At 38.8% G+C, this 144,179-nt stretch overlaps 1 long non-coding RNA gene across 1 annotated transcript; it reads left to right on the forward strand.

Moving 5' to 3' along the window:
- The first annotated feature begins 394 nt into the window (after positions 1-394).
- Positions 395-102,456, forward strand: LOC113904211. Its single transcript, XR_003514446.1, has 3 exons — positions 395-634; positions 57,561-57,667; positions 101,860-102,456. It is a non-coding gene; the product is annotated as an uncharacterized LOC113904211 (long non-coding RNA).
- The last annotated feature ends 41,723 nt before the right edge of the window (positions 102,457-144,179 follow it).

Consider the following 144,179-nt stretch of genomic DNA (forward strand, 5'->3'; position numbering starts at 1 on the left):
CTAATGCAGCACAGTTTGGAGTTTCTGGAACAAAGGTATGATGTGCTTATATATTTTACTATTTTGACACAAAATGCTTTCTGTTGTGTTGGGAAGCTGCTTGTAACCCTGTGTCCTATGCCTTCTGAAATAAAAACTGTTAGCATAAGATAAAAAAGGTTAACATTCCGAACATCTTCCATGCTCCAAATAAAGGCAACGCAGTGCAATCTGAAGTCCTTCCAACAGAGGGCTCTATGGGTTTGATTTAGGTGGAGAAAGTGAGAGAAACTACTTGGGTTTAGGTTGCTATAGTAAATTCTGTATTATCCTTAAAAATAGAACCGATAAAAATGGAGTCAGTTGAGTTGAACTGGAAGAATCATCTGAAGATTAAATGTAAGGTCTCCTCTTATAAGACAGAATTTCATAATTCTCTGAATTGATGTTCTTTTCAAAAGAGAAAATACATTTTACCCTCTCTAAATAAGAAAATAGGCAAATTAGAGATATTCCATGCTTTGAAGTACTATTAATATTACCTCATTCAGTTAACATTTTAAAAGAAAAAAGGAGCGACTGCATTCATTCTCTCGTCAGAGACATTTTATCTTTGCTGTTGGCAAATGATTTAGTGTTGGTGTAAGGAGCTGTGGTATGTACATAAAATGCCTTGTAAATATTTAATACGCAAAATATATATTTGTATGCATGCAAAATGCAAAATGTTAGTGAAATATTTTTACAAAGATAAGTAATACTGTTTAGAAAGGTGAAGTACAAAGACATAAGAATAAGCTCTAGTGAAATATATTTCTTTACTTAGGCATAGCATGCAGATTACTTTTTCATGTTAGGCCTAGCTTTTAAATATATTTTCAAATCAAAGAAGCTTAAAATACATGCATCAAAGTAAAGCAAAGAATCAACTAAAACAAGTTACTTTTGGACCATAGATTTTTTTGACTTCTAATTTATAATCTCATCTCTTTCAGTATTCTTTGAAATGCAGGGGTCATTTTATTCTATGAACAGATAGCTTTTAAAATTTGTAACCTATCTTATTGTGTCTAGTTGAAAATATTGTTATACTTTGATGTGTCTGGCATAACTAATATTCAATTTAAATAAATAATTTGAAGTTTGATTATATTTCCTAAAATGCATTTACCTAAAATAACCAGAAACACCCCTTTTAAATATTCTTTAAATATCATTTAGAAATATTGGCATCTTAAATGCCCGTATTCACTACCTAAATGTTTTCTTCTAGATTTTCTTGAATACAAATGCAGATTACAATTTAATATTCTGAGTAAACCATTAGTATATAATCTATGTATAATAGGTGTATGTTTATATGTAATAGTATATTAATACATTTTGTATAATTTATATTTCTGCAAAAGGCTTATAATTATTTTCACTATAATGGCTTTGACCCACTAAGATTTTGCTATATATGAAACTTTGATCTGATTACATTAATAAGCAAACCCTTGTTTATTAATGTAGTGTTTATGAAGAGTAAATCCTTGTTTATGAATTGTGTGTTCATAACATATGTCCTTACTGTGATCTGTTACCAAGCAAATAAAATTTGGTTTGATTATCCATAAAAGCATTCTCAACATTTTTTTTATTTACAAAATATTTTGCGTAAAAAGAATAAACACAATGGCAACTGGACTGTTGGTGTAGAAGGGTTTGATTATCAATTATATTTCTTTTTCTTTTTTTCTATGACTTGGGGAAGAGAGACTTCTAACAAAAGGAAGATTCAAAAATTATCTATATTCCTTTCTGAGTTTTTTTTGTTATTGTTAGTAAAGGATCTTTTTGATACAGTTTTCACCGTGGGTAAATATGTTTTCTAATTTTTATTTTGTTTAAAATGAAACTTATCTGGAGCAAAAGTGTTGATTTTCAATGGATTTTCTAATAATGATTAATAGCAGCAAACAATTTGGCTTCATAGGGTGGCTGTTTTAATATTGTAAGATTTTGCATGTATTTCCAGAAGTTTTTCTTATATGTAAATTCTTCCATAATATTTCCCTCTTTACACACAGGGAGAATGATTTTGTTTGGTTTCTTTTTACTTGCCAGTGATGAATGTAAAGTTACAGGCCAGGTGCCCTGAACCTGTAGAGGACAGAGTAGGTGTGGAACACACATAAAGTATCTTTGGCTAAAATAATCGTCCATTTTTGGCATGGGGTCCCGAGATCTAGGTAACTTTTGCAGGTGGTAGTTAACCTTCACTAATATTTCAACCTTTTAATTTAAAAGATAGTTACATTGACAACCATAAAATGCCCAGTAAAGATAAGGTGGCTACATTTCAGACTCCATTTCCACTAAAGGTAAAAGTCAGCCATATCTCAGCATCGGTTTATATAATATCAGCAATGCATCTGTACAGGTAAAATGCAAAACGAAAGTCGTGAAGTCCTGTACCCATCCTGTTTACAGCAAGGCCTAGATCAGCATTATTTGCATCTGTGAGTATTGCTTTGTATGGTTAAATGAAAACGAAGCCCCCTCACCCCAAACAATAATATTTTCTAAAACCAGCACACAAAGCTCATGGTTTGCTTCCTGCACCTGCCAGTTTGGGAACCTATTAAAGCCACCCTGGAAATTCTCCTTTCTTTGTGCAATATTTTATGCTTTTCTTCTCTTCAGGGCAGATTGGTTCTGCCTGCACTTTATTCCTGAACCCACGTTCATTCGAAATGGATTGGCAGACTTAAATGCTCCATCCAGTGCGCTGCTGCTGACTAATAATACCCCTCCCCCACCGCGGCTCCCAACCCATCACACCCAGCAATCGAGTGCGCGCTCTCTCTCTCCTCTTCCTCTCTCTCCCTCTGATCCCCCCTCTCTCTCTGTCTGTCTCTCTCTCTCATACACACAGACACAGACACATACACTCACTCACAGGCACCGGTGGCCCTATTGTCAACAAAGAATGCATAATGGTGAAGTACCCGGCAGTAATTTTGGTGATGTTTTGTCTTGCATGTTTTGAAAGTATTTCTGAAGAGTATAAATAAATGTGCCCTAAACTCTCCCCCTTTCTCTCTGCTGATACTCGGAGCTAAGCTCTCATCCTACAGGGCAGCCTCAGAAACCCAGTGGCCAGAACGCTTTCAGGGGACTACTATGTGCCTCCACTGCTTCCTCGCTTTTCAGTAATATTAGCACTGTATAGATTTAATAATGGGGTGACAGAAAACATTTTGAAGATGAGGTGGTTTCTCTGATCTGCAGAGGAAAGACTGAAGGCATCTGATTTGTTCATGTACCAATTAATTTTTGAAGCAACAGAAAACACAAGCTACTGCAAAGAGGTTGCAGTGTGTATGTGTGTTCTGTTGTCTGTGCTCTTGAGCACATGTGTATACATACGTGTGTGTTACTTAGAAGGGAATCTTGGCCAGAAATTTCTTCATATTAACCCTGAAAATTACTGCAAGATTGTGTGTGTGTGTGTGTGTCTGATAAGGTAGTATTTTGATGAAGTAAGAGCACAATCCTTTTTTCTTTTCCTTTTTAATCTGTTCTCTCTCCACACCACCTAAATGGGCCTCTCAGCCAAACATCAGCTTTAATTTTAATTTCTATTTCTAGCCTGTACTCTATTAGCACCTTTTCTGTTTTACAGTCGACTCATTGATACAGCCCCAGATCTGTTGTGAGCAAACAATACGGTTTTGTTTCATGTTCCCATAAACATTGTTCTACTGTGTGGTGGTGCATTCCCTATTCTTGTACCTTATTTCTTCTGGTTAGGTTTGGGGGGTACTATTTCATGATATTCAGACTTGAGTTCATCTTTTTTTTTTCAGAGTCTAGGGCTCCCTAAAGTTTTAAGGTAAAAGACGAACACATCCTTAGGTTTTTGTAAAATGTGTTGCTTTGTATTATGACAATAGTGTTCCTATGCCTGACATCCTCATAATAATATTAAGCTCTATTTTTTAGTGTGATGTACTTTATACATTTGTATAAATGTCACAGCCTGTAATCACTTCCTTTGTCATCGACGATTAATCTAAAAAAATCGAATAATTCACTGCCCCTTGCCATTTACATATCGTCTGCTGCCATCTGCTCTTCTCAGCAGCAGTAAATGATGGGTAATTAACTCAGTGCCTTTGTCTTTCCCTTGCTGAATGTCTGACACATATAGATTTTCCTCTGTGTGTGTATGCGTGTGCGTGTGCGTGTGTGTGTGTGCGCAAGTAAGGGGAAAAGGGAGGGAATAAGAGAGAAGAGAGCGAAAAAGAATGAATGATAGTGCAAGTCTGGAAGTCAGCACAAGATAATTTCAAGAGGAAAAGCCAAACAAAGATAGTGGTCCAGAGAAAAGGCGTATCTCATGACCTTGAGCGAAAGGAAGAACTCCTAGAGCCATGGCTGCTTTGCAAAAGCAAGAAGCGTTTTTCTAAAGCCTCAGTGGTCAAGGTCAAGATGCAAAATCAAGTAAGGGCTCCCTAAGCTATTCCTATCTACCAGAGGGCAAGGAGAGCATGCGAATGAGCCTAAATAGAGGGTACCCTGACCACAGGACTTCTGAACCAGCAGTCAGCATCTGTGGTTTAAGAAATGATTATGGAAAGGAAATCTCGGCTGATCTTGATGCAATGCATTTTTAAAAACAGAAAATATCTAGGAAAACTTACCAGGGTTTATGAGACTGCGGAATGTAGACATGCTTATTTTCAAAGGAAAAAATATCACCAGCCTGGATTTTCCCAAATTTCCTGTTAAATTATTCAGTTCTTCCTGGTGCAGCCCAAGAGTGCTTCATGAAGACTATGCTACTCTGAAGACTTTATATAAAGACTGTAATTATTCTTGTTTGAATAATACCCTATAATATGTGAAAATTATTTGACAGGTGGCTGTTTGATAACATTAAAAGAAAAATAATTAAAAAATAAAATTTTAAGGAAAGTCAGAATCTGCCTTGCTCAACATGATTTTTATGCTAAGTAAAGTCAGCCTATAAGTTAAGTACAAGAAATCTGCTATAATTATTTTCTCATGGAATTAGTAAAGCTTGCTTAAATTAGAGATGATATATAGGTATGCCCCTGCTTTTTGAAAGACCTACACTAGTATCTGTTTTTGCTAACTGAAAGAAATCAAAGACATGGGAAGGAGATTGTTGCTTCCACGAAAAAAGGCAAAAAGCAAAAATCTAGTTTAGCGTTTACTTGGTAGCCAGCGGTTACAGAAGCAGAGGGCACCCGGAACAGTGAGCGTGGCACCTCCAAACTCCTTCCCCGAGAACCACGGTCAGCATCTCAGCGTCCAGCCCCCATAGCTTTGAACCATATCTGTGAGCATTTGTGTTTTAACTCTGTTTATTTTGTGCATCCGGTAGCAAGATGTGACCTGAGGTAATTGCTCCTTTGCTTTCACCATTTCAGCTTAAGAAAGGTTTTGTAGGAAGCCTCTGTTTTCGGAAACTTGTATGTTTGCTGGTCTGTAATTTAAACAAGCTAAATAAAATTCTTGTTCTCAAGGAGTTTGTACTTATATATATACTAACAGGGAGAATTGTTCAATCAATCAAAGAAATATCTAAGATATATATATATATATAAAGATCCTGATCTTAGATTTTTTAAGATTGTCGTTCTCGTGTGTTCTTAAGGTTTGAATAATCCTTGAACACCCTATCAGAGGGGAGAGATTAATATAGAATCTGGAGAAGCTCTTGGAGCACGTTTTAGTCTGTGTGAGATTTTCTATGTAATATTTTATAGTGCAGTCTTAACTCTGTACTTCTATTTTTCCATCTGTATAATGGCCATGGAAACACTCTCTTTTTTTTCTAAATTAATAATGTAATATAAAGCAATTGTGTCCTGAAAGCAAAATGCCTTCCTAATGATATTGTAATGCATATGGTAGTGCTTATTTCTGATACCTCAATCAGACTATTGATGTTTTTTATGGATCATGAATACTTAAAAACATTAATCTGTTGGCTTAATTTTGGTACGTGTGGTTAATCTTTGCTTTAACATCTATCACCACTGGCCTTCTGAAGGTTAATTTATTTGTTTGTAATTATAAAGCAACTGGACATCACTTGGAAGGCCATTGAATTCGTGAATTACATTTTCTATGTTAGCTTCAAATGACTTGAAGAGATGACTTAATACACACATTATGTGATGAAATTGCTAAAAATATACATAAATACTTGACTTAGTAAGTCACTTAAATATAAGAATGTTCTAAATACATTAAAATGGACTCAGTATCTCATTGCTATTGTGTTAACTGTATGAAGTCATGTACTTTATGAAACTATTTAAATTGCATAAAAATTTTATGACTTACAGGTAAATTTGTCAGTATCTAATTGAGTAAGAGAGTCTTGAAAGCTTTCACTGCAATTGTTAATTCAGCATCTTTGTTCTCTCAGGCTGTTACGTGACCCAACAGGCTGGGAGAACAATATTGCTGAATGTAATTGGCATATGTCAGCAAAATATAATTAGTAACAAGCCTTTTTCTGAAATGCTCTTTTTGTTGATTTAAAAAAGTTGAAGATTTCCTCTTGGATTAAATTATAGCTTGAATTTCTCTCTCATTTAATTCTGGTAGGTCTTAAAAAGAAATTGTGAATTAATTTATCTTTAGATTTAAAAATAATATTTATTTATTTATTTATATTTTTGGCTGTACTGGATCTTTGTTGCTGTGGGGGCCTTTCTCTAGTTGAGGTGTGTGGGTTTCTCATTGTCGTGGCTTCTCTTGTTGCGGCTCCTGGGCTCTAGGGCACAGGGCCAGTAGTTGTGGCATGCTGGCTTAGTTGCTCCTTAGCATGTGGGATCTTCTTGGACCAGGGATCAACGCAGGTCTGCTGCATTGGCAGGTGGATTCTTTACCACTGAGTAACTAGGGAAGCCCCTAGAAATGGTGAATTCATTTAAATTTTTATTCCAGAAGTATGTATTGATTTCCTGTGCTGTGCATACACTGTGCAGGCTTATCTTTCCTTCAGTGGGTTTTTAGTTTGATTTTGGGTATGAGAGCTCTGTATAGAAAATATGAGACACTGTATTTTCAAAGGTTATCAACCAAAATGAATGCTCAACTCTTCAATTTCCATCCCACCCCCGCCTCCCCACTGCCACTCCATACATCTTGAGGTTGGGAACAGATGTGGTGACTGGGTATTTCTCAGGGATTTGGACTGGTAGTTACTGACACCAAAGGCAGAGACAGAAGAAACTGTTTGAATAGGCTTTCACGGCACCTCTGTTCATTTAACTCCAGCAATGTTATGGTCAGGGTTGGGAATGGGGGAGTTGGGGATACAATTGTCTTCCCCTCCCTTTATTAACAGGAAAATGGGAATCTTTCACTCTAGGAGATTTTGGAAGACAAAAACTTTTCCTGTAACATGTAACTTTTTTGATGGGAACAGAAAAATGTTTGTCAAATTGTTATCTTTGTGACAAGAACATTGGAAAATTTCCTCAGAACCTGGAGTTGTAATGAAACATCATTTTAATGAAAAGCTGCTTTAGATTCACACCTGAAAATGTGATCATTTCACCTAAGAAAATTGTGAGTTTGTGGTTGTAGCCAAGTCTGTGGAGATCAAACTAGTCAATCCTAAAGGAAATCAACCCTGGATATTCATTAGAAGAACTGATGCTGAAGCTGAAGCTCCAATACTTTGGCCACCTGATGGAAAGAGCTGACTCATTGGAAAAGACCCTGATGCTGGGAAAGATTGAAGGCAGAAGACGGGGATGACAGAAGATAAGATGTTTGGATGGAATCAGTGACTCGATGGACATGAGTTTGAGCAAACTCTGGAAGACAGTTAAAGACAGAGAAACCTGGCGTGCTGCAGTCCATGGGATTGCAGAGTCAGATACGACTGAGTGACTGAACAACAGCCAAGTCTAAGTGAGGGGTCGTACCTGCCACGTCGACAGTGTCAATGGGATGAACCTGGAGGAGCAAGGTAGATAAGGAAACGAGTGCTTAGTCATCCATACCGACCAGAAGCAATGCTGGTGCCCCCGAAGTGTGACACATAACACGCAGTGCTCAACCATTCTCCTTAGCAAGGCCTTTCTCTCACATCTTCAAGCTAGTCTAATCCCATGCTTTGGGTTCTTCCTCATTTGCTCTCTTACTTTGGATTTGGAGCTTCCTGGGCACCATCCCTACCTTCCGAGCAGGCTGTTCCCCATCTCTTTTGTCCAGGATCTTCATTTCCTTTGTCTTGTCCTTAGGCGCTGTGTTCCTGGGAGCCTGTCTTCTATTCCTCAGTGTTCCACACAAACTATGATTGTCTGGCATTTATGCTATGCTATGTTACATATCTCACCATCCTTTACTGCACAGGGATCATTCAAAATGCAGAAAAGTTCTGCCTATAAAATGAATTTGGGGCATGGAGGAGACCATTTCTGAAATCTTCACACACATCATCCATCTCAAGACTTTATAGCAACTATATTTGTGCCTGGGGTTCCAAGGTGGCTCAGTGGTTAAGAATCCATCTGCAGTGCAGGAGATGCAGATTCGATCCTTGATCAGGAAGATCCCCTGGAGCCGGAAATGGCATCTCACTCCAGTATTCTTGCCTGGAGAATTTCATGGACAGAGGAGCCAGGCAGGCTACAGTCCATCAGGTCTCAAAGAGTCAGACATGACTTAGTGACTCAGCACACATACACATATTCGATTCAGACTTTTAAAAAAGTTATAAGAGTTCATTCACTAAAATCATACAGCAGAATTTAGAATTGTAAGCATTCTTGGTGAGCATGATATGACTAAATTGTAAACCTATCATCTTGTGTTAGATACGGAAAAGCTAGAAGGTCAAACTTCAAATCTTAGCCACACTTATCAACATAATCAAGTTGCATCTGCAACTCCAAGCAGTGATGCACATATGTCCTTTTGCATCCTTCATCTTTGGGCCTTAGAACTCTGAAAATGTCAATAAAGAATAAGATGGCACATAATCTAATCCATAATTTTATAAAGGATGTTGTAGTGAAATGTACTGAGTTTGAAATAGCAAGCCAGGTAAGCTTTCACAGGAGAAGGCAATGGCACCCCACTCCAGTACTTTTGCCTGGAAAATCCTATGGACAGAGAAGCCTGGTAGGCTGCAGTCCATGGGGTCACTCAGAGTCAGACACAACTGAACGACTTCACTTTCACTTTTCACTTTCATGCATTGGAGAAGGAAATGGCAACCCACTCCAGTGTTCTTGCCTGGAGAATCCCAGGGACGGGGGAGCCTTGTGGGCTGCCGTCTAAGGGGTCGCACAGAGTCGGACACGACTGAAGTGACTTAGCAGCAGCAAGCTTTCACAGCTGGGAAGCAGACATCTGGGCTGAAAACAAAGATCCCTAAGAGAAGGCTAATACAGTCCACTCCAAGCAGAGACTTATTTGTGGGCACTTCACATAAACTGAGAAGGGTGGGAGAGGTTGATTGATTGTTGTAAATTTATAAAAGACTAAGTTCCTGCCTATGAAAAAAAAATCAGAGTGGGCAGAAGGACCCGCTGAAACAAAATTAAACCTTTCTGCAGTGCAGAGGGTATCTCTTTGACCCGAATAAAAACTTTTACCTAAGAAAAGATGGAATTATCAGAATGTTCTCAGGAGTATATACAAATAATTTCAAAAGCAAACTGCATTATTTGTTTTCACTCTCATCTTGAATATGATCTGAAATTTTGAGGAAAAAATAATAATAGAAAATGTGTCTACTTGGTTTTATTGAGCCTATCTTTGCATGAAATGTTCCCTTGGTATCTCTAATTTTCTTGAAGAGATCTCTAGTCTTTCCCATTCTATTGTTTTCCTCTATTTCTTTGCATTGATCGCTGAGGAAGGCTTTTTTATCTCTCCTTGCTATTCTTTGGAACTCTGCATTCAAATGGGTATATCTTTCTTTTTCTCCTTTGCTTTTCACTTCTCTTCTTTTCACAGCTATTTGCAAGGCCTCCTCAGACAGCCATTTTGCTTTTTTGCATTTCTTTTTCTTGGGGATGGTCTTGATTCCTGTCTCCTGTACAATGTCATGAACCTCTGTCCATAGTTCATCAGGCAATCTGTCTATCAGATCTAGTCCCTTAAACCTATTTCTCACTTCCAGTGTATAGTCATAAGGGATATGATTTAGGTCATACCTGAATGGTCTAGTGGTTTTCTCCACTTTCTTCAATTTCAGTCTAAATTTGGCAATAAGGAGTTCATGATCTGAGCCACAGTCAGCTCCCAGTCTTGTTTTTGCTGACTGTATAGAGCTTCTCCGTCTTTGGCTGCAAAGAATATAATCAAGAAAATTAGAGACACCAAGGGAACATTTCATGCAAAGATAGACTCAATAAAGGACAGAAATGGTGTGGACCTAACAGAAGCAGAAGATGTTAAGAAGAGGTGGCAAGAATACACAGAAGAACTGTACAAAAAAGATCTTCATGACCCAGATAATCATGATGGTGTGATCACTCACCTAGAGCCAGACATCCTGGAATGTGAAGTCAAGTGGGCCTTAGAAAGCATCACTACGAACAAAGCTAGTGGAGGTGATGGAATTCCAGTTGAGCCATTCCAAATCCTGAAAGATGATGCTGTGAAAGTGCTGCACTCAATATGCCAGCAAATTTGGAAAACTCAGTAGTGGCCACGGGACTGGAAAAGGTCAGTTTTCATTCCAATCCCAAAGAAAGGCAATACCAAAGAATGCTCAAACTACCGCACAATTGCACTCATCTCACACTAGTAAAGTAATGCGCAAAATTCTCCAAGCCAGGCTTTAGCAATATGTGAACTGTGAACTTCCCAATGTTCAAGCTGGTTTTAGAAAAGGCAGAGAAACCAGAGATCAAATTGCCAACATCCTCTGGGTCATCAGAAAAGCAAGAGAGTTCCAGAAAAAACATCTATTTCTGCTTTATTAACTATTCCAAAGCCTTTGACTGTGTGGATCACAATAAACTGTGGAAAATTCTGAAAGAGATGGGAATACCAGACCACCTGACCTGCCTCTTGAGAAACCTGTATGCAGGTCAGGAAGCAACAGTTAGAACTGGACATGGAACAACAGACTGGTTCCAAATAGGAAAAGGAGTACGTCAAGGCTGTATACTGTCACCCTGCTTATTTAACTTATACGCAGAGTACATCATGAGAAACGCTGGGCTGGAAGAAGCACAAGCTGGAATCAAGATTGTCGGGAGAAATTTCAATAACCTCAGCTATGCAGATGACACCACCCTTATGGCAGAAAGTGAAGAAGAACTAAAGAGCCTCTTGATGAAAGCGAAAGAGGTGAGTGAAAAAGTTGGCTTAAAACTCAACATTCAGAAAATTAAGATCATGGCATCTTGTCCCATCACTTCAAGGCAAATAGATAAGGAAACAGTGGAAACAGTGTCAGACTTTATTTTTTTGGTCTCCAAAATCACTGTAGATGGTGATTGCAGCCATGAAATTAAAAGACGCTTACTCCTTGGAAGGAAAGTTATGACCAACCTAGACAGCATATTCAAAAGCAGAGACATTACTTTGCCAACAAAGGTCCATCTAGTCAAGGCTATGGTTTTTCCAATAGTCATGTATGGATGTGAGAGTTGGACTATAAAGAAAGCTGAGTGCCGAAGAATTGATGCTTTTGAATTGTGGTGTTGGAGAAGACTCTTGAGAGTCCCTTGGACTACAAGGAGATCCAACCAGTCCATCCTAAAGGAGATCAGTCCTGAGTGTTCATTGGTAGGACTGATGTTAAAGCTGAAACTCCAATACTTAGGCCACCTGATACGAAGAGCCGACTCATTTGAAAAGACCCTGATACTGGGAAAAATTGGGGGCAGGAGGAGAAGGGGACGACAGAGGATGAGATGGTTGAATGGCATCATTGACTCAATGGACATGGGTTTGGGTGGACTCTGAGGGAGGCCTAGCGTGCTGCATCTCATGGGGTCGCAAAGAGTCAGACACAACTGAGCGACTAAACTGAAGTGAACTACTTGGTTTACTCAAAGGAACTTACAACTCAAAAATAAGAAATCAGAATTACTTAACATTTAACAGGTCAGGCAGTTTATAGCAAATACTATTTGGGGAAATGTTTTTGGATTCCAAAGTAAATAATTAAAATTAAAGAGAAAAAATTGTACATTTTAAGAATACTTTTATGAATAAATTTAAAACTGAAAAATTTTTAAAGTAATAAGTAACCATTGTGAACATTTTGATTTTGTATTACAATGAGTACTTTTTTAGGGAAATTTAAATAGTCATAAAGAAGTAAGCATAGGCTTGTGCATTTCAACTGTTTTAAATAAGCTACATGAATCTATTATACAACATGGGGAATTCAGCCAGTATTTTATAACTATATAGAGAGTATAAACTTTAAAAATTATGAATCACTATATTGTACACCTGTAAATTATATAATATCATACAGTAGTTACACTTAAAAAATTAAGAGTAAGCGGTGTAAAATAAAGGCAATTGTGTAGAGGGTTCTCTATCTATGAAAAGCAGAGTCAGACAGTTTTTATGTACATTAATTTAATCTGAAATTGCCAATTTGAAAACTGATCTTCATGCCCTGTAAATACTATAAAGAATTTGTGCCATGAAATCTACCCATCAATTTACTTATTAATTGCCCAGTCAACAGATATTTCTAGTAACCCTTTGTTCCAGGCACTTCTCAGAGTGCTAGAGAAAGAAGAATCAATAAACTAGAACCCCTGACTTGAGGAACTCTCAATCCACTGAGAGTACTGAGCATGTAAAAACATGTAAATTCTTTCTCCACGCCCAAGGAGCTCAATTAACTTCGTTCCAAATGACAAAGTTTAGGATGATTTTGTCCCAACAAAATGCTGCATTTTGTTTTAAAAGCCAGTGTGTACCATACTTTTAAGTGGATAGTAGAGCTGCTTCATCCATGGTGAACAAGGGTGACTTTCTTTGGGCAAATCCTACAGAAGAGTCTTGAACAAATCTGGAGAATGAGTAGTTCACTCTCTTCTTACCCAGTTTCATATGTACTTCACCCTTCCAGAAAGCATGGCGCTGAATACACATGTTCCACACAAGTAAAACATGTGAGTAGCTGCACAAAAGGAAAAGAAACAAAAAAGGAGAGAGAAACGAAAGATTAACCAGAGAAAGAATTCCAAAATGTTTCAAAATACTTAATAAGCAGTAAGCTTTGAGTGTGCATACTGCAGACCCAGGGATGGAAATCTTGAGAAGATGAAATTATTCAGTTCAGTTCAGTTGCCCAGTCATGTCCCACTCTTTGCAACCCCATGAACTGCAGCGTGCCAGGCCTCCCTGTCCATCACCAACTCCCGGAGTTTATCTTATCCTCTGTCATCCCCTTCTACTCCTGCCTTCAATCTTTCCCAACATCAGGGTCTTTTCAAATGAGCCAGCTCTTTTCATCAGGTGGCCAAAATACTGGAGTTTCAGCTTTAACATCAGTCCTTCCAATGAACACCCAGGACCAATTTCCCTTAGGATGGCCTGGTTGGATCTCCTTGCTGCTGCTGCTGCTGCCAAGTCGCTTCAGTCGTGTCCGACTCTGTGCGACCCCATAGACAGCAGCCCATTAGGCTCCTCTGTCCCTGGGATTCTCCAAGCAAGAACACTGGAGTGGGTTGCCATTCCTTCTCCAATGCATGAAAGTAAAAAGTCAAAGTGAAGTCGCTCAGTCGTGTCCGACTCTTAGCAACCCCATGGACTGCAGCCTACCAGGCTCCTCCGTCCATGGATTTTCCTTAGGTGAAAGTACATAGAACCAATGAGCCTATTTACAGGACAGGAACAGAGACACAGATGTAGAAAATGGACATGTAAACACGGGGGAGGGTGGGATGAATTGAGAGAGTAGCATTGACGTATACACACGACCATGTGTAAAATAGCTAGTGTAGCACAAGGACCTCAGCTTGGTGCTCTGTGATGACCTAGAGGGGTGGAGGGAGGTTCAAGAGGGAGGGGATATATGTACATATATATATATATAGCTAATTCATGATGTTGTGTGGCAGAAACCAATACAACATTGTAAAGCAATTATACTCCAACGAAGATAAATAAATAAATGCAAAACAAAAAATAAACAAAGAAGGCCAACCAGTAAAAATGAAAATTTCTTTATGTTTTGAAAGCAAGATGTAGACAAAGATTCCCACTCTAGGCAACATTTAATTGACATTAACAATGAACAATATTTAACATTTAACAATATTCAGATCATGGAAAACAAAGTCATGTTAATTTCTGAGCACCATATTTTAACTGGGACACTGGCAAATTCCATTGAATAGGGGAGAAGAACAAGAATAAGGAAATTCTAAATTTTTTCCCATTTCTAATTGCTGGAGTCTAACTTAATTTAGGATTTATCACATAGTTTAAATATGGTCCCCAAGTAAAACAGAAGAAAACAAAAACCTTCACTCCCACTCTTTTTTCTTTATGTGAAGGATGAATTCAATACATCTTATTAAAAGAAATATCAAAGTCTGTCTGTGTGAATTTGTACTTAAATACCATCCTGGGGGAATAAGTCCTATGTAAGAATTTTAAGTCTGTAGACAGGAGAATTTTGAAGATTTAGAATTAAAATAGAACAGAAAGGAGATTTGAATAATGTAGAGATAATTATTTATCTTTTGATGCACATTTCTTCCAGCAAAAGTAAGCACTTTGCCTTGAAAGGTGTGTATGATTTTTGGCTAAGCCATTCCACTTTTAGAATTGTATCATAAGGAAATCATTAAAGATTTATGCAGTTTTCTATAAAAGTGTTCATCTCAGTGTTACTATTAATAGTGAAAAAAAATAGAAGTAATCTACATGCTAAATGTTGGAGGATAGGTTAAATAAATTATCCTCACGATGTAATATGTAATAAATAGTTGAGATGGAAGCTATTCACACTATATTGTTAAGTGAATAAATCAGATTAAAATTTGTATGCATCTTTATTTTACATTATTTTATCCCAAAATATGGAAGGAGAGGACTAAAAGAATAATATGGTAATTGTGGCTTTTTTGTGTGTGTGTGTGTGTGGAGAGGTTATGGCTCTTTCACCTGAATTTCCTTATTTTTGCATATTTTCTTTTTTATAAGTGCTTATTTTCTAATTCTTCCCCAGTGAAATTGTATTGTCTTTGTAATAATAAAAATATATTTAAAATTTAAAATTTTAAATTACATGTTGTATATTTAGGATATAAAATATGCATATTTCTATTGGGATAATATAGATCTATGGTATAAGGAGTATATGTTACATAAACATATATAGATAGATCCCTTCCCTGGTGGCTCAGATGGTAAAGAATCCACCAGCAATGTGGGAGACCTGGGTTCAATTCCTAGGTTGGGAAGATTCCCTGGAGGAGGACATGGCAACCCACTCCAGTATTCTTGCCTGGAGAATCCCATGGACAGAGGAGCCTGGTGGGCTACAGTCATGGGGTTGCAAAGAGTCGGACATGACTGAGTGATTAAGCAGAGCACAGCACAGCACATATATAGATCAGCAGGCAGATGGATGGATAGATAGATGAAATAAAAGTAGAGTCTGTGTTTCTCTCGTGCCCCACATGTACTCCATCACCAAGTATGGTCAGTGTTGTATTCCAACCAAACTGACCTTTGGTTCTTTAAACATATCACACTTATTCTTATTTTAGGATGATCATTTGAGCTAATCTCTCTGCCTTAAATGTTTTCCAGCATCTGTTATATGTGGCTGCTACAGTCTCACTTATTGGACTCGAACATCCCCACCATAATGAGGAAGTCTCTGATCACCCTCTCTCTTATTTCTCTACTTACTTTCCTCAGAGTTCTGATCACAACATGTAGGTCTTTTGCTTATTTGTGTGCTTGATAAATGCCTGTCTCCTGTCGAATTTAAGCACTGTGAAGTCAGAAACCTGTCAGTGATCATTGACTCTTCAAAACCTAACACAGGACCTGACGTAGAGTCGGTATAGGATGGATTAAAGTTTCCCTGATGGCTCAGATGGTGAAGAATCCGCCTGCAATGCGGGAGACCTGGGTTCAATCCTGGGTTGGGAAGATCCCCTTAAGAGGGTACCTACAGAATCCCCATGGATAGAGGAGCCTGGTGGGCTACAGTCTATAGGGTCGCAGAGTCGGGCACGACTGAACGACCAAGCACAGCACAGCAAAAATTTCAGCAAGAGGGGCAGACATTAGGACTTTCAGTAGAAAACCTGGAGAACCAGTGTTCAGTGTTGAGTAGAGATAAACTTACTTTATGGTGTTTCTAATATGAATATGTACACATGTATATTTATGTATGTATATACATACATACAAGCTTAATACTTGTATTTTATTGTTCAGTCACTCAGTAATGTCTGACTCTTTGCAACCCCATGGACTGCATACATACATATAAATTTATAATTTATGCATATTTAAAAGCATATGTAAATATATTTTGTATATATATGTAAATATTGTATGAAATTTCAGGCATATACAAAACTAGAGAGAATAGTGTAATGAATCTACTTCATGAGTCCGTCAGCTACCTCTAACAGTTATCAATTTATGGTTAACCTTGTTTCATAAACAGAACTTTCTTTTCTCTGTCTGCATTGTTTTAAAGCAAATTCCAGACATATTATTTTCTCCTATAATTTTAATACGTACTCTGAAAAGATAAAAACAACTATAATTCCACTATTGTACCAAATTAATAATAATACCTTAATATTTTATATGTTAGGTATTCTAAAAAATGTGTATTAGCATTTCTTTTCATCTAAAACACTGCTCTTGAACCCTCTTCCACTGCCCATCTTTTTAAAAATTAATCCTTAATTCTTAGATGTCATGCAGTCAGAAATACAGGCTATTTTTCTTAATGTGGATAGTTCTTTGGCTTTCAAAAGTGAACTCCTTTTCAAATTGCTTCAGAGATAAGATAAACAATTTTCTTTTGCATTATATTTTACATATGTATATTTCTGGTGTATTTTCCCATGAATCTTTTTATCCCTCTTAGTCTTAACATTTTGTTAATCTACCATCAGATGATAAATCACTTGCAGAGAGTAAATGATCTTGAAACCTTGTTCTAATGAATAGTCTAGATTTGTAGGTAATCAATACATATTTGTTGATTTTATTCTGATGTTTGGATACTGCAGATAGCATAGTATGGATAATAATTTACGAGTAACTGTGTAAGAGTAATCTTTATTTTTCAATAAGCTACAGGAAGGGTAGTTTTTTCTCTCTATATACCTTCAGATCAGATCACATCAGTCGCTCAGTCGTGTCTGACTCTTTGCGACCCCATGAATCGCCGCACACCAAGCCTCCCTGTCCATCACCAACTCCCGGAGTTCACTGAGACTCACGTCCGTGAGTCAGTGATGTCATCCAGCCATCTCATCCTCTGTTGTCCCCTTCTCCTCCTGCCCCCAATCCCTCCCAGTTTCTTAAAGCAGTTTTAGGTAACATTCACTAATTGATTGCACTGAGTTGTTTACAAGGACAAGACATATTCTTCACAAGTTTGCAATATTCTGGCACAAAGGCACAAATTGGTGGCGAAATAGAAAATTCTACTGAGATGCTGTGGATATAGCATATTTCTACCAGCTTTCCAGTTGTTAGTAAATTACATTCTTGGTCCTCAAGTTAGGACACTGGGCTGACATATCAGTTGAGCACATCCATCTGGGGTTCGCTCATTTGGTGAGTAAAAGCCTGCTAACTAACCTCTACCAGCTGCAGCCAACAATACACACTAGATATTAGCCAGGGAGTCAGCAAAGCTGGTCTTTTTTCCCCCTTAATTCTAAATATTGCATTTCATCCATCTAGCATTGTCACATATTCATCAGCTAGCCTCTGACTAGTAGATAAATGGGTGGTGGAAACATCCCTGGAGACTAGGAGTCTCGCCTCTGGTTTTGACGGGATTTTATTCAGAGGATTCACACATTTATTGACCTCAAGGCTAGTGAGGTCAACATGACAATGCAGTGTGTATTGATTTGGTTCAATCCAGGAATTGCTCATGTATCGTTTATATTTATGTAAATAAAGCACTAGTCTTTCATCTTCCAATTACTACGCGTTACTGAATTAATGTGATTAAAGATGGTGCTGGACTGATGTTAACAGGGCCTTGCTTTCTGTCATAAAGTGCAAGGGAACAATCATGCAAAATTAATATATTTCTAAGGCGGTGAATATGCATTCCAGCACCAGTTATTATAAACTCCCTGCTCTTTTTTCCTCTCTTGTTCAAGCCAATTTCATGCTAAAATACCTTGACATCGTTTCTTTTTATTCCTGGCTTTCCCCCCTGTTCTATGCCTGCATCTCCAAATTATATTATGTGGTAGATTTTTCTATAAATGGGAATATGATATCTTTGAGATGAACAAGGTTGGCAGGAATTTAGCATCCGAAGAGTTTTGAATAGGCATGTCTGTTATTTTTATTGAAATATTTTCAGCTATCTATTTTTCTTAACACAATAATAAAAATGACAGTGTATGAGGTAGGAATTACGAGTTCATACATTTGGCAACTGAACTGCTTTTTCCTAGGTCATTGCTTTGTTGTCTAAGCTTGAAATCACATTTTGGAACCAATAATACAGAAGACACACAGCTATGATCCAAAAGATAAATCTTTCTTTCTTTCTTTCTTTTAATTAGAGGAGGGGAAAACTAAGGTTAGAAATGTGAGGAATTGTATGGGTTCTTGCTCTAATTGATAGAACAAAACAGCTCTTGCCACTGAAGTATAAAGAAATGTATATACTATATTATAATTGGTTTGATATCTTGACTTTTAAAACTGTTGAATGCAGAAATCATTTTATGGAAATGTTACAATAAAAAAGGGCATCTGGTATCTGTTTCACCTCATCACTTATCCATTCAGTAGAAAAATAAATTGAGAAGTGCATTCTGTAGGACAAGATTTTATGGGAAATACAGTATGGTTGATACTGTGATCTGTTTCTTAAACTTATCATACTATACCACCACCGGGAGACATTTAGTATAGGGACAAGAGATGCATTCCTAAGCACTCCCTTTGCTGCCAGGTCAGGGACATCTAAGAACTGACAGCAGTGTAGCATCTTGGGGAATCAGTCTGGTACAAAAAAATGAATATAGACGAGATGGGATCTCTGGGTATGGAGCAGTGGGGAAGGAGATGATTGGCACTGCCTGCTGATATATAAAGGTATATTATGCACAATAACAACAGCTTGGTTCCCTGGGCTCCTGAGGCTCACCACACTCTAGAACGGAAGGTACATAATGTGCAGGATAAGTTTATCTTCCAGCATGGTCTAGGGCAATTACTTGGTATTGATTTTCTGAAAGTTCAGTCTTACGTGTCAGCATCTTGTTGGTAAACTTTGCAACATCATCCAATCAAGTCAGGGCAGAGATGAGTGTGGGTAGAGAGAAACCATCACCAGCTGGTCCTTTCTGCAGGATAGGTAGAGAGCCCCCCAGCCCTCTTCGCAAAGACTCTTGCAATTGCCCTGTCTCATGGGGGAATTGTAATCTCAGGGAATCCCTGTGCCTGATTGAGGTTCTTTTCCCAGTGGTGCACCTTTGACCTCTGTATTGATTCTACCCTCTCATCAAAGGCGCTGATGTCATTCCTTGTGATCAAGCAGCATTTGCATTTAAGAGCTGCAACTGTGCGCTGACCCCAAACCATTTCACCAGAATGAAAGTCGACCGCATGGCAGATGTGTTTCCCCATGATATTAGAATCCATTGTGCCCTTCGGTAGGTGTTTTTGTCATCTAGAGAAAGGGCATATACTTTCTGCTCCAGATTTTCATTTCAGTCCAACAAGAAATTGTGAAATTTTTTAAAACAGAACAGGGATCAAAATGATTCCCACCTTTAGTCCAATAAATAGTATTTCTACTTGTTAAAGCTTAACACAAAATGATAAAAAGTCTGAATGTATTTTCAGAAATTCTAGCTCTTTACATAATTCTTATAGTCTTTTTCAGTGTTTCTTTACTGATATATACCCAGTGTAAGGCCTGTTTGTTGACTATCTATTTAAATATGCTAAATAGAAATGACAATAATTCTCTGAGGAAAATAGTAGATGTTTCATTAAAAAAATGCAATGCAATCTAAATATCAACCTTCAAACTGTTTTCTTTCTCCCACCCCCCAGCGCTTTCCTCCTCTCCTTCCTCTTCCTTTTTCAAGTAGGATGGAAAAAGGGAAGAAAACCACTTCTGAGGCATAGACACCTAAAGAGAAATTAATGTCCATCAACAGTTACCTGTATTGTATCCTGCCTTTCTGTCTCTCCTTTAGATTCTATCCATTCTCATTTATTAATTTCAATCAATAAATATTTACTGAGAATGCATGTAATGGTGCTAGGAATTCAGTGATGAGAAAAATAGATGTAGTTTCTCATGGAACTGACTGTCCAACTCGGGAGACAGGCATCAAATGACTATACAGATAAAGATGAAGACAGCCAGGACAGAAAAGTTTACATAAATAGCGGAGAGTAGAAATTATTCTATGAACGGAATCAGAAATATCTGGACAAATACTTTAAAGGGCTTGCTGTGGGAGGTATTGAAGATACTGAAGGGTGTGTATACCTTGGATACCCTGGAAACCAAGAGAGGTAAATCAAGGCAGCATAGGATGACAGAAAGGGTGTGTGTGAGCATGCTAAGTCACTTCAGTCATGTCTGACTCTTTGCAACCCTATGGATTATAGCCCCCCAGGCTCCTCTGTCCATGGGATTCTCCAGGCAAGAATACTGTAGTGAGTTGCCATGCCTTTCTCCAGGGGATCTTCCTGACCAGGGGATCAAACTTGAATCTCTATGTCTCCTCAATTGGAAGATGGGTTCTTTATCACCTGGAAAGCCCACAACAGATGGGATATGGTTTATTAAATGCTCTCAGATTAGCAGAAAATATGGGAAATACTTTAGATTCTTATAGACTAGGACTTAGAAGTTCAAGCCAATAGTCTAATTTTTTTTTTTAATTTTTAAAAAAGTATCTTCAGTCATTGTTGTGAAGATAAACCACAAAGACTGTAAATGAGGATAACAGGGGTTGTAGTTTCATTTGAGGTTGAAAGGGACATTAGACAAGACTTCTTGTTTTTTTTCAGATCTTGAGGTCTCTTGATTTTATTTTGAAGAAGAGTTGGATCTCTCTGTAAGAAAATAATTGCAAAAACATCTGAGTTTGTAAAAATGTTAACTTTCACATGGTCACTTGATTATGTTCTCTTTTGCATGAGTTAAAATTAAAAAATATTGATGCCATTTTCAGTTTCATAGTACATTTACAGTTATATCATGCATTAGTGCAAATTGTTTTAATCAACTTTTAAAGGAATCCGATAAAAAAGTAAGGACGAGACCACTGACTTTCACACAGGGCTCTGGAAATATAGTACGTGGCACAGGCAGAACTTGAATTCAGGTCTTATTCCCATAAACTCTGTGCTCTTTCAACTACTTTTGAAATCCAGTATTTGAGGTGAAAGCATCCATAGTTTCTTTTTTTTTTCCTTTAATTTAGCCATCTGTTACAATAAATATTGGAGAAGGAAATTGCAACCCACTCCAGTACTCTTGCCTGGAAAATCCCATGGACTGAGAAGCCTGGTAGGCTTCAGTCCATGGGGTTGCAAAGAGTCGGACAAGACTGAGCAACTTCACTTTCACTTTACAATAAATATAAAAGGTACTCAGTTAAAAAAACCCATATTATGTGAAAACCTCTATCCAATATAGGAATGTCTGTATTGAGTACATTTAGATGACTTCCAAAGACACCATTCTTACGGTGGATAGAGAATTGAAAAGAGGTTCCGATGGACTGCCTAACAGGCTTCTCATTGGTCTGGAAACAGCAAGAAAACTAGATCTTGGTAAGGTGGAATGATCTCTAATTTCTCATTTTATTTAGAAACCAGGCTAAAATGAAAAATAATAGCATTCTGAGGAAAAGTAACAATAGCCCCGCCCCTGAGATAAGCACCTATAGAGAAATACTTTGATGTCATTAAATAATCTCCATGTTGCTAACTTTTATCTTGAGGGAGAGTGGTTTAGGAAGCCTTTGACAAATCTCCCATCTCTTCTGTCATATTCTTATGATTATTATTTCATGGAATAGACTCAGTTCCATGAATCATAATTGACAACATGATTGTACTTATTAATCATTATTTAAATCAGGTATTAGATAACAAATAATTGAGTGAACTGTCCTCTATATACATAGAGGATGCTGATTAGCCATATTTACAGCATGTACATTGTTCTTTTTTTGTCATTTATTATCTGTCATTTGGTTAGGAAGTTAGATTCTAAAGCTCACGGTTGATAACCCAGCCTCACCACTTTATCAGAGGTCTGACCCCAGGTAAGTTAAGTAAACTTTCTAGGGTTTAGAGTCATCATCAATAAAATGGGGTTAATGACACTTACTTTAAAAAACACTTTTCAGGATGAAGTTAGATGGCTAATATGAAATAAACTAATGCAGGGATTTTTTGCCTGTCATTCACTTGAGAGATGAACAGACCAAGTCATGGGTGTTGTCAGTGGCTGGGGGACTGGATAGATCAGGGCAGGCCACAAAAGAATATAATCAGCATCTCCTGTTAACATCTAGATATGTGGACTCAGATCCTGGGTTAAATGTCACTGGCGTACATACAGAGGTCTTTTAATCATCTGTGAACTTTCATCTGGTCACTTGATTACATTCTCTTTTGCAGGATTTAAAAAGTTGTGATCAGAAACTAAAGGGAAAACCTATGATTTCAGGTCTCATGTCTTCTTGATTTACCATAATGCTGTGTGTCCCTAACCTTCTTGTTCATTAAATACACCCAGAATGTTCTTCAAATACACCAAAGTCCATGAGGACGTCTTTGCACACAAGGCAATGGAGCATAATGTAACTGCTTCATCATGGTAGGGAAAACTTGAAAGCATAAGTGAATGTTTTTGCTCAAAAGCACAGATTTCACCTCCTCCCCCTGGGGCTGCCGTAGGATGCTATATGTAGGACAGACATTGTTGTTTAGTTGCTCACTCGTGTTTGACTCTTCATGACTCCGTGGACTGTAGCCTCCCAGGCTCCTCTGTCTGTGGGATTTCCCAGGCAAGTATATTGGAAAATGTCATGGAAATGGGTTGCCATTTCCTTCTCCAAGGGATCTTCCTGGACTAGGAATCGAACCTGAGTCTCCTGCATTGGCAGGAGGAATTTTTTTTAACCATTGAACCACCAGGGAAGCCCAAATCAGATATATTTATCCCTTATTTCCAATGATAACTTTGGGAAATATTAAATGGCATCCCAAACCATATTGCCTCATCTCAAATATTTATTGTAACCAGTGACAATAGTGATGGGTTGTAAATATTTTGGGAATTGAAATGAAGAACAGTGAAGCCAAGAAAGATGGACCTTTTTGAATGTGCGTGATCTTAACTTGACCATCTTTTGGTGTTAGGTAATTTGGTTTATTTTCAGTTTAGAATTCCCTTGCATGTTGATTGTCATCTATCTTTCTTAGATCCACATTCAGCGAAGAGAAAATGTTCACACAATTATTTTGTATGTTGAAAAAGATTTACCTTTGACAATCGGGTATATCGTGAGTACATTTTGATGTGGCTGCTAGGAATTAGGGGCTGTGTCTATTTAAATTAGTTCTTTCTGAGGCTGAATATATGTCAGTGCTTCATGTATTGATTCTTACAAGGATGAAATACAAAAGATTAGAAGAGATACTAAAGATGGCAGTTTTCCTCCAAGATTAAAATCTTTTGGATATTTTATTTTTTTTATCAAGGAAAACCATTAGTAAGCAAATTCAGCATTTAAAATGGTATGTGGTTATGGCAACATGTGACCTGCCCTTGTCGATGGAGTCAGAACCTTTTGGTGAGGGTTGCTCTTATGAATTGTGGACTTGCCCATAGGCTGTGATTAATTTTTGAGACAAAAAATATAAGTACACAAGTACAAGGTAAGATGAGAATATATTTCTTGCACTTCAGTAATGACTGACTTTGCTTTTGAAAACTTAAGTTTCTCTATTTAGTATTTCAAAGGCATATCTAAAAAATTCTGTAGGTCTATCCGAATCATTTCTTGGGTTAGAGTAGCCAGAAAGAAAGCCTGGGATGTATCATAGTGCTATTTCCATGTTGCAGGTGAGGGGAGTAAAGTACACAGATGGAGAGAGAACAGTTATGCTATGGAGGCCACAGGGTGACCAGCGAGGGCGCCTGCCAATAGGAGTCTTGAGCATAGTGGGAGGAGCGACCAGCTGAGGATGTGGCAGCCTGCCTGATCTTCTCCCATCATGCTCAGAGCTTTATCAAGGGTCTGGGCTTAGCATGTGGAACCATGCACTTCTGGCTTTTATTTCCCAGCTTTTGAAACAGCCTGACCCCAAGCTTACCTGAGAGCAGGTTAGCATCACTCACCCAACAGCTTACCTCCCCCACCCCCTACCCACCGGATTTTTTCCAGTGATACAAATACATTCAACAGAAACACTCTGACCACATCAAATGTTACCTGTAATTTTTTTCCAGGTGAACTAACCACATCCACCAAGCCTTTAACCCTGTTCTATGCATTTCGGACACATTCATAATTGCTGATTTTCCTGCAGGTTGGTTTCTTCTGCTACATCAGTGTATAGAGAAGCTGAACATTTCAACCCCTTGCCGCAGTGACAGGTGACGAGTCTGATTGTTTGCTGATGTTGATTTGGAATGTTGATGCTTCAGGAAAAAAGAACTCCATCGAACAGACAATCTGCACAGCTCACGAACTACATAAAGAGCATTTGCTATAAATAAAGTGTCAACCGGGCGCTGCAGCTTTGTGTGGAATCATTTTCAAATTTTCCTTTTTGAATTATTAAATAGACCATGTCAGAACAACTCTGATTATTATCCAATCCATATGCTTCAACACCAACCTTTTATGTAATATCAAGCGACTGCAGTGATCAATTGGACCAATCATGAAGGCTCCCTCGTTCTGGAAAGGAGTCAAGCCCTCCATCCCACTGCAGCATCTTATGCAGATACGCAAACACCTACGGCATAGCTTTACAGAGGAGGCCGCAGCAGGATCTGCCTTTAGGAATGCGTGCAGGCTGTGAAAATATATTTAGTTCCTTATCAAGAACTTTAAGCCTTAGTCCATCTTTGTGCAATTTTAAGCCTGTTCAGGTGAGTTAGAAATAGCACTCTTATCCAGCTATACCTCTACCCAGCAGAATTATGTACATAACTTACATGGTAAATAAAATGTGCTACTGCATAGTTTTGAAAACTGTTGTATATAAAAAACTAAAATGCTGCCTTTGGTTTTCTTTTCTTTTTTTAAACATATACAGTATCTCCTGGAAACAGAGACGGATATGGAGGGATGTAGCCACGTGTAATTTATAAAATGTGATAAAATGATAATCTCTCACCTACACTAATACAGTTTATCTAGATAAATAACTCTTAGAATGAATACTGTGGATGCCTTGAGGGTTTTCAGCATTTAATTAAAACGGAACAAAAATATTCACTGCCTGTGTTGGGATTTTAGCATCCACTCTTGACAAGGATATTCTTTAGGCTGAGAACAGATTAGTGATATTCCCTGGGAAACAAATGGGGGGTGGTATTTTTCTAGTTCTCAAGAAAAAAGAGGCTAAAAATGCATGGTATAGAAATCTTAAGATGAAATGGTTTCCGGAGTACGCCTCTGTTCGCCACCACAACCCCCCTCCCAGGGCTTGGACTAAGGGTGGAATTCAGGGGGGCTTCTCTGATAATTGCGGGTGATTGGAGGTAATACTCTCCGGCACTTTCACCAACGTCCTGGTGTGTAGCCATCACTCACAATGACTGCTAAAGCACAGGCTTTCTTCCTCTTGATGGTGTGTGATTTTGACGTTGGACGCAGGGAGGCAGGACGAGGCAGTGGCAGAAACCGAGAGAGGGAAGATGGGCCAGCCCAAGCCCTGGAGCAAACAGCTTCCCAGAATGCGGGGGATTATAGGAGCCTCCACTGTGGCCCACTTAACCCTAAAAATACATCCGAAGCTGCAGTGCCAAAGAAGTATTCAGAAGGAAGCCTTTTAATTGTTCCATTGTCTACTGAAAATTGATTTAGGTTTTCTTTTGAGTCAGTTTTTCTAGGAAAGCACTGATTACCTTCATGTGACAAACTCTGCTCTTTAAATACATCGATTGTACCATGTGTATTTCTTTTGTTTATTTTTGCTCTATTTTATAGGATTTAGGACACAAAGAAAGAAGAGTCTTGTAACGCAGTGCTATCCTATCATTGAACAAATTAATCTGGATGTTTTTCCACAATTTTGATCACAGATGACATGCTGAAAAACCATGAAATTATTACTATGAGTTAATGTGGTATATTTCTATTTTTTTTCACATAGCAGATTCAATGTTCATGTAACTTGGTTTAAAGGCTCTTCTGCGTGTGTGGAGATTTTTAGCACTCTTGAGAGAAATAAGAAATGGTACAAAAACTTGAGAAAAAACAATAAGTAAGGAGTGAGATTTTTCTAATCACTTTTAGTTCTTGTTTGGGATGTTTGTTTTCCCCTGTGATTTCACTTTTGGATCTGGAAAATGGGATAATTCTTAAGAAAAGAACAATGGTAATGGGACTTAATGGGCAGAGTTTGTGAAATAATTTCATGGGTCTGGAACAAAGATGCTATTCAAATAGGCAAATATGAGATGGTATGTTGGTGATAGATATTAATAGAAACTGAGGCAGTAGCCCAGAGGTGCCCTGTGTGTGTGTGTGTGTGTCCCTTTTCTCACCACACCTGGACACTCATACAACAGTTATAATCAGTCTCAAAATATAACTCTTATAATTTAAAGTGGAAAAGAAATATGAGCAGTCAAATTGTTAATAATCCAAGTTAATAAGCACATTGTATAATTTCTTATTTTGGGTACCTCTTAGCCATCATTGTTGACAAACAACCTCAAAAAGGGTATTTTCAACATTTCAAAATCCTTTTCAGGGGGACGAAAAGAGAATAGGACAGTATTCCATATATTTTCCTCATGGGCAATGGAAATAAGCTCATACGATTCCATAGTCTTTTAGCCTCACTCCCCTTCCCCCCTCATCTGATCACATTATTCACACAAGGAACCAATGAGCCGTTGTCTCATTACCTTAAAATCCTATATTAATGAGACAGCGACAGTTTTTAATCATTTGAGTTAAGCCTTGAATATTCTGTTTGCTAATATCATGCATCCATTTAAAGATGAGAACAAGCACTTTTTTATAATATTTTACTTGCCAGTAGTGACTAAAATACTGATTTTTCTGTTTCTAAAGTTGCCAAACATTCTGCAGAAAACCTTATATTCTTCTTCAGGAGTTAATTTTATCTTTAAAGGCCTGGGTTAAAAAGAAGCGTCAAAACACGTGTCTTGGACAGTCAGCTAGGGAAATGAGAGCCCTGGCACTTTGTTTTCCTGGCAGAATGCTTTGGTGGAATTAAATGCATACAATACATACACAAATTTTGTGGCAAGCCAAACTCCACCATTGAACAAAGTTTGAAAGCATTTGAGCTAGCACTTAAATGGTACCTAAACAACCTAGACTTGGTGTCTTTGGAGATGTAATAGTGAATAAAAGAAAGATTTTTGTTTTTGTTTCTGCTTAATCTTTCATCATGGTAAAATTGCTTTTTTTAATTTATTAAAATGGCTTAGAAAAGTACTTTCAGTGGTTTGCACAGCACCTCACATTAACTTTTTTTTTTTTCTTTTTAGCTGATAACTCTTTTCCAACTTAAAAGCATGGCATCTAGACCACCTTGATTCCATATACCAGGTCTCACCTTTAAAAATTCCTGTATAAAAGGGCAGGAGCCTAGTTAACCTCTTGAAAGTTGCCAAGCAAATTAATTGTGGACTATTCTTATCTTTTAGATAATGTTTTTCTTGGTTGATGAAAACTCTAACATTTGTTGGGATGCTAGTTAAGAAAGGGGTTAAACTATTGAATTCTGATTGCCTCTTAACAAATACAGAAGTTAAGCTGTAACATATTAAATTTTAAAAGGAAGAAAGGTGTTTTAAAATGTAATTTGTGTTTCTCTAATACGAATTACATTCATAAATAAAAGCCATGAGCAAAATTTAGTACAGATTAAAAGGAATTTTATATAAGTGGAGTTTTCATGGCTAATAAAAAGTACCAGACCCTTTAATGGATTATCGTATCCACATCGCTGAACATATACTTTAAAAACCAACATAATATATAGGGGATGTTCCTTGATTTGTGTTTCTCATATCTCAGCAGTCACTTAATCTTTTATCTAAGATTTTTTTCAATTTTCTTAGAGGAGGCACCACACCAGCATTTATAAGAATTTTGGGGTCTGAAGCTTAGTTGCAGTATATCTGGATGAAATGGCTATTTCATTTTGCAGATGAACAAGGTGATTTTTAATCCACCTGAGATTACAGATGACACAGAACCGGGACACCATTTGGGAATATCAGGCTCCCATATCAATTCTTCACTTTGAAAACAGACTCATCTTCCCAGTATATTCTAACCTGATCTCCTCTTCGCCTCACTCTTGTCCCAATCTGCCCCCTTAGCCATGTCCAGATGCCCTGTCCCTTGAAACCCTTGTATCCACTTCTTTTTTCTTATCGTGATGATGATTTCTGCATAAAGAATCAATCAGTCAACCATGGTTTTGATCCCATTAACTGTCTAGGGCCACGCCAATCACAAAATTTTGCTAAGTTATATCTGATGCGCTCTTCTATAGAAGCAAATATATTTTTCCCAAAGCAATTATTAGGCACTTTATTTTAGTCCCTGATTTAATTTTTTTTAGCAACAGAAGCTAAGTAGCCTGATTGGAATTTCAAATGATCGTCACACTGAATTGAAAAGTCTGTCTTACAGGGAATGTAACATTTTTCTTATATTTTAACCAAGTAGAGGCAAAGAGAAGGTCATCTTTACTTTTTGTCTAACCGAACGTATGTTTGATGATTAGTAATTCGAACAGAAAAAAGAATATCCCAATCTTTGACTGTTTTATAAGATTTTTCAGTCTTTTGTTAGGTTATTAACTGTCCTTCTCTCAATATTAAGTATACCAATTTTCCTCACGTCATGATCTGATTTACTCTTAAGTGGTATGACACCTCTTAGTACTTGCCAGTACACACAAAAACTAGTTTGTTTATTTGTTTGTTTCTTTCTTTTTAAATTTATTTCTAAACAAGAAAATAAGTTTGAGTTGTTGCCTGGTTCCCATGGTCTGTTTGCTAACACTCAGTTTTCCTTTTTTCACACACGAAGAAGCAAACATCATCCCTGTCAAATGATAAATGAGGCAGAATTGGTGACGTGTGTGTTTGTCAACATAAGCAAGATCAAATGATTGCTCAGCAGGAAGAAGCCACGGGAAAGCCAATGATTTTTGACTAATTAGCAAAATAATAATAATGTCTCCCTAATGATTACCTTGAACTGGGTCGTGGCCTTTTATCAAACAGATATTCTACCAGTGCAAACTAGTGTTTTGAAAACATACTAGTGATTTCCTTTGAAATCATGGACACGGAGCATTTCTGAGAAATCTTTTGAAGCGTCCTGTCCTGTATCACTTAAGTAATTGAGACTGAAAATGAAGCCCAAATTTTTGGTTCATGTGGTCATATAACCACTGTGCGTTTTAAGTACTGCTTTATAGGGAAAAACAGTGCATATTTTTCAGGATCATTTAAAGTCCAAGTTCATTCTCATTCATATTTGGGGAGTCTTATCAGAGGTGTTCGCAAGGAGTAACTTGATTGAAAATAGAGAATTTTTTTCAACATCCTAGCCAAAGTCAGAGCAGCCGTTATCAGACCTAGCTACATTTTTATAAATCTTTTATGTAACTTCGAGAGATGTTAAGGTAGATCTAAATTCTTAGTCCTGGAAATGTCGCTGGAGCTGACATTTCCTGTGAAGATCTGTGGTCAATCACTATTTATAGAAAGCACAGTGGAGACAAGAGCACTGCTCAGGTCACAGGGCGTGTGCTGAGCCCTATGAATCAACCTGCCTGAGATAAATTCACAGGATTCCTGGCTCGGGACAAAGCTACGTACTTCTCAGTTTCCTGTGTGTCAGATTCATACCTTAAAAATAGAGATCAAAAGCAAGTGACCTTGGAACCAAGGGAACATTGTTTTGAGGAACTTAGCTCGCCATGTGGTATCCAGGTTGGGGAGTGCTACATGGACCTTGCTCATCTAGATGTTAAAACTGCTTGAATTGTACTAAATTTCACCAGGAATGCTGGCAAATATTCCAAATGATCAGAAGCAAGAGTGTCTCATTAAAAAAAAAAGCAGACATGACTTGAAGTTATTTTTTTTTCCTTTGAGACTAGCAAGCTACTTTGTGTTAAATATTTTACCCTTTCATATAATATAAACTATGTTTTGTCTTTCTGTTGTGGCTCTTTCGCTGCCACATAGATTGTTATTACAACAATCTGTACAAAACAACAAAAAAAAATCTGTTTTTTCCTTTATATGGATATATGATTCGAAATCATCAAGAAAGAAGTTTTATTGTTGGGTAAGGGTTGTTTGTGTGTACAGCAGTGAATATAGGACCTGTGATTATCTTTAAAAAATTTTTACTTTTTGACATCCTAAGCCTGTCCAGGAAGTTCTTCTGGTGTCCTCCCCTTCAAGGTCAGTCCCGGTCCCTTCTCCAGGAGCAATTTCTATGTTAGTAACTTGAGAAAAGCAATAGCAAGCCTCTTTCCTTTGTCTTGCCCAGGAGAGACCACTCATAGGGAGACCAGGAATGAGGAAATGGCAGCAATGATGAACCTGGTACTTGAAGGGAGGGCAGAGGGAGGGGCTCACAGAAGACAAGAACAGTGTTGATAATATGCTGAGGTGGAGCTGGGGGTGAGAGAGTACAGATCAGTTTAATGAGCCACCTGGCTGCCCCCACAGATGCTCAGATATTCCTCTTAAGTTTCCACCAACCTCACTGAATTTTTCTCCGACTCTCTAGTGCTGCACTGTCTGACAGAGTAGTCACCAGCCTCCTATGGCCCTCGAAATGTAGCTCGTCAAAATCGCCCCATGTTTTAAGTGTAACATGCATCCCAGATTTCAAAGACTTAGTATTAAAAAGGTAAAATGTTAATTAATAATTTTTTACATAATTACAAGTTTAAATAATATTTAAGATATTTCCTTAGAATTCATTTCTCTTTTAAACTCTTTAGAAATGGTTACTAAGAATTGTAAACTTATATTTGTGGTTTGCTTTAACAACCCACATTTTCTAGTTTCTAAATTTGATGCCTTGACATGTTAGGGCTTTGCTGACCCTTTGAAGGGGCTGCCTCTTCCAGGACTTGCCAATTTCCAGAGATAGCAATTGGCTTGCCAATTGCCAAACAGGTTGGCATGTAAGAGCACCTTCCATACCCAAAGCAAACATCCCAGAGCCCACACCCCCAGCTACCTCCTTTTTTACCTCCATTTGCACTGTAGCCACTATCCCCCTGCTCTAATCACCCCAGGGCTGGGTACCCTACGCCCCAGAGCAGGCTGATTATTCAAATTAGCCAGTCCCAAGCCTGCTTGCCCTGCCTCACCCATTCCTCCCTATGGAACTCCACAATAAAGGTTCTTACCCACTTTCCCCCTCACCCCCTGCCTCTTGACTGATGCTGGTGCTGCCCCAGGTGGCTCTCTATGGAATGAATGACCCACCCTCCTCTTGGGATCTGTGACTATAACAAAATATCTCTTCAAAGGCAGTCATCTTCTGATCTGTCGGCCTTGCCATACTTGAATGATAATAAAACCTACATTTTAAGACACAATGTCACCCTACTCCAGTACTCTTGCCTGGAAAATCCCATGGATGGAGGAGCCTAGTAGGCTGCAGTCCATGGTGTCGCTAAGAGTCATAGACGACTGAGCAACTTCACTTTCACTTTTCACTTTCATGCATTGGAGAAGGAAATGGCAACCCACTCCAGTGTTCTTGCCTGGAGAATCCCAGGGATGGGGGAGCCTGGTGGGCTGCTGTCTATGGGGTCGCACAGGGTCGGACACGACTGAAGCGACTTAGCAGCAGCAGCAGCAGCAGCAGCAGCAACCTCTTGCTATGGGACAGTACTGCAAGAGTTCTATTTCTCCAACTGGAGAATCACCTATAAAACTAAACATCTAGAACTCTCGGCCTCCTTAGAACTAACACAGCTCCTAAAATATAGTATCAGCTCAATAATATTAGCTATTATTTTTATTTTGACACCATAATGACAATTATAATGATAATAAAGTGATTTAATTCTGACTTAAAGAGACCATTTTCTGTTCTTTTTATTATTTTTGTTACTATTTCGTTACATGTTTAAAAATGTATATATTACATATAAATATATATATATATATCCTTACTTGTAAACTAGCATTTATTGAGTTTACTATTAGCCATGCTTGTGTTAAATGCTTTACAAATCATTTGATTTAATCACCATTACAATCAATTGAGTAACAAGTAAGCAAGAAAAGCAACTTGCCCGGAATCACATAGCTTGCTAGTATTGTAGCCGTAGGGGAGCTAAATAATAATGAGGATTATTTGGGGCTGATTGTTTTAAGAAATTGAAGACTCACGATGTTTTCCTTTTTACCTTCCTGTTAAAGGAGAAGGCAATGGCACCCCACTCCAGTACTCTTGCCTGGAAAATCCCATGGATGGAGGAGCCTGGTAGGCTGCAATCCATAGGGTTGCTACGAGCCGGACACGACTGAGTGACTTCACTTTCACACAATGGAGAAGGCAATGGCAACCCACTCCAGTGTTCTTGCCTGGAGAATCCCAGGGACGGCAGAGCCTGGTGGGCTGCTGTCTATGGGGTCGCACAGAGTCAGACACGACCGAAGTGACTTAGCAGCAGCAGTAGCAGCAGTAACTGCTTAAAAGAATGTAGACAGAGGACCTGTTCCAAAAAGAGAGCCATCACTGTAGACTGTTGTTGTTTAGCTGTTCAGTCGTGTCTGATTCTTTTGTGACCCCATGAACTGTAGCCTACCAAGCTCCTCTGTCTGTGGGATTTCCCAGGCCAGAATACTGGCGTGGGTTGCCATGCTTTCCTCCAGGGGATGTTCCTGACCCAGGGATCAAACCTGGGTTTCCTGCATTGCAAACAGATTCTTTATCACTGAGCCATCTGGGAAACCCATCATGGTGGGTAACTACACACACCACAGGTATGAGTAGACAGGGGAACTCCGTAAACTCTTTGTTAAAATTCCTCTCTGTGTCCCATTGTTTCTGTGCAGCCCAGCAGATATTTGTGAACCAAACATTTGCTCTTTTCCATCTTCCTGTGACTCACCTTCCTTCCCTCTGAAGTCCCAAGCCCTTTCCCCTTCTCCTCTCAGATAGCATATAAGCCTCACTTGCCTAACTTGTCTGTGGGTCTCATTTTCTCACGAAGCCCCTGTACATACAAAATTAAATTTAATTTTCTCCTGGTTATCTGACTCATGTCAATTTAATTCTTTGACTGGCCAGAAAAACCTAGACATTTAGAGGAAAAATTTTCCCTTCCCCCACTGAGAATGTATGTAATTTTGAATCATATATAATTTTTGTATATACTTTAAAATGTTAGGCACAGTCCTCAATCATAAGGATGATAAAGGGTATATGTGCTATTGAGGGATAATAATGAAACAGATAAACATGTGAACATCACTAGAAGAAGGGTGTGGCTCTTCTCTGAGCATGTGTCCACACTTCTACACCAGAGGTATTTCACCCCAATTTTTGTGGTTGTCATCCAATTGCTTTTCTTTCTATACATGCCTCCCACATGTGTTCCTCTCAATAGATTTACATTTAGTATTTTACTTGCCTGCTCTTAGGCTTTAGAGGAATGGACTTGCACCACATGGATTCTGCCATGGTTGCTTCTTTTGCGTGATGTGTATCTTCTAGATCCATCTGTGCTGATGGGCGTAGTTGCAGTTCACTCATTTTCACTGCCATCCTGAACTCTATCGTATGAATACTTTTTGGTGGACATTTTTTCTGTTTGACATTTGGATGGCTTTATTTTTTTTGTTATTAAGAACAGTACTGCTAGAAATACTCTATTTTTCCTGTTCTTGAATATTTTCAATGATATGTATTCTTTCTTTTTAGCATTTTAAAGACCAACTTTAACTAGTATTAGCTAACTAATATTTTGAATTAATTAATTTTGCTGCACCAGGTGTCAGTTTTGGCAGGCGGGATCTTTAGTTGTGGCATGTATAATCTTAGGTGAGGCACATGCGGTTTAGTTCCCTGACCAGGGACTGAACCTGGCTCCCCTGCATTGAGACTGCAGAATCTAGGCCACTGGACCACCAGGGAAGTCCCTTAGCTAACTAACATTAACTATGATTTAACTAATATATCATTTTATTTAAATGGATTTATTTTAATTGGAGAATAATTATTTTACACTATTGTATCGGTTTCTGCCATATATCCACATGAATCAGCCATAGGTCTATGTATGCCCCCTCCCTCTTGAACCTCCCACTCCATCCCACCCCTCTAGGTTGTCACAGAGCACTGGATTTGAGCTCTCTGCAGCATACAGCAGTTTTCTACTGACTATCTAATTTTAAATATGGTAATGTATATGTTTCAATGCTACTCTCTCAATTTGTCCCACCCTTTCCTTCCTGCCCTGTGTCCATAAGTCTGTTCTTTATGCCTGCATCTCCATTGCTGCCCTGAAGATTTAATCAATATTTTAAATGAATGTTAGACGTACAGGAAAATTCCAAAAGTGGTACAGAGAGTTTCCTGCAGACTGCTCATCTTACTTCTGAGGTTAATATCCTACTTTACAGGAGAACAGTTATCAACTAGGACACTACCATTGGTCCAGTGTTATAACTTATCCATGGGTCTCTTTGACTTTCATCATTTTCTTTCCTGATACCTTTTTCTGTTCCAGGATCTTAACCAGGATTCCACATTGCATATAGTTTTTATTTTGGAGGGAATCATTTTGAACTCATTTCTGTCTTGCTCAAAAATTTATAAGAACAGTATTTCAGGGAGATTACTCTTAAGGCAGCATGTGAACTAGATTTTAAGGCAGAGAGATAAAAGTAGGAATGCCAGGCAACTCTTACTATATTGTGATTGCTTAAGGCAGAGAGAAGAAAGGGTATGATGATGAGGGACCATCCGTGTGCATATGCACTTATATACACATCACATAAATGTGTATATAAATGTATATATGCATAGATGGCACACATATGCACAGATTGCATTGTAACCATGTGTTCATCTTTCTCCCTTAGAAGTCCATGAGTTCCTTGGGGGCAGAGAGCAATAAAGCATTTTACTATTTTCTTCAGGTTCTCAGAAGAGTAACTGGTTAAAGTAGTAATTTGCTGAAAGTTTGTCAAAAAAATTAATATGAATGAGAAAGGAGAGCTGAAGGGGAAACATAGGAAGAATAAGAAAGAGAGAGAGCATGAAAGTAGAGAAGAGAGAGATCTGATTGGCTGATGGGCTGGGGGAGACAAGCGCAGACAGTAAGATGCTGATGGCAGAAGAGAAAAGAAATGGAGTAAGAGTGAAAAAGAAAGCAAGCAAGGAGATGTGAGGGATGAACAGCTAAGCAGTGGTGCTGTTTTCCCACTGCGTTGCTCACTTGGGTCCTGTACATTATCGCCCATCACTTAAATTTAAAGCCTTGCCTCTTTTATTTATTGCTGTTCACAGTTCTCAGACATTTCTCTATCATTTACTCCCTCATCCCCCTCCTTCACAAGGCGCTGCTAAGAATAGTCTCCTGCTGTAGCAGTAGAATGTGGTGTGATGCTGCTGCTTCATTGTCATGGGGCCTCTTGTGGAAGTTTCATCCTTCCCCAAGGCCTTTGCACCTGCTGTTCCCTCCTTCTCAGATTCTCAGCCCTTAAATTTTCACAGGCTTGGCTTCTTCTCGACCTCAAAATTTTAGCCCTGTTCTCTTGGTTTATTTAGTCACTAAGTCGTGCCTCACTCTTTGTGACCCCATGAACTGCAGCGCGCCAGGCCTCCCTGTCCTACACCATCTCCTGGAGTTTGCTCAAACTCACGTCCATTGAGTCAGTGATGCCATCCAACCATCTCATCCTCTGTCGTCCCCTTCTCCTACTGCCCTCAATCTTTTCCAAAATCAGGGTCTTTTCCAGTGAGCTGGCTCTTCACATTACATGGCCAAAGTGTTGGAGCTTCAGCTTCAGCTTCTCTTTATTTCTCCTCTATCTTATTATGTTGTTTTATTGTCTCCAAAATGCTTAGGGCTCTAGGGAACTTTCTTGTTTATTTATTTGCTCACTTTCTTTACATTTATCTTCAGCCACTAGAATATGGTTCCATGAGAGTTAGAGATCTTGTTTGTCCTAAAACTTCATTGGTCCTAGGTGTTAAATGAACTGTCACTCATAGGCTGTGTTTCGCTTTGTTTTGTGACTGGGTATCTATTCTTTAAGGATAAAGGAGAGTGATCACTAAGTTTCCAGGGTTAAATTAAAGAATAATTCACTGAGTGGGGATAAAGCTGAGGGAAGAGAAACTTCTGACCTAAGATAACATTTCAAGTGAATTTGATATCTCTTAGGCAAGTCCCTGCTCCAATATAACAGCATATATATATATTTTTTGAATGCCTGTTAAGTACCAGGTACTGTAGCAGATATGGCAGATATTGAGAACAACAGACATCTGTCCTCCAGGACCTTTCTGTCAAATGGAACTGTTTGATAAGCAAATCACTGGTTGCAAAGCAATTTACTAAGAGCTGTCACAGAAGGTTGCTCTGAGGGCTCGGAGGAGAAAAGGACAGAAGAAAACAGACCTTAAAAGCAGCTCAATAGCCACTTCAAATATACAAATGAGCATTTTCACATAATGCTCTGAATGATGATAACAGGTGTTATTGGGCGGGGTTCAAATAAATCTGGCAATATTGGGTTAAAGCTAACCGATTGTCTCTCTAATGCAGACTCAACAGAGCCTCTAACTTGCTAATATTTGGTAAGCACCATTGCCTACACTTGACCGCAGCACCTTTCTCAAAGAGGAACTTAAAAAACTAGTTTTCACCAAACAAACCTGGGGAAATGCTAATACAGATTATAGAACAAAAGCACATGGGATGACATTTCTTCCTAAGATGTTTAGCATAAACCTTCTAAAAACCTATTTCCCGACATTCAGGTTGAGGTTTCCCCACTTAAAATTTTTAGGTGTGGAATTCAGGAAGCTCTTCATTAGTTTCTTGTCTCCATATTTCTCCCTTCCCTTATCTTCCTGTAACTCCTTCAAGACCCACTAAAATCCCATGTATATAAGAAAGAGTTTATGCTCTAATTAGTGGACGATTTCTAATAGCTCTAAAAATTTTAGAAATTCTACATTAAGGAATGATAAAAGATTAAAAATAAAGCTTATCATACTAGCATTTTGCTTCTAATACTGTTCCCTTATGAAAAGGAATTAGAATTCCTTGAAGAAATGGTTGACTTTAGGGCTGGGGTACAGTAGGCACAAAATGAGTTGGGAAAATCTCCTTAATCCACATACTAAATGCCCCTTTCCCCCCCATTAATAAAATGATGGAACATATTACAAGAATACAGGAACAGTTTCAAGGACCTCTACTGGCCACATCTAAGACAATCCGAGCACCAAAACAATTAAGTACAGTAACAGATCATTGAAAAATAAGAATATAGAGAAATAAATAAAAGAGGGAATAGGGAGGGTTGTTGCTTACAGTAGAATCCCCAGTGCCTGCTGGTAAATATAGAGGAAATGCTGGAGTTAGAAAATTAGCATTTTGCAATTGTCTTGCTAAAGATTGGCTCAGTTAAGAATTACCAATTCAGAGGAAATTTTTTTTCTTTTTATGAGTTTTTTGTTTGTTTGTTTTACCATTTATATTTCTTTTTTCTAAAATTTTTTTGTTGAAGGATAATTGCTTTACAAAACTTCATTGTTTTCTGTCAAACCTCAACATGAATCAGTCATAGGTATACATATATTCCCACCCTTTTGAACCTCCCTCCCATCTCCCTCCCGATCCCACCCTCTAGGTTGATACAGAGCCCCTGTTTGAGTTTCCTGAGCCATACAGCAAATTCCCATTGACTATTTTACATATGGTAATGTAAGTTTCTGTGTTACTCTTTCCATATATCTCACCCTGTCCTCCCATCTCCCCATGTCCATAAGTCTATTCTTTATGTATGTTTCTCCATTGCTGCCTTGTAAATAATTTCTTCAGGACCATTTTTCTAGATTCTGTATATGTGCATTCAGTTCAGTTCAGTCACTCAGTAGTGTCCGACTCTTTGCGACCCCATGAATCGCAGCACATCAGGCCTCCCTGTCCATCACCAACTCCCGGAGTTCACCCAGACTCACGTCCATTGAGTCAGTGATGCAATCCAGCCATCTCATCCTCTGTCATCCCATTCTCCTCCTGCCCCCAATCCCTCCCAGCATCAGAGTCTTTTCCAATGAGTCAACTCTTTGCATGAGGTGGCCAAAGTACTGGGGTTTCAACTTTAGCATCATTCCTTCCATAGAAATCCCAGGGCTGATCTCCTTCAGAATGGACTGGTTGGATCTCCTTGCAGTCCAAGGGACTTTCAAGAGTCTTCTCCAACACCACGGTTCAAAAGCATCAATTCTTCAGTGCTCAGCTTTCTTCACAGTCCAACTCTCGCATCCATACATGACCAATGGAAAAACCATAGCCTTGACTAGATGGACCTTTGTTGGAAAAGTAATGTCTCTGCTTTTCAATATGCTATTTAGGTTGCATAACTTTTCTTCCAAGGAGTAAGCGTCTTTTAATTTCATGGCTGCAGTCACCATCTGTAGTGATTTTGGAGCCCCCCAAAATAAAGTCTGACACTGTTTCCCCATCTATTTCCCATGAAGTTATGGGACCAGATGCCATGATCTTTGTTTTCTAAATGTTGAGCTTTAAGCCAACTTTTTCACTCTCCACTTTCACTTTCATCAAGAGGCTTTTTATTTCCTCTTCACTTTCTGCCATAAGAGTGATGCCATCTGCATATCTGAAGTTATTGATGTTTCTCCTGGCAATCTTGATTTTAGCTTGTGCTTCTTCCAGCCCAGCGTTTCTCATATGTGTGTTAGAATATAATATTTATCTTTCTCTTTCTGACTCACTTCGTTCGGTATAATAGGCTCTAGGTTCATCCACCTCATCAGAACTGACTCAACTGCATTCCTTTTTATGGCTGAGTAATATCCCATTGTATATATGTATCACAACTTCTTTATCTGTTCATCTGTTGATGGGCATCTAGGTTGCTTCCATGTTCTAGCTATTGTCAACAGGATACATGTTTACAGGATAAATGGGATACATGTGTCTTTTTCAACCCTGGTTTTCTCAGGGTATATGCCTAGGGGTGGGATTGGTGGGTCATATGGTGGTTTTATTCCTAGTTTTTTAAGGAATCTCCATACCATCTTCCGTAGTGGCTGTATCAATTTACATTCCCACCAACAGTGCAAGAGCATTTCCCTTTCTCCACATCCTCCCAGCATTTATTGTTTTTGTTGACTTTTTGATGATGGCCATTCAGACTGGTGTGAAGTGATATCTTATTGTGGTTTTGATTTGCATTTCTCTAATAATGAGCCATGTTGAGCATCTTTTCATGTGTTTGTTAGCCATCTGTATGTCTTCTTTGGAGAAATGTCGCTTTAGGTCTTTTTCCCACCTTTTCATTGGGTTGTTTATTTTCCTGGTACTGAATTGTATGAGCTGCTTATATATTTGGAAATTAATCCTTTGTCAGTTGTTTCATGGAGAAGGCAATGGCAACCCACTCCAGTACTCTTCCTTGGCAAATCCCATGGGCGGAGGAGCCTGGTAGGCTGCAGCCCATGGGGTCGTGAAGAGTCTGACATGACTGAATGACTTCACTTTCACTTTTAACTATCATGCATTAGAGAAGGAAATGGCAACCCACTCCAGTGTTCTTGCCTGGAGAATCCCAGGGATGGCGGAGCCTGGTGGGCTGCCGTCTATGGGGTGGCACAGAGTCGGACACGACTGAAGAGACTTAGCCGCAGCAGCAGCAGCAGTTGTTTCATTTGCTATTATTTTCTCCCATTATGAGGGTTCTCTTTTCAACTTGCTTATAGCGTCCTTTGCTGTGCAAAAGCTTTTAAATTTAATCAGGTCCCACTTGTTTACTTTTGTTTTTATTTCCATTACTCTAGGAGGTGGGTCATAGAGGATCTTGCTTTGATTTATGTCATCGAGTGTTCTGCCTATGTTTTTCTCTAAGAGTTTTATAGTTTCTGGTCTCACATTTAGGTCTTTAATCCATTTTGAGTTTATCTTTGTGTACTGTGTTAGGAAGTGTTCTAAATTAATTCTTTGACATGTAGCTGTCTAGTTTTCCCAGCACCATTTATTGAAGAGGCTGTCTTTGCCCCATTGTATATTCTTGCCTCCTTTGTCAAAAACTAAGGTACCCATAAGTGCATGGGTTTATTTCTGGGCTTTCTATCTTGTTCCATTGGTCTATATTTCTGTTTTTGTGCCAGTACCATACTGTCTTGATGACTGTAGCTTTGTAGTATAACCTGAAGCCATGAAGGTTGATCCCTCCAGCTCCATTCTTCTTTTTCAAGACTGCTTTGTCTATTCAGGGTGTTTTGTGTTTCCATATGAAATGTGAAATTTTTCATTCTAGTTCTGTGAAAAATGCCATTGGTAATTTGATATGGACCGCATTGAATCTGTAGATTGTGTTTGGTAGTAAAATCATTTTCACAATACTGATTCTTCCTACCCAGAAACATGGAATATCTATCCATCTGTTTATGTCATCTTTTATTTCTTTCATCAGGGTCTTATAATTTTCTGTGTACAGTTCTTTTGTCTCCTTTAAGTTTATTCCTAGATATTTAATTCTTTTTGTTGCCATGGTGAATGAGAGTGATCCCTTAATTTCTCTTTCTGATTTTCCGTTGTTAGTATTTAGAAATGCAAGTGACTTCTGTTTGTTGATTTTGTATCCTATAACTTTGCCAAATTCACTGACAAGCTCTAGTAGTTTTCTGATAGTATCTTTAGGGTTTTCTATGTACAGTATCATGTCATTTGCAAACAGTGAGAGCTTTACTTCTTTTCCCATCTGGATTCCTTTTATTTCTTTTTCTTCTCTGATTACTGTAGCTAGGACTTCCAGAACTAGTTGAATAATATTGGTGAAAGTGGACATCCTTGTCTTGTTCCTGATCTTAGGGGGAATGGTTTCAGTTTTTCACCATTGAGAACAATGTTTGCTGTAGGCTTATCATATATGGCCTTTACTATGTTGAGGTAGGTTCCTTATATGCCCATTTTTTGAAGAGTTTTCAATCATCTATTTCTGCTTTATTGACTATGCCAAGCTTTGACTGTGTGGATCACAACTGGCTGTGGAAAATTCTGAAAGAAATGAGAATACCAGACCACCAGACCTGCCACTTGAGAAATCTGTATGCAGGTCAGGAAGCAACAGTTATAACTAGACATGGAACACCATACTGGTTCCAAATAGGAAAAGAGGTACGTAAAGGCTGTATACTGTCACTCTGCTTATTTAACTTATATGCAGAGTACATCATGCGAAATGCTGGACTGGATGAAGCACAGGCTAGAATCAAGATTGCCAGGAGAAATATCAATAACCTCAGATATGCAAATAACACCACCCTTATGGCAGAAAGTAAAGAAGAACTAAAGAGCCTCTTGATGAAAGTAAAAGAGGAGAGTGAAGAAGTTGGCTTAAAGCTTAATATTCAGAAAACAAAGATCATGGCATCTGGTCCCATCACTTCATGGGAAACAGATGGGGAAACGGTGGCAGACTTTATCTTTTGGGGCTCCAAAATCACTGCAGATCATGACTTCAGACATGAAATTAAAAGATGCTTGCTCCTTGGAAGAAAAGTTATGACCAACCTAGATAGCATATTAAAAAGCAGAGACATTACTTTGCCAACTAAGGTCTGTCTAGTCAAGGCTATGGTTTTTCCAATAGTCATGTATGGATGTGAGAGTTGGACTGTGAAGAAAGCTGAGCACCGAAGAATTGATGCTTTTGAACTGTGGTGTTGGAGAAGACTCTTGAGAGTCCCTTGGACTGCAAGGAGATCCAACCAGTCCATCCTAAAGGAGATCAGTCCTGGGTGTTCATTGGAAGGACTGATGTTGAAGCTGAAATTCCAATACTTTGGCCTCCTGATGCGAAGAGCTGACTCATTTGAAAAGACTGTGATGCTGTGAAAGATTGAAGGCACAAGGAGAAGGGGATGACAGAGGATGAGATGGTTGGATGGCATCACTGACTCAATGGATGTGAGTTTGAATAAACTCCGGGAGTTGGTGATGGACAGGGAGGCCTGGCATGCTGCAGTCCATGGAGTCACAAAGAATCGGACACAGCTGAGTGACTGAACTGAACTGAACTGAATCATAAATGGGTGCTCAATTTTCACAAAGGCTTTTCTGCATCTTTTGAGATGATCATATGGGTTTTATCTTTCAGCTTGTTAATATGGTGTATCACATTGAATGATTTGCATTTATTGAAGAATCCTGGCATTACTGGAATAAACCCAGCTTGATCATGGTATATGAGCTTTTTGATGTGTTGCTGAATTCTGTTTGCTAAAATTTGTTGAGAATTTTTGAGTCTATGTTCATCAGTCATTTTGGTCTGTAGTTTTCTTTTTTGTGTGTTGTCTTTGTCTGGTTTTGGTATCAGGGTGATGGTGGCCTCATAGAATGAGTTTGGAAGGGTTCCTTCCTCTGCAATTTCCTGAAAGAGTTTTAGAGGGATAGGCATTTGCTCTTCTGTAAATGTTTGATATAATTCTCCGGTGAAGCCATCTGGTTCTGGACTTTTGTTTTTGGGGAGATTTTTTTTTTTAATCACAGCTTCAATTTCAGTGCTTGTAATTGGGTTGTTCATAATTTTTATTTCTTCCTGTTTCAGTCTTAGTAGATTGAACTTTTCTAAAAATCTATCCATTTCTTCCAGGTTATCCATTTTCTTGCCATATAGTTGTTCATAATAGTCTCTTATAATCCTTTGTATTTCTGCATTGTCTGTTGTAACTTCTCCTTGTTCATTTCTAACTTTGTTGATTTGATTCGTCTCTCTTTTTTCTTGATGAGTCTGGCTAAAGGCTTGTCAATTTTGTTTATATTCTCAAAGAACCAGCTTTTAGTTTTATTAATGTTTACTATTGTTTCTTTCATTTCTTTTTCATTTATTTCTGCTCAGATCTTTATGATTTCTTTCCTTCTTCTAATTTTGGGTTTTTTTTTGTTCTTCTTTTTCCAGTTGTTTTAGGTGTAAAGTTAGGCTGTCTATTTGATGTTTTTTTCTTTCTTGAGGTAGGATTGTATTGCTATAAACTTCCCTCTTAGAACTGCTTTTGCTGCATCCCATAGGTTTTGAGTTGTCATGTTTTCATTGTCATTTGTTTCTAGAAATTTTTTTGATTTCCCTTTTACTTTCTTCAGTAACCTGTTGGTTATTTAGAAATGTGTTGTTTAATCTCCATGTGTTTGTGTTTCTTACAGTTTTTTTCTTGTAACTGGTATCTAGTCTCATAGCATTGTGTTTGAAGAAGATGCTTGATACAATTTCAATTTTCTTAAATTTACTGAGATTTGACTTGTGACCCAAGATGTGGTCTATCCTGGAGAATGTTCCATGTGCACTTGAGAAGAAGGTGTATTCTTCTACATTTGGATGAAATGTCCTAAAGATATCAATGAGATACATCTCATCTAATGTATTATTTAAGACTTGTGTTTCCTTATTAATGTTATGTTTTGATGATCTGTCCATTAGTGTGAGTGGGGTGTTAAAGTTTCCTATTATTACTGTGTTACTGTCAATTTCTCCTTTTATGTCTGTTAGTGTTTGTGTTATGTATTGAGATGCTCCTATGTTGGGTGCATAGCTATTTATAATTGTCATGTCTTCCTCCTGGATTGATCCCTTGGTCATTATATAATGTCCTTCCTTATCTCTTGTAATCTTTATTTTAACGTCTATTTTGTCTGATATGAGTATTGCTACTCCAGCTTTCTTTTGCTTCCCATTTGCATGGAATATATTTTTCCGTCCTCTCACTTCAGTCTATATGTGTCTTGAAGTCTAAAGTGGCTTTCTTGTAGACAGCATATATATGGGTCTTGTTTTTGTATCCATTCAGCCAGTCTGTGTCTTTTGGTTGGAGCATTTAATCCATTTACATTTGAAGTAATTATTGATATATATGTTCCTATTGCCATCTTCTTAATTGCTTGGGGTTGATTTTGTAGATCTTTTTTCTTTTGTATTTTTTGACTATATAAGTCTGTTTAACATTTGTTGTAAAGCTGGTTTAGTGGTACTGAATTCTCTTAACTTTTGCTTGTCTGAAAAGCTTTTGATCATCAACTTTGAATGAGATCCTTGCTGGGTACAGTAATCTTGGTTGTAGATTTTTCCCTTTCATTTCTTTAAATATATCCTGCCAGTCCCTTCTGGCCTGCAGAGTTTCTGCTGAAAGATCAGCTGTTAAGTGTACGGGGTTTCCCTTGTATGTTACTTGTTGCTTTTCCCTTGCTGCTTTTAATAGTCTTTCTTTGTGTTTAGTCTTTGTTAGTTTGATTAGTATGTGTCTTGGCATGTTTCTCTTTGGGTTTAGCCTGTATGGGACTCTTTGTGCCTCTTGGACTTGATTGGCTATTTCCTTTTCCATGTTGGGGAAATTTTCAACTATAATCTCTTCAAAAACTTTCTTATACCCTTTCTTTATCTCTTCTTCTTCTCGGACCCCTATAATTCTAATGTTGGTGTGTTTGATATGGTCCCAGAGGTTTCTGAGATGGTCCTCAGCTTTTTTCATTCTTTTTACTTCATTGTGCTCTTCAGAAGATATTTCCACCATTTTATCTTATAGCTCACTGATTAATTCTTCTGCTTCAGATACTGATTCCTTCCAGAGTATTTTTAATTTCAGTAATTGTGTTGTTTGTCTCTGTATGCTTATTCTTTAATTCTTCTATGTCTTTGTTAACTGATTCTTGCATTTTCTCCATTTTGCCTTCAAGGTTTTTGATCATCTTTACTATCATTATTCTGAATTTTTTTTTCAGATAGTTTACCTATTTCCTTTTCATTTATTTGGACTTCTGTGTTTCTAGTTTGTTCCTTCATTTGTGTCGTATTTCTCTGCTTTTTCATTATTATTATTTTTTAACTTATTGTGTTTGAGATCTCCTTTTCGTAGGCTTTAAGGTTGAATTCTTTCTTCCTTTTGGTTTCTGCCCTTTAAGTTTGGTCCAGTGGTTTGTGTTAGCTTTTTATAGGGTAATATTTGTGCTGAGTTTTTGTTTGTTTGTTTGTTTTTCCTCTGATGGGAAAGGCTGAATGAGGTAGTACTCCTGTTTGGTGATGATTGGGTTTGTATTTTTGTTTTGATTGTTGTTTAGATGAGGCATCCTGCACAGGGTGCTATTGGTGGTTGGGTGATGCCAGGTCTTGTATTACAGTGGTTTCCATTGCATGAGTTCTCACTATTTGATACCCTCTAGGGTTAGTTCTCTGGTAGTCTAGGGTCTTGGATTCATTGCTCCCACTCCAATGGCTCAAGGCTTGATCTCGAGTTTTGTGTGGATCTATATATTCTTTTCCACTGGTCAGGTACTCCTGTCCACTCTCAGCTGGTGTTCTGCATGCACTTCTGTTTCTGAAGTTGTATTCCTGGTGTATTTGAGGAGAGAGATGTATTTCACATCCATCTACTCCTCCACCATCTTGTTCTCTCCCTCTTTTTATGAGTTTTTTTTTTTTTTTATTGGGTCAGAGGAAAATTTTGATGGAGCACAATATTTGTTTGGCATTGAAGTATCTCCCCACATATTGACTGTAGTTTTAAGGGGAAAACATTGCTAATATGATACTAACTACATATTATATTGAATATTATATATGTGTATATATAATATATATATAGTTATATACAGTTAAGTTTCTATATAATAGTAACTATATAGTAGCAACTATGAAACCAGACAAACCTTTATGAACTACAGTATACCAGGCTTCCCTCATGGACAAGGAAGCCTGGTGTGCTGCAGTTCATGGGGTCACAAAGTGTGGGACATGACTTAGCCACTGAACAACAATTGTAATGTAACCAGACAAACCTTCTCTGGTTGATCCAACTTAACATTCCCAATGAAGGGCAAAAGGATGTGATAACTTGAGGAAGCCACATTGTCACTTATGAATTATTCCATCCGGGAATGTATTAGCTGAACTTTGTTGTGAAGAAACAGACAAACCTCCAATGAAAAATATCCCAATATGAAAAAGGGCTATTTTTTCAACTTGTCAATGTCAAAAACAAGTAGAGAAAGTTTGTAGAATGCTTTAAATTAGGCAAAAGAGACACAAAAATAAGACACATTAACCTACCCTCGCCTGGATCTTGCACTCAAGGGAAAAATGCTGTGAAGGACATTATTGGATCCTTTGACAATATCAGAGGACAGACAGGGGATCAGAAAAAAGTATCCTATCAGTGCTAATTATACGGAAATTGATAACTATAATTTATATTAGAAAGTATCTTATTCTTAAAAGTATATATTGAAGTATATAGAGGTAATGGGCCCTGATAATATACAGCTCACTCTCTCAGTATTCAGAAAAAAGATACATAACACTATCTATATCAGTAAAGTAATATCTATCTTTTTATCTATCCACCCATCTATCTATCTACTAACCTACCTTCCTACCTAATCTATCTGCATTAATCTATAGATCTTTGGTAATGTCAACTAAAACACAATTCACAAGGCTGTAAGTAGGAGTTTATTTGCTATCTAGCTCAGTTGGTAAAGAATCTGTCTGCAATGCAGGAGATCCCAGTTTGATTCCTGGGTCAGGAAGATCCACTGGAGAAGGGATAGGCTACCCACTCCAGTATTCTTGGGCTTCCCTTGTGGCTCACTTGGTAAAGAATCCTCCTGCAACATGGGAGACCTGGGTTTGATCCCTGGGTTGGGAAGATCCCCTGGAGAAGGAAAAGGCTACTCACTCCAGTATTCTGCCCTGGAGAATTCCATGGACTGTATAGTCCATGGGGTTGCAAAGAGTCAAACACGCTGAGCGACTTTCACTTTCACTTTAACAACTGCAATTTGAAAGACACAGATTACAGTAAAAGCAAAAAAGTGCTTGGGGAAGACAGAGTTAGGGGCTTATGAACATAAAAAGCCCTGAGAATTGTGATTGAATCAAATTGGGAAACATTTGTCTTTTAGGAATCACAAGTTATTATAGGGTAGGAGTCCAATAAGTAAGTAGGATGTAGTGAGTTATTTTAGGGGAAGAGTCTGATAGGTGTCTTGAGTTTCTGGTAGATGTTTTGGATGACTTCATTAGGACATAAGTGGTCAAAAGATCAGATTCCACTGAAGGTGAGAAATGCAAAGTCTCCCTTCAGTAATGCCCTGCTCCACCCAGGCTTCGTTTTACAGAGTTCTCTTAGTAATACTGACTCAATTTTGATTTTTCCTTTCATAATATCAATTTGCTAAACTGTTATCTACCCCTCACCTATCTAAGTATCTATTTATCTAGCTATCCATCTATCTATCATCTATCTATCCTCAAAATGACAAAGCAAGTGGGCAAAGTTTTAACAGGTGAATCATGTACAGGGTCTAATGATGTTGTTTGTATGCTACTGCTACTCTTATTATTTTAATTTTTCTGTAAATTGAATGTATTTCCAGATAATAAAATTTTCCAAATTACCATACCACCAACAAAGGTTTCTCTATGGCTTGAGGATTAGCTTCATGGACTCTAATTTTATGGACACCCAGTTCTAATCTTGGTCTGACCACTTATGACCTCTCTGGTCTTGGATAATACCTTAACCTCCTTATACACTCCAGGCATTTTGTCCATGAGTTCAGTTCAGTTCAGTCTCTCAGTCATGTCCGACTCTTTGGGACCTCATCGACTGCAGCACTCCAGGCCTCCCTGTCCATCACCAATTCCGGGAGTTTATTCAAACTCATGTCCATTGATGTCCATGTCCAACTCATGTCCATCTCATGTCGGTGATGTCATCAAACCATCTCATTTTCTGTCAAACCCTTCTCCCACCTTCAATCTTTCCCAACATCAGGGTCTTTTCAAGTAAGTCAGTTCTTTGCATCAGGTGGCCAAAGTACTGGAATTTCAGCTTCAGCATGAGTCCTTCCAATGAATATTCAGTACTGATTTCTTTTAGGATGGACTGGTTGGATCTCTTTGCTGTCCAAGGGACTCTCAAGAGTCTTCTCCAACACCATAGTTCAAAAGCATCAATTCTTTGGTGCTCAGCTTTCTTTATAGTCCAACCCTCACATCCATACATATGAAAGTGAAAACGAAAGTCTCTCAGTTGTGTCCGACTCTTCGCAACCTCATGGACTGTATCTGTGGAATTCTCCATGCCAGAATACAGGAGTGGGTAGCCTTTCCCTTCTGCATGGGATCTTCCCAACCCAGGGATCGAACCCAGGTCTCCTGTATAACTACTGAAAAAACCATAGCTTTGACTAGATGGACCTTTGTTGACAAAGTAATGTCTCTGCTTTTTATATGCTGTCTAGGTTAGTCATAACTTTTCTTCCAAGGAGTAAGCATCTTTTAATTTCATGGCTGCAGAAACCATCTACAGTGATTTTGGAGCACCCCAAAATAAAGTCTGTCACTCTTTCCATTGCTTCTCCATCTATTTGCCATGAAGTAATGGGACCAGATGCCATGATCTTAGTTTTCTGAATGTTGAGTTTTAAGCCAACTTTTTCACTCTCCTCTTTCACTTTCATCAAGAGGCTCTTTAGTTCTTCTTTACTTTCTTCCATAAGGGTGGTGTTATCTGCATGTCTGAGGTTATTGATATTTCTCCTGGCAATCTTGATTCCAGCTTGTGCTTCATCCAGCCCAGCGTTTTTCAAGATGTACTCTGCATATAAGTTAAATAAGCATGGTGACAATATACAGCCTTGATGTACTCCTTTCTCAATTTGGAACCAGTCTGTTGTTCCATGTCCAGTTTCTAACTGTTGCTTCCTGACCTGCATACAGATTTCTCAGGAGGCAGGTCAGGTGGTCTGGTATTTCCATCTCTTTCAGACTTTTCCACAGTCTGTTGTGATCCACACAGTCAAAGTATTTGGCATAGTCAATAAAGCAGAAGTAGACTTTTCTGGAACTCTCTTGCTTTTTCGATGATCCAGCGGATGTTGGCAATTTGATCTCTGGTTCCTTTGCCTTTTCTAAATCCAGCGTGAACATCTGGAATTCATGGTTCACATACTGTTGAAGCCTGGCTTGAAGAATTTTGAGCATTACTTTGCTAGCATGTTAGATGAGTGCAATTGTGTGGTAGTTTGAGCACTCTTTGGCATTGCCTTTCTTTGGGATTGGAATGAAAACTGACCATTTCCAGTCCTGTGGCCACTACTGAGTTTTCCAAATTTGCTGGCATGTTGAGTACAGACTTTCACAGCATCATCTTTTAGTATTTAAAATAGCTCAACTGAAATTCCATAACCTCCACTAGCTTTGTTCATAGTGATGCTTCCTAAGGCCCATTTGACTTCACAATCCAGGATATCTGGCTCTAGGTGAATGATCACACCATCATGATTATCTGGGTTGTGAAGATCCTTTTTTTCTTTTTTTTGGTGAAGATCCTTTTTGTATAGTTCTTCTGTGTATTCTTGCCACCTCTTCTTAATATCTTCTGCTTCTGTTAGGTCCATACCATTTCTGTCATTTGTTGTGCCCATCTTTCTTCATGAAATGGTAATAATAAAAGCACTCCTTATAAGGGTTGTTGTGTGTACTTAATGAGATAATGTAAATTAAGTTTAGCACTGTACATGACACAGAGCATTATTCAATAAATATTACTGTTACACAATAAGTATTCAGTAGACTCTAGTTAATTGAAGAGGTCATGGTTGAACCATTTAAAGACATTTGGAGGAAATAGGGCTAAAATACACAGGGCTGAATTAGATGCATTTCTGAAGTCCTTTTCATTGTTATGAGTCATTCTTTAAAAAATACCTTGTATCTGATTTGAAAAGAAATTGATTGGATTTTGAATGATCTTTACTCTAGAGCAATCTGTATTTAATTTTAAAAAATAAGCTGACTCTATGATCCAGCTGAAGATTCTGACTTTCAAAAGAGCTTTCAGATAAAGCAGGATTGAACATCGTATGCTCCTTTCCACCAAACCTGGCCTGGTCTATTACTTTTCAATTACAGCCAGTAGTTCCTATAAAAGAATTAAGCCATACTGTCACTAACAGTTGAATTTTCTAACTTTATAGTCGTATTTATTTTGGTATAAAATCCAAGTCACATAGCATTTGCTTCACTCTTTTACTTGATTCTCTCATTTAAGGAACTGAGTCTTAGATCAGTTGCATTAAACAATTCAGTGTCACCCACTCATTAGTAATAGATTTCAGACTCTCTTCTGGATCTGGTCATCTTCCCTCACATCAGTGCATCAGTGCTGTCTTCCTCTATGTCTCCTTAGCAAAACCGACCCTGAAACAGGGCTTATCAACCTCAATTATTCTTATGAAGACTTTTCCAGTCCTCCAACTCTTTTTTGGCTCCAATGTTCTGTTTTGGCAAATTTTGAAATAGTCTTCTGAAGTGGGATGCAAAGAGATCACATTTGGGAGTCAAGCAGAGTCAGATACAAAATCCTGTCGGTATCACATCCATGACATGTGTCCTCAGGAGGGAAGGCAGAGTAATACTCACATTGGGTGTGAGGTCTCAGGGGGCAGAGAGCTGGATGGGAATCTTGCTGAGGGGCCCCATTTGTTAGGGAAGTAATTTTGCTTTATCTCATGTCAGTTTTCTTCACTTTAAATGGGGATAATAGCACTCACCTCATAGGACTGTAAAGCAGGTTAAATGATATAATTATGTGAAATGCTTACAAGTCTAAGCATATAGCAAGTACCTTTCCAATTTTTAGTTTTCTTATAAAAAATGGGGGACTAAACCTATTTTGTATGTTTAATGTAAAGATTAAATAAACTTTGGTGAGTTAACACACACACACACACACAAAACTTTAGACCTGTACCTGTTCATCAGTGAATATTCACTCACTTATTCATTGAATGTGTATTTATAGATCTTCCATAGACCTCCAATGTTTTAAGGGCTGGGTTTTCAGAGAAGACTTGGACAAGACTGTATTCCTCTGATCTTTGGGGGAAAAAAGAAAAAAGTGAGTTGCTGTTGTTATAAAAGATAAGCACTGAATCTAAGGCAGATCTATAAATCTTTGTAAAAGCATGTTTTGTTTTTTTCTTATCGTCCACCCTTACTTTTAAGGCTATCTAATTTCCCTTTGATTCTGAGTTTAGAATCTTCTTTCCCACAAACAGTATTTAAACGTATCTAAGTAACATTGAGCTAACAAAGAAAATGAACATTTTGGGGGCATTGTGAAGTCTGCAAAGGGCTTTCATGTAGGGCTCTGCCTCAGGTCCTCCTCTGATGCTGGGAGGGAGAGATACAGGCCCATTATCTCCATGAAAGCTCCTACGGAAACATGGCTGCCACAGATTCTTAGTGATTAGCAAAAGAAAAGATGTAAAAAGCAAAAATATTCCTGTCTCTTTTCTTCAGAAAGCCTACAGATTCTACAATAGGCAAGGACAAGAGCTGGAGGAGGAAAATTGGCAATTTTTTTTTTTTTTGCTTTGCATAATTTTTCTGACAAAACAAAAAGATTTCAACATCATTTTTGTGACAAACTGTACCCATATCTTTGAAATTTTTGCAAATTTAGCATCAATCATGTACATTTTCCAGTCATTTTCATTGAAATTTCATTCTGTTTAGCTTGTTGGCAAAGTGGAGAGCAATTTTTGTTTGCTAACGCTGCCTTTTCCCTTGCTACAGAAAAATGGCAATGTTAAAAAGTGGGGGCTCTTCCATTCTCCTGCAGGGAAGCCCCCTGTGTGTTCATTTATGTGTACAGTCTATCATGCTTATTTAAGCATATTCTTATTTTATTTATAGACTTGAATCATTTATTATTTGCTTGCAAATATTTTTGCCAAGGACTCTAAATTGTTGCTTGTGTGCGAGCTAAGTTGCTTCAATTGTGTCTGACTCTTTGCGACCCCATGAACTGTAGCCCACCAGACTCCTCTGTCTATGGGATTCTCCAGGCAAAGGTACTGGAGTGGGTTGCCTTGCCCTCCTCCAGGGGATCTTCCCAACCCAGGGATCGAACCCATGTCTCTTAAGTCTTCTGCAGAGGCAGGTGAGTTCTTTACCTTTAGCTCCACCTGGGAAGCCCTGAATCGGTGCTGATAGCAATTAAAACTTTATTATTTACATAGTCTGGGGAACAGGAAAGAAGAAATCCCCAGATCAGCATAATCAATTAAGTTCTAAAACACTCCATGTGCCTTTTTATTTTATTTATGATCTGCATATTGTTCTAATGCTTTACAAGTGGCATAGCCACTCTTTCTAGTTCTACATAAATGAGATTCATACCAATTTTCAAAAACAATCCCTCAAACACAGTGTTTAGTTGCCATTAAGGCTGCATCTACCCATCACAGAATGACGGTTTGGAAAGGAATTATTGGTGCAGGCAGGGTGTTAGTTTTTTAATATGAGAATCACTTCTACCCTGCAAGTCTCTCCATCAAAATTTACCTTTAGAAAAGTGGCTTTTGCTGTTTTTAGGAACTATTTCTAGACCAGAGTCACATAGAGCCTGTTCCCCACTGATTTCACTTTTACAGTCTGTGCTGTAGACAAAATTTTGCAGCTAGATGAAAAAAAAGATTTTTAATATAAATGTAATGGTTTGGAAATGTTTATTTTGTGTAGGCAGAGCATCAGTTAGTACATAACATCCCTTGGGAAGATTTCCAAAAGACTACAGTGAATAAAATGGGGGAAGCTGGAAATGTATAAAAAAACCCCAATTATTCAAAGAATGATGACAATTACTTTGTCAGGTCCTGATGAATAGTCAAAACACACACACACTTGGTGAAGATTTGAAGTACCAGAAATGAGTCAAGCACTGGGCTAGGCACTCTACCTACATTATCTCAGTTAATCCCCATGTAATGCCATTGAAAAAGAGATGATTATTATCCTGTTTTTACAGTTGAGAAAGTAGATAACATATTCAGTTCAGTTCAGTTCAGTTCAGTTGCTCAGTCGTGTCCGACTCTTTGCAACCCCATGAACTACAGCACGCCAGGCCTCCCCGTCCATCACCAACTCCCAGAGTTCACTCAAACTCACGTCCATTGAGTCCATGATGCCATCCAGCCATCTCATCCTCTGTCATCCCCTTCTCCTCCTGCCTCCAATCCCTCCCAGCATCAGAGACTTTTCCAATGAGTCAACTCTTCGCATGAGGTGGCCAAAGTACTGGAGTTTCAGCTTTAGCATCATTCCTTCCAAAGAACACCCAGGGCTGATCTCCTTTAGAATGGACTGGTTGGATCTGTTACATCATCATAAAACTGATCAGCTAGGTTGGATATAAAATAAACTCAGAAAAGTAAAGAGGTTAGAGGAGAGATCAGTTACTTTGATGAGAACTGAAGTCTGCAGGAAAGGAAGCCTTGACGACAGCTTCAGAAACTCCTCACCTTCTCTCACAAGGTCACTGTTCCTCTCCCCCGTCCCCAGTGTCTAGGATCTCTGTTTTCAGAAGATGCCAACTCCAACTCCCATAAATCATCAAGCCGTGTTTCCACTTCCTAGGACTACGGATTTAAACTTGGAAGGATTTGAATCCATTTAGTATTGCAGCAAAATGAAAGACTGTTTGTAATCTAGGAAATGAAAGCTTTTTCTCTGCAGACTGAAGGGTGAGATTTGAAACCAATCCTGAAATCTTCAGTGGGACGTTCGTTCCCCTCTGCTGGTCTCCAGGAAAGGCTATGCTTTTAAGGGGATGAGACGGAGGCACAGTAGAAGGTGTCCTGAACGTTGGTCTATGTGATCCGTCCTGCCCTTGGGCTGCTCATCAGTTAGGAAAGGTTACACCCATATCCAGATGAGAAAAATAAAGTAGAAAGAGGATAAATAACTTGCCAAAGATCTGGCAGCAAGTAGAAGAAACTTGGATGCGAGTTTGGCTCTGTATCTTCCCGGTGTCTGTGAATTTCCCTTTATATATTTACATATTTAAATGCTCATGTCCGACTCTCTGTGACCCCATGGACTGTAGCCCACCAGGCTCCTCTGTCTGTGGGATTTCCAAGTCAAGAATACTGAAGTGTGTTGCCATTTCCTCCTCCAGGGGAATCTTCCAGACAGAGGGATTGAACATGCATCTCCTATATCTCCTGCATTGCAGGCAGATTCTTTACCCACTGAGCCATCAGAGAAAGCTATAGGAACTTCCCATTAAGCTCTGTCAACTCTCTCAGTAACACTTAGGATGGTCTGGGTATCTTACAACAAACCAAACCGCCTGCTTCTTATTGACTTGGAGAGTAAATGTAGAGAAGATGGAGTCTGAAGACATTTATAGGCCCTTTTCAAATGACAGTAGGAAAAGAAAAATATTTTGTTTTAACTTAACTTTGCTTAAGTTCTGCTGTCGTATAACATCAGTTCTGATGATCGATATCAAAAAGGCCATGGAAATCAGTAGGAAGTGTGCGTCTTTGCATACCAAGATGATGTGCTCAACTGTTGTCAGCTGGACACACACTGGAGTTTGAAGACAAGCACGCATGCCAGGTTGCATATTTCGGCAAACCATCAATTTCTATTTATGGATGCAGGACAGACAATGTTATTGCCTACCTTACATCAAATTTTCTTTTTCCTCTCGAACAGAAGCCTGCATTTGTTTAGAATGTTTATGTGCCTTGCCACCCTGTAATTGATATAGATTGTAAGTAGCCAAAGCCAGTCATGACAATCATTTTCCTTGCTTTCCTGGTCTCAGGGCATAAGGGTGGCCAGTTCTGGCCAATGGATTCTAAAAAGAAATCTGCTAAGATTATTTATGCAGAGGATTTTCCACTTTTGTATAGCACAGACATGGTTGACACCAGTTTTCACCTCTTTTCCTGCTTTGAATACAGATATAATGCCTGGAGCTGTGCAGCCATCTTGTGACTGTAAGGAAAAACCCATGTCTGACTTGACGTCCTGGAGCTGTCCAACTCACATCAGAAACAGCTTGACTTTGCTTTTTTATGGGGAGAAAGCCAACATTTACTTTGTTAAGATAGTATAGTTTAGTAGTTTATTACCTAAAGCTAAATATATCCCTAACAGTTAAAGGAAAGATTCTAACTACATAATTATAACTACAATCTTAGTTATTACTGTTTAAATTAGCTAGTGATTAAAAATATCACATTAAGGATATTTGTGGTAATATAAATGATCTGCTCAACCTTCCTCAACAACAGTCTAAACTGGTTTAATATGGGTCACATAATAATACAAATATGGTACATAAATCGGAGTAAACATATGCCAAATTGAGTGAAAGTTACATACAAATCTTGCGGAATTTATTTTAAATTTATTCCATTTTATTTTTGAAATAAAATGTGCTCTGAGTTGACACAGTCTCTTCTCTCATCTCATATATATGTGAAAAAGTATTTCACACTAATTATCTGTGAATAGAAAAAGCATAGCAAAATCAAGCCTTCATCCAGTATTGTCTTGATTCTGGCCTAAATTTAAATGCAGCTTTAGTGACACCTGACAGAAGCATTTAGAGGTCATAGAGTCCTTGCTCATGAGAGACATTAGTCAAACAAATGTCATTTGTCTAATTCAGTAGTTTCATATCAGAAGATTTATCTTAAACCTTAGGAAAAAAGAAGATTAAATGAAAATAGATACATTTAGCATAAAAAGGCAAAACTCTAGAGATCAGGGTTGCTAAATTATTTCAAAAATCTTTCTCTAAGATTGACAGATCATTTTAAGTCTCCTTCTTTTCTTACACTGACATTTTTAGAAAAATTGTCTCTGTTTTCTCTTTCACTTTTTAAGGTATCATTACAATAGGTTAGTAGTTCCAGTCTTTCCTATGAATTATTTGATATTTCTGAGGATACATAATCATTTTGATACTCATGAGAATCATTTCATAGCTTTCAAGGGAAAAATGTCCTCAACTTGTTTTTGTTTTTCACTTAGAGAAACAAGTTTGTGGCTACAAAAGACTGCTTTTCACAATCGTTATTGCTTAGGGAATAATTTGTCTCTTTTAGTAATTTTATTTTTGTTTGTTTGTATCTCTTTCCCTTTACATATCTAGATAAAGAAAAGAAATGATGTTTTAAGACTAAAGAAAATTGAATTTTACAGAATCCAAAAGCCCATCCAGGTGGCTAGATCAAGTGCCTGAATATCTTCATACCATTTGCATTCAGAGCATCAGTGAAATCATCCTCTTCTTTAAAGAACAGATTTCACCTGGGATGAATTTTTTCACTTAGATTGTGAATAACTTTTTCTAAAACCACATTTTCAATTTGCCAGTTCCTGGCTCATGCTGTCCTTTACTGTTCTTTTTTTTTTTTGCCTTTGTATATCCCCAGCTTTTTTCTTTTTAACATTTTATTTTGTATTGGGGTGTGTCTGATTAACAACCCTGTAATAGTTTCAGGTAAACAGCAAGGAGACTCCACAATAGGTATACATGTATCCATTCTCCTCCAAACACCCCTCCCATCCAGGCTGTCGCATAACATTGAGAAGAGTCTGTCTGTATAATAGATTCTTATTCATTATCCATTTTAAATACAGCAGTGTGTACATGACCGTTCCAAACTCCGGGTCCCCTCACCCTGGCAACCATGAGTTCGTTTTCTAAGTCTGTGAGTCTCTTTCTGTTTTGGAAGTAAGTTCATTTCTGTCACCTTTTTTTAGATTCCATATATAAGGGACATCATCCAATATTTCTCTTTATCTGTCTGACTACTTCATTCAGTATGACAGGCTTAGGTCCAACCATGTTGCTGCAAATAACATTAGCTTGTTCTTTTTAATGTCTGAGTAATATTCCATTGGATATATGTATCACATCTTCTTTATCCATTCCTCTGTGGATGGACATTTAGGTTACTTTCTTGTTCTTTTTTCAACAGGAGAGATAAGCAGATATTTCCCTCAATTTCTTCTTAGAATTTTTTTTTTTTTTCAGGAATCAGGATGGAGTTTGATACACTAAGGAACAGAAAAAAATTTCCCAAGTTACCCATTTGGATATAGCAGCATGTGAATGGGTTTAAGCAAACCTCCAGCCTGCAGGTAGGTCACGTCAGGAAAGCTCCCTCACTTGGCTAAGTCAATGATCCCTCGGTTCACACATTAAAACGACACTGAAAAGCACTCTTTTTCTATGTTTGGTACCTTCAGATGAGTAAAACAGAGTTTTCCTTATAAAATATATTTGATACTTTCCACAAAGTCTTTGGGTCCCCAAGGTGAGGACTTTGCAGGTGGTTCACAGAATGAGATTAAGCCTTTGGGAAGTGGCTGCTGCTGCTGCTGCCAAGTCGCTTCAGTCGTGTCCGACTCTGTGCCACCCCATAGACGGCAGCCCACCAGGCTCCCCCATCCCTAGGATTCTCCAGGCAAGAACACTGGAGTGGGTTGCCATTTCCTTCTTCAATGCATGAAAGTGAAAAGTGAAAGTCAAGTCGTTCAGTCATGTCTGACTCTTCGCGACCCCATGGACTGCAGCCTACCAGGCCCCTCCATCCATGGGATTTTCCAGGCAAGAGTACTGGAGTGGGGTGCCATTGCCTTCTCCATTGGGAAGTTGGGAAGTGGGGGGTCATTTAAAACCTAGATATGATGAACAAAGAGAGGCTGGGTCTGAGAAAGAGAGACATTCTGATTCTTTTCATTTAACTCCTTATTAATCTATGTGCTAAGTCGCTTCAGTTATGTCTGACTCTTTGCAACCCTATGAACTATAACCAGACAGGCTCCTCTGTCCATGGGATTCTCCAGGCAAGAATAATGGAATGGGTTTCCATTTCCACAAAGGACTTTAATTCTCACTTGGGTATATCCTGCCTGTGGCATAAAAATGAGTTTGCAGGAATCCTTAGAAAGATGACTCTGTGTGTGCAAGCATACATGTGCACATATGTGTGTATGAGCATGTATGTTTATGCATTGTGGGGTATGTTTATGCATTGCTAGCATTATCTACTTGCCCCCAGACTAAAATACTCATCTAGAAGGGCTGGAGAGTAAATGCATGGTTAATAACACAGAAAGCATTTCTATATTAGATCTTCCCTGATTCGCTCCTGACAGTTAAATTTGAAAATTATTAGATAGGTAAATAGACTAGAGGTCTTTTTAATGTATTTAAGAATGTCCTAATTATGCAAAGAGCTGTTTGAAACAAAAAATAAAAGAGTCTTGAATATGGTACTGCACCGAAAGTGTTTGACAACTCATTTTAACTATCTTTCAGATAAAGAATAAATTCAGTCACTTGTGCTTACAGAAGAGCATATGGCATGTTTCGTTGGCAGACAGAGTAACCCTTCCCATCCCAGCCACATTTCAGCTATAAGAATTATTTCAGCCTCTTTCTTCTCTAAGGCTCCCTGTAGTCTTCACTTCCCAGATGATGGGACTGGGTAGAGATGATTGTGATCTTACTGAGGGAAAGACTTAATAAAATGTGGGCTCTTCTTTGAGTACAGCTGCTCTGTGGGCTCCAGCGAAAGCTTGCCTGCCTGAGTGCCGACAGCCATGGATCACACGTTGTCACATTGCAGCAGGGCGACTGGGCCAGCAGAGCCGGGCAGTCAGGGAAAAGACAGTGGCAGGAGGGGCTCAGCATCTCCGCAGGTCTTGTGTCTCAGGCATGGAGGTTAGGGCTGCAATAAACTTGGAGCTGGGGCTGTAATCATCCAGGTACCATCTCTACTGTTTACGACTCACCCAAAATGAAAATGATAGGGTCAAAACTTGACCCAGGTTTTGACTTTGGAAGCCACGTCCTACTTCCTAGTTGAGTTCCAGACACGCAAGTAGCTCAGACCACTGCTGAGATTCATCCTCAGGGAGCACAGGAATTCTAGTTGGGAAGCGTGTAACTGAGGGCTGTGTTGAGAACAGAGACTGAGCCCACCAGCCAATTCGTGAAAACCTTCCTTCCTTTTGAGTGAGCTGGTCCAAGGGCTCAGCCTGTATTTCTGAATAGAGCCCCAGTTATATGCTACCCAGTGCTGGTCCAGATGGGTCCTCGGCATCAGGGGCTCGATTGGCTTTTCTACCCTTCTAGGCAGAAGGGAGGTCAGCTGTTCTGAGTTCTGTGTCTTCCTTTAGGAACACAGACCCACGTGCCAGATTTAGGAAGTGACTCATCTTAGGAGGCTCCTTCAAGGTTATTTAATTCCATGTATTCATCCAGCAAGTGGTCACAGACTTCCTACCGTGGGTCAGTCTGTGCTTGCTGTGAGATGGGTGCTAGAGATGATACCTGGGTTATTACACACAGACTTGCCCTCATGGAGCTCACTATCCAGGCAGAGTGAGTCCAGAGACACAGGGAAGCAAGACCATTTCAAGCCACATGGGGATGCGGGAAGGAAAGAAGTGCTTGAAGGGCATGCCAAGGAGGGCATCTCAGGCACCCTAGCAGCGCTGTGTAAACATGATGCTGGTTCCTTGCAGCATCTCAGGTTTGGCGTCAGCAGTGTTGAGAGCCAGCCGGAGCTGGGCAGCAGCCCGAGCATCTGCTGCATTGCAGGAATAACTGGAGGTTTTTAAAGCTGTTCCTGTAAGAAGATCACAGTTCTTGACTTCTGATTTCCATGTAGGTTTGCCGTAGCGTTTGACGCAGTAAGTCGTGCATCCGCAGGCAATTGGGAAGCTAAATGTCCCACTCCCTTCCCAGCATGCTCGCAGCAACACATCTCCAGTTTCTGTTACAAAAAAAAGAAAAGGAAGAAATCAAGATGATGCCGTAGAGAATGCAATGTTCCACCATTTGAATGAGATTTGAAACATTCTCCAGGCCTGACTACAGAATAGTGTGACTCCCTGGAAACACGAATTCACTGCGACTCGCGAGAGGAACACGGAATCATGAAATTCCAATGTTGTCTTTGAACCTAATGACATTTTATGAACATTTGTCAGAGTCTTTAGTTTTATTTATGCTGCTTGGCATTGAATTCAGGAGAAAGTTCTCAGACTGCAGGTTGCTGTGATGGTTTTATAAGCTAATACTCTGTGTGTGTGTGTGTGTGTGTGTGTGTGTGTGTGTGTAAGTGTGTGGGCCCACACCCATTGTGTTTTTAATATATGTGATAGTAATAATGAAAAAAGAAGAATGGAATGTTAATACACATGGGCTCCCAGGAGAGCAAGGAAGCACTGCAAATATACACAGTGGCATCAAAGCAACGTTTCTTTTGAACTAAATGATGCAAATTAGGTTTACCTCTCTCCATCTTCTTTTTCACTGAAATATATTTTCAAAAGAAATGCAATATGGGTTGTCCCCATTTCCTTCTTGAAAACTAAGCCTCACTAAACAAAACCAAGTTTTTGAGGCAGTCAACACTTTGTACCAATGATGATTTTTTTTTTAAGCAGGTTAAACTAGACTAGAGAAGATCCTCGCTCTTATGACATGACAACTCAAGTTCCTGAATGCTTGCACTGCCGCCTTTCTTTGCCGAGGAAGCAAATTCCTATTGACTCTCATGTAGTCAGTTTTTATCTTCACATCAACTGTGAACCACTCCCCCCAACCCCACATGCCCTCACTTTCTCCTTGTTGTGTTGTTTCCTGCAGGTTTGGCTTATTTTTCCTCCTTTTCTCTTGTCTTTGTAGACGTATTCTCGACGAGTTTATTTTCCATTTGGAATCTATTTTACCCCCTCTCCGGGAGTATTGATCCTCTGTCGTCTGGACCACCTGCTTCCTGGTGTCCCCTCTTCACTGTCACACTGGCTATGATTGCATAGGGGTCACTTTTGATTATTTCAATGCTGGCTGCAGACTTCCCAGCTGAGGCCATAGAGCCTTCTCGTTTATCATCCAGAAAGCCCAGAGGGCTGCCTGGCCTTGTGCTTTGACCAGATAATTCACTCAGAGCCTTGGATCGGAAAACAAAAAGCAGAATTTTCTTATAAACAGAGACAGTACTTTTGGGGTGAGGGGAAGGGGATGGAGAATGGATTAACAAATAAACATGGCTTTTGCACACTACCAAGGAGAGAGAAGAAGCCTATATATTTTCAGGTCTTGATGTACAGCGATTCCTGCAGTCGGGCCCACAATGAGGACTTTGATGAATGGCTCTCAGCTCCCCCCACTCCACCCAGACTTGCACTGCTTCAAGGAACTGGACTGCTGTTACTCTTCTGTGAGGTCAAAAGGCCGGGCAACCATAAAAGTCATTAAAAGTGTAAGGTTATTTCAGGAAGGTGTAAAGTACGCCGAATCCTATCAAATACATATTTTAGGTAGATCTAATCCAGAGGATGTTGCCTTCAATGAAAGGGAACTTTGTAAAAATCATCTTGCTACTCAGAAGAATCATTTTATTTTTATTTATTTTTTTTTAGAAGAATAATTTTAGGTAAAATAAATCAGGAGCAAAGATACTCATGGGTTTAACTGGTCACTTTGAATTCTTGAGAACAGTTACACAAATATACCTTCCCAAGTAAAAAGGGGGTGCAACATTCTCTCATTTTTTGCATCCACTTGCTTTCTTGCAAGTAGCCAGGCTTCGATGCCAAGAGGTTCCTGACAGAATAAAGGAAGGTGAGTTAGAGATGTGAACCTGACGACTCCTGCCTGGGCTTCTTGGACTCAGTCGCCTCTTCTTTCAACAGCAAAGTGAATGCACCTGTGTGTCACAAAATACCCCTGCCACTTTTGCACAGTATCTCACCAGGTAATACAAGCAGCAGCATCTCAGTCTTTACAGAGGCAGCCCGAGCCTCCCTCCATGCTCTAACTCTCTGTCCTCCATGTGGAGGATAGAGAATTGTGTGTGCTTGGCTTTCATTTGCCTTTTTTGCACTCTCAGCAGAACCCTCAAATGGTGTTGAGTCACCAAGCCATAAATGCTTGAAGTTTCTCAGGCCAGGGAAGTACCTCATATGAGAGATGAAAGAGCTGGTGGTAGGAAGGATAGGAAAGCAGAAAATACCTTTTCTTCATATATTCTAGAAGGATCATCATGTTCTGACTTGAAGCTGAACACACCTATTTCTTATTTTATAGTTACATATTCTGGGGAGAATGAGGCAGCTTAAGTAGCTGTCGCATTACCAACTTTATTTCAACCTTTCTGAAAGTGGGAATCTAAGAATTACAGACTTTAATTTGTTTTTTTAATAGGTAGGATGTTTGGGGACAATGGAAGTAAAATAAAAGTCTCCTGAAAAAACTGAATAGCAACAGAATTTCTGAGTAGGAAGAGATCTGAAGCTGGGCCTTTAAGAATCTTATTCATGTTTGCATTTAAAATAAAAGCCTTTAAAAATCACAGGTTTATTCCAGTTTGTGGAAAGTGTTGATCCAAACCGGTATCTTTCTGATAATTCTCAGACATGAAAAATCGTTTTAAAGCTCAAGTTAAATGGTTTGTATATAATACACTGTCCCTTGAATAACTCTGCTTGAATTAATTTCAACCAAGAGCATTGCCTGTTATAAACAGAAATGATGTTTTCAATACCAAAGTTCTCTCAGAAATATAGGTCTTTTGATAAAGCAAGAAATGACATGTCATTTCCGCTTTTAAAGGCTTACACAAATCTCCCTTTGTAATTCTGTGGATTTTCCCTTTGTCTAACATACTTGTGGAAGGTTAGGCAGTCACTGCAGCTTTGGAGCTTAATGATTGCAGTCACGTATCTAATAGGTGTTATTCCTCTGTTCTGATTGTAAACTAAGTCTCTGCCATGGTCCGTGTCCTTGTATTTAAACCATTGAGTTAGTAGTTATGGGACCAAAATCTGTGTCACTGGGAAGGGGCAAAAGACAACACACCATAAAACTTGAAACTGAAGATGTAAAGTCTTAGTGTAGCATCTTTGAAATGTTTTAACAGAAAAATAGTGTGAACCTATTCGACGTTTTTAGAAAGATAAGGTTAATTTCAGGGTAGATATTTCAATGAAGGGAACACGTTCAGGGAGTCGATAAGGAAGACCTTGAAGGAGAGCCCAATTAGTGTGGTAGCCTTGGAAATGATGGAGATGAGGGAATGGCTACTTTGCAAAAATAAAGGATAGGTTAGGAGGACTTGAAAATGGATTGATTGTGAAAAGTGAAAGACAGAGAGGATTCAAAGGAAAGGTCCAAGTTCTTGCATGTGAAACTGGTGGTCACTTACTGAACTGGAAAACCCAACAGGAGATGATGCTCTAAGTTTGAGATCCGAGGAGTTCAAAATACTGATGGGACAACCAGAATTGTTAAGAGGACGGGGTTGGAGATGAAAACGAAAGTTGATACTTGTGAGTCAACACAAGGAGATGAAAAGGGATTATAGGAATGAAAAAGGATGAGATTGTACATAGAGGGACCATCTTCAAGTAAGAGAAGAGAAGAAGGGTAAAATAAGCAGAACATCAAGACAGAGGGAAACAGATTCCAAAAGGTGAGAATGTTTGGCGAAGGAGGAAGTGCTAATAGTAAATACTAAGGAGAAGATAAGAACTGGAATAATCTATTTGATTTTGTTGTAGGGGAAAATAGGTCAGTGGACTAGAAATAGAAATCCCCTTGCTGTGGGTGGAGGATGAGGAAGTACAGATAAATTTTTCTGTAATTTTGACAAATCTATTTGAAAACAATGAGTTGTTCATGCAGATTTTCCCACCTTGCCACATAGGAAAATTTCATTTAGAAATAGAGGCTGTAACAAGTTTAATTTTTAACTTTGGCTTGACTTAGTACTTTAGCAGATAGACTGGGCTGAAGAAATAGAAGTGGTTACAAGGATGCTATCAGCAAAGAATGGCCAAGCCAGGTGAAACCGCTGCTGTCCTGTGACTGTGAGTATTTGCCTTTGTCTCTGTATGTGTTTTGGTTTGCAGCCATTTATAGCTTGGATTCCATGAAGCAGTGGCAAAGGGGAGTGTGTCAGAGCAGCAGGCCAAAATTAAATTACAGCAACCTCGCACTTTGCATTAAAACCTTCACTTGGAGATGGAGACTGGTAATCACGTCCAGATTTTCCTTAAAGACAATGGTCCCCCATGCAACTGGCCACACTCAGTTAATTCATGCTGTCAGCTGCCTTTATTGGCTGTGGGGAATGCAGTATTGATTCTTGAACTCAGCAGCAGCACAAAGAGCCACTAGTGCATGGTCAAAATGCTGCAATAAAGGGCTGGCAGCTTGAGAAAAGCAGCCATTCCATTGCACAAACAAGGTCAATTAGAGGACAGTGCAGTGTAATATAAATAGCATTAGCATCCCTCTTTAACTCTGATGATATCACGCTGGCAGGATGACAGTAAGGAAAATAAGGTTTAATGCCGAATAAATATAAAGGCATTTAGTGTAATTTAATTTCAAGCTCTCTATCATTTTAAAAAGTGCTAAGAGTAGCAAAATATTTAGTTTCATCATGGGGCAGAATTTATGTCTAGAAAAATGATTTTTTGATACAACTTTGCATGAACAAGCCAATTAGTCATGTACAGGAAAAATGATCTTATTAATTTTATTGAGAAGTAAACAATTTCTTGATCACAGATTCAATGTACTGTGCCTACCTGTCATTTATTATCCTTTTTAGTATTAGAATTTCAAAATCTCTGGAGTGTTGTGAAGAAGGAACAAAGGATATCTTATTTTTCGTTTAAAAGAGAAGGTTGAGTTTTTTCTTTTTTCCCTTTTTAGTCTCTGGAAATTACTAGGACCTTTTGTTTAAATACTTGCATTCATTACTTTTATTTATGGGAGAATTTTCCCTACCTTCTTTGTCAGTTCAAAATTAATTACAAATGTAAAACGCATCACGCTGTTAACACATACTCTATGCGGGAAACAAATTATACTCTCAAAATAGATAATGGACAGCTTGGAGAGGTAATTGATAAACCTACACTGCCTACAATAACTGAATAGATTTTAGAAAATATATATAATTATTAGGAATGGAAAGAATGTGTGTGATTCCTCCTTAGTAATGAGTGTGCCCAAGGTTGACTAGGAACAACTCATTAAAGTATATAAAAAGAGTTTAAAGAAAGCTTGAATCATGGTGCCTTTGAAATGTCCATTAAACCCTGAGAGTATATATAGTCTCTCAGACTGATGGTGTCCAGTGATCTAGTCAAAACCATTTTCCAAAAGAGGAATGTTCTAGGTAACCTAATGTTACCATTAGGTAATGAACCACAACCAGTTGCGTTCATTATGAATTGGACATGAATCTCCAGTTGCTTTAAAAACTCCTTGAGTTAATATAGCCCATACCGCCTCCTCCACCAACTGAAAGATAATATTTATTACTTCTTCATGGAGATTTGGGCTTCCCTGGTGGCTTAGTGGGAAAGAAACTGCCAGCAATGCAGGAGACTCGGGTTCCATCCCTGAGATGGGAAGATCCCCTGGAGAAGGAAATCACAACCCACTCCAGTATTCTTGCCTGGGAAGTCCCAAGGACAGAGGAGCCTGGCTGGCTACAGTCTATGGGGTTGTAAAAGAATCAGATATGACTTAGCAACTAAACAACAAGAACAAAATAGAGATGCTCTAAGACCAAAAATACCAATTTGTACATAGATGTTAGAATGTCAGGATCACCCAGTCTTCAAGACAATTGACCAGTAGAATTTTAAGGTCTGAGAAAGACATCAAGAGATGACTGAATTCCACTTCCTCCTGTTATCTGGGGAAATGTAGGACCAGATAAATGAAGACATGTACCTGAGGTCATATAAATAACCAATGGCAAAGCTGGACATTTCCTAATTTTCTAATACTTATGTCCACTTTTTCCCCCATTACAATACAAAATTTTAAAAGAAACATATCAATTGTACTAACCAAGTTAATAATGTTCAAGGGGGAAATTTTGAAAAACCTGGGAAGTCAGAATCCTCCACTTTCCTCTCTCTCAAAAACCAATTATATGTATTTTTTTTCAGACTCCTTCTGTTGTATATATGTATGTTTTAACCATAAATATGTGTCTATTTCTATCTCTCATTCTGTGTCTGTATATAGCATCTTGCTTTTTTCCTTTTAACAATATATCATAGACATGTTTTTCGCCACAGTTTTAAGTTTAGAGCACATTCTAATGAATGTTTAATATTCTACTTTATAGCTACAGGCTCAATTATTTAATCTTCTTTTCTACATTTGTTTTTTCCAATTTGTAATTAATGTGTGGTGAATATCCTTATACACATTTTTAATGCTTGCTGCAGTATTTCTATAGGATACATTCTTAGAAATGAAATTACTGGTTAAACAAATTTTTAAATAAACTTTTAATTTTGGAATTATTTTTGATTTACAGAAAAGCTGCAAGATAGTAAGTCCCTCACCCAGTTTGCTTTAAAATTGCCATCTTATATTAGCATGGTCATATAATAAAACTTTTTAGTTGTCAAAAGTAAAAAAGCAATCTTGATACATTACAGTTCACCAAACTCCAGATTTCAGTAAGATGTTTCCATTAATGTATTGTGTTGTTCCAGAGTCTTCTCCAGGATACCAATTGCAATTAGTCATCAGGTTTCCTGTTTCTTCTCATCTATGACTATTTCTCACTCGTTTCCCATCACCTTGATAGTTTTAAAGAGCAGTGGCTAGGTCTTTTCATACTGTTCATCTCTCAGTGTCCTATCTTTTCACCTTTTCATACTGTTCATGGGGTTCTCCAGGCAAGAATACTATAGTGGTTTGCCATTCCCTTCTCCAGTGGACCGTGTTTTGTCAGAACTCTACACCATGACCCATCTGTCTTGGGTGGCCCTGATATGAAGAACTGACTCATTTGAAAAGACCCTAATGCTGGGAAAGATTGAAGGCAGGGGGAGAAGGGGTCGACAGAGGATGAGATGGTTGGATGGCATCACCAACTCATTTGACATGAGTTTGAGTAAACTCCGGGAGTTGGTGATGGAAAGGGAGGCCTGGAGTGCTGCAGTCCATGGGGTCACAAAGAGTTGGACATGACTGAGCGACTGGACTGAACTGAACTGACTGGCCAGGTCTTTTGTGGAATAGATTGATTGATGTTTGCACTTTAATAGTCATTGCTATAGATGCATGCATGCTCAGTTGTTCAGTCATGTCCCATTCTTTGTGACCCCATGGACTGTAGCCTGCCAGGCTCATCTGTCCATGGGACTATCCAGGCAAGAATACTGGAGCAGACTACAATTTCTTCCTCCAGGGAATCTGTCTGACCTAGGGATTGAACCCACATCTCCTGTGTCTCCTGCATTGTCAGGCAGATTCTTTAACATTGAGCCACCTGGGAAGTCCCTGACCCCCAAAATGTGTTAATAATCTATATACTTCAAATACTAGTACATGTTAATATCTATTTTTTCTAATAACATTAATATTAGAAGATATTTATCTCATAAACCTTTGCCTATTTGGATGGTGATAGAACTGCTCTGTAGATTTAATTCACATTTACATTGAGAATATTTTTTAAAGATTTATTATTCATTTGTTTTTCATGTCTGTGAATTATTCACTCGTGTTTTTGCCAGTTTTTCAAATATTTGAGCCTTGGTCAACAAATATGTCATCTTTTAAAAAATTTTCTCTTCATGATATTTTTCTATAAGGAAGTTGTAAATCATTTTCTTTATACTGTCTAAATATTTTATTATGTTTAAAAATAATACATTTAACCCCTGGATTACAAAATGTTTATGAATTTATTCTTGTCTATTTGACTTTATATTGTATATATCAGTCTCTGACATACCTGGGATTTATCTTGGTTTTGAGAAGTGGTATAAGGATCCAGTTTAGCCGTCCTTTAGCTTTCCTGGCGGCTGCGACTGGCGCACTAAGCGCGGCCGAGAGGAGCTACCCCACGTCTGAGGTCAGGGGCAGAAGCCGGGAGGACCCCATGCCGCAAGGGCGGCGGCCAAGAGGAGTTATCCCACATCCGAGGTCAGGGGCCGCTGAAGAGAGTGCCTGGCTGCGACGGCGCAGGAACGGCGGAGAGGAGCTACCCTGCGTCCGAGGTCAGGGGGGGTGGCCTAGAGGAACTACCCCACGTCGGAGGTCAGGGGAGGCGGTTAGAGGAGTTATCCCGCATCTGAGGTCAGGGATGGCGGCCAAGAGGAGCTACCCCACGCCCCCACGCTGGAGGCCAGGGGCGGCGGCCGGGACGACCAACCCCGCGTCCAAGGATCGCGGCTACACTGACGTAGGAGGGCCTAGAGGAGCTGTCCCACGTTGAAGGTCAGGAAGGGAGGCCGTGAGGAGATACCCCTCGTCCAAGGTAAGGAGCAGTGGCTACGCTTTGCTGGAGTAGCCCTGAAGAGATACCCCAACGCCCAAGGTAAGAGAAACCCAAGTAAGACGGTAGGTGTTGCAAGAGGGCATCAGAGGGTAGACACACTGAAACCATACTCACAGAAAACTAGTCAATCTAGTCACACTAGGACCACAGCCTTGTCTATTTCAATGAAACTAAGCCATGCCCGTGGGGCAACCCAAAATGGGCGGGTCATGGTGGAGAGATCTGACAGAATGTGGTCCACTGGAGAAGGGAATGGCAAACCACTTCAGTATTCTTGGCTTGAGAACCCCATGAACAGTACGAAAAGGCAAAATGATAGGATACTGAAAGAGGAACTCCCCAGGTCAGTAGGTGCCCAAAATGCTACTGGAGATCAGTGGAGAAATAACTCCAGAAAGAATGAAGAGATGGAGCCAAAGCAAAAACAATACCCAGCTGTGGGTGTGACTGGTGATAGAAGCAAGGTCTGATGCTGTAAAGAGCAATATTGCATAGGAACCTGGAATGTCAGGTCCATGAATCAAGGCAAATTGAAAGTGGTCAAACAGGAGATGGCAAGAGTGAACGTCGACATTCTAGGAATCAGTGAACTAAAATGGACTGGAATGGGGGAATTTAACTCAGATGACCATTATATCTACTACTGCAGGCAGGAATCCCTCAGAAGAAATGGAGTAGCCATCATGGTCAACAAAAGAGTCCTAAATGCAGTACTTGGATGCAATTTCAAAAACGACAGAATGATCTCTGTTCATTTCCAAGGCAAACCATTCAATACCACAGTAATCCAAGTCTATGGCCCAACCAGTAACGCTGAAGAAGCTGAAACTGAACGGTTCTATGAAGACCTACAAGACCTTTTAGAACTAACACCCAAAAAAGATGTTCTTTTCATTATAGGGGACTGGAATGCAAAAGTAGGAAGTCAAGAAACACCTGGAGTAACAGGCAAATTTGGCCTTGGAATACAGAATGAAGCAGGGCAAAGACTAATAGAGTTTTGCCAAGAAAATGCACTGATCATAACCAACAGCCTCTTCCAACAACACAAGAGAAGACTACACATGGACATCACCAGATGGTCAACACCGAAATCAGATTGATTATATTCTTTGCAGCCAAAGATGGAGAAGCTCTATACAGTCAGCAGAAACAAGACCGGGAGCTGACTGTGGCTCAGATTATGAACTCCTTATTGCCAAATTCAGACTTAAATTGAAGAAAGTAGGGAAAACCACTAGACCATTCAGATACAACCTAAATCAAATCCCTTATGATTATACAGTGGAAGTGAGAAATAGATTTAAGGGCCTGGATCTGATAGAGTGCCTGATGAACTATGGAATGAGGTTCGTGACATTGTACAGGAGACAGGGATCAAGACCATCCCCATGGAAAAGAAATGCAAAAAAGCAAAATGGCTGTCTGGGGAGGCCTTACAAATAGCTGTGAAAAGAAGAGAAGCAAAAAGTAAAGGAGAAAAGGAAAGATATAAGCATCTGAATGCAGAGTTCCAATGAATAGCAAGATGAGATAAGAAAGCCTTCTTCAGCAATCAATGCAAAGAAATAGAGGAAAACAACAGAATGGGAAAGACTAGAGATCTCTTCAAGAAAATTAGAGATACCAAGGGAACATTTTGTGCAAAGATGGGCTCGATAAAGGACAGAAATGGTATGGACCTAACAGAAGCAGAAGATATTAAGAAGAGATGGCAAGAATACACAGAAGAAACTAATACAATTATGTAAAGTTTAAAAATAAAATAAATTTAAAAAAAATAAAATAAAGCAAAAAAAAAAAAAAATCTTCACGACCCAGATAATCACGATGGTGTGATCACTGACCTAGAGCCAGACATCCTGGAATGTGAAGTCAAGTGGGCCTTAGAAAGCATCACTATAAACAAAGCTAGTGGAGGTGATGGAATTCCAGTTGAGCTATTTCAAATCCTGAAAGATGATGCTGTGAAAGTGCTGCACTCAATATGCCAGTATTTGGAAAACTCAGCAGTGGCCACAGGACTGGAGGTCAGTTTTCATTTCAATCCCGAAGAAAGGCAATGCCAAAGAATGCTCAAACTACTGCACAATTTCACTCATCTCACACGTTGGTAAAGTAATGCTCAAAATTCTCCAAGCCAGGCTTCAGCAATATGTGAACCGTGAACTTCCTGATGTTCAAGCTGGTTTTAGAAAAGGCAGAGGAACCAGAGATCAAATTGCCAACATCCGATGGATCATTGAAAAAGCAAGAGAGTTCCAGAAAAACATCTATTTCTGCTTTATTGACTATGCCAAAGCCTTTGACTGTGTGGATCACCACAAACTGTGGGAAATTCTGAAAGAGATGGGAATACCAGACCACCTGATCTGCCTCTTGAGAAATCTGTATGCAGGTCAGGAAGCAACAGTTAGAACTGGACATGGAACAACAGACTGGTTCCAAATAGGAAAAGGAGTATGTCAAGGCTGTATGTCGTCACCCTGTTTATTTAACTTATATGCAGAGTACATCATGAGAAATGCTGGACTGGAAGAAGCACAAGCTGGAATCAAGACCGCCGGGAGAAATATCAATAACCTCAGATATGCAGATGACACCACACTTATGGCAAAAAGTGAAGAGGAACTAAAAAGCCTCTAGATGAAAATGAAAGTGGAGAGTGAAAAAGTTGGCTTAAAGCTCAACATTCAGAAAATGAAGATCATGGCATCTGGTCCCATCACTTCATGGGAAATAGATGGGGAAACAGTGGAAACAGTGTCAGACTTTATTTTGGGGGGCTCCAAAATCACTGCAGATGGTGACTGCAGCCATGAAATTAAAAGACGCTTACTCCTTGGAAGGGAAGTTAGGACCAACCTAGATAGCATATTCAAAAGTAGAGACATTTCTTTACCAACAAAGGTTCATCTAGTCAAGGCTATGGTTTTTCCTGTGGTCATGTATGGATGTGAGAGTTGGACTGTGAAGAAGGCTGAGTGCCGAAGAATTGATGCTTTTGAACTGTGGTGTTGGAGAAGACTCTTGCGAGTCCCTTGGACTGCAAGGAGATCCAACCAGTCCATTCTGAAGGAGCTCAGCCCTGGGATTTCTTTGGAAGGAATGATGCTAAAGCTGAAACTCCAGTACTTTGGCCACCTCATGCGAAGAGTTGACTCATTGGAAAAGACTCTGATGCTGGGAGGGATTGGGGGCAGGAGGAGAACGGGACGACAGAGGATGAGATGGCTGGATGGCATCACCGACTCGATGGACATGAGTCTCAGTGAACTCTGGGAGTTGGTGATGGACAGGGAGGCCTGGCATGCTGCGATTCATGGGGTTGCAAAGAGTCGGACATGACTGAGCGACTGAACTGAACTGAGAGTTAGCCAGTTGTCCCACATGACATTTACTCTTATATCTTTTATTGGTTTGGTGAGATGGAATTCTAAGAGAAAAGCAGTCATAATTTTTGCTTTCAAAATACAATAGCGCTTCAACCTAGAGGGGTAGGATGTGGGAGGTGGAAGGAGGTTCAAGAAGGAAAGGATCTATGTATGAAAGTGAAAGTGTTAGTTACTGAGTCATGCCCAACTCTTTGCTACTTCATGGGCTGCAGCCTGCCAGGCTCCTCTATAAATGGAATTCTCTCGGCAAGAATACTGGACTGGGTTACCATTTCCTTTTCCAGGGGATCTTCCCAACCCAGGGATCCATCCCAGGTCTTCTGCACTGCAGGCAGATTCTTTATTGTCTGAGCCACCAGGATATTCCTGATCTATGTATGCTTGCAGCAGATTTACACTGGCTGTACAGCAGAAACCAACACAACATTGTAAAGCATTTATCCTCCAATAAATTTTTAGAAATTAAGACTTCCCAAACACAATAGAGCTTCATCTGAAGAAAAGGATAATTTATTTCATTGTGTTCCTACCTGCTACCTTTAAAGTCCTATGTTGTATTAGTTTTGCCAAATATCAAAATAAATCCACCACAGGTATACATGTGTTCCCCATCCTCCCCATATGATACAATTTGTAAAGTTTAAAAATAAAATAAAATTTAAAAAAAGAAAAACAAATAAAGTCCTTTATTGTTTTGACTTTGCTTAAACTCTTAGCATCATCTAATACTTGCTCACTGTTTCTCCTTAAAACTCTTCTTTGGACTTTCTCATGCCACCCTTCTCCCTTTGATCTACCTCATGTTCTACTTGCTATCTCTGTCTTTGAACTTTGGTGTCTACTGCCGTGTGGGTTTTGCTCCAGTTATCTTCTGGCCTTGAGTGTTTTTCATATATGTACGTATAGTTGTTTACTGACTGCGGTGTCAGAAACTATTCTAAGCATATCACATATATTTCTTTATGTAATCCTCATAACAATCCCAACATGCAGGTACTGCCAGTATCATCACCTTTCAATAGATGAGAAAATTGCATAGAAGAATGGAGGCACTCATCCAAGTTAATGTAGGTTTTAAACAATGGAGATGGAATCTGAACCAAGCCACTCTGGCTGAAAAGCTCATGCTCTCCATCAACATGCTGTATATCCCTTGAAATTAGACAGCAGTGTATTGCTTCAAAGAATTCTTATATCCTTGTCATTGGTGTTGGTATTAATATTTGCTCAAGTAAAGAACCCAGGACTTATACCTTCCATGTATAATGAATAAGTATCATGATTTCTCCTTCATGTATGTTTTCAACCTATCTTTGAACCTATAGCCCTATCCTAAATTTGGCCATTAATAGCTTTTGTTTGGACCACTGCCATAACCTCCTAACAGCAGCACCAAATCTGATTACATGGAGTATCAGAGTCATCTGTCTAAAAGGTAGATTTAACCATGACATCCCTCTGAAGTCTTTAGGGGGCTTCCCTAATAGCTCAGCTGGTAAAGAATCCACCTGCAATATGGGAGACCTGGGTTTGATCCCTGGGTTGGGAAGATCCCCTGGAGAAAGGAAAACTACCCACTCCAGTATTCTGGCCTGGAGTATCCCATGGACTGTACAGTCCACGCGGTTTCACAGAGTTGGACACAACTGATCAACTTTCACTTTCCCTCTAATAATCTTCTCAGAAGCACCTTGTCCATTTTAGTCTGAATTCTAAGCTCCTTTGCATAATACGAAATCAAGGTTCTCCATGTACTGACACTTACTTCCTCTGACCACAGTCGATTTACGCTCTCTGCCCTGCTCCCTCCTTGAACACTCTGTTCTGCTGCAAACTGTTTGGCTTGTGTCACCCCCTAAGACTCTCTCCATATATCACCTCTTATGAACAGTCCCTCTCCATCCTCTCTCTCCCAGGATGGCTGGATCTAGTGCCCCTTCTCTATCACAGCATGTCATTTCACATGGTACTAAGTCACCTGCTCGTTTGTCTCTGAGCTTCTTGAGGGGAAACCCTATCCTGTCTTATTTGTCTTTACTCTCCCAGCACCTGAGGGTACCTGAAGAAGGCCCTTGATAAATGTCTGTGAACTCGAATTCTAGAGTCAATTTTAAAATATTCTAAGTACTATTCCTGCCATGTAGTCACATCAGAGGGAATTTTCTGAGCTCTCGAACTACTTTAAACAGACACTTAGTCACTGAAGGAATAATTGTACACAAGTCAACTATGGAAATCATTGCTTTCAAACAACAAGTAAAGGAACACTTCCTGGATGGATAGATGCTATGTTATTACAGTGTTTGGTACATGTAATTAACAAGCTGCTCTGGGAGACGTTCTCTGACTTGCTATTAAATCTCTGCTCTGAATCTCCATCTCTACTCAAATGTAACCCCAACTGATCCATATTCCACATCCAGAACTTTAAGAGCAGCATAGAGACCACTGTCCCTAATAATCCACTGGTGGGTCTTTCTGACACTGGCTTTTGATGCCATCAGGAATTTGGGGGCCATTAAAGGTCCGTCTGAAAGAGATGGGAATACCAGACCACCTGATCTGCCTCTTGAGAAATTTGTATGCAGGTCAGGAAGCAACAGTTAGAACTGGACATGGAACAACAGACTGGTTCCAAATAGGAAAAGGAGTACGTCAAGGCTGTATATCGTCACCCTGTTTATTTAACTTATATGCAGAGTATATCATGAGAAATGTTGGACTGGAAGAAGCACAAGCTGGAATCAAGACTGCCGGGAGAAATATCAATAACCTCAAATATGCAGATGACACCACCCTTATGGCAGAAAGTGAAGAGGAACTAAAAAGCCTCTTGATGAAAGTGAAAGTGGGGACTGAAAAAGTTGGCTTAAAGCTCAAATTCAGAAAATGAAGATCGTGGCATCCAGTCCCATCACTTCATGGGAAATAGATGGGGAAACAGTGGAAACAGTGTCAGACTCTTTTTTTGGGGGGGGGCTCCAAAATCACTGCAGATGGTGACTGCAGCCATGAAATTAAAAGATGCTTACTCCTTGGAAGGGAAGTTAGGACCAACCTAGATAGCATATTCAAAAGTAGAGACATTTCTTTACCAACAAAGGTTCGTCTAGTCAAGGCTATGGTTTTTCCTGTGGTCATGTATGGATGTGAGAGTTGGACTGTGAAGAAGGCTGAGTGCTGAAGAATTGATGCTTTTGAACTGTGGTGTTGGAGAAGACTCTTGAGAGTCCCTTGGACTGCAAGGAGATCCAACCAGTCCATTCTGAAGGAGCTCAGCCCTGGGATTTCTTTGGAAGGAATGATGCTAAAGCTGAAACTCCAGTACTTTGGCTACCTCATGCAAAGAGTTGACTCATTGGAAAAGATTCTGATGCTGGGAGAGATTGAGGGCAGGAGGAGAAGGGGACGACAGAGGATGAGATGGCTGAATGGCATCACTGACTCGATGGACATGAGTCTGGGTGAACTCCGGGAGTTGGTGATGGACAGGGAGGCCTGGCGTGCTGCGATTCATGGAGTCACAAAGAGTCGGACATGACTGAGCGACTGAACTGAGCTGAACTGAACTGAAGGAAGAATGTGGAATTTCCTGGTGGCTCAGTTGTAAAGAATGCATCTGCCAATGCAGGAGACACAACAGACAGTGAATTCAGTCCCTGGGTTGAGAAGATCCCCTGGAGAAGGAAATGGCAACCCATTCCAGTATTCTTGCCTGGAAAATTTCATGGACAGAGGAACCTTGTGGGCTAAAGTCCATGGGGTCACAAAGAGTCAGACACTACTGAGCACCATGACAAGGAAGAATGTGCAGAAAGGAGAAGTTGGGGTGATGGAGAATAGATATTTATAGAAAAATGAAACCCACTTATCCCACATTTCTTGTATGTCAGGCTCTGTATTATCTCAGTTTAAAATTTAAAAGAACATATTCAGGTGATCGTCACCACCCTCACTTATTAAGATTCTAACCTCAAGTGTTATATATTCCAGAGAGAGCTATACATTAGGGCAGCTGGTTTGTCCCAGAGTTCAGAGTAATCAGATTAATGGTGAAAAATTAATATTGTGTATTATATTTTGTGTTGAGGTGAACTTGGTTATACTATAAACACCCATTTCATGGCATTTGCGGGGGGGACTCTCTTCATTGTAAGTCTGTTCCTTTCTGTATCTCCTGGACTTTTAAAGACCTCAAGTTGTGCATTTTCATCATTTGTGCTGGAGATTATTTTCCCCTGCAAATTTCCCCTCCGGGATTTGCATGGAAGGTATTAAAGTGCCTGACTGCCCCAAACAATGTCCCTTTTTTCCTTGGGTTAGGCCCCAAGAGATGCAGCAAAGATAAATGGTTAACTCCAAAATCATCTTCGTAATTTATAGACATGACTTTGTCTTGAAATTTTGCCTCTATATAAACAGGAGCAGCAGAAAAAGGAACTCAAACAGGAACTCAGACAACTCCTCTACCTTTGCTGGAGTCAGTCCTGAACAGTTAGCCCCAGCTTCTCTTCTGGGATGTACTATGTTCTTTGAAGCTCACGGCCCTAGAAAGGACTCCACTCCTTTTAACCCAAATGTCTCCGGAGACTCAGAGACCTCAGGTTGTTGACATCCCTTCCATAAGCCTTTGAAGTTCAAATCTCTCAAGAGCCCAGACATTGCAAGGTCCCCTCCGGGCTACTTTAAAATTTCTTCACATCTACAAATATTTTATTTTGGAGGAAGTTCAAGTGGAGAAAGAGAATTTTCTATGAGACATCTCATCCTCTGTCACCCCGTTCTCCTGCCTTCATTTTCCCAGCATCAGGGGCTTTTCCAATGAGTTGGCTCTTCACATCGGGTGGCCAAAGCACTGCAGCTTCAGCTTTAGTGTCAGTCCTACCAAAGAATATGTGGGATTGATCTCCTTTAGGATGGACTGGTTTGACCTCCTTGCAGTCCAAGGGACTCTCAAGAGTCTCCTCCAATACCACCTTTTGAAAGGATCAATTTTTTGGCATTCAGCCTTCGTTATGGTCCAACTCTCACGTCCATACATGACTACTGGAAAAACCATAGTTTTGGCTATATGGACCTTTGTCAGCAAGATTATGTCTCTGCTTTTTTAATACAGTTTCTAGGTTTGTCATAGCTTTTCTTCCAAGTAGCAAGTGTTTTTGTTTTTGTTTTTTTAATTTTGTGGCTGCAATCACTGTCTGCAGTGATTTTGGAGTTCAAGTACATAAAATCTGCCACTGTTTCCACTTTTGTTGATTTTAGATTATGAGTATTAAGATGTGTTACTCAATCTTCTTCTCCTCTAAGTGGTCCCACAGCCCAAGATTATCTACACATAGATTGCATGAAGACTAGTTTTAGCAAACTTTGTGGGGAGCTCATATTTTCGGATTTCCTTGTTTATTCTAGTAGTGAAAATTTTATTTTGTTACCTTTTATTGTATTTTGTTTGTGTGCTATACAGTATTAAAGTTACACTTTAAAATAGTTTTCCCCTAAAAGTGTATATGTTTATAAATTCATTTTATATTCATTTGATCTTAGTTTTCTACTTTCTTTTTGTTCCTGTTGGTTATTTTAAATGTTGTTGTTAGCTCCATATTTCATAGTCCTTTTACCTTTAAGCCCTTAAATAAAAGCATGTTTTATTAACCTATAAAAGTTGTTTTAGCTATGCCCACTTTTCTTAATTATGTCTGTGTAGATAGACACATGTTTATATCTTAAAAAACAAAACCTTGATTTTCTCAGGACCAATCAAGCCTAACAAAATGAGAATTCATGGTGGTCTTTTCTAAAGAAGTTTTTGGAATTTGGAATTTTCTTGAAAATAGAAATGAAGTGCCATGTTTCTACCATCATTTCTTTTCTTCTCAATGTATTTTGCTTAAATATCAGCAGCAGCGTGTCTGTGAAAATATAATTATCACCAGCTTGATCATACAGTAGCTGTCAAAATTTTCTGTGTCCACTAAATAGATTTTTCTATCTTTCTTGTCTTAATTTAAATATGACCTCATTTAATTTCCTTAGCTGGAAATACTGACAAGAATAAAAAAGGAAGGAAGGAAGGGAAGAAGGAAGCAAGAAAGGAGAAGAAATGACTTCGTTTCTTCTATCAAATGACCAAGAGAAAAACTGTATTTTCACATACAAAAATAACAAAATTCTCCTGTACATCCTTAAGCTAAGATAGCCACTGGATCTTTTGATTATTTTATATAATTAGACAATATGTGTGCTCAGTGGTTCAGTCGTATCCGACTCTCTGCGACCCTGTGGACTGTAACCCACCAGGCTCCTCTGTCCATGGAATTCTCCAGGCGAGTACTGGAGTAGGTTTCTGTTTCCTACCCTGGGGATTAGACAATACCAATAAGTTAAAATAGAAACAACTTAGTTGTAGTTTCATTGCTTTTCATTATAGAAATGCTGCCTGAGAGGAAATCTGGAATACAGAAAACTAAACATATTATTCAACAGGGATCGAGATTGTACCATGTATCAGTCATTGTCAAATGCTAAGAATACAAAGGAGAGAGCTTCCTTGCCCTTGAGGAATTCACATTTTCTGGGGAAAATAGAGATAAGAAACTTTTTTTTAAAAAATGTAATTTCTATAAACTTCCAGAAAGTTGTGTCAGAAACAAATGATTGATATATTTTGGTGTAGGCTTTTTTTTTTTTGGTGTAGGCTTGTACTGTGATAATGAGTGGAATTTTTCAGGTGAGGAGGAAAAGTGTATTTCACATAGAATCAGGGAAACGTGCTTGGGGAATGAATGTGACAGTTACACAACGTCATATAAATGGTATAAACTCTGTAGTCATTTGTTCCTGAGTTCTTCATTTGAAATAATGCTTTTGGCATTCATCCATATTATTACATGTATCATTAATTCACTTTTCATTGCCAGGGACCATTTTATTAATATTGTATGGATATACCACAACTGTACGTTCATTCACTAGTTGATGGACGTTTAGCGAGGCTTTTTGTGAATGCATGTTTTCAGTTTTTGTCTTTCAATTTCTAGCAATGGAGTTTCAGGGTTGAATGCTAAGTGTAGGTTTAACTGTAAAAAATTGCCAAACATATTTCTAAAGTGGTTGTAGCATTTTCATTCCCACTAACAATGTCAAAGAGCATGATTGTTAGATTATATAAAAATGTGTTTAGTTTTGTAAGACACTGCCAAGCTATCTTCCAAAGTGGCTATAACATTTTGCTCTTGCAGCGGAAATAAATGAGAATTCCTGTCATTCCACATTCTCACCAGCATTTGGAGCTCTCAGTGTTCCAGATTTTGGCCATTCTAATAGGTGCAATAGTAGTATCCCATTGGTGGTGCTAGTGGTAAAGAATCTGCCTGCTAATGGTGAGATGCAGGAGATTCAGTTTCTCTCTCTGGGTCAGGAAGATCCCCTGGAGGAGGAAATGGCAACCCACTCTAGTATTCTTGCCTGGAGAATCCCATGGACCCATGCAGTTGCAGAGTCAGACATGACTGAGCACATACTAGCTAGCTTATTATTTTAATTTGCATTTCCTGATGGCATATGATGTGAAGGATCTTTTCATATACTTATTTGCTATCTGTATCTTCTTTGATGAAATGTCTGTTAAGGTCTTTGGTCCATTTTTAAAATAGGGTTCTTTGGGGGTTTGTTGTTAAATTTTAAGAGTTCTTTGTACATTTTGGCTAGCAGTCCTTTATCAAATAAAATATGTCTTTACCAAATATCTTCTCCCAGTGTGTGGTTTGTCTTCTCATTCTCTTAACACTGTTTTTTGCAGAGCAGAAGTTTTAAATTTAAATGAAGTGCAGCTTATCTGACATTTCTTTCATGGGTTATATTTTTGGTATTGGATCTAAAAACCCATTGCCTTCTTTCATTTCTAATATTAGTAATTTGTGTCCACTCTCTTTTTTTATTAGTTGTTCTGGCTAGAGGCCTATAGATTACTGATCTTTTCAACTATCTTTTGGTTTTATTGATTTTCTCTGTTAATTCCCTGTTTTCAGTGTTATCGATTTCTGCTATACATATTTATCATTTTTTTTCTGCTGACTTTCGGTTGAATTTGCTGGATTTTTTTCTAGTTTCCTAAGGTGGAAACTTAGGTGCTCAGTATTAGATTTTTCTTCTGTTCACCCCCTATTTTTATTGAGATGTAATTGACATACAGCATTGTGTAAGTTTAAGGCATAGGGCATAATGATATTACTTATATATATTGTGAAATGATTACCAAAATAAGTGTAATTAACATCCATCATTTTATATAGTTATAAAAAAAGAAAAAATGTGTTTTTTTTTCTTATGATAAGAATTCTTAGGATCTACTGTCTTAACTTTCAAATATACTACACAGCATTGTTAACTATAGTTGTCACTTTCCACATTACATCCCTAGACTTTATTTATCTTATAACTAGAAGTTTGTACTGTTTGACCTGCTGCTGCTACTGCTAAGTCACTTCAGTCGTGTCCGACTCTGTGTGACCCCGTGGACTGTAGCCCACCAGGCTCCCCCGTCCCTGGGATTCTCCAGGCAAGAACACTGGAGTGGGTTGCCATTTCCTTCTCGCAATGCCCCCTCTGCTCACCCCTGTCCTTGTCTTTCCTAAGTACACATTCAATGCTATCAATTTCCCTTTAAGCACTGCTTTCACTGCATCCCACTAATTTTGATGTTACATTTTCATTTTAATTTAGTTCAAAATATTTTAAAGTTTTTCTTGAGATTTTTCTTCTTGACCCATGTTATTTAGAAGTGTGTTTTTTTCTAGCTGTCTCTCTGTTATTGATTTCTAGCTTAATTCCATTGTGGTCTGGGAGCAGACATTGTATGATTTTTATTCTTTTAAATTTGTTAATGTATGTTTTATGACTCAGAATGTGGTCTCTCTTGGTGATTGTTTCATGTGAGCTTGAGAAGAATGTGTATTCTGCTGTTGTTGGATGAAGCAGTCAATAGATGTTAATTATATCCAGTTGATTGATGGTGCTGTTGAGTTCAACTAAGTCCTTATTGATTTTTTTTTTTTTTTGCCTGCTGAATCTTTCCATCTGTGATAGAAGGGTGTTGACGTCTCCAACTATGATTGTGGATTCATTTATTCTCCTTGTAGTTTTATCAATTTTTGCCTCACATATTTAGATGCTCTGCTCTTAGGTGCATACACATTAAAGATTGTTATGTCTTCTTGGAGAATTGACCCCTTTATCATTATGTAATTCCCTTCTTTATCTTTATCCCTTCTAACTTTCCTTTCTTTGAAGTTTGCTCTCTCTGAGATTAAGACAGCTAGTCCTTCTTTTGATTGGTATTAGCATGGTAGATATTTTTTCATCCATTTATTTTTAATCTAATGGACCCAATATATATAATGTGGGCTTCTTGTAAATGACAGACAGTTGGGTCCTGTTCATCGATCCACTTTGAACCTCTCTGTCTTTTATTTTATTTATTTATTTTTTACATGTGGGCTCTTAGTTCACTGACCAGGGATCAAACCTGAACCCCTGTAGTGAAAGCACGAAGTCCTAATCACTGGACCACCAGGGAATTCCTGACAATCTCCGTCTTTGAACTGGTGTTTTTATACTGTCAGTGTTCAAAGTGGTCGTTGATATGCTTGCATTAATATCTACCCTATTTGTTACATTTTACTAGCTGTAACTCTTATTCTTCGTTCCTCTTTTTGTCTTTCATTCTTTTTCTGCCATTTTTTTTAAGAATTTTTTTTTTTTTGATGTGGACCATTTTTAAAGCCTTTATTTAATTTGTCACAATATTGCTCCCACTCTGTGTTTTGGTTTTTTGGCCACGAGGTATGTGGGATCTCAGCTCTCCAACCGGGGATCGTACTCACACCCCCCGCACTGGAAGGTGGATGGGGTGTGAGTACTGGATGGCCAGGAAAGTCCCTCTGCCTTGGGTTTTAATTGAGTATTTTAGATGGCCCTATTTTCTCTCCTTTCTTAGCATAGCGGTTGCACTTCATTTTTTTTTTTCTATCTTAGTTCTTGCCCTAGAGTTTGCTGTATATATTTACAACTAATCCAAGCTCACTCTTAAAGAAAGCTATGCCACTTCATTGGTAGTGAGTACCTTATTATAGCAAAATTACCCTAATTCCTTCTCCCTCATTCCTTCACTTACATACAAGCATTCCCAAATACCTATATAGGGGCTTCTCAGGTGGTGCTAGTGGTAAAGAACCCGCCGCCAATGCAGGAGACTTGAAAGCAAGGTTTGATCCTTGGGTCAGGAACATCACCAGAAGGGCATGGCAGCCCACTCCAGTGTTTTTGCCTGGAGAATCCCATGGACAGAGGAGTCTGGCAGGCTATAGTCTATAGGGTAGCAAGGAGTAGGACAGGACTGAGTGACTTAGCACACACACAAATTATTGAATACATTGTTGCTATTATTTTGAAAAAAAAAATGTTATCTACTAGATAATTAAGAACCAAGTAAAAGTAAAATAAAGGGTTTTAGTTTATCTCCGCTTATTCTTTTTCAGTGCTCTCCCTTTCTTTATATAAATTTAAATTTCTTACCAATATTATGTTCCTTCCATCTAAAGAGCTTTTAACATTTCTAGCAAGGCACAATAAGTGGTAATCGATTCTCTCACACTTAAAAAAAAAAGTTTATGATTTAATACTAACTCCAATTTAACATTACAAGTGTTTGCTGTGTCTTTTTATTTTTAATTCTACTTTTCATACACAGAAATTCTTAATTCTTAATATAGCAGCACAATATTTGCTGTATTTTATTATATAAAGACAGATCATATTATTAATTATATAATTGAAGCTCTTTGCATTCTTGCTTGATTTGTTGATTTTTGAAAGAGGAACAATAAATCTTCAACTATGATTGTAGATTTTTTCCCTTTTATATAATGTTTTTCTATTATATATTTCAAAGCTGTTCAGTGAGGTTCATAAAAGTTCAAAATTGTTATTTCTCTATAGTGGATTATTCAATTTGGCAGTATGAAATATTTACCTTTGTTCTATTTGATGCTTGTCACCTTGAATTTTGTGTCAGATAGTAATATTGTCATACTTGCTTTATTTATGGAATACATATTTATTTTTAAACTCCGGATGCCATGGTTTAGGGGTGTCTTGTTCAGATAGCTTATTATTATAATTTGTGTCTTTTTGTGTATGTCTATGTGCCTATGTGTTTGTATTCATGCAGGCATCATTGCATTTTCCTCTTTGTTCTAACATACTCAGCCTTTTAAATAAAGCTTCAGCTATGTTATAAATCTACACTTGATAAATATGAAATAAATATATTAAACATTTATTAAATATATTTGTTAAATGGAATTATATTAGACTAAGTATTATCTATATGTATTTTGATCTTTTAGGGATTTAGAGTGGATGAAGAGGTGAACCAAATGTTCTTATAAAACAATAAATACATTTATTCAATAAAATTTAGACAAAGCAGAAAAAGGGAGAAAAGAATCACCAGCTCTTTTGCTTCCAACAACTACACAACCACTGTTAAACATTTATCCATAAATGCCTATTAAGGGTTTACTATGTGCTTTTTTGGCTTCTCAGGTGATGCTAGTGGTAAAGAATTCACTTGCCACTGTATGAGATGCAAGAGATGTGGGTTCCATTCCTGGGTCGGAAAGATTCCCCCGGAGAAGGCAACCACTCCAGTGTTCTTGCCTGGAGAATCCCATGGACAGAGGAACCTGGCGGACTACAGTCCATGGGGTCATGAAGAGTCAGACACGACTGAGCAACTGAGCACAAGCACGCGTGCCTTTGGGTGTATTTCCTTCTCGTCTAGATTATCCAAGAATAATTAACAAAAAAGAATTTCATATTTTTAGTGCTTATTTTTTACCCGGGAATATTTACAGATTATTCTGTTTAATCCTCACAACAACCTTAGGAAATAAGTAATAAATAAGTAATATGTTAATGGCACTCTAGAGATGGAGAAAGTGAATTTCAGAAAGCTTGTCCAAGATGTCAGTATTAAAATGGCCTTGGAAAACAGGGAGAAATTCCCAATGGAATGAATTATTTTGAACTAATGTTTTTTCTGCTATTGTGAGAAATCAATAGATTTTGCAGAATTTTTAAAAATGGACTTTATTGATTAAGAATATATTTGACTGCCTGAAATAGAGGGAAACTCAATTATCGCAGCTTCATACAATATACATTGAGGTTTTCATCTAACTGTTAAGACTAGACAGCACATTCTGCCATTGTTTGAGGTGCTTTCCTGCCCTGTACTTCCCTTGACACACATATGGTTTTACCCCCATGGTCACAGAATGGAAGTTTCAGCTCCACCTTGCTGTCTATATGTCAGGCAGTCATCGAAATGGGACAAAAAGAGGTGGTACTACAAAAAATTGAAAATATTTCCAGAAATCCCCAGAAACCTGCTTATATCTCTGTGGACAGAAGTGTGCCCAAAGGTCACCTTGATCTGTGACTAAGGTTGGAATTACGGAGGGCCCAGTAGTCACATACGGATGTGTGGACTGGACCGTAAAGAAGGCTGAGTGCTGAAGAAGTGATGCTTTTGAACTGTAGGTCTGGAGAACACACTCGAGAGACCCTTGGACAGCAAGGAGATCAAATCAGTCAGTCCTGAAGGAAATCAACCCTGAATATTCCTTGGGAGGACTGATACTGAACCTGAAGCTCCAATGCTTTGGCCACTGGATGTGAAGAGCCAAGTCATTGAAAAAGACCCTGATGCTGGGAAAGATTGAAGGCAGGAGGAGACGGGGATGACAGAGGTTGAGATGGTTCGATGGCATCATTGACTCAATGGACATGAGTTTGAGCAAACTCCAGGAGATAGCGAAGGACAGGGAAGCCTATTGTACCGCAGTCCATAGGGTCGCAAAGAGTTGAACACAACTGAGCGACTAAAAAACAGATGGAAGGTATATTTTTCTGGGCACATTGCCACCTTAAACAAAATCTGTATTCTCTCCTAATAAGAGAAGAAAAGACTGGATAATGGATAGACAACTAGCAAGATCCACTGCCTGTCCTATATTTAACAAGTAGTTAACCAGACTATAAATTGCCTACCATACTCTTAATGTAGTCTCTTGAGGCAGAGTGGGATTCCTGCTTTTGGAGAAAGAAGAGTGAGGGAAAATATAGTGCTGTATATAGTACATGGAATAAAACTCACTGCTATTAAAGTTTTAAGAGAAACAGTTTTATCCAGTTAGCAAAGAATTTCCCAGTTGTATGATCTGCCCAGAGGATCAGATGCTCTTTGAATTCAGCACTGATAATCTTGCACTTTGCAACTCTCTGCAGTGTCATTATTATGGTTCATTATACTGTTTAATTGTCTTGGCCAACCTTGAAGATGAGTTCAAAATAGCCTCTTGTCCTGAAAATACTCTTCCAGCTCTGCCTATGCTAAGTCAGCAAGGTTTACCTTCCATCAGTAAGTCATTTGGCTTCCCTGGGAGCTCAGTCAATAAAGAATCTGCCTGCAATGTGGGAGACCCAGGTTCGATTCCTGGGTCAGGAAGATCCTCTGGAGAAGGGAATGGCAATCCACTCCAGTATTCTTGCCTGGAGAATCCCATGGACAGAGGAGTCTGGCAGGCTACAGTCCATGGAATTCTAAGCAGTCAGACACAACTGAGCGACTAACACACACAGCAAGTAATTAGGTGAGACAAGAAATAAAGGAAATCAGGAGTCATGGGGGAACACAGTTAAGGGTCTCTGATGCACCTACTGTCAGTGTAGTACTAGAAGCCTCTGATCCAGGTGGTGGTTTAATTGCTAAGTCACGTCTGACCCTTGTAACCCCACGACTGTAGCCCACCAGACTCCTCTGTTCATGGGATTTTCCAGGCAAGAATACTGGAGTGGGTTGCCATGCCCTTCTCCAGGGGGTCTTCCAGACCAAGGAATCAAACTCACCTCTCCTGTATTCTTTACTACTGAGCCAGTTGGGAAGCCCTACTAATCTGAGTTCTATTGCCAGTGAGCAGGGCTAGATTCCACCAGCTATTAATCCCTGCTAAAGTTTGGGTGGGTAAGTTAAAGCAGTGTGTCTCAGATTTTTTCCACCAGCACACCTCTTGAGACGCGGCACTGAACCTGGGAAGGTGTACATGTGTATGAGATGAGGCATGGTAACAGTGATGCGTGTGTATGTAAAACATGCCATGTAGCATTATTCACTTAAAAATTTTATTTATTTATTCTGGCAGCACCAGTCTTAGATGCATTCTGCAAGACCTGTAGTTGTGCCATGCAAACTCTTGGTTGTAGCTTGTGGGATCCAGTTCCCTGACCAGGGATCAAACCCAGACTCCTTGTACTGGGAGCATGGAGTCTTAGCCACTGGACCACCAGGGAGTCCCCTAATTCATTTTTATTCTGGAAAACATCCCATAATTTTTCTAGTGGGGTGGGAATTCTTTCACTCTCAATTTATAGACTTCCACTGAAGTTCTAGGGGGTTGTGAGGTTTGGTTAATTCTATAACTGGCCACCATTATTCATTCGGTGACCCAACTGGAATCAGTAAGATTCACAGTGTCTTTTTTCCTGAGATTCCTAGGAGAGACACTTGCTTTTTCCCCCCTGTTATTTAAGACAAAGAAGATGTACAGCCTGAAGCTCTGGTACTCATCTTCTGATTATAAGAATGAAGTCAGTATGGAGGAGAGAATATTCTGAGAGAGGATGAAAATAAACAATGTCTAGGAGACATTTTTTTGAGCCTCTGGACAAGCTATACCTGAAACCAGTCCTGTTCCTGCACTTTTCATTCATATGAAGCAAATATGTTCCTTTTGCATTTAAGCCACCTGGGTCCTTTGTGCCACTTGAAATAAACAAATAAAAATCACTAGCACAAACTCCATATCCTCAAAATTATTTGAAATTTTGGGTTTTAGCCAGACAATTCACACACACTTAGAATTCTCTTCAATAATATAAATATATATATATATATATATTTCAATATAAAAATGTTTAAATTTTCATTTAAATTACTGCCTTAGAAATCTTAAAGTGAAATTTATTTTCCAGGAGATGTCATATTTATTATATAGCTTCTCATTCCCTTGACACAATTCTGCATGTGCCAGGTGGTAGATCTACTACAATTTTAGAAACACAAGCTTGAAGAGCTGTGCATACAAGTATAATAGGGAACTTCTGAAAACAGAAAGTTTTTAGGACTCAAAGACATGGGGCTGTAATGGTAAGATAATAGGCTTTGGCACAGGGAGACCCGTTTGGGATTTTACAAATAGGTAGCACTCACTCTATCCACAGATAAAGCTTTTTTTTTTTTTGTAGCAGGATATACCAATATAAAAATTCCATAAGCCAGTGACTAGTGGGCTTCACAATCTGAAATTCAACAACTTTATTGAAATAGCTCCGTGTAAGCAGAGATATCCCACATTATAAAGTGTGACCACTGACACTGAAGGCATCTGGGAAGTGTGTTCTCTTTAAAGAAATTTCTCAGGTGATTATTTCCCTACAGCACAGTGTCTTTTAGATTATGACAACTGAGATCAGTTTTTTTTTTCATAACAGCATTTTATTTTTTTTTTGAACTTTTTATTTTGTCTTGGGGAATAGCCCATTAACAATGTCATGAGTGTTTCAGGTAAACAGTGAAGGGCCTCAGCTATGGATACATATGTATCCACCTCTCCCAAACCGCTCTCCCATCCAGGCTGCCACATAACACTGAGCAGAGTTCCCTGATCTATGCAATAGATCCTTGTTGGTTATCCATTTTAAATAGAGCAGTGGGTACATGTCTATCCCCAACTTCCTAACTATCCCTTTCTCCCAGTGACCATAAGTTCATTTTCTAAGTCTCACAACATTACTTTAAACTCCTATTTTTCAAAGGATTCAGAATTGAGGTGGGGGTGAAAATAGTACAGATGCTTGGTTCATGCTCTGGAAAGTTCTTTTTTTCCTATCCAGAGCCCAATGTGCATAAACTGAGGAAGACTGTAGGTGATCAAGACATTGTCTTTCATCAGATTTCTTTCAAGTGAACTTCTTAAGCAGATGCTCACCAGTCATTTACCAGAGAGTAGAATGCATCTGACTCAAAGGGATTATTTCAACGCCTCTGTGATTCCAGGAATCCCAAAGAAATGAGGAAAATTCAGCCAGGTATCCTGATGTCTTTGTTCATCTGTTAGCTAACACTCCAGTAACTGAAGGACTTCCCTGGTGGCTTAGTCAGTAAAGAATCCACCTGCAATGCAGGAGATGCAAGCTTGATCCCTGTGATCAGGAAGATCTCCTGGAGAAGGAAATGGCAATCTACTCCCATAATCTTGCCTGGGAAATCCCATGGTCGGAGGAGCCTGGTGGACTAGCCTTAGCGACCACACAACCACCTGAAAAAGAGAGTGTTGTTAGCTGTCATTGCTAAGAATAAACTGTCCATATGGCTAAGAAAATAACTACAATAAATTAACATTTTCAGCAATATACATAATTGATGACAGTGAGAGCTCTCTAGAATGTTTTTTTCCTTAATGTTTGAATCACACAAGGATTTGTTTTTCATTGTACACAGTAAGAGCAACCAAACACAAGTATTCAGAAACTCTGAATTCCCATCCCTTGTTTTCTCAGTTTGTCCTAACACGATGGTGTGACTTTGATCTTCCATAGATTAACTGTTTGGGTGCTCCTCAATCTTGGTAGCCTCTTAAATACTCCACAAAAACTACTGAATGTCCTTTTGAGAATATTATACACTAAAATAATTTCAATATACCAGTTCTTATGTGTGCTAAGTTGCTTCAGTCCTATTTGACTCTTTGTGACCCTTCGGACTATAGCCTTCCAGACTCCTCTGTCCATGGGATTTCTTAGGCAAGAATACTAGAGTGGACTGCCATGCCCTACTCCAGGGGATCTTCCACCCAGGAATCAAATCTGCATCTCTTATGACTCCTGCATAGCAGGTGGATTCTTTACCACTGAGCCACCTGGGAAGCCAGTGGGGAAGTTCTTTTCAGATATACAAATAAAAAGGAGTATTTATGTATTAACAAAAGTTCTGGATAACAAATATCCGTTATGGACTCTAGTAATAAAAGGACATAAGTTTTAAGAAAATGGCAGTGCTTAATTGCAGTCCATAAATTTCAATTTGATTATATCTCTCTCCTTAAATCTTCCATTGAGAAGTAATGAGTGGGTTCAGAAGCCCAGGCAGAGAAAAGAAAATTTATGTTTATTAGGTGTCGACCATGTTTTAGGTTCTTTACATATATTAGGTCATTCATATTTATTATTATAAAAGCAGATGAGGAAACATGTACATTAATCCAAATAATTCTAGTAATTCAACAGCCACAAAACAAAGTGGGAAAGGAGGTGACAATTTATGACAAAGCCTTGACAGGTGTTTTGAAAAAAAGATAATAGGTCAGAGCAAGGACCAACATTGTGCTATGATTATACAAGTCCTGGTACCTGTCCCAGTCAGCTATAACAAAGGCAGCCTGGTAGTGGAAGAATAAAATAGGATCTAAACTTTCAGACACTCCTTAACCTGTTCCTCTTACTGGAAATATGTTATATTCCAATTGCTATCTTTACTTCTCATCCACACATACTATTCTGTTTTTGGCAAAACATACATTTAAATTTATCATTTGATTTTAGATCAAACAGTTCAAAAGTGCATGAGAAGAAGTTCTCCCACCCACCTACTCTATTCTTACTCCCCAGAGGTGACAATTTTGGGTGTCTGCTGTTAGCTTCATTGGTTGTATGCCCATAATTTAAAATAGTATTGTCATACTCTTATTTCTTGATTTTTAGATGCTATACTGTCTTATGATGCCACATAATGCAAGATAAAGATTTAATTCACATAAACAATATATTCATTCTTTTTAGACTCTTTTCTCATAAATGTTATCACAGAATATTGGGTATAGTTCTCTGTATTATACAGAGGTCCTTGTTGGTTAGATATTTTATATAGAGTAGTATATGTTAAATAACTTTTCTTGGAATTTAAGTTCACTTCCACTCTTGTCTTCTCTCCATGAAAGTGGAAAATCAATTGTGATGCTTTCCAACATAGTCATAGTGTGATTTTCCACATGTTCTTAATTGCTGAATGGCATTATCAGAAACTGTCATTTTATTTGTGTGTGTGTGTGTGCTCAGTTGTGTCCAACTCTATGTGACCTCTGGGACTGTAGACTGCCAGGCTCCTCTGTCCATGGAATTTTCCAGGCAAAAATATTGGACTGGGTTACCACTTCCTCCTCCAGGAGATCTTCCCAACCCAGGGACTGAACCCATGTCTCTTGCATCTTCTGCACTGGCAGGCAGATTCTTTACCACTGAGCCACCTGGGAAGTCCCTAGTTTTATTTATCACAGTAATAGACATCTGACCACCCTTGTAACCTGACCCTGTTTTTCCTTTTTTTTTTTTTTTTTTTGAGGGAGAATTGAATAACACACATAACATATGTCAATTTAATGGAAAAAAAATCTGTCAAACTGATTTGGCTTCCTGTGGATTGATTCAGTTGACTGAATTTTCTACATTTCAGAAAAAAATAGGTATTTTTATGACATGCAAATGCAGCCTAAATTTTGGTCTCAGAATTGCTGAGTTCAGGAAAGACTTCTGAAAGCTGAGAAGCCTAGACAAGCATTTGCTTTCAGCTGTTGAACTTCTGAGGATGGGTTCCAGATAAAACTAAGTGACACTATGCTGAGAGTAAGCCTGACACACATTAAGATGAAAAAGTAAGAGTCAATCTGATGACTCCTAGTGTTAACCAGAGTTAATTAGGGGCTTGTGGTGGGCCAGCATGAAACAAGCCATTACAAAATGAACTGAGTTATTCTGTACTTCTCCAACTCCTGACTTCTTAACAGCAAGGTGAACCCCAAGAACACAGTTCACATAAAGATTGGTTTGCATTCAGGAAAAAATATTTGCATGTTAGGAACTGATAAGTACACAAGTGTATCAATTATTTCTCACCCAACAAAGGTCCTGGAGAATTTCTGTCTCCAGAAAAGAAAACTGATGTCAACTTCCGTTTAAGACCTGATACAGCACTTTTGAATATGCCACTTTCCAATCTGAGAATTTACATTTTTGTTGCTGTTTTCTTCCAACTGACCATGAGGCACATTGTCCAGATTCTGCGACTGATGTCATCTGAGGGGCTGGACTGAAATAAAACAAACTGGGAACATCTTCCCACAGAGCTGCGAGAGCAAGGGGTGCTCACTAATAAATTTTTCTCTTTAAAAGTTGATGTTGAACTTTCCTTGTCAATAAACCTTGTATTGCTGGGTATTTTAAGGTGTTTACCTAGGATCCAACACACTTTAACCTATGTAGTACTGGTGATAATTGCTGAATTTCTAAATTAATAGGAAAACTGGCACTATACTAGATAATATCAGAGTTTATTATTTGTGAAGTGCCAATTTTCTGTAATTAGGGAAGATTGCTAATTATCACTGGAACTATTTATTAATGTCTGAAGGAAGAAAGATAAAAATTAATAGAAATGGTTTTTTAGTGGCTAAAATTTTTAAAGGCTACTTGATGTTATCCTTTCAACGAATCCAGCTCCTCTATATCTTATCAAACAACTGGGCCATTGTGAGGAAAGTGGAAGTAACACTATTTCCCTAAATTCTGTGATGGAGTGATTAAGATGAGATGCTTACAACTCAACTAGTACTTTCATGTTCAAATGCAAATTGGAAAAATGAAAGTCGCTCAGTCATGTCCGACTCTTTGCAACCCCACGGACTATAGCCCACCAGGCTCCTCTGTCCATGGAATTCTCCAGGCAAGAATACTGGAGAGGGTTGCCATCCCTCTTCTTGGGGATCTTCCCAACCCAGGGATTGAGTCCAGGTCGCCCACATTGCAGGCAGATTCTTTACCATGTGAGCCACCAGGGAAGTCCCAAATTGGGAAAGTCCCTACTTAATCATGTACCACCAGTACCTTTTTATGTAAGGACAAATTGGCCCTGGTTTATTAATAAAGGGCATAGTCTTCATTTATTTAGTGCTATGAAAAGAGGCATTTATTTGTAAGTTTTGCCTATAGCAATGCTAATCTTCACTGTTACATCACATAATTTGAGGAATATGATAAGCTATGAACAATAGTGTTGAAAATGAGCTATCATTTTCAAAGTTTATAGAATGTTTATCACAGACAGCCTCTTAAGTTTTATTTCTAGGCATCTTCTTGGACCCAAAATAAAAATTACAAATGTTAAGTGATGTTTTAAAGATCTTAAATCTTTTTTTTTTTTTTTAACTTGTCAAGAGGAGTTTAAAATATGTGCTCATTAACATCAGGAAATATCAGAAAAATGATAAACTTTTTAATTTAGCCAATGAGTTTTTAAAAAGTCATTATGAGATAGTGACCTATTTATTCAACAAACATTTTCTGACCCTCTACTCTGAGAAAGAGGCTCGGGCAATTGGAGACTGGTTGGTTTTTGGACTAGATAGATGAAAAGGAAGAAAAAAAGTTGGAAAAAAATATTGATGATCTGGGGTCAGGTTGAAGCTGAGATGTGCTTGTCTGTAGAGGATAGACAAAGAAGACTGAGTGATTAAAGTGATGCCAATGAATTTAGGGTCAGGAAGAAGGTGAACACAGAGTCAGGGAACCAGTGAGGATGATAAGCTGAAAACATGGAAAAAATGTTCTTGGCTGAATGGAGCGGTGGACATAATTCAATTCAATTCAGAGCAGTATTGATTGAGTTCCTCCTAGGTGTTGAATATAGTCCTTGAAAACTTAGGTAAGAAAAATTGGTGAACACACATGATATTTTACCGGTGATGTCAAATATTCTTTCTCCTTCCCATTAGGTAGTAAGTGGTACTGAAGTTTAAAATTAGAGCTAGTGGACATCAGACAATATTTTGCACTTTAGGTTTTCCAAAGCTTGAATAACATATTATATTGGGAAGGGATCTTAGATGAAATCTAATCTAGCTTACTACTCCATGGTGAAGTCCCTGGGGACATTTATTCCAGGAAAGGTTAACACTTTCCTGAGGATCGTATTGGATTATTGAAGGAAAGGGAGCTTACAGTTCCTCTATCTTATTTCAGCCTGGAAGCAGCAAGCTGGAGAACTAGCCTATGGACCGTCCTTAGATGATAGTTTTCCTACACTGTTATTGCATGGTTATCCTAGCTTTGACCTACTGGGATCAAGACAATATCTTTCCCAATACTTGGCACTGAGAAATTCGTGCAATTTCCCAATATACTCTCATCAGGAAGAGTCCAGGGAAAACTGCTTAGGTTACTTCACTTCCTACTTTTCAAGATTTATGAGACTGTCTGGCTCAAAAAGGGCTTCCCAGGTGGTGCTTGTGGTAAAGAACCTGCCTGCCAATGCAGGAAACTTATATAAGAGACACGAGTTAGATCTCTGGGTTGGGAAGATCCTCTGGAGGAGGGCACGGCAACCCACTCTAGTCTCCTTGTCTGGAGAATCACATGGACAGAGGAGCCTGGAGGGCTACAGTCCATAGGGTCACACAGAGTCAGGCATGACTGAAGCAACTTAGCAAGCACTAACTGGCTAAAAAAAGAAAAAAAAAAAAAAATCCAGGGCCACTATATCAGACCACCAAAGTCTCTAGCTGTAAGCAACAGAAACTTACTATCATTGATGTATGCAGAAAAGAAATTTACTGAAAAGGCTCAGCTGGTAAAGAATCCACCTGTAATGTGCTGAGACCTGGGTTCTATCCCTGGGTTGGGAAGATCCCCTGGAGAAGGGAAAGGCTACCCAGTACAGTATTCTGGCCTAGAGAATTTCATGGATGGGGTTGCAAAGAGTTGGACATGACTGAGCAACTTTCACTTTCTTTCAAAAAGATAAATTGAGTAGTTTACAGAATCTCCACCAGGGCCAGAAAACTAACCCCAGAGCTTAAGCAGCCAGGAATGAGGCCCAATGTCACGTTTCAGTTGGTTTCCAGTGAAGAGATCACTGGCATGGGCACTGTACTCCAAGAGATTTACTTCCTCCCCTGCAGAATTTGGAGCCTGGAGCTGCTCCCAGCATCACAGCAGTCACTTCCTGGATGCTGCAGAGAGGCTATCCAGCTCATCCTAGTCCAGCTCTTGGTAATTGCTAGGACTCCTGCGGGTATAATGGCTGTGAAGATGGCATGCATGCTCAGTCATGTCCAACTTCTAGAAAACCTCATGGACTGTAGCCTTACAGAGTCCTCTATCCATGGGATTCTCCAGGCAAGAATACTGGAATGGATTGCCATTTCCTTTCTCTAGGGGATCTTCCCTATGCAGGGATTGAACCCGAGTCTCCTGCATTGGCAGGCAGATTCTTAACCACAGAACCACCTGGAAAATCCTATAAAGATAGCTCACTGCACCAAATAAGACTTCTTGAAACACAGGCAGAGAATTCAGAAGCTGGGCAGCCACCAAGACTGGCAAAATTATCCTTGGTGCCCACTTACCTCCTTACTTCATAACTTCTCATCTTAGATTTATGCAAAGACCAAAATTCTCTGTGCCTTTATTACTTTTCTAAGATGTTCTCTAGGAGGTAGGAGATTAAATAATTTCATTTCTAAATAATACTTGTTCTTGCTAATTTACATACAGGCTGCATGCAGGAGTAAGAATATTAATGACATTACTTTTAAAAGTAAATAAGTGATAATGACACAGTATTTAAGATTTACTGCATTTAGCCTCTGTGGGTAACCAGGGATCATCTTTTTTTCAAGTGCTCAGAAATCATGGGCATTAAAAGAAGAGAAAATGGAATTGTAATAGTTTGTATAGCTTTCCTTTGGGGATCTTTATTTATTTAGGAGATGAGAGTTTAGAACCTTTCTCCCTTCATCCCTGACCATGCATGATTAGATCCACAGAACAAAATATATGAAATATGAAATATGCTTAGTCATGCAGTTTCTTTACAAGACCATGGAATATCTGTAATGACGGACCTGGATAATAATAATGCAGAATACATAGAGTGCTCAGGGCACTGAAAGACATCATTCTGAGTCCTTTACGTGAGTTAACGTAATTCACAACCACCCAAGGAAGAAAGGCTCTTCTCCCATTTTGTGTATGAGGACATGGAAGCAGAGAGAGCAAGTTACCCACCCAGGGTTCTACATCTTGTAAGTGGCCAGAGTCAGATTGGAAACCAGAGTCTGACCCACTCACTGTGCGTGTTAGAAAATCACGCACAGTGATGCTATCAGCTTTCCCTGTGGCAGGTCAGAAGTGACATTCCTGTAACAGAGGGGCTTTTGCTCCGGCGGCTGGCACTTCTCAGCTGAAATGAGAAGCCGTTTTACCGCCACCAGTACAACAAAACATGTTGACCTTTTTTGCCCCCCTCTCAGTCCAATCCCAAAGGCAGGGAGCAATGTGACTACTCAGTGTGAAAAATATCCCAAGCATCTCAGCTGATAAATTCTAATGGAGCTCCGATGCCTTTGGTGACTGTTCAGATTCGTTTAGTGCACCAAGCATAAACTGCTTAAATCTTTCACATACAACCATTCTATTGCCTATTAATTAGAACCGTCTTTTAATTGCATTGGTGCTTCAGAATTAAGTCAATATAGTTACAGGGATAGAATCCCCTGAAGGAAAAATTTCTCTTTATAGGAAGCAAGTGATGTTAAATAGGAAGCAAGCAATGTTTAAAAAAACAGCAGAAGCAGCAAACAATAAAACTTCGCATAACATCCCCAAAACACCCCCACAAAAATCTCCCTAAATCATTTGAGGATAAAACTCCATTTTCCTAGCTGCAGATTAAAATATACTGGGTGCTAAGTCTCCCTGCATATCCTTGCTATGCTGTGCTGTTGAAGTGTTCTTTCTGTATCTTCAGCTTCCTCTCTTTGTAACTGATTTCTTCCCCCCACTATGTGAGGTAGCCAGTAGCTTCTGACTGTTTACAGACTTTCTCGTCCATCAAAACAGGAAAAAAGAAAATCACACATCAGTCTTTGCCTTTTGATGGATTGGTTCTATTTTTTATTTCACTGATTAAACATTACCTCATCCAAGCATTTGCATTTTAGGTCACTTTAGCTCTCAGAGTCTCAAGGAACGTCAGCAATTGGCAAAGCCTGGGGAATCTGGAGGCAAGGCAAGAAGGGTTGAAATTATCCAGAGGTCCTGAAGGTAGACTTGATTTGACATTTCAGGGGAGCTGTTGAATTTGGGCAGTGGAAACATTTATAACTTTTCTCCCTGACCTTTCAGAGGGACAAAGAGATAGTCAGCAGATTTAGGCAGAGACTTGGTCCTGGGTTGCTGGTGGGTATGGGGTCCCAGCTTCGCCTGCCCTCTCTGGCCACCCCCAACTCCATTCCCATCCTATGGTCATCTCCCCAACACCCAAATCTCAGCCAAAACCTGATTCTCCCTCCTTCTCACCCAAAATGCCTGGAAGTATATATGTGGATTGTCATCACAATCATGGTTAATGTCACGAAGTTCCTGACGTCTGTTCATTAGTGGAGGTTGGACTATATTCAATCCAGTCTGGATCATGCTGCTTTGAAAAATAATCTTACGAACATGCTCATACCACGACGCATGGCCTATATTTCAAGTAGTATTAGCTCCTTGCTCTCTGGAGTTCTGAGTCAGGCTTTTTATAGTTCACATAACCTAGATTTGTGAGTCACTATGGACAATAAATAGCAATCCCCCTGCTACCATGAGTCTTGGGATCAATGCCAGGTGTCAGGGTTGTTGATGCCACTGCTTGCTGACGACAAATGTGCTGTAAAACCCATGGTCCTGCGAGGCCTCAGTTTCCTCATCTCTAAAATGAGAGGGTTTTCTAAAAAGATTTCTAAAAGAAATCTCCATAATTTATTTGGAATCAGGGGCATGTCTCTTGTTTAACTTTTATTCTGAATGAAAACTTTTAAAGACCTTCATTTTATCTTACATCTGAAACAGCCTCTTCTTTTTCACCATGTTTCATGGATAAAGCTCACACTGGATTGGAAAAGAGGACAGGATACCAAGCTGGTGGGAAATTTTGGATCACATGCTCTGACTCATGGTTCCGAATAAAGAGAAAATGGGCAGAGCAAAGGGGCAAATAAAGAAAGTATCTCTTTGCTCCCAGCTGTGCTTCCATCCTCTGAAGCGTGTTGATGAAGCCCTGGAGATATCATTAATTTCTCTTGCTGCCTTCCTTAAGCCTGAGTGGCCAGCCATGGAAAGATGGGGCTGGCCCTCTGCTGCTGTGGACAGCTCTAGTGCTCATCCTGGCCTGGAAGAAACGGAAAGTGAAGTTAATACCCAAGGAATAAGTGAATGCTGGCTGCTGTGGCAAAGCATTCCAGCAGAGTGGCCGGTAGGATGGTACGTGGTCCACGGTTAGACAGCATGACATAGAAGACACCTCGTTTCTCTGACTCTTTGATACTTAACGAAACACCACACATACAGTAGTGCTGTGTTTTGTTGGTTTCCCTTGCTTCTTCTTTAATCTGGTCTCCCTTGATTCTTCTTGTCTCGTATAGTGTCTCTGGGTTTTAAGGACCAATTTAGTTTTTGCACTTTCTTTTGCATCTCTTCAACTCCCATCCAGCCTCATTTGTTTTCCTATTTCCTTTTCCTTTTTTTCTCTACCTATTAAGGCACCTGTCGTGTACTCATCCCCAGGGGCCCAAGTGGCAGGTTCCTTAATTCGTGGAATGCTTACTTTTACTGACACTTTGGAGATGGGGCCAAGTTTCCTTAAAAAAGAAAAAAAAAAATCCCTGATACTGTCTGTGTATATCTCTAAGGCTCAAATAATTGAAAAGAGTATTGTTTGAGGAGAGATTGCTTCTAAGGAGCAGTACACAAGGAAGAAAATCTGATTATCCCAAGTGAAATTTCTAACAAATCATGAACTCTACAAGAAAGAAAAACACCTCTCTGTGGTGACCAAGGTACCATGTCAGCTTAGAAGCTGACATCATAGAAAAGCCTTTGTGCATAAATAGACCGTGTTAATAATATTTATGATTCAGCCTCCCCCCCCTCCCCACCTTGTAAGTATCAAGCTGTATCCTAGAGGAACAAAAATAAAAGAAGTTGATGTCTACAATATAACTATTAAGGGGGAAATTCACTCCACTGTTATTTCGATGTAATTGGTACTGAGCATGACAATGCCCTTGTAATTGGGTCTGTACTTGTTCACTTCAAGGGTTCCATGCTATTTCTACTTGAACCCATTTTTTGATACCGTTCAGCTCAGCAGTGCCAGCTAACTCTTGTTATGTAGTTGAAAAACTGTGGCCATTAAAAATAGGATACGGTGTGATTTTGTTTTGCAGCACTGCATGGAAAATCAGTTGCTGTTCATAACAGCTCTGTGGTTGGTTGATTTAAAGCAGGGGGGTGACTCGGAATTGACAAGCAGACAGTTTGTGAAAAGGGATATTGTATCTTTAAGGCTTTCTGACTGATTGTGTTTAACTGCGCCACGCAGCAGGCAGTAATTAGGCTGTAGCTTCACCGAGCGCTTAAAGCACCAGCTCTGGTTCTCAGTTCTCCAGATTCTTTTTTTTAGCACAAACATTTTTTTTTTTTTGGGAGGGGGGTGGTTTGAAGCCATGATTTTTTTTTTTTTTTCAAATAAACCATGAGTGAGTGTCTAAGTGAGCACATGAAAAGCTGACCCCAGAGGCTTCCTGTGTAGACTGTCTCCAGAGACCGCTCTGTTCTGATGGACTCTTGGGAGACCAGACGGTCACCCTGGGAAGCGGTGAGAACCCTGATGGGTGTGCAGGATGCTAGAGAAGGTCAACGTGCTCTTGAAATGAAAGGAAGGCAGTTCTTATAACATGACATGGTTTCTTCTGGCCCAGTTCGCAATGTTAATGAGACTAGTTGAAGCCTGCTTCTGAGATTAATAGACAAAGTGCCTAATAATTTTTGTTTAGGGGAAAGAGAAATTTCCCTTTACCTATTAGGTAGAAAAGAGAGTATGCTATAGAAACAAAGCAAATAAGCCATTAGTTTAAGGAAAACTTTCCATCTACCACTCTGCCTCTGGTTTCCCCCCAACCCCTCTGACCACTTCACCTCCTTCAAATACTGCTGTGACAAACATTGTCAATTGTTATTATTTGGTAAAGCCTGAGTTTCAAGTTTTTCAGGCGTTTGTTATCACAGAGGAGCAGTTGACAGATTTTACATTGACCTTATAAAAAATGAGCCTTTAATTACTGGTTGACCATGGTAGCTCTCTTCGTTCTGAGTCAGGCCACAGGGGCTGAGTCTCAGCTAAGGTGCAAGATGCTCCAGTAGTGCCATGAGAGAGAAAACTGTCCTGGAAATGGACTGTGGTCGCGACTGCACTGTGTACAAGCTTTGCTTCCTTTTCCTGGTTGTCTGGGGGAGATATTCCATACAGATTTGCGTACCATTTGATTTTTACATTGTTAGGCTTTTTTTTTTTTCCTTATTAAGTCAATTCCTTTTTTTTGGAAAAACCCGTCTTTTAGTGATACCTATAAGTATCTTTACATATCCCTTCTAACACTTCTGTAGATTACAAACGTATAGGGATCACAGACATTTTGATTTAAAATGATAACTTTTCATTCTTGTGGCTCCTGCCAGAGTTTTAGATATGCTTTACCTCAAATGGTATTGTTTAGTCTCCCTACCCATTGTAAGGGTAGCAGGGCAGCTGAGAGCACAACGTTCAGATACTCAGGAGCTGGATTTTGAAGGGGGCTGGGGTTAGGCATCAGCTTTGCTGGATTTCTGCTCTTTTCACTATAACCTGGTCATATATCCAATCCCAGAATGAAGAATCTTCTAATTTAACAGTAATAGAAATGGGGACTTCCCTGGTGGTCCAGTGGCTAAGACTCTGTGTTCCCAATGCAAGGTTCTGTCCTTGGTCAGGGAACTAGAGCCCACATGCTGCAACTAAGACCGCGTGCAACCAAATACATAAATAAATTGTATTTTCTTAAAGAGTAATAGAAACATTTTGTTATAACTTGTCTAGTTAAAACCTGGAATTCAAAGTTGAAAATAGGTCTCCAGGAGGGGATGCTGATTTTTAAAAGTTGCTTCTACCAGTTTTATGCCAATGTTTGTACTTTCTCTAAAGAGTTTCAAACATTCAGAAGCATTCTATTCTCTTGGTTTTAATTTTTTTTTTTTTTTTTGGACTGCCTTGAAGATAAATTACTTCAATCTGTAGGCTAAGTTGCATTGATGTATTTATCTTTCCCAACATGCTTTCTCCTAAGGTCAGTCTTTCTTTGAAAGATTTGATTTAAATAAATTATAAATGTGTACCAAAATCTATTTGCTATTAGTGTAAACACATTCAAAATAGATCCCACTGTTGCTTGGAAAGAAACAAAGATGAATTCCATTCTATAGCTCAAATTTCAAATGTGCATGTGTACTTTTAAGTATGTCTACATCTAAATATTGAGGTCAATATTTCTATAAATTCCTAAAGTTGGTTCATTTTATAATGCTGATAAATGTTCCTTGGAATTAGGATGTATAGAAGATCAAAGATTAAATTGCAATTTTCCCCCCAAAGTGACAATGAGCCTAATTTACTGTCAGTTAATGCCAGGTGTTTCTCCCCCTTGTATTAAGTTCTTCAAAACAGTGGCTGCAGAGGACACCATTCACAGAGGCTTAGCACTGGGGAGAAAATGATTACATTAAATCGAATGATATGAATAATTCATGACATCACGTTTTGTAATCCTGGTGTTAAGCATAAAACCAGTGGTTTATTTTTCAGCAAAATGTTTTTGTATCATTTTAGATAGTGCATAATGCAAAACAATAACTGCATACATAATGCAAGAAGGATGGTGGTGAATAGGGTCCTTAATAGTGCTTGCAGCATCAACTGGGGTATGATCACAATAAACACATTTTGAGCCAATGCCCATGGGTGCCCATCGCTTGCTGGAATCTTCTGAGTCCAATAGAATGTCTGCCTTTTAATTTGTTTTTGAATATTACACCTGACCTTTACCAAGGATCCGAAAGTCAGTCCTTGTATATTGCTAAAACTATGAATCCTTTCATCCCACTTTCTTTTCAGTATGCTGGGAGGGCAATTCTACTGGGGGTAAATAGCAGATTTTTTAAATGGTCTTTTATTTTCCAATCTGGAGTTGGAAATTCTAGAAACATCCATAGAGTCTGAACTTAACATTCTTCAATAAAGACCTTAAATCTTCTGGAATAATATGCCAGTTATTTAGCAATTCAGCCAGGTACCTATTAGGAATGTTATTTAAATCTCCGAGACTAAATAAATGATTCCTTATCTTATGTAAATCTTCTTGCTGTTTCTTAGGAAAAAAAAAATCTTTTCTTTATAATTGTCAAAGGAGATTGAAGGTGGCCCTGAAAGCCTTCATGAAGCAATTTCCAGGTCATGTACACTGTAGCAATACCCTAACATGAGTCTGATTATTCTGCCGCATTTCAGGCTGAAATAATTGTGGACCCAGACCATCTGCGGCTGCCTTTTCCAGCACCTTCCTGTGGACAGCTCCAGGGCACTCTCGGGAAAGCCAGAACGGACTCCTGCTGATTCGCCCACATATTTGTCTTGAATGAAAGAATGGCATGTGCCAGTTGATTTCAAAGCTTTTCACAAACCATCCCCACATTTGAAGTCTCAGGAGTTTATGTCACGCATTTGTATTACTTACAAGTAATTAAATATACCATTGGTGTTTTACAACACAAACACATCTGCTGATAATATTGTAAATAACCTGTATTATTGTTTGTTTGAAACAATACATTCATAATTAATGGTTGGTCAGGAACCTTGAAATCCTGACCTATTTATAATAAATATTGATTACCACATATATGAACAATAGTTTGTTTGAAATTCTTTCTTCACAAAAGGATAATCTGGAAGCATGTTCAAGTGTTTTGTTATCTTTATTTACTCTGATCCCAAGAATATTGTTTAAATCCTTAGTTTTAAGATTTTAAATAGACTGCCAAAATAGGTAGATGATGATAATGTTGTTGGGGAAAAATTAAAAGATGTAGCATATAGTAGTGCATTATAAGGTCTTGTTGAGAATGTCTGATGGAAAAAAGTCTTGATGACCCAAATAAAAGGTGTGGAAATGGGAACACTGCGTTTGATTCAATATAGAAATGCTGAGATGCATGATACATGCATTGTAGCTTGAGATTTGTCCTTCTGTGAAAGAGATGTGAATTACCTAGAACTAACAGAAAGCAGTAATCAAACTCTGTAAGGGAACTGATATTTTCCCCTAAAGTACAAATTTTATGTTAAAAATCCAAAAGAAGGCTTCCCTTGTGGCTCAGTGGTAAAGAATCTGCCTGCCAATGCAAGAGACTCGGATTGGATTGCTGGTACAGGAAGATCCCACGTGCCTCAGGACAGCTAAACCTGTGCATCACAACTACTGCGCCTGTGCTCTAGAGCTCAGGAGCCACAACTGCGGAGCCCACATGTGTAGCTACTGAAGCCTGTGCCCCTACAGCCTGTGCTCTGCAATAAGAGAAGCTGCCATGACTAGAATCCCATGCACCATAACCAGAGAGTAGCCTCCCACTCACTGCAGCTAGCAAAAGCCCATACAGCAACAAAGACCTACAACAGCCAAATATAAAAAATAAACAAACTTATAAAAAGATCCAAAAGAAAATCCTGTTATTTAAGACTATGCCACAGTTGAGTATCAATAGAAGTTGGTTCCCACATCCATCTTTCTTATTCCTACAATTGTTTCTAAAGTTACCAATTTGAGGGTGACTGGTGGTGATATACAATCAATTAATCACTTAAGACCTGCTTATCATGGTCTGGACTGCCCCCACACAGCTGCAGAGCTGCTCTATGAGGAGACAAAGATCTCCGAGTTCCCTCCTCCCCATTTATCATCTACATTTATGGGACCAGTAACTTCTTTTTGGTATAGACTATCAAAAAGAAGAGAATTGTGCATAACGTAATTTCAATTCTGAATACAGAGAATGATGAAAACATTGCTAAAATGAAAATCTATGGATCCCTGTAGCAAATATTTCCATTTTTTCCTTTAAAATACATAGCTATGCTGCACAGCATAAAACAGAACACAAGTTTCAGTGCCAATATGACCACTTATCAGCTGTGTGAATTTGGGAAAAATCAATGAGTAACTCAGAACCTCAAATGCCTCCTCTATAAAATGGGAATACAGAAGCTAGCCTGGGTTTCCTACAGGAAAAAAAAAAATGAACTGATGCACAGGGGGAATATTCTATAATAATTCTCTATGGAAATAATTACATTTAGATATTTAAAGAATTTCTTCTTTGTTAGTTAATACATTATTAAACAGTGCCTTAAAATATAAATTTGTTCCAAAAGCAAAACACAGAAACCCATTGGGAGGTTCATCTATATGTTTAAACTTTTAAGACCACCAAATCAGTAATGTGGGCTTTCATGGGTGTCTGGCTTTCTCACACTTTAATGCATAACCTTGAAAGGGATAGAAGTTGCTGAGTTGGCTATTTCTCTGCCTTCCCCAGAACATATGTCAATGGAGCAACAGAGAATTAGCTGTAGCAAGAAGAAGGATGGTTGAGTGGAAGCTTGTTCAATAATTAATCCGCTGAGTAACTGTATGAATATTTGATAAATATTTAGTCAACTCTGTGTATCATGCAGCACTGGTTGCATACCAAAGAATTTGCAAAGGTAAAAACTGCCAGTCACAGGCATCAAAGATCTGAAGATTTCAAGCTCACAAGCCAGAGATGTGCAAATTATTCCACATAATATAAACCCCAAAATATACATCCATGACTATCCTCCTGATATTTTGGAAAGGGTGATAGAAGGCCATTACTTTATTCTCCACAGTTCTTTTAACGTGTATTTGGCATCACATTTTAATTTAATAGCTGCCTGCATGCTTATGTGTGTGAGGTGCGATATTCTGCTGCATACATGGAATGGAATTGTAAAATAACAACCCAGTGTCCTCTTGAAATTCATTCTATGGTGCTAGGAAAGCACTGGTGGGTGATCCACTGCTCTGAACTCAATGGAAACAGAATTTGCTTCCGTATCTAGAGAACAGACATTTGAATTCACCTTAATAAACATTTATTAATTCCTTGGGATGCCTAACCACCATGCACAGAGAGATGCTAACCTGTGTGAATCTTTTTAGTGCAGGATATGTAAAAATTAAATCAATGTAGCAAAAATGAGTAAGTAAAAATAAGAAGATGATCTCTGATTGCTGGAAAGATTATCTTTTATAGTGAACATTTTGAAGTTTTCATTTTACTATCTATTTAATCACTCACACATCGTGTTAGGTTATGAATTCTTGGTGAAATCCTCGCAAATCTTTAAAACCTCTCCAGAAAGCTCAAAATTTCCTTGTGTAGTGGTACCCACACCACCTTCGGTTAGTCGCAGGTCCTCTGCTTTCCTGGGGGTGGGTGCGAATACTTACAAAGAGAAGGTGCAAGTGCCTGCTCTTCTTGGCACCCCCTGCTGGCCACAGGAGCACTAATGATGGCTCCACAGAGGCCTCATCTTCTCTCTTCCAGCCCATGTGAACCGTTGCCATGGTAGCCACAGCAATAAAAAAAAGAAAAAGAAAGGAAAAAATGGGAGCCCGGGGCTGCAGCATATGAAAGAGACATGACCCCAAATGAGGCACTGGAATGGAATGCCTCTAGGATTTCCCCTCAAACACAAAAGATTGATCTTGCAGGAAACTATTCTACCTGGATTCATTCACAGGAACATGTTTTATTCCTTAATTATGGTTCCTTGTCCATACCCCCAGACTTTGATTCTCTGTTTCCTTACTCTTCTCCTCTTTTACACATGACCAATAAAGTGAAAAGAGACTGAACAATGGCAAAAACAGAGATAGTAAGAAGTGTTGACAATGGAAGGACCAGTTTACAGATCAGGTGACTTACTCTTGGTGAGATGGCAATGCTCCCCAACTGATCTACAGTCCCTGTCAGAAATCCAGCTAGCTTCATTGCAGGAATTGGCAAGCTAGTTCTAAAATTCATATAGATTTGCAAGAGATTCAAAATGGTCAAAACAATCTTGAAAAAGAATGAAATTGGAGGACGCACACTTCCTGATTTCAAAACTTAACAACAAAGCAACAGTAATCAAGACAGTGTGGTACCAGCATATAGAGGGAATAGAATGAAGAGCCCAGAGATAAACCCATGTGTCCATAGTCAACTGATTTGCAACAAGGATGCTGAAACGGTTGAACGGACAAAAGTCATTTGAATAAATGGATAGCCACCTGAAAAAGAATGAATTTGTACCCTTACATTGTACACAAAAATCAGTTCATAATAGTTCAAAAACTTAAATGGAAGAGCTAAAACCACAGAACTCTTAGGATTAAACACAGTAAATATTCAGGACCTTGGATTGGGCAGTGAATACTTCGATATGATATTAAAAGCACTAACCACAATGACAAGATAAATTGGACATCATATAAGTTAAAAATATTTATATTTCAGAAAACAGTATCAACAAAGTGAAAAATGGGATGAAATATTAATAAATCATATGTCTAATATTAGGTTTGTGCCTGGAATACATAAAGAATTCTTACATTTCAATAAAAAAAGACAAATAATCCAATTAATAATGGGCAAAGACCTGAACAGACATTTCTACAAAGAAGATATAAAAATGGCCCAAAAGCCCCTGAAAAGATGCTCAATAAATAGTATTAGTAATCATGGAAATGTGAATCAAAACTACAATTAGGTGTTACTTCACACCAACTAGTACACCAAGAATAAAAAAAGACAATGAGTGTCAGCAAGGATGTGTAGAAATTAGAACCCACATCACTTGCTTGTAGAAATGTAAAATGATGTGTCCACTTCAGAAAACACTCTGGCAATTTCTTAAATGGTTAATGTATACCCCCAAATTCTACTTCCAGGTATATTCCCAAGAGAAAGGAAAACATGTGTCCACATAAAAACTTGTACAGTAATGTTTGTGGCAACGTTATTCAGAGTAGCCTAAAGGTGCAAACAATCTAAACATCCATCAACCGATGAATAAATACACAAAATCAGCAGGATGGAATGTTATTCAGCCGTGGAAAGGGATGGGGTACCGATGCATTTACAGCATGAATGAACCTTGAAAACCTAGTGCTAAGTCAAAGAAGCCAGGCGCAAAAGGCTGCATATCATGTGCATACAATCCTGTTTAAATGAAATGTCCAGGAGAAGCCACTCTATAGAGATACAAAGTAGATTAGTGGTTACTTAAGCCTGGAGGGGATGAAGGATAGACAGGTGGTATTATGGGCTTTGTTTTGAGATAATAAAAATGTTCTAAACTTGGCCTTGGTGACATTTGCCCATATCTATGAATATGCTAAAAAAAAAAAACCCATTGAATTGTACATTTTAAAATGTATGGATTATATGGTATTTAAATTATATCCTAATAAAGCTGTTTACAATAATGAAATGACTTTTACAACATTAGGATCGGTTTATAGCAGAGAGGGCCAGCTCTCATCCAAACTCTGTTCGTGTTTCCACCACCTTTCTTGGCCCCCTCCTATAGATCTCCTTTGTGAGCAGCTGCCTCCCCTACTGCCCATCACAGGTGCTGAAATCCTTAGTCTCTTTTTATGTTTCCAGATACGTAGAGCTAGCATCAGCACTTGACTTCTTCTTGTGTAAAAACTAGATAGTGTGTGCTCAGTCACTCAGTCACGTCCAACTCTTTGTAACCCACTGGACTACAGCCTGCCAGGCTCCTCGTGGGATTTTCCAGGCAAGAATCATGGAGTGGGTTTCCATTTCCTTCTCCAAGGGATCTTTCGGGAGCAAACTCAAGTCTCTGTGTCTCCTGCATTGGCAGGCAGATTCTTAACCACTGAGCCACCTGGGAAGCCCTCATATACAGAATATATTGTAATAGACATAATATTTCTATGGGCAACCCTAGGATTATATTAGCTTCCCCCTATTATTTTTAACTACAAAAGTATATTTTATATGAGGATAAAGGAGTAGAAAGAGGACTAAGTTTATAATTAAAAGGCTGAATTCAAACTTTGACTGTCTTTATTATCCTGTGTTTTCTTTTTCTTACCATAGCCCTAGCCCCTAGAATATAGGTTGAAAAATAGTAGATACTTGACAAATAAGTTTCTAAGAATAATGCATATTATGTGTATAAGAGATACAAATGTAACTCACTTAAATGTAAAAGGCACATTATACATATAAAGTATAGAATCAAAAACTCTCGTCTAGAGGGGGCAATTGCAGAAAACCAGGAATTTGAAAATATAAGATCACTAAGACATAGGATTTGCATTTATTGTGAGTGTAAACACTAATAAAAAAAAGTAGGCTGAGTTTGAGGAAGTCAGAGGAACACAGGATTAAAGGAGACTCAGTGATGACAGCTTGATGTAGAAGCATGGTTCCCAGTGGTGACCACACAAGAGAGTCCCCCTCAGGAAAATCGTTCAGCACCCAGATGCTGGTTCCACACCCACAGACATCCTGACTTCTTTGGTCTGTGGTAAGACTTAGGCATGGGTATGTTTTGAAACTTCCCCACCTTATTTTGATATGCAAACAAGACTGTGTGTCACTAGGATAAGAGAAAATATTATAGACTTTGAAAAAAGAGGCGGTTATGTTGGAATTGGTGATTGTTAACGTACTGATTAAGTCATCTTGGGAAGTTACTTATTATCTTTAGCTTTCATTTCTTCACCTTTAAAATGGGGATAATACCTGTTTCATAAAGATATAAAGATTAGGGGACATGACATGAATACTGTTCCTTAAAGAGTGTTTTACTTAAGTTCAAAAGTTAATGTCAGTTGCATCCTTGTACATCACTGCATTGTGCTCCTTTTTATGCTTTGATGTTGTTTTTCAGTCGCTAAGTCCAACTCTTTGCAACCCCATGGACTGCAGTATGCCAGGCTTTCCTGTCCTTCACCATCTCTCAGAGTTTGTTCAAACTCATGTCCACTGAGTCAGTGATGTCATCCAAATATCTCATCCTCTGTCATCCCCTTCTCCTCCTGCCTTCAATCTTTCCCAGCATCAGGGTCATTTCCAATGAGTCAGCTCTTCGGATCAGGTGGCTGAAGTATTGGAGTTTCAGCTTCAGCATCAGTCCTTTCAATTAAAATTCAGGGTTGATTTTCTTTAGCATTGATTGTCATGAGAAAACCTGTAGCCATTGGGATGGATGAGAGGGAAATTAGTGAGTAATGGCCCAGTATTATTTCTTTCTGAATTTGGTGGCACAATGGCATTATTATTAGTAGCATCTAAATTCATCTAAATTAAATTTTTTTTTTTACTGGTTATGCAGAGTTCTCCCAATAAGCAGATATGGAAAATAACTGAGGGGTCATCTGAGGCCAGTATCATGCCATCTTGAGTCATCCTGGTTAAAGGAAACTCATTTATAGAGTTTTAAGAAACTAGCACAACTTTTTATGTGTGTAAGTTTCCAAGTCCTAGAATTCCATTAAAATTTTCCTGCTCATATCTAATATAGTGCCTGGCATGTAATCAATGCTCAAGATATATTTTTAATTGAATTGAGTTTTAAGATAGTTTCTCTCTCTCTTCTTTCTTTTGCTGACAGTTTTGTTTTCCTCACTGTTCTACCTGGTTGTCTTCCAAGTTTTACAGATGGAAACTTTACTGAGCAGTAAAAATCCAGTGACTGTTGTTAATGGTAGCAATGCCAGGGTCATGCCCCTTCACTCTTCAACATTAACTTTACTTTTTGGCTTCATTTGCTTGATTCTTTAATGCCTGGTTTACCCAGCCATTTTGTTCCTAGTTTGAGACCATCTGGCATGCATTCCTTCTTTCCTACTTATATCTTTGTGTATATATCTCTTCAAATCTCAAAATATCTCTGGATTATCACCTATTTTCTCTTCTTCCCTTATCAAGAGAATAATCTCCCCCCTTCCACCACTGCCAGGTCTAAAATCCTTCTGGGACTTTCCCAACTTTATCCCCTCTTCCCTTCTCTCTGGGAGCATCAACTGGTCCTTGAAAGAATGAAACATTTAATCTTTAAAATATCCTTCCATTGGGGTCTCCTCTTGTGCCTTCAGATGTATCTAGCTTTCTCTTATTTTACACACACACACACACATTCAACATCACTCAAAATTCTTTCAGCCTTTATACCCACCTTAAGTTCAACCCAGTAATTCAGTGTTCAGTTGTGTCCTACTCTTTGCGTTCCCATGGACTGTAGCCCACCAGACTCCTCTGTCCATGGGATTCTCCAGGCAAGAATACTGGAGTGGGTTGCCATTTCCTACTCCAGTGGATCTTCCCCATGCAGGGATTGAACCCACGTCTCTTGCATCTCCTGCATTGGCAGGAGGGTTCTTCACCACTAGCACCACCTATGTTTCTCTTCTTGACATCCTCTCGTTGTTATGCTTTGCTCCCTTTATTTAAACTGCAGTATAGTTGTTGTACAGGTGTACCGCACTTTAGGTATAGGTATATATACCTATATACAGTATAGATATACTATAGTATATAGTATATATTGTATACCTATACCTATACATAGTATACTTTTTGGCTTCATTTGTGTATATATATATATATAGTGTAGGTATATAATACAGTGATTAATAATTTTTAAAGGTTGTATTCAACTTACAGTTATTGTAAAATACTGGCTAATTCCCCATGTTTTACCCTCCTAGATTATTTTACACATAATAGCCTGTATTTTTTAATCCCCTGAAGAGAATAGCAACCCACTCCAGTATTGTTGCCTGGAGAATCCCATGGACAGAGGAACCCAGTGGGTTACAGTCTATAGGGTCACACAGAGTCAGACACGACTGAAGTGACTCAGCACATATGCACCCCTATGTTGCCCCTGCCCATTCCCCTCTCCCCGCTGGAAACCACTAGCTGGCGCTTTGTATCTAATCTGTATGTCTGATTGCTTTTTTGGCGTATCCACTACTTTGCTGTATTTTTTAGATCCCATATCTAAGTGATATCATACAGTACTTAGCATGATACCCTCCATGTCCAACCACGGTGCTGCAAATTCTTTCTTCACTTTTGTGATTCCTTCTATTTCCTTTCTTTCCTTATTTTACTTCTTTCTTTGTCTATAGTTGGGTCAAAATTGAGTCAGTTCTTATTTTTATTTAATTTTCTCAATCCATATCTTCATGTAGAATTTATTTTTTTCTGACAATGTCGAATATCAATCGCATGTACCATTCATTTGAAAAATTTATTCATACTCATTGACCTACTTGCTCATTTAAAACACAGACAAAACATGTGCATGACTATGAGAATGAAAATTAGTGACCTGTCTGTAAAGATAATTTTCTGATCTTTAGTCCTACAGCCTGCTGTACTTTATCGCATATGTGCTGTGTGCTAAGTTGCTTCAGTCGTGTCATGCCCTCCCCAGGGGATATTTCTGACCCAGGGATCCAACCAGCTGTCTCTGGCATTGGCAGGTATGTTCTTTACCACTAGCGCCACCTGGCAAGCCCAAGACTGCATCACAATTTTCAGCAATACGTCAATAGCCAAGCTAGTTATCTTGCTCCCAAAACTGATTTCTCCAATGTGTCTCATCTCTTTGTGACATGCCTTGGTTGCCTGGCTCACCCCTTATCTCTTCCTCTCTTCACATAATGTGCTCATCTGACTTCTCTTTTATCATCCTCATTTCTTCCTTCTCTCTTCATGAGCACTCTAGTATAAAGTTCTCATCTATAATAGAATGTGAGTCTCTAATTGATTTTTGGGACAAAGTCTTTCCTCATCTGAGTCTTCTGGCACATAATTTTCAAGTTTTCTCCCACAAATACAAGCTCTGTCTTCTATTCAAAAGTCTTTCTGTTGTTCAGTCACTAAGTCATGTCTGACTCTTTGTGGCAGCAGCACACCAGGCTTCCCTGTGCTTTACCATCTCCGGGAGCTTGTTCAAACTCAAGTCCATTGAGTCAGTGATGCCATCCAACCATCTCATCCTCTGTTGCCCTCCTTCTCCTCCTGCCCTCAATCTCTCCCAGCAAAAGGGTCTTTTCGAATAAGTTGGTTCTTCGTATCAGGTGGCCAAAGTATTGGAGCTTCAGCTTCAGCATCAGTCCTTCCAATGAATATTCAGTGTTGATTTTCTTTCTATTACAATAATAATCATCCACAAACTTCTGTACCATCAGTCAGTACCCTGCTTCTTCTCCATCTAAATAAACCATCCACTTTAGGTGATTATAATGTCCAGATTTGTCAAAGAGATTTCTGAATCTGTCTTCCATGTGCTAAACCTACCCTTCCGTGAAGCTCAAGTTCAAGTCCCTGGGTAGTCTCAGCCCTAACTAACCACCCTATCCTTACCTGAGTCAAACAGCAGGTACTGGCTGACACTTGTTTGCAGTAAGCCCCTTGTATATGTAATTGTTTAGTATCATTTCTTGCCTCTAGGACAGAATGCAAGCTGTTTGCTGGTAGGGAACATGTATGTGCCATATATGCTGTGGGCAGAATATTCATAGTCTCACTGTCAGACAGTGAGAGTCAAAAGAACATGTGTTGACACTGGTGATTTTTCATTTTTAAACTTCGAGTAGCATAAAAACTAAATATAAATTGTGAGCATTGCTGATTAGCCTTTGAAATGACTGTTTTCCGGAGTGAATAATAATGAGTGTTTTAATAATGCCCTGATAATGTAAAAAGAAAGTATAAAAGAGAGAGAGCTGGAGAGAGGGAGAGAGAGAACATGAGAGACACAGAAAGAAAGAGCTATATTTCTTATTTGCTTAAATGGAGAAACTAAAATATTTGATCTTTTGACTTCCTCAAGCGTAACAATATAATATTTTCAGAAATAATGCATATAAGTATAAGTGAAAGTTGCTCAGTTGTGTCCGACTCTTTGCGACCCCATGGACTATATAAACCATGGAATTCTCCAGGCCAGAATACTGGAGTGGGTAGCCATTCCCTTCTCCTGCATTGCAGGTAGATTCTTTACCAGCTGAGCCACAAGGGAAATAATGCATAAAGCCTGCTAAAAATAAGCACATTAAAATGCTTTGATAGTATGGCAACAATGTTGTCTAGTGATTACATTTCATCTCTTGTGGGAGTGGCTTTATTTCTTTGTTTTTGTTACCCAGCCCAGTCCTGCTCAGATCCTGAGTGCTCATACCCTCTCTGCAATTGACAGTTAAAAGGCACACGTGTGTCTGTGTTAAATCCATATGGAAGAAAATCAGCCAAAAATGGTTCCTGAAGGAACAGAGTAGGTGAGAACTTTTTGCTTGTGGTATCTGCTTCCCTAGTGGCTCAGTGGGTAAAAGAATCCACCTGCAATGAGGGAGACCTGTGTTCGATTCCTGGGTTGGAAAGATCCCCTAGAGGAGGGCATGGCAACCCACTCCAGTATTCTTGCCTGGAGAATTCCCACAGACAGAGGAGCCTGGTGGGCTGCAGTCCATGGGGTCGCAGAGTTGGACACAACTGAACAACTAAGCACAGCCGTCTGCCAAGCTGCTTGTCTTCTTTCTTTCATTTTTTAAAAGATTTTTTAAAAAAATATGGACCATTTTCAACGTTTTTATTGAATTTGTTACAATATTGCTTCTGTTGTTTATGTTCTGGTTTTTTGGCCTTGACGTATGTGGGAATCTTAGATCCCCAAACAGGAATTGAATCCATACTTCTCCTACATTGGAAGGTGAAGTCCCAACCACTGGACCACCAGGGAAGTTCCTCTCCTTGTCTTCTTTCTCTTCCTGCATTTTCACCCCAGAACATCTTCTTTCAAGTTGGATCAGAATCCGTTTTCTTTTATCTAGTCCCACTCTGTTATACTGACTGTGTGTGTTTTGGTCACTCAGTCGTGTCTGACTCTTTGCCACCCCATGGTCTGTCCACGGAATTCTCTAAGAAAGAATACTGGGGTGGGTAGCCATTCCCTTCTCCAGGGGATCTTCCAGACCCAGGGATCGAAGCAGGGTCTCCTGCATTGCAGGCAGATTTTTTACCATCTGTGCTACCAGGGATTAGTTTACACTTACTCCCTTGTTCCTAATCTGGGAGCAAACCATCTATTACCTTCTCTGATTTCTCATAATTCAACTGGAATAAGATCCATTGCCCAAGGGCCATTAAAACCTCACAGAAATTATGTTATCTTCCCGCTTCACCCTCAACACTCCAAGGAGGGGATCCTAGCTGGGCGCCTCTGTCCTGAGGCCTGGTGGGTGCTGGCCCCCCAGAGACTGATCCCGGAGGCTGGAAACAGTGTCCATCTGAGACACATGGGTCCTTCAACCACCCTCAACATGGACAGGCGCTGTCCAAACAAATCTGCTCCACTGAAGGGAATCACAGCTCACTAATGTCTTTTCACCTTTCTTTTAAGCACCAAAAAACTAGAATTTACACATCCTTGAGTTGACTAGACATTTTCCTCATGACAAAGTGGTGCAAATAAATATGAATCCTAAAACATTTCAGTTTGATTGATAGTATGGTACAGCTCCTGGATTTTTGTCACTAGGAACTGTTTTTATTGGCTTTCTCCTCTGGGATCTTAACATCCAACCATGAATGATAAGGCATCTTTTCCCCCATCACCCAAAAAGAAAATTTGAGCACTTTACGCTCACTGGGAGGGGGAGAATATAATTAATTCATGGTTTTAACGTGCAGGGAACTTACTCGACTCTGTCTCTAGGAAATAAATGACATCCCAGGTGGTAATATGCTTGCTGCTTGAATGACTTACTGTCTCTGCTTTTTTTGCCTAATCACCCTCCTGACCTCCATATCTGACCCTCATCTCACCCCCCACCCCCTCAGGATTCACTAACGGAACAGGGATCTTAAAGGTATTCTCCAAAAGCATACAGGGGTTGTGAGCTTGCTTTCAGAAGCTTTTATTGTCACTTTTAAGGTTTATTAATCAAGTGTTTGAAATCTTGACCCTAGTATCATTGTTCTTCTCATAGAGTTCTTTGGCTTATCTAGAAATATTCATATATTTTCTGCACACATATTTGGTTACATTTTATCCATTAGTGTATATCTTTGCTTGGCTTAAAATATATGAAAAAGACCGTTAGATTTTTGCAGAGGGCTATTGAATTAGATGGAGTAATTAATAATTATGGGAATGCATGTATAAACAAGATAAGAAATAAGATGTTTACTATTGAAGGTTAGTTTCATTTCTATGGATAAGTAAAAAAATATGCAGACAAACTTTTAATTATTCTGGATAACCAATGACTGGTGATGTGGAGAAGACATTTTTATGTGAATTAAATATAGTCAGTTTCAGGCTATATACACATAAGCAGTAATATATGCATGTACTGATGAATGGAATTTTTAAACTATCTGATCTAATTTGCTCTTAAACTACTTTAAATTTTCTGTTTAGTGGTAGATCTACTTTTCTCAGATGCTAATAGCGATATAAGAGTTGGGAACAAAAGGCTTTGATCCGTTCTCTGTTTTCCTTATGAGTTTGAACATCAACATGCAAATATCTATACCTTTTGTTCCTGAGGCAGTCTGGTTTATTCCTACTTGGTGGGGAGCTGCTATGGACATTGGTGTCCTGGAATATGAAGAAAATGGTTCTCTAGCATGTGCTGTTGTTTTTCACGTGGGCATCCGTTTAAAATTCTTATGGCTCTCCATCTCCTCCCCCCACCTTGAGAAGCAAAATGCATTTAGCTCTGAGCTGAAGAGACTGGCTGGAGCAAGCATCTCCTGGATCACACCAGCATATACACACACGGTCATTGTCTCCGTGCTTCCCACGGCAGCTTTATATAATAACACAAGCCGCGTCAAAGAGGCAAGCCTGTAATATTAGGTAAAATCTAATTTCAGTTTGGTTATCATATAGTGTTCATTTCCCTAAGGGAGGGACAAAAATTAAATTTGTAAGCTTAAGATTCCAGCTGAAGGAGCAGAAGATATGAAAGGCTTTCCTTTGCCTTTTATTATTCACTTTATGAATTAGCCTTAGTTTACTTGTTTCGATCGCTGTCGACATATTTCTGAATACTATTAGCATAGCAATCAGGGCTGTTCTCAGGTTATTGAATGGTGTGTTGACTTCCGAAATAAATAGATATGCAGTGTGAAGGGCGAGCTGTCACTTTAGGAGAGCTTTCCTGATCTAAATTAAAAGGCACTTCTAATTGAAAACTGTAATAGCAGGAGGGTTAGGGAGACAATGAAACTGCTCAGTCCCTTTCAATTTTCACAGGATTCTGTTAGTGAATGTAGGAGAAAAAGTAAAATGAAAATATTAAATTACAAATTGCAATTTAAGTAGCAATATTAAATTATACCTAAATAGCCATATTGCTCTGAAGCCATTTTAGATGTTTGATTTAAAGGCTCTCAATGCATCTGAATTTTTCCTGTAATATCTTGAGTTACCTGTTTTATTACTTAGCATATAATTCTATGTTTACACCAGCAAATGCATCTTTATTTATGAAATAAGAAATCAGTCTTGAAAGAGTCCAGGTTTTGTGGTGTAATCATTAATTCTGAGTTCCATTAGCATTTGTGTGTCTTTTATCAGACCTGAAGGGATATGTCCAGACTAGGGAACCTCAAAGTCAGGACAGTTTTCTAAAATCTGAGATAATCATTCATGAGTTAGCTATGCAAAATGTTTTCATAAATTTACATAAAATCAGTTATGAACTTAAGTATTAAATGAAATTATTAGCTATTTCAGTTACATGAATAGCTACCAGCTGTTTGAGTCTATATATTTTGGTCGTTTAAGGGTTAACAATTGAAGCCTGTCTATAGCTCATTTCTATAGTAACAGCAAGACGGAGACTTTTTATGGGCACCTAATAATTAGAAAGTGCTAGAAGGTATAACAATATAATGAATCAAAACTGATAGACTTGTGGGTTTCCATAGAAACATGTATAATTATGATAATCGGTCCCTGGCGTACCCTCAGAATTGTATACATTCAGTTAAATGCAATAAACATTAGGCACTATTTAGTGAGCTGTGATGCAGATTAACAGTGTGAGATATGGGGAAGCTATGAATAAAATTGCTGTACAGTTTATCTCAAACTAATTTCCCAGATTGCTTTAATAGATGTAGTGTGTGCATGTGAAAAATTGGAAGTGTATTTTTGTTAGTGGTAAAGCTAACAAAGATAATATTTCATAAAGTGGCTGGCTGATTGTTAATTTCAGCGTAGATCAAAATGGGCTGCAGCGCATTAGTCAGGGCAGGAGCCCAGGGCCTCAGAGCACGTGGCAGTTTGGACCTCCCTTTGCTGATTTATCTCAGAAGTAAATTATAAATCTTTTTATGGCTGTCCATTTTTCTTTCACCTTCTCTCTCCCCTCCTCTACTGGCCCCATGTCAGGGAGACTCTTCGCAGCCCTGTTGTGGCAAGAGCAAATCACAGAAGGAAATGTCCTCCAGTTCTAATCCAGGGAAAGGCAACAATTCCTTCTGGCTCCTTTGCACACCTAGGTTTTAATTTTCTTTCAGCTTCTAGATTTCACATGTACTGGGCCTGGGCACCAGCAGAGACCCATGAAACAGCCAGAGTTCCACTGTAAAGTGGTGTAAATAATCATGCGTCCATTCACTGTGTGTGTGCATGCGGAGCTATGGAGGAGCTGGTGCTACCAGACTTTTAACATTATTTTATTTGACTGTTTTCTTTTTCTTTGCTGAGAAAGTCACACATCCGTTTGGAAGATCCCAGACTGTTCTTCAGGGGAATAAAAGGGCCTAGAGAAGGTGATGTGGGCTGAGACGTGTAGGAGAATATTCTCACCGACAGAGTTGGATGGAGAAAGATGCTTTCCAGCCGGGGTGTGTGTGTGTGTATTTATCTATATTGCCGTCCTCTGCCAATGTTCAGTAACCTGCCAAGCACATTTCACGAGAGACACCTGACTTTTCCCTGATGCGGGAGGAGCATGAGAATCCAGATATGTATGTGAGAGATGGAAGAACCTTTATTCTGGAGCTGAGATTAGGAATGGAATGATACAAATGTACTGCGTAATCTCTTGAACCAACTTTAAAAAAATAAAATAAATGAAAGCCTTCTGGGGGAGAAATGTTTTTCCTAGGCAGCTTCAGGGCTTCTCTTGGAACTGACAGTTGGGCTGGGGAGGTCTTTTCTTCTGACTCAAGGCTGCCACAGTCTTCCTCGCAGGGGAGCCTTTTAGCGTCCTGGTCACATAGATGAAGCTTTTCTTCTCTCCTTTGTGATCCTGTTACTTTCTAATGCTATAAATGTGCTCTACAAAAGAGTCTAGTTCCTGCCTGGCAGGAGTTGAAGTGCTGAGGGTGTGGGGGAGGAGGTTGGCTACAATGTCTCAATGTGCAGAGCTTGCCACCCCCCTGTTTCTAAGATTCCTTGTCTTCAAAAAACCAATGGAAGACTTTTCCATTTCTCTCTTTTATCCATGGCAACATCATCTAGATTAAACGGATGGTAAATAAATGAAACATGGTATATAACTTCACTTCTTTGAAGCTCATCTCACATACTTAATCTTTTCTTTTAATCAAACCTTAGCGTCCTTTTTCCTTCACAACTCAATTCAGTGACATTTGGCATATACCATTTATCCCAACATTTATGGTACCATGCCACTGTGTCTATGCATTTTTATAGCTTGTTTTATATACACATATGTGAATATATTAATGAATTATTCAACAAATAGCCAGGATCCACTTAACAAGCATGTACACATATGCATGCCTAACACACCTAAACATTTATTGACATTATATTTGTTTGTACATGTATGAATGACAACTCAATCCCAGATTATTGCTTTTTACAAGACTCCTCCAGTACTTATTATGGTAAATTATGAATATATGTTACTAAGCATTACATGACTATGATATTTTATCTCCACACAAGGCAGTTATTTCTCTGTACAAAAATGAGAAACAATACCTTTCTGGCAGCTGAAGATATACTCATGCATATATATTGGCTAAATAAGGAGTTTGTAACACATTTGGGTTTCCCTAATACCTCAGTTGGTAAAGAATCTGCCTGCAATGCAGGAGACCCTGGTTTGATTCCTGGGTTGGAAAGATCTGCTGGAGAATGGATAGGCTACCACTCCAGTATTCTTGGGCTTCCCTTTGTAACACATTTGTAACACATTTGGGTTTCCCTGATACCTCAGCTGGTAAAGAATCTGCCTGCAATGTGGGAGACCTGGGTTCGATCCCTGGGTTGGGAAGATCCCCTGGAGAAAGGAAAGGCTACCCACTCCAGTATTCTGCCCTGGAGAATTCCATGGACTGTAGAGTCCATGGGGTTGCAAAGAGTCAGAACACATTTAACAAATATTGATTAAGTGTTGATTACACTCAGAGTACTGTTAATCTTATGGGGAGCTGTAAAAGTATATATTATGATATTATTTATTCATGTACATATTTGTTTACAAATGGTTGATGTTGCCAGTGGTTTCAGCAAGAAATAATGGAAGCAGCTTTAAATAAAACACACATATAAGGCATTTATTCTTTATTTCAGCAAGTATTTATTGAGAGCCCACTATGGAGTGGCTTCCCTGGTGGCTCAGCTGGTAAAGAATCTGCCTGCAATGCAGGAGACCTGGGTTCAATCCCTGGGTTGGGAAGATCTCCTGGAGAAGGGCATGACTACCACTCCAGTATTCTTGCCTGGAGAATTCCATGAACAGAAGAATCTAGTGGGCTACAGTCCATGGGATCATGAAGAGTTGGGCGGGACTAAAGTGACTTAGCATACACTCACGCACACTGGTGAAGTCTAGGACTTCCTTGATGGTCTAGTGGTTAAGACTCCATGCACCCTGTGCAGGGAATACTGGTTCAAGTCCTGGTCTGGGAACTAGGATTCTGCATGCTGCGTGGTACAGCCAAAAAAGAAATGCCCAATCCCAAATTATCTTTTATATAGACACTCAAGTGTTAGTATTTAAAGTTGAGAATTTTAAAAAGGGAAAAATAAAACTAACATTTGTGGGGTATCTAGCAGGTGCTTGGTACTATGATAAGCTGTTTTTGCCCCCCTCCGTGGGCCATTTACTGCTTATATCTTGCCCTGGGAGATGGGCAGGTATTATTATCTCTACTTTACAAGAAAGAAAGGTGACATTCAGTTGCTAGCCCAAGGTCACACACTGATATGCTGGGATTGAAACCCAGTTCATTTTCTTCCGAAGCCCATGCACTACTAGCAGTACCCAGCTTCTGTATATTAAGAACAAAGGAAAATTCACATTTTCAGTGCCACACAGAGATGTATCTAGCTTTCTTTATTCTTTGTATAGCTCAAGAATTCTGTTTCTCTGAGAGAGGACGGGCATAATAACTTGACTGGACACATCCTAACCCAGACATACCGTTTTCCTGAAGGGCTGTTTTCTCTCACTGAACCACACACAGCTATTTGTCTAAGCTTTCTTATTCAAATCCTTAGGGATTTGTAAGGTAGAAAGTCTTCCACATGGCTGCATCTCTGCTGCTTATTTTTAGTTGAGCACTGTTGTTGGGAGGATATTTTTACAATTTCTCTTCTACTGCATTGTGTGCCTTGAAAACAAAATTGTTTCTGTCCTGGAAAACCTTTGAAGAGTCTTAGAGTGTTGCCTATTTCACGATCTGAGTTCAATTATTCTGATTGAGTTTACTGATGACTTTGATCAAAGAAAAAGGTTTTTTTTTTTTTTTCTAAATTTATTTACTAGTTGTTTGGTTTACTGAAATTGTCATGATTAGCAGTATTTTCCAGCAGGATTTCTATGGAGAAGAACCGGGGGTTTGTCTGTTCGTTGGATTTCTGGAAATGAGACATTTGGTAATGTCTGCAGCAACATTATAGTACAGATAGATCAGCATTTTTCCTTCAAACAAAAAGATATATGCATACTTATGGTGAAAAAAGCAATTATACTGCACCCATACAGCAGATATCTATATTTGCATTAGCAGTCCTTATCACTGGGACTTTCCCTAATCAACACGTATGACCATTTGATAATACTGTTATATTTAACTAATGTTTTGGTTTACTTATTCAAAAATATTGAATGGCTTAATCAAAAAATGCAATAAAAGATAAAAATTGTATACACTACATAAACATGCACACATCCTCTTTCTTTGAGGTTTTATCTCATCATCACTAATGACCAGATTGATAATTACAGTTCAAATGAACTAATATTTGCATATGCATGATCAAATAAGTTGTTCGGTTTGAAGCCCTGACCCTATAGATGCTTTTGAGAAGCATAAGCTTCTCTCTAAGGGTCTGTAACTTCAGATCTACCTGAGGAACGAATAGGTCTTATTCAAGAAAATATTCTTAACTGAGGTTTCTTGAGTTTAATTCTTTTCTAAATGGGAAACAAGGAAAAAAGTAAGGACTTCTGTTTTGTTTTGCTCATGGTTTCCTCTGTTGTTTTGTGAAGCTCATACTGTTTATATATCTCTATTTTTTTCCATTTACAGAACTTGGAAACAGAAAGCTGTTTCATGCAGTTGCCGTAAAAAGTAATTAATTCCAATAATTATTATGAGTTTGCATATGGACAGTGTGAAATAATGTTTGGTTATAAAATGACCAAGGATTCCTCTTTGGTAATTTGGTAAATAAAAGTGCTGGGACCAGTATAGAGACCTTTCTGTTTGGGCCAAGATTGGCTACTCAGGATCAAAACTCTGCCGTCTTGTCAGGCTTCTTTTGGTAAGTTCTCCTGTTAATGATTCCATCAATGGCGGTTCTCCAGCTTTAGTATTATTGACTTTTAGATGCAAACGTCATAATGGATCTGTAGTTGCAGACTAGTTATGTATTCCTATCAAATGTTACTCTCAAGCACTCACACAGCCCTCAGTTTACAAAATAATAGAACAAAAAGCCTATTGCTTAAAAAGTGTTAAAAATGACCATTTATGTAACTCAGATATCCTACAATACGGTACAGCCATTCAATGGAATGTTAATTCAGTCATTAAAAGGCATGTTATACGGACTTGATAAGGTGTCCTTGGCATATTGTTGGATAAAATGAGTAAGTTAGAATATTAACAAATATATGTATAAAGAAAAAGCAAAACATACCCAAGGATATGGATAGTAGAATATGAATGATTTTTTTTCTTTTTTGAAATTTCCTCCACATTTTCTCAGTTTCCTACAATGTGCATCTATGACTTCTATATATTAAAATATAGGTTTAACTCTACACATAAAGTAGAAAACAATAAGGTCTTACTGTATAGCACAGTGAACTAGATTCAATATCTTGCAATAAAGCATAATGGAAAAGAACATGATTTTATATATATATAACTCTGGAAATGCAGAGTTCCAAAGAATAGCAAGAAAAGATAAGAAAGCCTTCTTCCGCAACCAATGCAAAGAAATAGAGGAAAACAACAGAATGGGAAAGACTAGGGATCTCTTCAAGAAAATCAGAGATACCAAAGGAACATTTCATGCAAAGATGAGCTCGATAAAGGACAGAAATGGTATGGACCTAACAGAAGCAGAAGATATTAAGAAGAGATGGCAAGAATACACAGAAGAACTGTACAAAAAAGATCTTCACGACCCAGATAATCACAATGGTATGATCACTGACCTAGAGCCAGACATCCTGGAATGTGAAGTCAAGTGGGCCTTAGAAAGCATTCCTAGGAACAAAGCTAGTGGAGGTGATGGAATTCCAGTTGAACTATTCCAAATCCTGAAAGATGATGCTGTGAAAGTGCTGCACTCAATATGCCAGCAAATTTGGAAAACTCAGCAGTAGCCACAGGACTGGAAAAGGTCAGTTTTCATTCCAATCCCAAAGAAAGGCAATGCCAAAGAATGCTCAAACTACCACACAATTGCACTCATCTCACACGCTAGTGAAGTAATGCTCAAAATTCTCCAAGCCAGGCTTCAGCAATATGTGAACCGTGAACTTCCTGATGTTCAAGCTGGTTTTAGAAAAGGCAGAGGAACCAGAGATCAAATTGCCAACATCTGCTGGATCATCGAAAAAGCAAGAGAGTTCCAGAAAAACATTTATTTCTGCTTTATTGACTATGCCAAAGCCTTTGACTGTGTGGATCACCACAAACTGTGGGAAATTCTGAAAGAGATGGGAATACCAGACCACCTGATCTGCCTCTTGAGAAATTTGTATGCAGGTCAGCAAGCAACAGTTAGAACTAGACATGGAACAACAGACTGGTTCCAAATAGGAAAAGGAGTTTGTCAAGGCTGTATATTGTCACCCTGTTTATTTAACTTATATGCAGAGTACATCATGAGAAACCCTGGACTGGAAGAATCACAAACTGGAATCAAGATTGCCGGGAGAAATATCAATAACCTCAGATATGCAGATGACACCACCCTTATGGCAGAAAGTAAAGAGGAACTAAAAAGCCTCTTGATGAAAGTGAAAGTGGAGAGTGAAAAAGTTGGCTTAAAGCTCAACATTCAGAAAACAAAGATCATGGCATCCGGTCCCACTACTTCATGGGAAATAGATGGGGAAACAGTGGAAACAGTGTCAGACTTTATTTTTCGGGGCTCCAAAATCACTACAGATGGTGACTGCAGCCATGAAATTAAAAGACGCTTACTCCTTGGAAGGAAAGTTATGACCAACCTAGATAGCATATTCAAAAGCAGAGACATTACTTTGCCAACAAAGGTTCATCTAGTCAAGGCTGTGGTTTTTCTAGTGGTCATGTATGGATATGAGAGTTGGACTGTGAAGAAAGCTGAGCGCTGAAGAATTGATGCTTTTGAACTGTGGTATTGGAGAAGACTCTTGAGAGTCCCTTGGACTGCAAGGAGATCCAACCAGTCCATTCTGAAGGAGATCAGCCCTGGGATTTCTTTGGAAGGAATGATGCTAAAGCTGAAACTCCAGTACTTTGGCCACCTCATGCGAAGAGTTGACTCATTGGAAAAGACTCTGATGCTGGGAGGGATTGGGGGCAGGAGGAGAAGGGGATGACAGAGGATGAGATGGCTGGATGGCATCTCTGAGTCGATGGACATGAGTCTCAGTGAACTCTGGGAGTTGGTGATGGACAGGGAGGCCTTGCGTGCTGTGATTCATGGGGTCGCAAAGAGTCAACACGACTGAGCGACTGATCTGATCTGATATATATATACATGCTTAGTTGCTAGTCATGTCCCACTCTTTGCAGCCTCATAGACTGTAACTCACCAGGCTCTTCTGTCCATGGGATTTCCCAAGAATACTGGAGTGGCTTACTATTTCCTCTTCTAGAGGATCTTCCTGATCCAGGGATCAAGTCTAAGTCTTCTGCATGTCCTGCATTTGCAGGCAGGATTGGCAGTGGATTCTTTGCCACTGAGCCACTTGGGAAGCCTATATATATAACTTATATATATATATATATATATATATATATATATATATAAATGTATATAACTAAATGACTTTTCTGTACAGCAGAAACTATACAATATTATAAATAAATTATACTTTAAAAGGTTTTAAAATATATGTAAATATATATAGTTTTAAAAGAAATCAAAGTACTTTTCTGCATTGTAATATTAATCATATACATGCAGACATACAGGTGCCAGACAGACAAAAAGGTGAAATATTAGCAAAGATTTGTGGATAGTGAGATTATGTTTGATTTCTTATTCTTTTCTCTAAGCTCTAGATTTTCTCCAAATACCTGACTTTCTATAATCAGAATTAAGAAATTGTTCAAAAAAACAAAAGGAGCTCAACATCACTCATTACTAGAGACATGCAAATCAAAACCACAGTGAGGTATCATCTCAACGCCAGTCAGAATGGCCGCTATCAAAAAGTCTATAAACAATAAATGCTGCAGATGTGTGGAGAAAAGGGAACCCTTTTACATTTGTGGGAATGCAAACTAGTTCAGCCACTATGAAGAACAGTGTGGAGATTCCTTAAAAAACTGGAAATAGAATTGTAATATGACCCGGTAATCCCACTGCTGGGCATACACGCCAAGGAAACCAGAATTGAAAGAGACAAGTGTACCCCAATGTTCATCACAGCACTGTTTACAATAGCTAGGACATGGAAGCAACCTACACGTCCATTGGCAGATGAATGGATAAGAAAGCTGTGGTACATATACACAATGGAATATTACCCAGCTATTACAGAGAATGCATTTGAATCAGTTCTAATGAGGTGTATGAAACTGGAGCCTATTATACAGAGTGAAGCAAGTCAGAAAGAAAAACACCAATATAGTATATTAATGCATATATATGGAGTTTAAAAAGATGGTAACAATGACCCTATATGCAAGACAGCAAAAGAAACATAGATGTAAAGAACAATCTTTTGGACTCTGTGGGAGAAGGCAAAGGTGGGATTATTTGAGAGACTAGCATTGAAACATGTATATTACTATATATGAAATAGATCACCAGTCCAGGTTCAATGCATGAGGCAGGGTGCTCAGGGCTGGAACACTGGGATGACCCTGAGGGATGGGATGGGGAGGGAGCTGGGAGGGGGTTTCAGGATGGGGGATACATGTACACCCACGGCTGATTCATGCCAACGTAGGGCAAAAACCACTATAATATTGTAAAGTAATTAGCTTCCAATTAAAATAAATAAATTTAAAAAAAGGAGAGTGGCATGTATTTTCTCACAGTCAGTGTAATTTATCCCACTATATGTCCCAGAATGTGGTGACTTGCCTAATGGAGCTCCCAGCAGAAGACCCTGTGATATTCATGTATTTAAATCACGTTTTACTATTAAGTCAGAAACATGTCCCCTAACTCTAACTAAACAGTCCCCTAACCCTGTTGCCAGTTGTATGTGTACAGTATAAATATAATAAATGCTATTCCCTATATGTTGAAGTCCTAGTATTGTAAGTTCATTTTCTTCAGCATCATCAGGACCTTCCCCTTCTCCTGCAGAAGTTTTGCTTTCTTTGTGTGTGCCTCTGCTTCCCTCTTTTTTGTTGAAACCATTGGTCATCTTGGCAGGAGTTTGTTTCTAATCATAGCTGCTGATGTTAGATGTAGTTACTAATTTGAAGCTCTAGCTTTTCCAAAGCTGCAAACTCCAGTTTCTGTTTTTTGTCATTGAAAGGTTATTGGAAAACTACCTTTCCCTACCACCCCCAAATAAAAGTAAAAATTTAGAATTAGCAGATGGAGCCAACTGGAAAATCAAGAAAGAAAAATGGGCCCAATTTTAGGGTTTCTGAGCCACCCAGAGAGTCATGATTCATTAACTAATCTCTGTATTCTGAATGTGGGAGGATCGTTACTCACCTTTTGGTTTCTCTTGAATTCGGATATACTAACTCTCTGTAGGAGTTTTTGATATGCTATTGCAAAAAATTAAAATCAGGTAATGAATTTGTTTTGTGAACCAGCAAGTGTTTAGACATTGGACCTTTTTTTCTCATACACCAAAAAAAAAAAAAGGAATAAATAGCTCACTTGAGAGAAAAACCCCTTCCAAATCTGTTGTTTGATAATAGCTACTGAAAACAACTAAATTAGTGCCCTTATATGCTGTCTGTGTAGACACAACTTGAAAATATTCTTCCTCCTAAAAACATGTGCTTCTCTATCTTCTAGGAAAAGTATTTTTTCTTTTTGTTTTCCATTTATGTCCAAAATAGTATCTTTGCATCCCACTTTTTGCACTGTAACTTTGGACTGAAGTCATTGCATAGAAGAGAATGATCCAAAATGGAAGTTAATACCAAAGACTTGTTTAATTGCTGAATTGTATCTGACTCTTTTGTGACCCCTTTGACTGGGGTCTGCCAGACTCCTCTGTCCTTGGGATTTCCCAGGCAAGAATACTGGGTGGGTTGCCATTTCCTTCTCTAGGGGATCTTCCTGACCCAGGGATCAGACCCAGGTCTTCTGCAGTGCAGGCAGACTCTGTATCTGAGACCCCCTAGGAAGCCACAGACTAATCAGCACTCCTAGTTTTTCAATGTATTTCTGCAACTGTAGTTCTTGCTCGAGTTCAGACCAGAGGTCATGCCTACTGAATACCATCAAGAGAGCATACTATACTATTATTAATTTCTTTGAAGTGTGGTACTTATTATTAATTATCATCTCACTCAGAAATTAACAACTGGTGGCAGTAAGCTAACTTCCTTCCTAGCCCTGTGGCTGCAGTGGAGCGGGAAGCTGTTATTGGATGGATATTTCATACTTGAACACCAATGAAGGCATTATTACCTTGGGAGGGGAGTCAACGAAATCTGGGTTTCTGCTCTACAAAGTTATTTCTTGATGTATCAATCCAAGAATGTCTTTGGTATACTAACTTAAATGGGTAAAACTGCTCAAAAAATGGAGAAGGCAATGGCACCCCACTCCAGTACTCCTGCCTGGAAAATCCCATGGATGGAGGAGCCTGGTGGGCTGCAGTCCATGGGGTCGCTAAGAGTCAGACATGACTGAGCAACTTCACTTTCACTTTTCACTTTCATGCATTGGAGAAGGAAATGGCAACCCACTCCAGTGTTCTTGCCTGGAGAATCCCAGAGACAGAGGAGCCTGGTGGGCTACAGTCACACAGAGTTGGACACGACTGAAGCGCCTTAGCAGCAGCAGCAGCAGCTCAAAAAATGCTCTCCTCCCAGTTGCCCCAAATAACCGTCCTGGGTATTTTCAATTATTTGTCTCCTTTTGATTTTTCCCTGTCTCCTTTCTTCATTATCCTCTCAGTCTACAATTACTTTAATCTTTGGAGTTAGGGTCTAATGTTGCTTCTTTATTCAAGTAACATAACACTATTGGCATAACTACTAGTAATAATAACTATGACAATAATAATGATACTAATACCTAATTATTATGATCTGCCAGGCACTGTTTAAGAGCTTTAAGTTGGATAGTTCTTCAATTCCCACAACAAGTATTTAAGTTGTTACATAATATTGAATAGTTTCCTGTGCTATAGCATTGTTAATCAACTGTTATTGCTGCTATTCAGTGACCAGGTAGTATCCAACACTTTGTGACCCCATGGACTGCAGCATGCCAGGCTCCCTTGTTCTTTACTATCTCTTGGCATTTGCTCAGATTCATATCCATTGAGTTGGTGATGCTATCTAACCATCTCATCCTCTGCTGGTCACTTCTTTTGCCTTCAATCTTTCCCAGCATCATGGTCTTTTCCAATGAGTCAGCTCTTCACATCAGGTGGCCAAAGTATTGGAGCTTCAGCATCAGTCCTTCCAATGAATATTCAGGACTGATTTCCTTTAGGATGGACTGGTTTGATCTCCTTGTGCTCCAAGGGACTCTCAAGAGTCTTCTCCAACACCACAATTCAGAAGCATCAGTTCTTTGGCACTCAGCCTTCTTTATGGTCCAACTCTCACATCCATGCATGACTACTGGAAAAACCATAGCTTTAACTATTTGGAGTTTTGTCAGCAACTCAAATCCTAAAAGATGATGCTGTGAAAGTGATGCACTCAATATACCAGCAAGTTTAAAAAATTCAACATTGGCCGCAGGACTGGAAAAGGTCAGTTTTCATTCCAATCCCAAAGAAAGGCAATGCCAAAGAATGCTCAGACTACCACATAATTGCACTCATCTCACACGCTAGCAAAGTAATACTCAAAATTCTCCAAGCCAGGCTTCAACAGTATGTGAACCATGAACTTCCAGATGTTCAAGATGGATTTAGAAAAGGCAGAGGCACCAGAGATCAAATTGCCATCATCCACTGGGTCATCAAAAAAGCAAGAGAGTTCAAGAAAAACATCTATTTCTGCTTATTGACTATGCCAAAGCCTTTGACTGTGTGGATCACAACAAACTTGTGGAAAATTCTTCAAGAGATGGGAATACCAGACCACCTGACCTGCCTCCTGAGAAGTCTGTATGCAGGTCAAGAAGCAACAGTTAGAACTGGAAATGGAGCAACAGACTGGTTCCAAATAGGAAAAGGAGTACATCAAGGCTGTATATTGTCACCCTGCTTATTCAACTCAAATACAGAGTACATCATGAGAAATGTTGGACTGGAGGAAGCACAATCTGGAATCAAGATTTCCAGGAGAAATATCAATAACCTCAGATATGCAGATGAAACCACCCTTATGGCAGAGAGTGAAGAAGGCTCTTGGACTAAAGAGCCTCTTGATGAAAGTGAAAGAGGAGAGTGAAAAAGTTGGCTTAAAGCTCAACATTCAGAAAACTAAGATCATGGCACCTGGTCCCATCACTTCATGGCAAATAGATGGGAAAACAATAACAGTGTCAGACTTTATTTTGGGGGGCTCCAAAATCACTGCAGATGGTGATTGCAACCATGAAATTAAAAGATGCTTACTCCTTGGAAGGAAGTTATGACCAACCTAGACAGCATACCAAAAAGCAAAAACATTACTTTGCCAACAAGGTCTGTCTAGTCAAAGCTTTGGTTTTTCCAGTAGTCATGTATGGATGTGAGAGTTGGACTATGAAGAAAGCTGAGAACCAAAGAATTGATGCTTTTTGAACTGTAGTGTTGGAGAAGACTCTTGAGAGTCCCTTGGACAGCAAGGAGATTAAACCAGTCTGTCCTAATGGAAATCAGCCCTGAATATTCATTGGAAGGACTGATGCTGAAGCTGAAACTCCAATACTTTGGCCACCTGATGAGAAGAACTGACTCATTTGAAAAGACCCTGATGCTGGGAATGATTGAAAGTGGGAGAAAGGGATGACAGAGGATAAGATGGTTGGATGGCATCGTCAACTCAATGGATATAAGTTTGAGTAAGCTCTAGGAGTTGGTGATGGACAGGGAAGCCTGGCATGCTGCAGTTCATGGGGTCACAAAGAGTCAGACATGACAAGAGACTGAACTGAACTGATACTCCAATATAAAATTAAAAGTAAAAAAAAAATAAGATGGTATGATGGGGCCTGTTATTAACCCTGACTTTCTATATGATACTGAGGACCAGAGACATTAAGGAACAAAGGTAGTGAGATGCAGACCTGTAATAAGAATCAGGTAGCTGGACTCTTGAGTCAATACTGTTCATCCTTATTTACCACATCTTAAGGTCAAAATCTCAGATGTAGTGCCTTGTGAGAATCAGTGCTTAACCACTGCAGATTGGATCCAATTATTCACATTATTATACAGAGTGTTCATTGCCTGTAATGATAAATGTTGTAGCTCCCTACATTCATAGCTCTGAATTCTCATTTACACATTTCAGTTTGAAGTGGTTTCTTCAGCTTCTCTTTTACTGACTATAGTAAATAAGATTCTTGATCTTTATGGAAGCATATATTAGCGTCTTCTGTTTTCTGTGTTACAGAGCGGGAAACAGGGAGGGGAGTAGATTACATTGCATATGGAAACATCTGCAGTGTCTTGCTTCACCAGTTCAGTTTATAAATATTCATATTAATTTTTTTCAATTACTTTCTTGGACATCATCACAAAAGCCATGAAATCCTAGACATTCCTTTTGAAGTCCCCGCAGGCCAAGGGCTCAAGAACCCTTGTGCTCCCAATTCTGAAGCAGAGCCAGTAGTGCCTTGAATAAGGTGCTCGAGGGGAATCTGGAATTGCAGCCCTGCCGTTGCCTGTTGCCGCCACGTGGAGTCACTTCGGGAGACCCCAGTGTGTGAGAGGCTCGGGTCTGCTCTGCCAGGTTGCCCACGATGCTCAGATGCCTGCCAGCTGCACCGATGCCCACATTCCAGCTCTCGCCATTTCATGCCCATGGGCTTGGCCATTGTTCCCCAAGCTCCAACCACTGTGCCAGCATTGCTGGGTCAGTAGAAGCTTCCAGAATCTGTCATGTGCCATGGAAAGCATACAAACACACACAATCTCTGTCTAATGAGCACTTAATCCCTTGTAGAGTGAGCAGATGCTAACCCAGACTCTTCTTTTCCTCCAGATAATTTAACTGTAGGAGTATTGTTGTGCTTCCCTGCCTTTGGTCCTGATGTGCAGCATCCACATTCACGCCAGTGGGTCTCCTTAGATTTGAAGACTCCTGAGTATCCTTTGTCAATTGGTTATAGACCCCCCCCCACTTCTCTAGGGGACGGAGATTTTTAAATTTTTAATTGGGGGATAATTGCTTTACAGTGTTGTGTTAGTTTCTGCTGTACAGCAACATGAATCAGCCTTAAATATACATATATCCCCTCCCTCTTGAGCCTCCCTCCCCCACCACCCCACCTCTCTAGGTCATCACAGAGCACTGAGCTAAGCTCTTTGTGCTATACAGCAGCTTGCCACTAGCTAGCCATTTTACATATGGTAGTGTATATACATCAATGCTACACTCAATCTGTCTGTAGGGGAGAGAGGTTTTTGAATGAAATTCTAAACGCAAACAAAAGAATTCCTGAACATTCTCATTCCATTGTCCTTTCGATACCAAGGGTAGCTATTTACCACCTTGCATTTACATAACTAAGACAAAATATTGAAAGAAGTTCCCTAGCAGTCTTCTTCCTAATAATTGAGATCTCCATTCCTAAATCTAAGACTGCCTAGCATTTCAACTACCCTCTGTGGGTGAAATTCATCCGAATCATGTTTGAATGACACACCCATCCCTTTGATAAAGTATAAAGTGATTGGAAGAACAATAAACAATAGACATATCCAGAAGTAGTGATCAAGAATAGATACACCTAGAAAGACAAGAGAACTAGCTTGTATGTTGTACCTAATCATGCGTAGGACATTGTTAAATTGACACATTGTATGATTGACACATATTTCAGGATGCCCAGTGCTGAGATTGTGTGTGTGTGTGTGTGTGTGTGCACACACAAGAGCAGGAAAAGTGCCCCAAAGAGCAGTGGTTGCTTTTGCAAGGAGGGCAGGTATAAATTCCCTGGTCATAAGTGTAGCCACTCTTCCATCCATGCCCTGGCTATTCTTCTGTCTAAGCGTGAGTGAAAGTCAGCATTTCAATGCAGAATCCTTTTTGCATTTTGGATTTTATTTTCAAAAAGCCAACAAGTCCAGGCAGATTTTGATAAAGGGAAGTTGTCAAGGCTTTAGATGCATGAGAAGGCAAGTGTTTGAGCCAGCCATGACCTTCACCTCTGAGACCATGTTCCAACCCAACAGGGGACTGTGCAAAACAGGGGGGAATTTGGGTACTAGCCTCATACCATATTCTGGGCTCACTTCTAGAGACCAACTGTCACCTCAACACCCTAAGTAACAGTGCCAAAATGTCCTCTTGGTTGACAACAAGTTAGTGGCAGAGAGTTGAACATAGGCCTTCTGGACCTTCAAATCCATGTTCAGTAATCTCATAACAAAGAGATGGAAAGTAGATTTTAACTCAAGTTTTATTCTGATCTTAACACAGTGTAAAGGATTCACTCTCAGGGGTCACTCTGGAAGGACCCTGAATGTTTGCCATTGGCGGAGAGGAGAGAACTGAGGTTCTTGGGTCAGACAGCTACTCAGCAGTTCTGTTCAAGCCTCTCCAACCTGAAGCCCCAGATCAGGAGCAGCAGTGCTCCCATGCTGCCTGCATTCCAAACAAGTGAACCAGATTATCTCATGTTGCCTGTGTGCTCAATCACTAAGTCATGTCTGACTCTTTTGTGACCCCATAAACTATATAGCCCACCAGAGTCCTCTGTCCATGGCAAGAATACTGAAGTGGGTTGCCATTTCCTCCTTCAGGGGATCTTCCCAATTCAGGGATCAAACCCATGTCTCCTATATCTCCTGCATTGACAGGCGGACTCTTTACCTCTGAGCCACCTGAGCCCTTTATCTCATGTATAACAAACAAAACCCAAATTTCATTTAGAGCAAAACTTGCTTTTGACAATTTCTATAAAAGTTGTTTCCTTCTAACCAATTAAAAACATGATAAGCTCAGTCACATACATATGGTAACCCTCTCCAGTATTCTTGCCTGAAGAATCCCATGGAGAGAGGAGCCTGGCGGGCTACAGTCCATGGGGTCACAAAGAATCAGACACGACTGAAGCGACCTAGTATGCACAAATGGCACTTAAGGCTTTATTGCTTTTTCTTCTCTCGAGTTTTTTTTTTTTTTTTTTTTTTGTAGAGAGGGAAATTTACTAAAGGCAGAAGCACCCTGACAGATATTTGCATGTTCTGGATAATTCCCTGTAACAGGTAGTGAGAGGTACAGTAAGATGAATTCAATTTAAGAAAAAAAACACAATGAGAAGAGAATAAGGTGATCCATTTCAATGTGGGAAATATTCTGAAAAAATTCATATAAAATATAGCAGTGATTGTGGGGTTGTTAAGCTGGATTTTCAATTCTCCTGAAAGGAGTGAGAGATCTGGAAACGAATGGCAGAAGTGTATACAAAAACCTGGGTGGAAGGAGACAACACAATTCAAGTTCTGAAAACAAGCAGTAGGCAGGAAATTACAGGAAAAAACCCTTAAACATGACAAAAACATAATTCCTTCTCTGCCTTAGGAATTGTAGAGCTCAAAATTAAAATCACTGGTGTTTTTCTACCTTACTTTAAGTAATGTTAAATAACAGGAAATTCACTGTTGCGATACATCCTTAAGCTATTTAGACAGTTTGTACATAAACCTTTTATTGCTTGAGTCTCTGTGCTAGTTTTTGTATAGATATTCAGCAGAGGTTCTTAGGAGGTTACAGTCAAAACATTACACATTTGCATTTATAATATTATTCTAAATATAATTCAAAACACAAACAAAGAGATGATTCTGAAAGTTGAAGAAAGGAAGGACAAAGAAATACAGGGTATGGGAGAGAAATAGCCTACCCACTTGGATTGGCAGTGAAGAAGGAAAAAGGAAGGAAGGAAGAACAGAGAAAGTGAAGGAGGAGAGAAAGAAAAAATAATACAGTTGAAGTTATTTTCTCTGTCAGCTTCAACACATAGCGTTAAAGCAAAATAGAGAGAGGCCCTGGAACTTGGGCTCCCAGTGACAGGGAAGGTCAAGTGTTGTAACAAAAACCTCAAGTCTCGATGGCTGAATACAATAAAGAATAATTGCTTACCCACCTTACAGCCCACGTGGGTTGGGAAGCTGTCTTACAAGCAGGAGACACAGGGACTCAGGTGCCTTTCATTTGTGGTGCTACCATCCCAACCAAATGTAGGAGGGAGCTCACAAAGAGGATCTCAAGAGGGTGATTGTCTAGGACAGAACAGAGTCATACAAGCCCACCTAATTAAAAATAGGCTGGGGAATGTATTTAATTATGTGTCCAGGAATTGGAAACAGTTTTGGTGTGAATATAGCCAGGCTCTGTCCCAGTATGGTAGCTCCAGTGTATGAACTGGTAGAAGCAAATGGCTGAGAAGGAGAAATGATTTCCTACGGATGCTGAAGTTTCTATAAAAACTTTAATTAAATATTTTTAGATCTGAATACTTATAGGAAGGGGCTTCCCTGGTAGCTCAGCTGGTAAAGAATCCATCTGCCATGCAGGAGACCCCAGTTCAATTCCTGGCTAAGGAAGATCCCCTGGAGAATGGATAGGCTACCCACTCCAGTATTCTTTGGCTTCCCTGGTAGCTCAGTTGGTAAGGAATCCACCTGTAATGTGGGAGACCTGCGTTTGATCCCTGAGTAGGGAAGATCCCCTGGAGGAGGGCATGGCAACCCACTCCAGTATTCTTGCCTGGAGAATCCCCCTGGACAGAGGAACCTGGTGGGCTATAGTTCATGTGGTCACAGTGAGTCGGACATGATTGAGTGACTAAGCACAGCACAGCACTCATAGGAAAGGTCTATAGCTAATTAGTTAAGGCTGTTCTTAGCCAAGAAACTGTCTTGATTTCTTCCTAGGTTCATTGCTTTTCAACTATTGCATCCTCTGATGAGATTCAATGAGCCCCTTTGTATCATTTTTCCTTAGAAATTCTTGTTGAGTTCTTACCCTTTTCTGAGGACTCAAGCAGAAATCAGAGTTTAAATGCATTGGTCCCTGTCACCACCCAAGGAAGAGATGGAGACATCTCTTAGAGATGACACAGAATAGGTTCAAGAGCTTCTTTTCAGTTCAGTTATTTCAGGTTATTCTGGATTCTACATATTAAGACAACATTTTTAAGGATTAAATTTTGATAACTTACCTTTTGATTTTGATGTTTTACTAGTCTTACACAGTAGATATATTTGTTCTGGAAAAAAATTGTGTTTTTCTCCTTTAATCTTTCCTAATTTCAAATCATTTAGTAATGGCAAAAAAACCCCCAAATTTGAAGCTTTCGTATTTCCAATCAAAAGTTAATCTTTTACAGTCTTATAATTACATAAAATAGAAAGAGAATGCAATTACTAGAGTAAATTTAGCTTTTGTATAAAAGAAATCTATGGTAGAACTATAATTATTATAATAGCATAGTAAATATACAGATTGTAACTCGCTGCTATATTTCAGTGTGATCATTATAGTGTTGCTATTACTAGGTCCAATTTACTATAGTTTTACTAGGCAAAATATTAGGTACTCTATTTTTCATTTAATAACTATGGTTTGTTATGGTTTTATGACAAAGCTAGAATGCTATTATAATGAATTTTATTACGTTGTACTTATAAGTTGTAGAGAGGGACTGTTAGCTTATTTTCTTGCTTGTTGTTCGTACTTATACTGTTGACCCAGAGCATGTTACTTGAGCTTCCTTAATTTTTTTTCCAGTATGGACAAATATTCATTTTAAAAATCCCTTTAGAAAATATAATCTAAAATCCAGTCCTCATTAACTTCACTTAGATTCACATCATGGATTAACTGAAATGAAATATCAACCCTCTGTTATTGAGTATATATGGAAGTACTTTTCTTTACTGCAGTGAATTAAGTCACTCCTAATAAAGAATACATTTACTCTCAAAAATGAAATAATAAAAACTGGACCAAGGTTCAGGAGGTCTTTGTCCTCATTTCTCTTTGCCTAGTCTGACCTCTTAAAGTTTGTTCCCCTCTCCTATGAGTATCTGTGTTGGTCACTGGGTTACCTGGCAATGTCAAGCTTCTATGCATTCTAAGCAAAGACAAAACTATTCTTGGGATGATTTAGGTTACATACCACCTATTTGAAGGTACTGCTCCATCACTGGTTATAACTGAAGTTAAACAGAATGATTTAGAATGAAATTGTTAAGTGTTATGCAATATGTTGTTTGAATTGCCTTGGAATTTTGTAACGTCTATGCATTCTTCTGGGAGGGGTTTAGTCACCTTTGATGTACATTGACTTTTTAACTTTGCATGCTAAATTATTGCTTTAAAAAATTAAATGAAATAGTAGACTGATTTAAGCTGAGCTATATCCCATTTTTGTCCTCCAAAGTTTAAAACCATTAGAGAGAAAGGATAGAGATGGAACAAGATCAAGATATCAGTTATATTAGTGAAAAGTTTTATTGGGAGTGTGGCTTGGCTCCACAGTCAAGTCTTTCTAGTATTCACACTCTAAATAACTCCCCAACATGAGCCTAAGGCAGAACTGTAATGTAGCCCTGAGTAGGCAGGCACTTCCCATACAGCAGAAAGATGAACCAGAACATTCTGAACACAGATTGCTCTAAATAGATTAAGGGACTGAGTCAAACATGCCTGGTGTTTCTTTCAAATTTATCAATCAAATAAATTACTACAACGAGTAATGAAATGTTAGTAGGACAACCACTGCCTCCGCATTACTTTGGAAAAGTCTAAGAAAAAAACAATCAGCCAGAAAAAAAAAAAAAAAAAAAAAACTGTAGAAAGCGAAATGGTTTTTAAGTCAGATTATTTAGATTTGGATTCTCTCTTTTCCTATTAGCTCTGTGATCTTGGTCAAGCTTCTTAATACCTCTTGTCTTCATTTATACAGTGAGGATCAAAATACCCACTTCCTTGAACAGAAGAAATGTAGCTTTATAGGCAAAAACCCTTTCTTTTTCTTCTTTGATATCCAAGAAACTATCTCACAGACCACGTGATTGATGGTTTGTCCTATCACACTTTCTGCACAGTCCTCCACACTCTTCATTTCCTTGCACTCTAGCCAGACCAAGAATCCAATGAAGAAACTCAAAGCTCCATAACTCAGAGTGTCTTAACAATTATCCAACTTTGCTGTATGGCTTGTTAGGATTTTATAGAGGGGAAATGTATCCCTAAAAAGATGTCCTATTTCTCATAATCTCAAAGTAATTTTCTGCAGATTTCTATACAAATGAAAATAGGGAAGAAACAATCCAATGAATTGGGATTAGAAGTAGGCAGAAATGAGGGAATTGAAATAAATAAACAGCTAAAATAAAAGAGACCAAGAGATTAATACTATTACAATTCATTAGTGAAATATAATCAGAAATTGTGTTTAACACTCTGTTTAACTTCGAACCATCTCTCTTCCTTTATAGAGAGACTTACTTTATATAAGGATAAACTAGAGTGCTTATTGACTCCTAAGGGGAAACAAACAAAATAAAAAACCTTGACTAGCCTTCCGATGATTCTGATGAAACTAATTTTTGAAGGTCTTAGATCCCTAAAGATGATTTTTCTTTGGCTTACTGTTTGCATGTTACTTGCTCAGGGAAAACCGATTGTGTCATGTAGGGTCATATTTTTAAAAATTTTCTTTTGTCTTTCTAAGTGGGCATCTCACAGGCACTGCACTTAAAGCTCCTTGAGAATAGGAAGACAGTTTGTCTTTTTTGCTCCTGTATATCTAACAATTAGTATGTGGAGAAATGCAATGTATTATTTTTAAAATAAGGATAAAGCTGAAAGAATCTGTACAAGGGACTTCCCTGGTGGTCCACGGGTTAAGAATCTGCCTTGCAATGCAGGAAACACGTGTTCAGTCCCTAGTCAGGTAACTGAGATCCCAAAATCCCACACATTTTGGGGCAACTAATCCCCTGCCCCATAACTACTGTACCCACAGTGCAAGAAAAGATTCCACATGCAGCAGCGAAGATTCCAAGTGTCACAACTAAGCCCTTGTGCAGCCAAAAGTAAATAAAGATTTAAAAAAAAGAATCAGCCCACATGCTCAAGAGACCAGTAACCCTTTGACATATGGAGTGGTTTGAAGTAAGAGAAGTGATGGGTGGTAGAGCAATGAGTTAAGAAGTCCTTCATAAACCAGGCACATAATGTTTACAGTTGGAATAAAGTTGAGACAATGAGGAAACCAAAAAGGTGCAAACCTGGGATGTTTTTTATTTTATTCCATTGAAGATGAATGAGTGAGAGGGAAAAATAGAGGATATCCTTTATATTTTTACTTTGAACAGTTAGGAGTGTGGGTAGAAATGCTATTGACCAAGATAAGAGACTCTATGTCGTGAAGCAATGTGATCAGAAGAAGATAAAAATAGTATGGTCAGTCACAATATATTATATGTAGATGGCAATCATCAATAGCAATTGGAAATACGAGTCAGGAGTTTAGGCATAACTCTGGGAAGGGTATAGACTGAGAATCAGAAGCACTTTTCATCCAACCACACCTCATGTGGCTACAGAGCATTTGGAACAGAGCTAGAGCAAAGAGGAATGCCTTGTAAGAGCAATATGTAAGTGCATTTGAAGACAAGAAAAAAATGAAAACTAGTTCATTAGTTACTTTTATATTGACAACACGTTGAATGAAAATATTTTGGCTACCTTGAGTGAAATAGAATATATTACAAAATATTTCACCTTTTTCTTTTCAGATTTAGTTTTTTTTTTTTTAATGTAACTACTAGACAAATAAAAAGTTACACACCTTGGTTGCATGATATTTCTATTGGAAAGAGATGTTGAGAGGAAAAAATAATTGATAGCTTTATGTTCTATTTAATTCTCTTTTATTAGTTATTTTAAGTAGTCTTGGTTTGGCAAAAAATGAAAAAACTACATTTTAACTACCTGAATAGCAGCAAGAATACAATATAAAACATTTTACAGAGTAAAGCTTGTATGTTTCCTGCCTCTGCCAAGGAGGTATGAGTTCAGTGCTGCCCCTTAAGTTCCTATAGGGAAAAGATCAGGGCTCTGTGACATATTTGCAACAAGCACATGGTGTGTGAGTGTGTACATGTGCACTTGTGTGTGTGTGTGTGTATATACGGTATACATAGACATGGAATCTGCTATTTTCTTTCTATACTTTATATGTAAAATATTGCTTTTTTGGTTCCTCCAAATTTGCATGTATTCTTTCTAAGAAAAATGAACCCAAGTTACTGTAGCAAAATTTTCTTCTGGCTTTCAACCAATGGAATGAGGAAACAATTGTCCCAAGTATATTGCAGCGGGGGTGGGGGTGGGGTGGGATGGGCAGGAACTGTTCATTTAAAAATCTGGGAATTAGATTACACAGCATCTATAGCTAATGGTGGAAGTTGGATTGTTACTTAATCTATTGCTCTTACTCTCTCCTTTAAATTAAATGTATGTAATAAAATGATCCACTACTTTTATCCTTTCTCATCAAAGCATCCAGAATAGATTCAGACTGAATGTTACAGCACGGGTAGAATTCATTTCATCTCATATAACTTATTTACCCTCTCATTCCAGCTGTCTTTGGCAAAAGCCATTATTTCATTCTATTGCCAATATTGTCTTATGTCAGATAATCTCTTTTTCTATGTTCTTACAAACAGATAGAATTTCATGTAAGAAATAATTGAAAGCTATCTATAAACTTCAGGGAATATGCTGGGACAGGAATAATTATGATCTTTATAATTTTTTTAATTAAAGATAAAGAAATTGTTAATATTTCTTCCTCCTTTTTAGTCAACATGTAAATTTTCTGTATTGCTGACAAGAAAAGGTACAGTCATAAAATATACAGCTAGTAGAGGATGTTCAACAGCAACTTAATATTTTTGAATATAAGTAGGAATTGTAATAGGCTTCAATAGAACATAACCCAAACCACATACATTAAAATCCTTGCCTTTTAAGATTTTAGTATTGAGTTGGTCATATTAGGTAAGGATTTCCAAACTCAAATGCTAATGTAGATATCTCTTTTAAATATTAGTTATGCATCTATAACTAACACTATAGATTTTTAAATAAAAAGTACAAATTCTTGTTTATCTGCTTCCTGCTCCAGTCAATTCATTCCCCAGGGAGTTACTTGTTGTTTTTGCCTATATCTTAATTCAAACAGAAGTTGGTTATGAAAACATTTTCATCACACACCAACCTTGGTGGGCCTCTTCCCTAAACTAGAGAGGTTGGCGAAGAGAAAGAAGAGTTCAGTTTGTTTTTCAAAAAGAAAGCAAATACTTGTGATTATTTTATGACACAGATACATACCTGATGCTGAGCTGTGAATCCGAACATAAGTCACCCCCTAACAATCAAATATCAATGATTTTTAGGTTTTCCCAAGCTTGATAACGTTTGAACAGTAGCCTAGTTAAATTTTTTGTTTGTTCCCAAGTCCCTGAAAACCCAATTCCTTTGTGTTCCTACTGAGTTCTTTTTAATACAGTTCAATGAATATATAAATTCACATTTCTTATAATCAAACAATAAAAACAAACAATAAGCAAACAAGATAAAATAGAAAACACATTATTAGATCTTATGTAATAAATGCTGAGTTCAGTTCTACTTGCCCAAAAAGTGAGCAGAGAAGAGACAATACCAGAAAGTTCAGTTTTGTGTGATTGTCCCACATTGTCCCAAATAGCATGATATTCTAATATTCTTTACTACAGGTGGCTCAGTAGTAAAGAATCCTCCTGCCAGTGCAGGAGACACAAGAGATGGGGGTTTGATCCCTGGGTCAGGAAGATCCCCTGGAGTAGGAAATGGCAACCCACTCCCATATTCTTGCCTGGAGAATTTCAAGGACTTAAGATCCTGGTGGCCTACAGTCCATAGTGTTGCAAAGAGTCGGACATGACTGAGCAGCTGAGCACACACACATAGTCTACTGTAATTACAAATGTTCCAATAAAATGTGTGAGAATATAACATGGAAGATACAGCATAACACCACATTTTAAAATGGCCGTTTTATAACTTGAGTAAATTGTCAAGCAAGTATCCTCATATAGCCAATGAAGATTGTGATATTTTTCTGTTATTCTTTTAAAGTCTCTATTTACCATAATCCTTATAGTTATCAGTCACCTCTTAATCTACTCCATCCTTTTTTGGGAAAAGGAACACGATAGTAATCAAGAGATTTAGTGCTATTTTTCTAGTCTTTCAAATTCATTATTTTCTTAAAGATGTCTATATAAACCAACATGCTAAAGAACACCTTTACTCTGAATCTCAAATAGGTATTTAAAGTGGTCCTTCAGCAGGATTTTTCTTGGAAATATGGCTATTATTTCAAATGCTTTGGAAAATTAAAATGTGTATTTTGAAAACTCCGCTGTCTGAACTAATTGCTGGTAAGACGTGTGTCTTAAGATGTTAATACATACACTTGTGCTGATGATTTAGCTTGGACAAGGTATTCCTCTCAGTTCCCAAAGGCAGGCAAAAATCTATTCAGATAATTCTCCACAATGGGATAATAGAACCTTTTTAAAGGTTACTATGAGAGGAAATGTTATACAAGACCCTGTGGATTTGTGTTTGTAAAAATAAAACACACAAATGACTTCACAGTTCTGTCAATTCAAATTTGCAGCCACTCATTCCCCTTTGATGCTCCTTAAGATGGAGCCTCTAGGTACATACATTTCCAGGGCTTAATGAATCCATGGCAGGTGGTGCTTGAATCTCCAGCTTGGCACATCTTCACCCTCTGTTGTATGTTATGAGCACCTGTAGGCTAAAGTGTATGTCACAGTCTTTCTCTTTTGTATTCCCTTGTATTTTCTCCTTCTATAGTATCCATCAGATAGTAAAGAATCTGCCTGCAATGTGTGGGAGACCTGGGTTCAATACCTGGGTTGGGAAGATGCCCTGGAGAAGGAAGTGGCAGCCCACTCCAGTATTCTTGCCTGGAGAATTCTATGGACAGAGGAGCCTGGCAGGCTACAGTCCATGGGGTCGCAAAGAGTCAGACTACACTGAATGATGAACACTTTGACAATATCCATAGTGTAGTAACTAAAGCAGCAGAAGTTACTTTGAGTGAACTGTCCTCTTAGAGAAGAACTTATGCATCAGGTCATGACGACTGTGCCATGATATGAGCCTTAGTGATTATCAGAGCCAGAAGGACCCAAAGAAGTCCAGGACAAAGATGCTTCTGTCGTGACTGGATTGTGAACTGAGATGCTCTGTAGTAGATACGATGGGAAAGTCATGTTATTGTCCCAGTGTATCTGCCTGGTAAATAACATGCATGAAAAGCATCTCAAGCTAACATATTCAAAATAAAAATTTGAATTTTTTGTTTTGTTTGTTTGTTTTCACATCAGAGAGGAGTCTGAATGGAGTGGCTGAGAAACTCAAGAAGATAGATGAAAGCTGGAAGGGGGAAGGCCTGCAAAGCCACATTAAAGACTGTGATTATTTTTTTTTTTCTTGTTTGTTCTTTTTTTTTTTTTATATCCATCCACAAATATTCTCTTAGTACCACCCCTCTGGCCATCAAGTTAGACTTCTCTGGTGGCTCAGATGGTAAAGAATCTGCCTGCAATGCAGGAAACCCAAGTTTGATCCCTGGGTTGGGAAGATCCCCTGGAGAAGGGAATGGCTACCCACTCCAGTATTCTTGCCTGGAGAATCCCATGAATAGAGGAGTCTGGGTTCACAAAGCGTTGGACATGACTAAGCAACTAACACTTTCACTTTCACTGCCCATCAAGTAGCCAGATGAGAGAGAGGGTCCAGGGCCTCAGACTCTGTCATGCAACAGAAACACATTAGCTTAGGTTCCTGTCGCCAGCATCTTCAGACAAACAGAGAGATGTATAACGGAAGTATTTTAGGAAAGACTCCCTTAAATTTTGCTGAATACAAAATTAACTATTTTATATATTCTTTCTGAGTTATTTGTAAAGTCTCTTTAGCTTCTACTTTCCTAGGGTTATAGAATATCAGAGCTGCTGTAATGAACTGGAAAAGAGAATGCACTTTTGAGCCCCGCAAAGCCAGCTAAAAAAAATCTGCCTTCCTTTCTGTGTGACTTTTGACAATTTACTTCTCCTCTCTGTGCCTTGTTTATGTATACCCTAAAATAGATGAAGGGAAGCCTGGCATGCTGCAGTCCATAGGGTTGCAAAGAGTCGCATACAACTAAGCATCTGAACTGAATTGCAAAGGGATGAATGTATATTATTCTGACAGTAAAACATGGCAAATAATAGTGAAATAACACATAGAAAACTTCTTAGAGTTGTGACACAAAACTGAAAATAATAAATAGAAGCAAATGAAAATTCTCAAACAATAGTCAGGAATAATAGGAGAAAGTACAGAGCTGAAGAGGGAATTGGTGAGTTCAAAGACAAGACGCAAGAAAATAGACACAGTAGAACACAGAGAATTGGAGGAGGAAATGGCAACCCACTCCAGTGTTCCTGCCTGGAGAATCCCATGGACAGAGAAGCCTGGTGGGCTGCCATCTATGGGGTCGCACAGAGTTGGACACGACTGAAGCGACTTAGCAGCAGCAGCAGCAGAACACAGAGAGCCAAAAATGACGGAGAATATAAAAAGAAAAGAAAGCATGAGACATAAACATACAATAAAATGACTTACATATATGTAACTGAAGTATCAAAATAGAAGACATATGTAAAAGACAAGGACTAAAAGTTTTCTAAAGCAGAGTAAAGAAACAAGCTGCAAATTCAAGGATTACTGTGAACCCTACTGACTCATACTGGATCAGAGGAGAGAACATCACAACCAAGTAATAGAACAATTGTTGACAAGTATTCTAAAAGCATTCAGAGATAAAGACATGCACGACTTTTAAAGGAGTCATAATCAAAATTTCTTAACATACAAATTAAAAACCTGAAGACAAAGTAATGCTGTCTTTAATGACAATCATTGCCAACATCAAATTCTACACACAATGTGTAAGTTCTTAACAAAAAGTAAAGGTGATATTAAAAAATTTAAAGCTAAAGAAAACCTAGGAGAATTTTCACCAGGATATGCAGTCTCAAAAAATATTTTTGCAGGCAAAAGGAAAATAATCGAAGATGAGTATTTGGAGATGCAAGAAGGAATAAAGAACAAAAATAATAATTATTTGGGCAAAATAAATGAATATTGGTAGCTAAATGACTACTTATAAATTTTTATAGTAACAAAAGATTTGAATCAGTGGAAATAGGTAACAATTTTAAATAAGATATAACTAATAATGTGACGTTTAAGTTTTATAAGCCCCAAATTAATAGAACTACAAGAAGAAATAGATCTATTTGTATTCATAGGGGAGATTTTTAATATACATCTTTTTAGCTGATTAAAAATCAGAAAAAATGTTAAAATGTATATAGGTTTAAATAACATGATTAACAAATTTGACATAAATGACAGATATAGAGTATTAAATTGCCAAACTGAAGGATTCAACCCATGGTGGATTCATGTTGATGTATGCCAAAACCAATACAATATTGTAAAGTAATTAGCCTCTAATTAAAATAAATAAATTTAAATTAAAAAAATAAAGAAAAAAATTTTTTTCCAAATATATATGAAATTAAAAAAATTAACAATATGCTGTACCATAAACTAGTTCTTAAC

The sequence above is a fragment of the Bos indicus x Bos taurus genome, chromosome 14, assembly GCF_003369695.1.
Source record: "Bos indicus x Bos taurus breed Angus x Brahman F1 hybrid chromosome 14, Bos_hybrid_MaternalHap_v2.0, whole genome shotgun sequence".
Classification (NCBI taxonomy): domain Eukaryota; kingdom Metazoa; phylum Chordata; class Mammalia; order Artiodactyla; family Bovidae; genus Bos; species Bos indicus x Bos taurus.